Source organism: Mus musculus, chromosome 2 (genome assembly GCF_000001635.26).
Source record: "Mus musculus strain C57BL/6J chromosome 2, GRCm38.p6 C57BL/6J".
NCBI classification, from domain to species: domain Eukaryota; kingdom Metazoa; phylum Chordata; class Mammalia; order Rodentia; family Muridae; genus Mus; species Mus musculus.
Window position 1 is genome coordinate 14,042,898 of NC_000068.7, and position 121,896 is coordinate 14,164,793.

The following is a 121,896-nucleotide window of genomic DNA, read 5'->3' on the forward strand; positions in this document are numbered from 1 at the left end:
TTAACACTCACCGAACTTAACTGAAAATGTTCTCTCTCATACATCAGTCAGAGCTCGCTCAGCTTACATACACCTTGCCTATGGCAGCCTTCAAACACTCCCTGGAAGACACTAAATTCTAGGTATAGAGTGTAACTCGTACTGTGCCAAAGCCCTTAAAGGCAATCAAGTCAGCATTTGCATAACTATTTATTTGTTCCCACCATCACAGCATTTGCATAACTATTTAGTTATTTAGTTCCCACCATCACCATCACAGGCTCAGGAGGGTAAGAAACCTCCAGGCACTGTTGACAGCCACATCCTCAGCACAGTGTCAGGCAGAGTGGCTGCACAGCTGCTGCATGACCCATGTGCCCCACCATCCAGAGTGACAGCCTTAGTCATTTTTGGAAATCCAGGAATTAGCAATTCGAGATGTGTAGGATATGTTCAATAAATATTGGTTGAATTAATTAGTCAGTTGTTGATCAATCTTGGTGGAAAGCTACTGTCAGAGCCTCCGGGAGATAAAAGGACCAGGCAGTTCCTTTCCTCTTAGGATCTCTCCATTCCTAACTTCTCTTTAATGGTTCCCTCTAAGTAGTGTCAGCTACACAACTCTGCCTTCCTTCTCCCTCCTTCTTCAGAGTCTCTGGTTCTGGCTCAATTATTATATTCCTTCACTGTCTAGAGTCATTTTTCTGCTGGTCTTTCAATGTCTCTCTGCTTTTAAACTACAGAGCATCTTTAGAAAACACTTGGGCTGTGTATGGGATGTGTGCTCAGTACTGTCCGTTCTACAGTCCTGGTTAGGGACAGGTGGTTCAAGTCAGTTGAGCAAAAGATACTCGTCAAGAGGGCTAACGTGCAGGGGAGTGAGAGGGAACAAGGTCAGAGATCTGTCCCCACACAGACACAAGGCCAGAGAGGCTCGGAGGAAATGGGGAGGAGGTTAGGTGTCAGCTCCAAAGCACAGAGGAGACGAGAAAGGAATCTGCGGGATGGAAAGAAAGCCAGAGATCTGTCCTCAAGTGGACAGAAGACTACGGAGGCTGTCAAGAAGGTCAGAAGGGTTGAGCTGAGAAATGTTTCTGACACGGGTTTAAAAGGCCCAACATCCTCAGAGAGACTTGCACAGTGTTTGTTTTGTCTACATAGTTGAAACCACTAATTAGATTCAGTAATTAGGTCTGTCTCCTGTCATGCGTCCATAAATAATGTGTCTTTTTTCTCTAAGCTCCTCAACCTTAACTTTCAAAATGTATTTTAATTGGCAAATTAAAACTGCATATATTTATGGTACATAGCATGCTGTTCTGAAAATATGTACGCATTACAGAATGGTTGACTGAAGCTAGCTAACTTACACTTTACCTTGGCATATTTCTTATTTGTTTCAGATAAACACTTAAGACCTACTGTCAACAATTTTCAAGTATACATTGTCACATCTGTAGTCACCACGTACAACAGCTCTCTGAAATGTACTCTTCCTAAGAATTAAAACCTACAACTTTTAATTCCAGTGTTTTCTATTTGTTCATAATAAAAAAACAAACCCCCCCAAAAAAAACTACATTAACATTTGTCTGTACTAAACAAAGAAAAGCAAATGAATTGTTTACACTGATAACTTCAAAGATTTTTTAAAAATTACTTAAGTTAAGAAGAAATGTAATAGAAAAGAAAAGGTTCAGTTGAATAGAAATGTGTTCACATCCAGAAAACACAGGGGGAGATGCTATTAACAGCAGATGACTATACAGCCCATTCTACATCAGAGCCCACCTCCTCTTTGCCCAATCATTTGGCTCCCCAACACACTACAGTGTTAATACTTTAGGTTTCTAAGAATGAAAAGCCTCCCCATAACTTAAGTAGGCAACATGTCTGCATCACTTACGGGTTTTATACTGTGAGTAATGAGCCACACCATGAAGATTCTTGAGCTCACTTGGACCCCAGTCACAAGCACAGAAGTGGGTACAATTCCTGGAAGAGAAATCAAGTCAACGATTGCCTCACAAGCACCTTATAATAGCAGTATGAAATTAAAGGAGCAACTCACCGATCAGACAATGGACTACCTGGAGGGAAATTGAGAAACCACAAGTCAATAACGAAACATTAAATACACATCAGCAGGGGTAGGAAACAAGCCCAGGGGGAATTACATAATTAGCAAATGAGGATTCACATTGTTAACTGAAGGTTTTTTTCCAAATAAACACCATAGCAGACATATTGAAAAAACTTACCTCAAGCAAAGCAAATGTTTGGAAAAACTTAAGTGTCTTCTGAATGCTTTTATATAAACCTCTGTGTGTTCCTTTTTCCATATAAAAGCGTACCATAGCAATAGCAAGAACCAACCACCTAGAGAAAATAAAGGCATTTTACAAAGTTCTATCAACACTAATATTACTGATACATGCATGCAATGATGGCAGCGTTATTTACTTACTATCAGCGGTAACTAAAAGGTAGAAGCAACAGGTATTGGTCGTTGACTGCAGAGACGCTTCCTGTGGTCAATCAACACTTTGTCATTCTCCTGTAGTCAGTCTACAGTGATACCTAAATTCAAGCCACCCTATTTCACTCATCAAAATGAGTGATGTCCCTGCAATATACCAACACTTTAATATACCAATACTGCAGATTGAAATACACCAGTATTTTAGATTCCTATCCACGCGACTCTTTCCTGCAGGCTCAGAATATTATTCTGTCTTTAAAAAGAAAGGACACCAAAATGAGCTATGGTGTAGAGGGTCCCTGAAGGCACTGTACTGAGGGAAATAAGCCAGTAGCAAGAGGACATGTACTTCATTTATGTGAGTTATCAGGGGTCAGAGGGTTATTACGAAGGGTTATCATTCTAGGCAGTGAAAGACTCGTGGCTGCCAGGAGCTGGGAGAAAGGGCAAGTAGGAATTGGTGTTTAATGCGTGCAGAGTTTCGTTGTCTGCGATGAACTTAGTAATATGAATGGTGATGACAGTCACACAAACTGTAGATGTATGTAATGCCACAGTACTATGTATGTTACAAAGTTCAAGAGAGTTCATATCATATATACTTACCCTCACTGAACCTCTTGAAAAAAAATGCCAAAAACTGTACAAAAAATTTGTGTTTTATCATTCTCTTAGTTTGTTAAGTTAAAAAAAAAAAACAGCCCAGAGGGAAAGAGAACAAAAGGTGTTCTGTGGAATATACGAAGGGCCGGCTACCAACAAAGCCGTAGCTAGCATACAGTTGTTTTCAGCAATTAAACTGACAGACTGGCAGTAGAGTGTGTATTTTTTAAAAAATGAGATCATCAAAGCATTTCATAATTACAAAATGTCATAGTGCCAGTTTCTTTATATTCCTGTGATAAAACATTCGGATCAAAAGCATAGTCCATCATGGAGGGAAACCTGGGCAGAAACTGAGCCAAACACCATGGAGGAATGGATTACTGGCTTGCTTCCTCTCTCAGCTAGCTTTTTCTTTTCTTTATTCAGCCCAGACCCACTTGCCTAGGGACAGTATGGTCCACAGTGGGCTGAGACTTCCCATATCAATTGTCAAGCGAGACAATGTCCCACAGACAGACCCACAGGTCAATCTGATCTCGGCAATTCCTAGGTAGGTTTTCCCTCTGCCCAGGTAGCAGGTTGGCAATAAGTAAACTAACCAGTACAAGTCTCAAGATAAAAAGCTGGCCAAAAGCTGTATTCATAAGAAAATATATACCATGTAATTTATGTAGGCACACACAGAAATCTTTAATAAGAATCACTTATTAATGTTCACTAAACAAAACCAATGGCGGTAGTATAAAAGAGATACATATGGATCAAATATGAGCTGAGCCTGCTTTCAAAGAGTTGATGCTGGAAGTCAGGTCTTACTGTGATGGCTGGGCTGGTTTAGAATTGACTGTGCAGACCAGGCTGGCCTCAAAGTCATATAGATCTGCCTGCCTTTGTCTTCCACATGCTAGGATTAAACATACTTGCCAAAACACCCAGCTAAAGGCTGGAGTTTTTTAAAAAGAAAAGAACATATATTAACCCTTGTAAGCTTACACATATCTGTTAAGTATGCACTCTTCACCATGAATTTACACTTGTGGACAGCAGCTTTTTGGTACACACATCCCACACTTGATATAGTTCCTGGTGAGAGCTAACTTCCTGGTTTCCATCTCTATTCCTGTATGCTGAAGTTTAAGAAAGTTGCCTTCTCAGTGGCTTTTGAAAGCCTGGAACACTCCATCTACAGATATGAGTAATTGCCCTAGGCTTTAATAATAGGGAGCTATCGAAGTGTACAGTCAAATCAGCAGTTGTCAACCTGCGGGTTGCAACCACTTCAGGGCTGAAACGACCCTTTCACAGGGCTCACCTAAGACCATTGGGAAAACACAGATATTTACACTATGATTCAAAATAGTAGCAAAACTACAATTATGGAGTAGCAATGAACATAATTCAATAGTTGGAGGTTACCACAACATGAGGAACTGTATTAAAAGGTCTCAGCTTTAGGAAGGTTGAGAACCACTGGCTTAACTGTATTCCTTTGTGAAGATAGCAGTGACTATACAGCCTTGACAAAACTGAAAGACAGAGTGCACACGCAGACCACTCTCCTCTCCACCTGCTCACCACATGGCACACTGGACAGAACAACACAAGGCCACGCAAAGGTCTAACACCATCAGACTTCTGTGTTGCAGAAATATGAACAATTACAGCAAAGAACGTAAGTGCATCTTCAGATCTGTCAGACACGGCCACACACCACTTTTGGTCCATGCAGCAAGCTTGTGAAGGATTATTCTCTTTTACTAAAGAAGCAGACACAAAGGGACACAGCAAAGCAGCTGAGACCTGGAGGCCCCACTCCTGAGCTCCTGAGCTGAGTGAGCTCCTGGGCTAAGCTCCTGAGCTGTCTTGGGCTGCTCCAACCACTATGGTCACAGAACAATCCATGCTTACCTTACATTGTAAAGTCATAGGGAGAAATTGCTCAAACATTTCCATAGTATGATTTTTAAAAGTTTACAGGCCACTCATAGTTATGAGGATAACTTACTAAACCTACCACTGAGGACATAACACAGTGGTAGACTGCCTACAGACTACAAGAGAAGCCCTCGACTCAACCCTTAACACTGGGGGGAAAAGAGAAACCTTACAAAATGCATCTTGGAGTACGATAACGGGCAAGGCTGGGAATGAACCTCTAAAGTCCCCAAACCTTGGTCCTAGCACATCGCAGCTTCATTTGATTCAGCTCTTGACCCTGCCTTTGGTAAGGGCCCTTTCTGGAATCAGTACTGAGTCAATCCTAAAGCACTCATTTGACTTGGTGGTAGTTTAAGTACCTTCCCAGCTCAAAGCGTAGTAACTGTATCAATCTGATTCTAAGTCCCTGAGGTTCTAATAAGAAAACCAAAAGGTTAGTGAAGACATACTCATTTTACATACACCTGGCTTTTGCAGGCAGACACAAGTTAGACACCTATAAAATTTAATTTGCAAGGCAACTTCTAAGTTAACAAAAACATCATGTAAGTGTTTTTCACATTTTAAACAGTATTTATGTGGTATTTCAAAGCACTAAGTGTTCCTAGCATTTTAAACAGTATTTATGTGGTATTTCAAGTCTGGTACTGCCCCATAGGTGGCAGCATTGTGCCAGCTACACACTACACAGATGAAAACAAATGAAGGCACCAGAGCTGGAAAAGATCACCAGAGGCTTTTATTCTGACTCCATCTGTGCTTCAGTAAAGAAGGCCAAGACCTGCATAAACTAGTCAGAGCTCATTTCCCAGGGATACCTTCACAACCAAGGACCAAAGTTTCTTTAAGGGTCCTACAGTTAGCAAAGTTTGGGTATCAGTTTAATAATTAAAAAACAAAACAAAAATCATAGCAACTGGAATTCCTCCCATTGGGAGTTCGTTTGAGGGATGCTCGGTTCTGTCTTGCTTTTAAATGTGCCAGAGATAACAACTGCATGGAGTCAAATAGATTAAATTTCCGTCCTTGACAAACCAGACTTGCAAGCCTAGAGTAACGGTGCACACCTGGACCTCCAGGAGCAGAGGGTAGAGAGAGGGTCACTTCAAGGTCAAGGCCAGCTTGGTCTACAGGGCAAGTTCCAGGCCAGCCAAGGCTATGTAGTGAGACTGTCTCAAACAAACCAACAAAACCCCTAGATTCTCTGCGCAAAAACAATCAAGAGCTGTCTCAAAGGAGTTCCTGCTTGCTTATTTCCATTCATTCATCAATTAATTCATCTTTCAACAAGTATTACTAAGATAAGGAGGTGCTAAATTAGATGTGAGATAAATAGGACATGATTTATTTTGGCTCAAATTGCACTAACTTAGCGAGTAAAGGTAAGAGGACAGTGCTGTGACAAGCAACATATGCCAGAACCTACAAAATGAAAGGGCTTTTGTATGTCAGTCACTCTGGCTACAATGTCCTTGGCAAGCTTATCTCTTTCTTCTATCGATCTTCTAGCACTTTTTCTTCAAGATTTCTTCTAGATTTCTAGATTTCTAGACACAATACGTGTTCTTTGAAACACTTGGTTATCTACATTCATAGTTCTTTTGGAAAACTTACAATTTTTACTATAAAACAGCTTCAAACTTACACAAAATTATACAGAACGGTAAAGAAAGGCCCCCACGTGCCTCCTACCCAGCTTCAAGGGTTGCCATGCTGTGGTCATCTTGTTCCATCCAAGCCTCTCCTCTCGACACTGCTCTGATTAATTTTAATTAGATCCACAACACTCTCTAATATGGCCCTGAATATTTTATTGTATATCTCTAAAATTATTATCTTTATGACTAAAACTATAATCCCCAGTGTCCTACATTAAAATAACCGCTTCTGGTTGTTATAAAACCTTGAGGGTGAAAAGATGTCTACCACTAACCTTGATGACCTGAATTTGGCCGCTGGAACCCGCGTGGTGGAAGCAGAGAAATGATTCCTGAACTTTGTCTTCTGACCACATTAGCATCATGCACATGCGCACTTTAGACAGAATTCATCTATTCTAAATATTTGGTGTGTCTCTTGAATCTACAGGTCTCCTTCTCCCTCCCCCTTCCCTTTATCCCTTTCTTTCAAGTTTTCTGATGAACACTGGGTGGCTGGGCCTGCAGGCTGCTCACTGTCTTGAGCTAATTGGATACTTGAGGTTCTAGGTCATTTACTATGTTCTGCCTCCTGTATTTCTGTAAATTGGCAGTTAGTTCTAGGGCTCCACCAGACTCTGACAAGTGTTCTAGTGTATTTCTAAAGGAGCAAAACATTCCTGGCTGTTCTTTCTTTGTGGTGTTAGTAGCTATCTCTGCTCACTGCCTGGACCCACCATTTCAATCAGTCGAAAATTGTCACCCTAATTTGGAATATTTTCTTTGTATCCTCTTTAGGTTAACAATTAGGGCTACAGGAGAGATGGCTTTCAATTGCACACACTATACTTTCATGTACTATCCATTATCAACTCTTCAGTGCATTTCCAAGATTAAATTGCTACTTCCTTTTGTAATCAACACATGAGTGCTTTGACTGACTGAAAATAGGCACCCATGCCCATAAAGAGTTAAACTGAAAGGTGCAGAGAAGGTTCTGAGTTAGGATTAGGAGTACCTGCTTTCTGAGAGCCACTGTTAGGAGATGAAAGACAGCTGGAACCGGGAAACAGTATTTGCAAATCACATACCTGGCAAAGGGCTAATTAAGTTGGACCTGGAGGGCATCATCCTGAGTGAGGTAACCCAATCACAAAGGAACTCAAATGATATGTACTCACTGATAAGTGGATATTAGCCCAGAAACTTAGAATACCCAAGATACAATTTAAGAAACACATGAAACTCAAGAAGAACGAAGACCAAAGTGTGGACACTTAGCCCCTTCTTAGAATTGGGAACAAAACACCCATGGAAGGAGTTACAGAGACAAAGTTTGGAGCTGAGACAAAAGGATGGACCATCTAGAGACTGCCATATCCAGGGATCCATCCCATAATCAGCCTCCAAACGCTGACACCATTGCATACACTAGCAAGATTTTGCTGAAAGGACCCTGATATAGCTGTCTCTTATGAGACTATGCCAGGGCCTAGCAAACACATAAGTGGATGCTCACAGTCAGCTATTGGATGGATCACAGGGCCCCCAATGGAGAAGCTAGAGAAAGTAGCCAGGGAGCTAAAGGGATCTGCAACCCTATATGTGGAACAACATTATGAACTAACCAGTACCCTGGAGCTCTTGTCTCTAGCTGCATATGTATCAAAAGATGGCCTAGTAGGCCATCAGTGGAAAGAGAGGCCCATTGGTCATGCAAACTTTATATGCCTCAGTACAGGGGAACGCCAGGGCCAAGAAGTGGGAGTGGGTGGGTAGAGGAGTGGGGGGTGGGGGGAGTATGGGGGACTTTTGGGATAGCATTGGAAATGTAAATGAGGAAAATACCTAATTAAAAATATTTAAAAAGGAAAAAAAAAAGAATTCTTAAAAGTTAATATTAGGAAACCAAACAACTCATCAAAGCCAAATAATTGGCAAAAGATTTGAACAGACATTAAGCCCAAGAAGACATACAAGTTTGCCAACAAGCAAGCCCATGAAAACATATCCAGTATCATTGGTCATGAAAATGAAAATTAAATTCACAAAGAGAATATACAATATACTTACTAGGTGTAGTGGATAGTTTTATGTCAACTTGACACGGGGCTAGAGTCATTTAAGAGATGGGAACCTCACCTGAGAAAATGCTCCTATAAGATCAGGCTGTAAGCAAATCTACATTGCATTTTCTTAATTAGTAATTGATGAAGGAGGGGCTGTGATTTATGGGGAGGGCTTGTAGGTAGGGTCATCGGGGCTGATGGTCCTGGGTTCTGGAAGAAAGCAGCCTGAGCAAGCCATGGGGAACAAGCCAGTAAGCAGCACTCCTCCATGACCCCTGTATCAGCTCCTGCCTCCAAGTTCCTGCCCTATTCTAGTTCCTGTCCTAACTTTACTCAATGATAAACAGTGATCATTGGCCATACCAATAGTTGGCAATGACATGCAGGAACTGTCTCATTTATTGCTAATGATAAGGGAAAATGGCATTACACTTTGGGAAAAGAGCTCAGCGGCTTGAGACACTGGACATGTGACTACTCTATGACAGAGCCACTACTTTTAAACATTTATCCAAGAAAAATGAAAGCATAAGTCCACACATGAATGTTAAATATATTATAGTCCCAGACTAGAAATACCCATCATCAGGTAAAGGAATAAAGCAATTGTGGTATATTCATTCACTCAATCTACCATCCACAGCAAGCAAATGTTATCTAGACGGTATGGCTATTACTTAACATTTTGGGAAACGAAATTTGACTTATTGTTCTATCAAGGTACATTCAGTATAAGAGTATAAATCTTAGTGTCTCCCAAGTGTAATTTCAGATTAACCACTATGGATAGGATACTTTCTCTTGAAGTATGAGGAGCAAACTACTAAGCCTCACCCCTCTTGGGCCTCTGCATCAGCTCCTGCATCTGCCCATCAAACACCTCTGCTAAGAACTTCACGTCTATCGCCTCTTTACCCCTTGTTATAATCTAGCAAAGTGGTTGTGTTGTTCCAGCTCTGCAGGTGGGAAAACTAAGGCTCAGAGGCCAAACTACTTATCAACTTTACTCCACTACAGAACCTGCCATCAACAGTCTCTCAGTGTTTAAAAAATAAAATCCACACATCAGCAAGACACCTGTGGCCTTCCCATGGATGGGCCGAGCCACCATCTGTCTGTGCTTTGGGCCCATTGGTGCTGACTAACTGATGTCTCCCAGCCTCCCGTCTCTATACTAACACAGGCTGTCTCCTCAACCGTGTCTGGCAAACCCAGCTTAGCCTTCAAAGATCGATTCAAATGCTTTCATCTCCTTCACAGAAGTTTCTCTCAGTCTCCCTGTCCTCTCAGTCCTCTGGCTCCTGTTTTGTATGCACTCATTCTATTCTGTCTTTATTGCAGTTGGTGTCTACGTGTAAATGTCCAGGTTGTCCTTCTTCAGGGATGAGCCTGGGATATATGTCTTACAGCTCTTACATTACCCACATGACCTGAGAAAATGCATTAGCATCTATAGGGTCAGAAGCGTTCGTTGGCAAGCAAAGCACAGATGCTCACTACTATAGTCAAGAACCCATTATGAGTAAGCCATATATACATATATATGTATATATATATATATATATATAAACTTATATATTTATATAATACAAATCTCTCCATCCTTTAAAGGTGCCTCCACTCTGGATTTGCCGAAAGCCACTAATTATTCCAAGGGTCAGGGTAAGGGAACTTTAAAATGTCCATAGGGCCTGACTTAATCAATAATTGTACATTTCTTCTATACAGTCTTACATAACAATAAAAAGTATAATTTGAAAATTAGAATGTCGTAATTGAGTATCAAGCGGAAACAGGGCCTTATACAACAGACATTCATCACCAATGTTCTATAAGATATTCATCACCCATTCACTCATTCATTCATTCAATAAGTATTTATTACTTCCTGGAACTTACAATGAAGAATTAGTACAATCATGGTATGGTTGAGTGACAACAAGTGGGACGGAAAAAAATCAAAGAGTCAGGGTGTGCTAGTACATCACAGAAGGTGCCTGGGCATAAACCTGAAGGGTAAATAAGAAAATATGAAAGCTTATCTATGGGGGCTCATAGAACTACTGGGTAATCTGCCTTGATAAACAGTGGTCCCTCTCAGTAAAAAGACAGACACACTTAGAATAAGCACTGGCTTGCAGAAAGGAGGGCACAGCAGGACTAAAGTGTGAGGACACAAAGCCCCTCTAGGCAGGGGAGCCTAGAAAAGTTCAAAGGTACTGCTGCAGCCACAAGAAAAGGATGACATCACAGAAAGAGGGAACAGCAAAGACAAAGAGAACTGTAAAACGCATCCTGAAAAACAGAGTCAGGGGGTTTCAAAGGCAAGAACACTGGAAAGGTAAACTGGGTAGTACGGGAATCTGTGAAAATGGTTGTCGATGAGCACATCCCAAGTTCCTTAGGATGGGAGCCGGCCACCCGGGGATTATTTTAACTTTCTCAATCAAGATCTTAAACTGGGATTGTGCAGCAAGTTTTCATTTTTGAAACAATAACGTGGTCTTAAAAATGGAAAGCAGACTGGACAGGGAAGGGCCAGCCAATCAACTAACATAAGGTGAGTATTCCAAAAACGTTTACTCACTTGGTGAGCAAGTCTCAGAGGAAACCGGCCGCTCCCAGACCCTGCTGCATTTTGAGGCAACAGAGTATGGTGGGCATTGAACCATCTGCCAGTTGTTCTAAGGCTGTTTGCTTTTCTGAACTTTCAAAGGTCTGGAATTCAGGGCAGCAAGAAGATGAGGTTGCACAACTCTGGAGTGAGTCTCAGAGGAAATCCATGCCTGACACTTTCTGGTTGTGATCTCCAGCCAGTGACTTGGGGGTCTCTCCATACCTCACTCTAAAATATTATTCTGTACCCCTCACAGGATTGCAGAAAACTAAAAATTAGAAGACAGCCAAAGGAACCAGCACAGTCCCTGGCACACAGTAACCCCCAATAAATACATATCTACGAACTAATTATATTTGATGTTCAGTAGTATAATATATACTAGATGATCGACAGGAACATTTGTTAAATAGAATCACATTTTTTTACACGTTCACATTTTTTCTATAAGCTTCAGAGACTTTTAAATACTAAAGGTTTCTTCACAATCCTCTAACTTAAAACGTGAGAAGATATTGAGAAAGTAACTCTTTCTAAAGGCAAGACAGCAAAGGACATTTTCATAATGGGTTTCGGTCACAGTAGACCCATAAGTCATTTGATAGCCCTTTGATCCTAACTTCCTACTCACACTAGGTCTGGGGGGAGGCCAGAGATGGGGAGTAGGGTGGGTAGTCGGTAATCTGGAAAGGACAAGGCCAGAAAGATGCTGATTATCTGCCCTGTTCCAGATGTTTCAAACAAAGTCCCAAGTGGGCATTTCTAAGTGCCATGCTTAAAACAAAAACAGTAGGTGAAGAAAAAACAGTAGGTGAAGACACTGCCCAGCAATCCACAGCACCAGGAACCACACGGCCAGGGTCCGGTGCCCACAGCCAGCGGACAGCTCCCGGCTCGGGTGAATAGACCGGGCCGTTTCTTCAACAGCAGGCGGAGGCGGCCGAGCCGCAGTCGCCTGCCCCGTGGGTCGGCCCCACATTCCTGCCCGGGTCTATACTTAACCTCCGGCCCGCGCCCCGTGCCGCCGCGCCACACCGTGCACCGTATTAGGCAATGCCCAGCGAGCGGCGGCTGGCCGCCCCGCCCCGCCCCGCTCCATTCAACCCCGCTACGCCCCTCCCCCACTGCGCCGCGCGCCCCCGCCGCGCCGCGACCACCTAGGGCCCAGCACGCGCGCTCTTGCTCTCTGCGCCCCGGCCACTCTCCCAGAGTGCTCCGATCGCAAGTGGCCGGGCACACGCGCTGTCCCGCTCCATGTGCGCCTACGGGGCCGCGACCCCCAGTTGGCCGACACGCGCGCTCTCGCTCCAAAAGCCCCCGCCACCGTCGCGCGCCTCCGCCTAGACCCCTGACAGTTCCCCCGTGCGCTTCCGTTCCATCCCCGTGCGCGCGCCCTCGACCCCCAGCAGCCCCGCGAGAGCGCGCTCCCCGCGTCCCCGAGCCCGGATCGCTGAGGGACCGCACTGGTGCTTGCGGAGCGTGGAAGGACCTTCGCGCGCACGTACCCGGCCGTCATGGCGATATTGTAGAAGGTGAGCCAGGCGGTGGCCAGTAAGCCTAGGCGTCTCCGCTTGCCGGCGGCTTCCTTCTCGTCGCTGGCCTCGGAGGCGCCGTTGGTGCCGTCCTCCTCACTGGACGCCATGGTGACCGCGCACGCGGACCCGGAGGAGCAGCGCACAGGAGCGGGAGGGGCCGGCTGAGCGCGCCACTGAAGTGCCGCTGCCCGCGGCCGCCGCCTCGGTCCAGCGCTCCATGTGCGACGCGCGGGGGGTCGGCGCCGCCTGCCCGGCCTCCCGCGAGGGGGAGGAGCGCGCCCCCGGCCGCGCGCCCCGCCCCGGCGCCGCCTCTCGGGAGCGCGCGCTCAGGGCCCTAGCCCCGGGGTGGGCCAGCCGGGGTCATGGCTTCCAGGCAGTGTCACGCGGCGCGCTCCCGCGGGAGAGCTGTCCGCACTGGCTGCGACCTCTTCCTAGAGAGACGCGAGCGACGTGCGCCCTGGCAGTGGGTGCCCCGCTGGAGAGCCTTGTCCAGATAGAGCGAGTGCACCCGAGGTGGCAGGGGTTTTGCCCCGAGAGCAGGGTCTCCCTACCAAATGCTCGCTCTCCCGAGTTTCTGGAGAAGCAACTCCGGCCTAGCCTTGCCCCATGCCTTTCATTACTGGGTCAGACGGATGTCATGGGTTCTAGAGATCTGTTCTAAAGGAAGCTGGGAGAAAGGACGTAGGCAAAGAGGGATAGGTGTTAGGATACTGACAGGAAATCCAGCCATGGTGTTAACAAGTTTCCTGTCCTGCTGGGAAGAAGTGCCCAATGGCTCTCCACATTTAATCTCCCCTTTTTCTCTCTTCTTCTCAAGAACCATTCTGGTAATAGCCCCCTTTCCTTTCCCTTTATAGAGTGTGGCTAAGCAAGCAGCCTAGAGTCAGTTTACTGAAATTCAACCCCCAAATTCCTGACTCCACCAGTCTGGGAATTTAGAAGTTTGTGTATGCCTACATTTCTGCAAAAGAAAATAAAATGGTAAACCTCATAGAGAGATAGGGTTAAGGAAATGATCCATCAAAATCAAGTACTGACTTGATACTGTTTGTCAACTGAAGTATGCATATTAGTACTTTTCAGGCATCTTGCTTATAATGAGAGAAAGACATTTTGCAAAGGGCAACACTGTCAGAGGGGAGAAATGACTATAGGTTTGTCCATGAACTCCCCTGGGTGTGCACATTGTTGTGGATGTGAAATGGGAGGATTACCCGTCCAGTTTCAGAAATGTCAGGGGAAGTGGGGTTAAGTAAAACCTTCCAAGTGGAAAGTGTACTAGGGATAAATTTACTAAAGCAGGTGCCGGCCCTGTACACTGAACATTAAATCACTGCCATATGACACAACAGGCCTCTAAATCTCAAAATGTTACAATGTCAGTTCTCTCCAGATGCCAGCAGGTTTTATTTGAAAAGCTAAAACCTACAGATCCATGAACATGTATAGGAAGAACTAGGAGCATGTGCATAGCCTATTTATTATAAACCTCACTATGAAACTACAATGGTCAACCTAGAATAGTAAGCAGAAGGGAATTGTGGACCAATGTGACTGCAGAGTTCAAATACACCATAACCTGAAGCAATTCAGTGTGGGAATTTTAATCTTTTCAATGAGTGGAGCAACTGGACAACCACAGAAAAAATGAATCTTACATCATGGCTATGTGCTAACTTCAAGGTGATCATAGAATTAAACACAGAAGCAAGCATATGAAACAAGAAGAAAACAGAATCTCTGATGTTAGGAAAAAAGGCAAAGACTTCTTAGGTACAACTATCATAAAGAAAGGAAGGAAGGAGGGAAGGAAAGAGGAAAGGAAAGAAGACTTAAAATTTTACATTAAAATGTAAAAATCTATTCCAAAAACAATTTTAAAAGTGAATATTCACCATACATTCAAGTAACAAGAGTATATGATGAGTCTTTATAATTCGATAGGACAGGGGCTAGGAAGAGAGCTCAGCAGTTTAAAGTGCCTGCTGCTCTTCCAGAGGACCCGAGTTTGGCTCCTAGGACCCGGGTCAGTGGTTTCACAGCCCTGAAACTCCAGTTCCTGAGTATCTAATCCACTTTCCTGGCCTCCTCGGGAACCCACACACGGCATACACACAGAAAGACACACCACACACAAGTAAAATAAAGTATGTTTAATTCAATAAAGGAGTCTGCTTTTGTTTGTCTGTTTTTAGCAAATAAGAGAATGTAGAGCACACGGGAAGGAAGAACTCATCAGTGCCACGCTCGTAGCTGCTGGCTTCACTAGGAGTAGGGAAATTTTGAATTAAAGTGGCTAACATTTCAAAGGGCTGGCAAGGGTGTGTAGCAACTGGCCTTCTTCACGGGGCTAAAGAGAACACTGCTTTGGAAAACAATTTATCAATTTATTTAAAAGATCAACACGTTTAGTTGTCATATGGCTGAGCAATTTCCTCCTTTGTATTTAACCAAGGTAAACAAAAACATATGCCCACACAATGAATTAGACACGGGTATTCATAACAGTTTAGTCATAGTAGCCCTAAACTAAAAATAACCCACATGTCCATTAACACATGTATGAGTAGACAAATGGTAGTGTACTCGTTTAGTACGATATTACTCAGCAGAATAAGAAGATGAGCAGCCAGCCAGTCAACAAAAATGAATCTCATAAAGGTTTTGCTGAGCTAAAGAGGCCAAACAACATATGTAATGTATGATTATTTTCTATGAAATTAGAAAGGAAAAAAATTAGCAGTAACAGCATTGCTTGAAGTTATTAATGTCTGTGGGGAAGAAAGACCAAAACTAAACAGAGGCTGTTGTGATTTCTGTTTTCACACCAAGTTAAAATATGTATAAATTAAATATATTAAATATATAAATATACTACATATTTATATATTAAATTATATATAAAGTGTATATTTACAAATTAGTGTTGTCATTAATCCCAATGTAATGGCAGAGGTGGGGTTTGTTCCATGGTCAATAAATCATCTCCCTTCCAAGCACTCCTTTTAAGTCACTTCTTAGCCATTTGGCTGAGATTAGTGCAAACCACAGAACTGGGCCCAAGATTGTACCTCATTTTCACAATAATGATGGTTTATACAAAGTGCAAAATGTAACATTTTGGAAAAATATTAAATACTTAGGAATATGTAACAACAGATTTACTAAGCTATCTCTTTGAAAATGAATAATTTATTGTGTACTAGTTGTAAATAGCTAATATGGATGAGGGGAAATGAGGGTATATCCTCATGAGCAGTATTTTATAAATTTGGGTTTTTATTTATTTTTTAAGTTTATTTATTTGTTGTTTTCCTTTTTTTTTTTTAAGTGTAGGAGTCATGCCAGAAGATCCCTTCATAGATAGTCATAAGCCGCCATGTGGTTGCTGGGACTTGAACTCAGGACCTCTAGAAGAGCAGCCAGTGCTCTTAACCACTGAGCCATCTCTCCAGTCCATGAGCAGTATTTTAGAGTGGATAGGGAAAATAATCTTATGAATAAATTTAAAATATATTCTGTATTTTGGAGTAATAAGATGTGTTAGTTACATAACACCTTTCCTGCCACGGAGTTGATTTAATAATCTCTTTCCTTTTATGGATGTCAAGAAGGCCCCTTAAGGCCTACACAGAATCTAAAGCCTCCTTCACTATGGGCGTGATTACGGAGATTGATAGCCTGAGAGTTGAAAACCAAAACTTTTTAATTAAAAGCCTTCTGCTCTCTAGATAGTGTGTTATAAGAACTTCAATCTAAAGAATTATTTTGTACATAACAAAATTGATCATGAAAATATTCACATGCTAGAATAAACAGTCAGCGTGTGCAACTGAATATAACATTAGAAGGAATATTTTAAATCTTACTTTAGTGTGATGTTCAGATAAGCAGACCAAGTCCAGGGAACTGGAGAATGGAGAGGCTTTTCCTCCTGTAATCCTCCCTACAGCGAGCATCTGCACATTTCGGTGTTAAACACTGAATTGCCTTTAAAACTTTCTAAGAAATCGTTGCATGCGAATTGCTTTAAGGAACAGACTCCTTGGAGCGTCTTCTTTTCAAAGATCCTTCATAATCTGTCAGCTGCAGACCCAAGCACGGACTGGCTCCCAACCCAGACTAGCCGGCAGATGCGGGATATCCACTTAACCAGCCTGTGGCAGTTAGTAGGAGTTAGACTCACTGTTACAGGAAAGAGGGAAAGTCCAAAGTTGAGCTATAAACTGGGGAAGAGTATACTTATTATAAACTATTATTGGTTATAAAGAGGCTATTTACAAATTTGGGTGTTATAAACCTTAGTTAAACCACTTTTCAAAAGCCAGGAAAGGGTGGGATTGCAAGCTGGTACAACCACTCTGGAAATCAGTCTGGCAGTTCCTCAGAAAATTGAACATAGTACTACCAGAAGATCCAGCAATACCTCTCCTGGGCATATACCCAGAAGATGTTCCAAATTGTAATAAGGACACATACTCCACTATGTTCATAGAAGCCTTATTTATAACAGCCAGACTCTGGAAAGAACCCAGATGTCCCTCAACAGAGGAAGATACAGAAAATATACATTTACACAATGGAGTACTACTCAGCAAATGAATGGATTTGGATGATATCATCCTGAGAGAGGTAACCCAGTCACAAAAGAACACACATGATATGCAATCACTGATAAGTGGATATTTTTCCAGAAGCTCAGAATACCCAAGATACAATTTGCAAAACACATGAAACTCAAGAAGAAGGAATATCAAAGTGTGGATACTTCAATCCTTAGAAAAGGGAACAAAATACCCATGGAAGGAGTTACAGAGACAAAGTTCAGAGCTGATACAGAAGGAAGGACTATCCAGAGACTGCCCCACCCAGGGATCCATCCCATAAACAACCACCAAACCCAGACACTATTGCATATGCCAGCAAATTTTTGCTGACAGGACCCTGACATGGCTGTCTCCTGTGCCTGGCAAATACAGAAGTGGATGCTCACAGTCATCTACTGGACTGAGTACAGGGTCCCCAGAGAAGGAGCTAGAGAAAGGACCCAAGGAGCTAAAGGGTTTTGCAGCCCCATAGGAGGAACAACAATATGAACTAACCAGTATCCCCAGAGCTCCCTGGGACTAAACCACCTATCAAAGAAAACACATGGTGGAACTTGTGGCTCTATCTGTATATGTAGCAGAGGATGGCCTAGTCAGCCATCAATGGGAGAAGAGGCCCTTGGTCCTATGAAGATTCTATGCCCCAGTATAGGGGAATGCCAAGGCCAGGAAGAGGGAGTGGTGGATTGGGGAGCAGGAGGAGGGGGAAGGGGATATGGGATTTTTGGAGAGGAAACTAGGAAAGGGGATGGCATTTGAAATGCAAATGAAGAAAATATCTAATTAAAAAAAAAAAAGAAAAGCCAGGAAAGAGAAAATAATCCAGACAAGAGAATGGTGTGAGACTGTAGTTTTCGCCGGGCATCGTGGTGCACGCCTTTAATCCCAGCACTCGGGAGGCAGAGGCACGTGGATTTCTGAGTTCGAGGCCAGCCTGGTCTACAAAGTGAGTTCCAGGACAGCCAGGGTTATACAGAGAAACCCTGCCTTGAAAACAACAACAACAACAAAACCAACCAAACAAACAAAAAAGACTGTAGTTTTCAAGCATTTTAGGGGGTTTGTTAACTATTTTACTTTTCTTCCTCCATTTATTAACATTGATTTTGATATAGGACCCCATCCCCACTCCAGAGCTATGTTAAAATACAATTTGCTGAATATACAAAGTGCCTCACAGGTGAATGCTGGCAAAAGTGCCAGTTTATCTCAATGTTTTTCTTTTTGTTTTTTAATAATATTTTTGTTAATTCTTTGAGGATTTCATTTAATGTGTTTTGATCATATCAGCCAGATCCACCGACCTCCAAATCCATCCATCTTACTGACCTCTTAGCTTATTGTTTAAAAAAATTCTGTTTTTACTCCTCGTGCATTGGTGTTTTGCCTGCATAGATGCTGTGTAAGGATGTCAGAGCTACTGGAACTGGAGATAGAAACAGTTGTGAGCTGCCACATGGGTGCTGGGAATTGAACCCAGGGCTTCTGGAAGAGAAAGAAGCCAGTTGTCTTAACTGCCAAGCCATCTCTCCAGTGCCCCCCCCCATTTTATTCATAACCAAAATATGATTACATCATTTCTCCCTTTTCTCTCCTTCCTTAAATCCTTCTCAAGCCTCCCCACCTCCCTGCTTCTTCTCAAATTCACAGCCTCTTTTTATTGTTGTTACATACATATCAAAAATAAATATAAAAATTCAACCCACAGAGTCGATTTCATGTTGCTTGGATACATATGTTTTAAAGTTGACCACTGGTATTGGGTGAAGGAAGACTAATTCTCTCTCTCTCTCTCTCTCTCTCTCTCTCTCTCTCTCTCTCTCTCTCTCTCTCTCTTTCTCTCAGCAGATATGGCTCTTCATCTGTGGGCAAAGAAACTTCATGGGTCCCATGAAAGTTCACTGAATTCATGTTGGCATTTCAACTGGTTTCACCATTGTTGAGAAATGATGGGTGTAGCTTTCTTGTCAGAGTTAGAAGATACAATCTTGCAAATGGATTACTGATTTTCTGGCTCTTATGAACCTTCTGCTCCCTCTCTGGTAATGTCCCCTAGGTCTTAAGTATAGGAGTTGTGTTGCAGATGTATCAATTGAGGCAGAGAACACCTTAGTCGTCGTTGGTTGTTCTCTGAATTTTGACCCGTTGTGGCTTCTCATATGGACTTCATCAGCTGCAAAGATGTTCCTCTGATGCGTATATTTATGAGTATAAAGGAGAGTATTAGCAATGCAGTTAGTAATTTAGGTAATTTAGGAAAGTGGTCTTTAGATTCATCTCTAAATTCCATCACCTCAATAGCCATGGTTATTTGGCTAGTTTTACAGTACTAAGTATAATTTTACTCCTGTTGAGTGAGCTGTAATTCCAATTAAACAGCTGCTCATTGCCACAAAGCTATGAATGCCACTATTATACCTTCAGAACTACCTTACCAAGCTGGTCATTGTCGTAGCTCACAAGGGTCACAGTGTAGTAGGACTGTTGATTGCTTTCTTCCCTAGGCAGCTTTCAGAGCAACTATGAAAGCTAATATTTCTTTAGTCTTGTGTATGAAGTGCAACTTGGAGATTCTCTAACTCCAGTCAGAATGACTAAGATCAAGAAACAAGGGACAACAGGTGCTGGTGAAGATGTGGGGAAAGGGAAATATTTATTCAGTGTTGTAGAGTTGCAAAATGGTCTAGATACTCTGAAAACTCAATGTGGATAATTCTCAAACGGCTGGAAATAAACCTACCATACAACTTGTCTAGACCATTTCTTGGCATATTCCCAAAAGCTGGACCTCCCACTCTACAGATAGTTACTCAGATATACTTGAATGTATTCTTTCCCTTCATAATAGCTAGGAAATGCAAACAACAGAAATGTCTTTCAACTGATGATTGGATAATCAAAATTATATATCACAAAATATTATTCAGCTTTAGATAAAAATAAATAATAATGACTAGATGAAGAAAATTAGTATATTTGTACAATAAAATATTAGCCACTGAAAAAATTAAATTTGCAGATAAATAGATGAAACTAGAAAACAATCATCCTGAGGGAGGTAACTCAGACCCATAAAGACAAATATAGCGTGTGCTCACTTACACGTGGATATTAGTTGTTAAGTCAGTGATAATCAAGCTATAGTCTGTAGAAGCACGGGTGTGAGATAGAGGGTGAGGGGCTAGAGGAGCCCGATCTCTGGGAAAGGGAAGTAGAATAGTGAGGAATGGGTAGGTAGGGGGACTGGACTGGAAAGATCAAGAAGAGAGGGGGAGGGAGGAGGGGGACAAGGGGGGAGCTCTAGAGACAGCTGGATTTAAGGGCTATTTGAGGAGTAGTACAGAAACTCATACAGTAGAAGCTTCGCTGTGTAGCATCAGCCTTCTGCATCCTGGGATTGTAGAGGTGTTGAGGTTATAAGTGTGTCTTCCATGTACAGTTTGGGATTTCATTGTTAAAAATACCTGTAGGTGGGACTGAGGAACTAGCTCAGTGGTAGGGTGTTGCAGGATATTTAATCACACTGTGAACCCCACGATGGTGTTATTTACTGAAAAAAAAGTTTGTCTAGTTGTGGTGTGGCTCAGCCCTTAGCACACACCTTTTTAATCCCTCTGGCTAGAATATAGACACATCCTTAGTACACACCTTTTAATCCTAAAAAAAAAAAAATGAAGGTAGAATTTGTTTGTAGAAGGAAGCACCCATGTTTGAGAGTAAAATCTGATTGAGTGGCAGATAAAGTAATTTAAAAAAAAAAAAGAGCCAGGTGTGGTGGTGCACACCTTTAATCCCAACACTAAAGGCAAAGGCAGACGGATCTCTGTAAATGTGAGGGCAGCCTTGTCTACAAAGAGTTCCAGGAAAGCTGGGACTACACAGAGAAACACTGTCTCAAATAAACAAGAAAAAACAAAACAAAACAATACAACCTTATGGTCAAAACATTTAGGCTATCTGCATACAAAGTTGGGTTTACTCAACTTTAATAAAGAAGATTATGAATTGACTCCAACCAGGAAAGCAGATTACTGCCTTGTTGAGCCATCATCAGAGAAGTTTCCTCCTGCAACAGATGGGAACAAATACAGAGACCCACTGACAGACAATATGCAAAAAGTGAATGAGAGACCTTGGAACACTTAACCCTAAATGGGATGCTCACTTCTGTCTTAGTTAGGGCTTCCATTGCTATGAAAAGATACCATGACCAAGGCAATTCTTATGAAGGACAATATTTAATTGGGGCTGGGTTACAGGTTCAGAGGCTCAATCCATTATCATCAAGGCAGGTAGCATGGTAGGAGGAGCTGAGAGTTCTACATCTTCATCTGAAGGCTGCTGGAAGAAAGGCTGACTCCCCTGTGGTTAGGAGGAGGGTCTTATTGCCCATCCCTACAGTGATACACTTCCTCCAACAAGGCCATACAACAAGTGGCAATAGTGCCACTTCCTGGGCCAAGCATATTCAAACCACCACACCATGAAATTCCTCTCCTCAGCCCTCAGGGAACCCCGGAGAAGAAAAGTAACAGGAGTGCATCCTCGGAGGTTCTGTTTCATATCACTGTGCCAGGACTCTATTTTATTTTACTATTTTATTTTATCGTTTTTATTTTTAAAATTCTTCTCTCATATATTATGTCTGAACCACAGTTTTTCATCCCTGTTTTCATCCCAGTCCCTCTCCACCAGATTCATTCCTCTAGTTCCCTTCAGATAAAGGCAGGCCTCCCAGGGATATCAACCAAACATGGCATATTAAGTTTCAATAAGATTAGGCACCTCTCCTTATATTAAGGCTGAACATGGCAGCCCAGTAAGAGGACAGGGGTCCCCAAAGCAGACATAAGTGTCAGAAACACCCCTAAACTCCCACTGTTAGGAGTCCCACAATATACCTACACAATCATAACATATATGCAAAAGACTTAAATCAGACCCATAAAGGCTCCCTGGTTGTGAGTTCAGTCTCTGTGAGCCCTTGCAAGCCCTGGTTAGTTGATTCTGTGGGCCATTTTCTTGTGGTGTCCTTGTCACCTTTGGCTCCTTTAATCCTTCCTCCATCTTCCACAGAATTCCCTGAGGTTCACCTAGATGTTTGGCTGTGGGTCTCTGTTTCTGTTTCCATCAGTTGCTGGATAAAACCTCTCTGATGACAGTTGGGCTAGGCTCTAATATATGACTATGGCAGAATATCATCAGGCATCATCTCATTAATTTTTCTCCCAGATGTGTTTGGTTCTATCCTAGGTCTCTGGGCTATTCAGCCTCTGGGTCCTGGCCCTCCAGATAGTTTTAGGAGTGGGCTCCCTCTCATGGCATGGGTCTCAAGTTGAATCAGTCATTGGTTTGCCACTACCACAAGTTCTGTACCACCACTAATTTTATCTTTTTAAAATTTTATTTATATACTCATCTCTCCTCTCTCTCTCTCTCCCCCTCTCTTTCTTTCTCTCCCTCCCTCCCTTCATTCAGCTTCTTTGTGTATATAGTATGGTTTCCAGTTTTGTGCTTGTGAATGAGTCTCTTTGTCTGCTTCTTGTGCCTTTGCTTGACCTCTTTTCCTTCTGTTTGTTTTGTACTGTTCTGATAAGGTTTTGTTTTATTATATTGTTAATTATTAATGTGCATTTTAAAATGGAACAATGAAATTTGCAGGTAAATGGATGGAACTAGAAAATATACTGGATTAATTAGCACACATCCAAGAAGAAAATCATATGTTCTTGCTCATCAGTGGTTTCTCAGCTCCAGATCTTCAGATGTGAATGTATACTCTGTAGTAAGTGCAGAAACAAGGAAAGTCAAAAAGGACCACAGGGTGGAGGAAAAAGTTTTATAGAGGGGAGTAGTGCTGTGACCGGGAGCTCTGTTGTCTGTGGTCTATGCTGCCACCAGAGACTGAGTGGATTTCCATGGTCTGGACCATTGCCAGAAACCAGGCAGATGTCTATGATCCATGCTGACCAGCAAGGAAGCTCCCTTTGCAGTGGTATCAATGACTGCAGACTCACAGTTGAAAATGAGAGACTGAAGTCTTCTGTGACAGCCACTGACCCCTATATAAAAAGAAATAGTCTAGATAAGAAGCCATTGAAGAGAGCCCTTAAAATTTATGACTGTGATGCTGAAGTGTAGCTTTTCACAGCTGACGGTTTCTGGGTGAGGGTGGGGAGATGGGGGAAAGACTCTTTTTTTTTTCTTTCTGTGCATTGGTGTTTTTCTGTATGTATACCTGTGTGCAGGTGTTGGATCCTGGAGTTACAAACAGTTGTGAGTTGCCATGTGGGTGCTGGTAATTGAATCTGAGTCTTCTGGAAGAGCAGTCAGTGCTCTTAACTGCTGAGCCTTCTCTTCAGCCCCCTAGACTCAGTTTTCTTTAGGGGGCTGACCACTGGGAGTTTGACTATGCTTCAGTGAGTATATGGCAACACAAATTAGACTTGGCATATTTTTCCCTTTTTATTTTCTTTTTGGGATATATATATGGTTTTGGAGATAGGGTTTCTCTGTGTATACCTGAGTTTCCTAGAACTTTCTCTGTAGACCATCTGGCCTCAAACTTAGATAGCCCTCTGCCTCTGTCTCTGAGTCCTGAGATTAAAGGCAAGTGCAACTCCAATATATATATTTGAAATATATGTATATATATTTACTATATGTCTTATATATAGTAAATATATTTTAAAATATTTTGTATATAAAAGAACATATACTTAAATGTATTATAAATATATGATATATGAATATAAGTATAAAACATATAGTACATATATATTAAATATAGATGTAGACATATTTTAAAGTGATAATGCTTTTTAAAGAACCATAGGCTATCTAACAAAACCCTCAGTCCCAGATATGAGAAACCATGCTTCGAGTTGGTCAACAGAATCTGGAAGACTCCCATGACTATGTCGGTTATTGTTGTTGCCCTTGCTTGCCTCTCAGAGGGTGAAGATAAGTTATTATTGCTGAAGGCATTAAGCTTTTCATTTTAAAATTATGTAGTTGGCATACAAGAATAGTTTATGACACTTTATACATATTACATTGTACTTTGCTCATATCAGCCCATACATTAGAATCTCTCTCTTTCTCTCTCTCTATGTGTGTAGTAAAAATATTAATAATTCCAGCCTGAAGCTTCTTCCCCACCTTAGACCATTTATGTTCCCTGATGACACACACAGACTTTATATATTTTAATATGCTTCTGATATCACAATAGCTGGGCAGCTGCCTACCTTCCATGTTGCTAGACTCTACTTTGGTCCATTAGGGCTGCTCTTAAGCCAGTTGGGCAGCCCTCTGGGACACGCGTTCTCTTGGCCCTTCGCCCATGGAGGCTCTCCTTCTCCTTTCCTGCACATTCTTCTTCTTCCACGGAGGCTGTGAAACTTCAACCCCACCTATGTCTCTTCTGTCCAACTATATGCTGACAGCATCTTTATTCACTAATCAGAATTACCTTGGGGCCAGGATCCCAAGGGCTATGTGCAAACTTCAGGTCTTGGGGTCCAGCACTTAGCATTACAATAGACAGTAAAAGACAAAATCATCAGCGTGTGTGTGTGTGTGTGTGTGTGTGTGTGTGTGTGTGTGTGTGTGTGCATTGTTTTCCTTGTTTGTCTTCCACCTTTTTTGATACAGGGTCTCTTACTAAATCTGAAACTCAGTATCTTGGCTAGTCTGGCTTGCCAGTGATCTCCAGGTACCTGCATATCTTTGCCTTCTCTGAACTGCTGTTATGTTTCTCCATATCAGATTTGTCTGTGTATTCTGGGGACTGAAATTCAGGTTCTCATACTTGGAGATTGGCCTTTAGCAGTGTAGACTCAGCTTGCCTTAGCCTCACAGAGATCTGGATTGGCCTGCTGAGTGCTAGGATTAAACTCCGGCATCACCATGCCAAGGCCCGAAAACATCACCACGCTCAAAACAAAAGTTCACGGACCCCTGTGTCTCTGCCTCCCCAGTGCTGGGATCCCAGGCACGAGCTGCTATGCCTGATCTCTATGTAGATTTTGGGGAATGAATTCAGATTCTCATTATTCACTTTAGCAACCGAATCATCTCCCCAACCCATGTCTCATAGAATATTCTTATATTTAACGTGATCTCCTTGTAGGTCATAATTTCTGATTGGATTAGACATTAGTTTGTTAGATTAGACATTAGACTTTGTTAGATGCTATAACTATGATCCATCTACCCAAGACTTCAAAATCTCCTGCCACTTTTGTGCTTTACTTAAAATAGTTTTAAAATTTATTTATCTTTATGTGCCTTGGTGTTTGCCTGTATGTATGTCTATATGAAGGTGCCAGATACCCTATAACTGGACAGTACCAACAGCTGTGAGCTATCATTTGTGCTCTGGGGCTTGAGCCCCAGTTTGCTGGAAAAAGAGCCAGTGCTCTTAATCACTGAGCCATCTCTCCAGCCCCATTCCCTTCCTTCCCCATTCCCAGATAGGGTTATTCTGTATAACCGCTCTGGCTGTCCTGGAATTCAATTTGTAGAGCACACTGGTGTTGAAATCAGACCTGCCTGCCTCTACTTCTCCAGTGCTGGAATTAAAGGCATGCCACCATGCTAAGCTTCTCTCTCTTTCCCTCTCCTTCTCCCTCTCCCTCCTCTTCTTCTCCCCTCCCACTCCCCCCTTGGGTGCTACAGTTTGGGCCATGTGTTTCCCCAAGTATCAATATGTTAAAGGCTTGGTCCTCATCTTGACATTATTGAGAGGTAGTGAAAATATTAGCAAGTAGACCCCTATCAGGAGATCTTCAGGTCACTAGGGCCCTGCAGAGGAGATAGTGGGACTCCAGATACTTCCTGTCTTTTGCTATCTTACCATTGAATGTGTGATTCTGTTTTGCCACTGGCTCTTACAAAGATATGTTATGTCAAGAAGGACGAATGAATGAGCGTGGGTAGAAACCTCTAAACTGTGCACTAGTCTCTTAGCTTCCCCCAATTCTGATTTTTTTCTTTCTCTTCAGTATTACCTTAGGGTTTTACTTCTGTGAACAAACACCATGACCAAGGCAACTCTTATGAAAACATTTAACTGAGGCTGGCTTACAGGTTCAGAGGTTCAGTCCATTATCACCAAAGCAGGATCTTGGTAACATCTGGGCAGGCATGATGCTGGAGGAACTGAGAGTTCTAAATCTTTATCTGAAGGCTGCTAGGAAAAGACTGGCTTGCAGGCAGCTAGGACAAGCGTATTATAGCCCATGCCCACAGTGGCACACCTACTCCAACAAGGCCACATTTACTCCAAGGCCACACCTCCTAATAGTGCCACTCCCCCGGCCAAGGATATTCAAACCATCACAAGTACATTATGAACACTTGGGAGTCATTTTTGGGTTCTATGCTACAGTTCAGAATCCAGCTGTGGGCCTGCCAGAGCTCTTGGCTGTTATGTGGCTCAATGCACATTTCCTGCTTCCTTGGCCTTTGCTTTATACTGCTGTTGGCTCATGTTGGAAATCAACCACACCTTACAGTCTGACTTTCTCATCCCTGGGACAAAACATCTGGCATAAGCAACCTCAATGGAGGAAAGATTTGTTTTAATTCATACCTCAGAGGCCTCAGACCATGGCTAGTTGGCTCTGCTGTTTCTGGGCTGTGAGAAGCAGAAGCCAAAGCTGCCATTTCCCCTCGGCCATGAAGCAGAGCTAGAGAGATAAAGAAGGGATTTTGAAGATATACTTCCTCTGACCAGACCTCACTTCCTGTTCCGCTATGAACAGTATCCCTTGATGAGGTTAGCATCCTCATGATCTCACCATCTTCAATAGCATCACCAGTGAGGGGATACATGAGCCTTTAAGGCACATTTCAATCTAATCCATAACATATGAATTTCCCCAGTTTTATTTTGCTTACAATAAAGCACAGATTTTGTTACTTCCTTATGGCCAGTAATTATAATATGCCATTTTAATCCTAGCAGATTGCATTTATTCCATTTAATAAATGTCGTGGAGCTACTAATTATGAAGAGCCAATGCATATAAATGATTTGAAATAAAATGCTTAAACATTGGGTCCAATATTGTGGTAGCTTTTAAACATGCCCTCTACGCCGATTTGTTGAAAGTCATTGTGGCTGCAATAGAGTATGATTGAAGTGACCCTCTCCCCACTTCCTGGTCCACAGTTTAAGGAATGTGAGGCGTTCTCTTGTCTCTTGAAACGTTCTGACTTATGTCCATTCAGTATGCTGGGAGAAGCCAAGCCGATACATAGCATGTTCTGTGCAGTTGGTGCGGCAGACAGCCCCAGTGACTCAGCCAACTTCCAGCATCCATTGCCAGACAGACTCTGAGCAACTTTGTTAAATATTGAAAACGAGCTGTAGTGATCCCAGTCACTGTAGTAGTCCTGTTGATGCTGAAAGGAGGAGAGGCAAGCTGTTCATAGTGAGGTCTGACAAAACTTTTGATTCGTAAGCAAAATAAATTATTGTTCTTACACTAAAAGGCTACACTTAGAATGTGTTATGTAGAAATCAATATGTGGAACAAACATCACCCCACTGACTGCTGTGATAGAAGTGACCAGTCAATTAATTAGCAAAAACTTATGATGTATCATTATTTATAACGTACTGAATTTGGAAAGGCTTTTTGTCAGTGTCTCCTAAGTGGAGATTGAGAGAAGGTCCAGAGATTTCTAAATACAAGAAAAGTGGTAAAAGTTGTTTGTTTAAGGATGTGGGAGGCATGGGACATCTGGACTGCTGTCATAGTTCAGAAAAAAACTAGAGTATATGAAGTGAAGGGGCAAGCAAGTCCAATGCATTAAGGATGTAATGGTAGTACTAAGGTTAAATATTCCTCCCTTAGAGCGCCTCCCATTCTTAAACATTCTTTCTCACTTTTTCTTAAGAATTCTACATTTGCTCTATTTTAAAAAATGAATTGACTTTGAAGGGAGGAGACTCTCTGCACACCCATAATCGGACAATAACTTAAGGACTCTCTTCCTGATATGTATCCTATATTATTTCTAACATATAGATACCTCAAAGGTATAAGGAGTTAATAAATATTTATTGACTCATTGGCTGATTGAGAAATCATATAAGAGTTTTGAAGGAATGATATCATATTTATATGTTAGAAAAATCAGTATGTAATATAAAGTAGTTAACAGATAGGTTGAGTGTATTAATTAGTTTGGGTTATTATAATAACAGAAAAATTTCCAGAAGCTACTCCATTTTACACACAGATATCTTTGTTTATAATATAGAACAGTTTTAAAAATCAATTTAATTAAAGGGATATGACATTTCAAAATTAACTGTGGAATTTATTAAACATATTATAGAAACATTTTAATGTGAAATCAAGTCTCTAAAATGTCTTTTAAGAAACTGTTATTAAAAATAAAATGAGTAATTTCAGTATTTTAGGTAATATGGCAAGTTAACCCCAAAATACAAAGCCATGCCACCTTTTATATTTGCCTTTTCTTGTACATATAACATTTCTTATTTTTAAAACCTCTATTTCATAGCATATTACATAATAAAGATCCCCAATAGCAAAGTCATTCTTCTATGTCAGAATACATGGTTAATGTTATCCATACTAATATATGTTATTTCTGATTTTCACATATTGATGATTCAAATTTGAAAAGTAGTGTTTTGCTAGGTAACAACCTAACAATTTGATTTTATTACTGGATTAGAAGCATGCCCAAATATATTTTCATAACCATCTGGCTCTGAGTCAGGGCAATTATGATAAGGTACTTAAGGCACTGGCCCATCATTTTAAATGGATAAGTTGACACTTAATTCTGTCAGCGCAGTAATCAAGAGAAAAGTCTATTGAGAGACGATGCTCTGCTTCCCATACCAATAGTGGGAAGATTTTATACTTCTCATAATGACACAAAAGCACTTCAAAAATCTTAAGAAAATGGTGGCGTTAATGTCTGACATTTGTCACATTTTTATATTTTAACTCCACCCCTTTGAAAGAAAAATTATGCTCATTAAGTTACTCAGAAAATATTTTCGTTCAGGTTGTTTAAAATTGTAGAATTTTTTCACATATATTTGAAGGCTTTTTTTTTTTTCTTTTTCAGTGCCAAGGTCAGAACCCAGAGCCTCTCACATTCTAAACAAGTACCCCATCACTGAGGCTCATCCTCAGTCAGTCTTTAAAGCCTTTTAAACTCTTATCCACTCAGATGTCTATGTAAATACACATCTATGCTCTTACTTTCAATGGCCAAATAAGTACAATTATAACTATTGATTCCACTTGAGTGCTTACTATATGCTAGACACTATTACAGGGGATTTGCTTCTAGTAATTTATTTCATCTTCAATGGTTTGTCATTTCCGTTTCTTATTTATGAGGAAACAGACAGAGGAGTTTGTCCAATCTCTTTAATGTCGGACAGTTTAGCGGTCATCAAAACTTTGATATTGTAAACAACGCTGCCATTAATATCTTGGTTCATGTTTTAAAAGACTGTAAGATTTAAAATTCAGAATAACTGGAACCAGAGGCACATTTCCAAAAGCTGGCTATATACTTCCCATCCTTTCTCTTAAGAATGCTGTAATTTATACCCCATCAGGCAACTTTGTTTCCCATCCCTTGGATTCTTTTAGTTTTAAATGACTGAAAACGTTAACCGATGCTTTAGTTTGCTCCTCTTCCTCCAAAATTCGACTTTAACTGTTTAGTAAGCAAGCTGTTTGTACTGTTATACAAATCTTGTTGACATGTTTATAAGCTTCCCTTTTTGTAAGGGTCCCTATTTGGGCACTTTTTACCGAATCTCAGTGCATGTGCAAGACCGACTTGCTAACTTTACGTAATATTTCCAAGAGATGATTCTTTAGATTTCACATGATTTAGAGGACAATGTGTGTGTGTGTGTTGGGAGCTGGGGAGGGGGCGTGCGTTACATACATATGTACAAATTAGATCACCAAATCAACATTTTAAGTTGCCAAGAGTCCTCATCAATGTCTGGCTCCATTTTTCATGTGTGTGTGTGTGTTTTTTTTTTTTTTTCAATTTCTGCCGTTGGGTGTGCGTGCTTATCTCAGGCTGAGAAGGTCTAATCTTCTCAGGGACTCAGTGACTGCACGTTTAGTCAGTCGGAGCCCACACCCAGGAAGGCTCCCTCTGATCTCAGGCTGGGGAATGAGCCAGCGTTACCTCAGCCTCTCGAGAGGCTGTGCGCCTCGACACTCCCTCCAAGGGATTCAGGCCAGCTCCACCAGCTCACATGACTCCAATCCCAGCAACTTCCATGAACCCTCGACGAGCGCGCTCAACATTTTCCTCGGGTAACCCAAAGGACTGCCTGACTTTCTAGAGGGATTGCAACATCACAACAACCCATCGAATAAACCCAAGGAGTTAAAAATTAAGGGTTTGGCTGGACCCAAACTGAACCCTCTCCCTCTCCCAGTCTCTTATTCACTCTAGAGGCTCTTAGTCGGCCTCGGTGCGCCTGAAGGACCTCGTCCTCCCGAGACGCCCGGGGACATGGAAAAGCCGAGAACCTAGCCGCTAACCCCACGGGCACGCGGGAACTCAGCAGAGGAAGAGACAGCGGCGGCTCATCGCGTGGGCCTCGGCGGAGGCGGCGGGCTCTGGCCAGACCCGGAGCGGGCAGTGTTCAGGCAGCGCTCAAGTCGCCTACATTCCCGACACGCCCCGCGCGGGGGCCTGTTCCGCTTCTCGGCTGTTGCCGCCGCCGCCGCCTCTGTTGCTGGGGTGGGTGAGAGGAGGGGCTGAGAGGGACCCTGCACTGGCAGGCAGGCGCCCTTGCTGTGTTTGTACCTGAGGGGCCTCCTTTCTCCGTCACCCCTAGAGTGCCGCGGGGTCGAGGGGCAGTCCCCGGGGACACCTCGGCACGCAGCGGACATGCCTCTCTTTGCCACCAACCCCTTCGACCAGGATGTTGGTAAGTGTTTTCACCGCCCCCCGTGGGTGCCCCCCGAGACTGCGAGCCCGCGCCGACTCCCGTCCCACTGCGTTCGTTCATTCTGGATTCCCGAGGCCGAGCCCACGTTCTTCTCTCCCGGGGCCCCTTCGTTCAGAGTTGGGAGAGGGTTGAGCGCTTGGCGCATCCTCTTTGGAAGAAATGGGACTTAGAACCTCTCTAATGGGCCTTGGTAAGGGACTTGGGGAGGGGGAGCTTTGAAGGAATCGCTTAAGGGATTCGGGGTAAAGGGTTGCCTCGGGAGGAACAGACGACGAAGCCATCTGCCGCTGGGGCATGGCTTCTGGGAGAAGAGCGAAGGACAGACGTATCTTGGCTTAAGCAGATTGATTATATGCTCTATCGCCAAAGTATTTGCCTGGCCCAATGGAACTGGCAGAATGTTTTAGGTAAGGTTACTTAAAGGGTTTTTTAAATAGCCCTATAACGGTCCCTGGAGGAGAGAGGTCTGGTTACGTACTGGTAGGTTGAAATGTTGGAAGAGATGGAGATGGATTACTTGGCAACAACTGAAAACGCAGACATGAGCCTTTGGGATGCCTTTTTCAGGCTGGGCCTCTGCCTTTGGGGAAGTGTGGAAGAGGATTTTGATTCTAGGATGGGGTCTGAAATGCTAAATTTTTTGTTGTCTGAATCATTGGTATTAGGTACCAAGCATACCAATTTAACAGGTTAGCTATCTATTTTTCAGACCTGATTTGAATTTCTTGAAAGAATTTTGGGATGTTTTTGAATGCATTACATTGAACTACACTGGCAGCATAGTGTGGAATGAAAGCGAACCAATACCATCCAGTCCCACAGGCTGAATTTAAGCATAACTGTAGTAAAAGAATGTAAGGATAACTTGTGAGAGTTACTTTATGAATTTTGTTTATTAGAGGTGAATTTTACATTTTGCCAACTGGAGAAAATGTACTATTACTGCCGCTTCCTGCCTGGTTCATAGTGATTCAGTTGAATGTCCTGAATCTGAGCTGTGGATGGAACTTTAGAAATCATCAATAGTGCTAAATAAGTAATGAATTGGGAAATTGTGTTTAATAAGTGCTTAGCACCAGTACTTACTGAACACAGTGTTCATTGACAAGAAATGCAACCATGAAGACCATCTCATTGCGGCTCTTTGGCTGTTTTACAATTTGTTACATCAGTCTTTAGGACAAATGCTTATAATAAAACAATATTTGCTGCCTCTGTTCCTGGCACCTATAGTGATCCTATATGATCTTGCTTTCTGCTAATCAGTCACACTTATATTCTCCTGGCTTGTTCCTTTTTGTGGTATTGGAAATGGAACCCAGGGCCTAATATGTATTCTTTCTGTTTTTTTTTTTTGAACTCACATTTGCAGTGGATTCAGATGGATTTCTTGATGTTAAACCTGTTCTTGCTACCTACACCGCCCAGTCCAAACACAGGCCCCTTCTTGCCTTTATACTTTTGTTTCTGTTATTTCATGTGTCTTTCCACACATATGTCCTCATGCTTTAAGGTCAACTTAGAGTCTGACTTGTTGTACCTGAATTATTTGCTGATTCCTGCAACCTGGAGTTTATAAGTAGCAGTGTTACTGACAGTTTGGAATAGATAAAATCCTTAAGGAGGTTATGCTCTATACATGAAGGCTGTTAACTTTGTATTTGCTCTTCACTCAGTGGATGCCAGTAACATCTCACAGCCAGTCATGACTTTAAAAGACATGACTTAATGTCTCGGGGGCTGTTTAAATACAGTGATTTTTCACCTTCCCCATGTTCTACAAATTTCAGCATTTTTGTCTTAAACATTACATATCAATGTGTTCTTTATTTTGCTCCTTGTTTGATGGCTGCTGCATAGTTGGCTTTGAATAAGTGCTTGTTGAGTTGAAACTATGTTAAGCCTGTTAGACATGTTTTTTTAGAAATCACTCTGAATTATAAAGATACTTTGTGCCATCAGGTCCCTACTGATTTGTATTTACCGATCCCAACAGCCAGTTCCTCATCCAGTTTTTTATTGATGTCTTACATTTTTCTTCTGTGCTTTATCCATAGGTTTGTAGGTCATCAGCCCTTTTCTGGTTTTCTGCTTAGCTTTTTAGTGTCCCCTCCCCCACTTTTTTTCAGTGTCTAAATGCTGAGCAGTAATAACAGCTCTTCTCCATTAAGACTTTCTTCTCTTAGAGTCTTATGAGATTTAGTGCTTAGTAGAATTTGGAGTGATTTGCTTAAGTTCAGGTTTCATGCTTGCTGCTTATCAGCAATCTGGCTTTAAGCTAGTTGGTTATTCTCTGCCTTTGTTTCTTTGTCTTTAAATATGGAGTATAAGAATTATAATGTTCCCTTAAATATATTTGCAAAAGCAAAAAACAAACAAAATGTACAGTGTTTCTTAGCTTACAGGGTTGGTAAGAGAATTGAGTCAATATTTAAAAAGCACTTAGAAGAAATTTTCTATATTTGTGAAGCAAGATTTAAAACAGCTAGTCTCTTAGCTTTAAGCACTTTGCTTATTCCTGTTAATCACAAATTTAAATAGTCTCAGTCAGTATTGGAGATTTAGGCATCCATCTACTGAATATTTCCACTGGATTTTGATAGGAATCTAGAAACAAGCATACCAAAAATCATTTATTCCCCTCCCACTTCTCATTCTGTCATCTTAGCCCACCTCAGGATTGAGTCATTAATCTTTCCTGCCAGTCAGTTCTGATGTCTAAGAGTCATGTTCTTTCTTTCTTTCTTTCTTTCTTTCTTTCTTTCTTTCTTTCTTTTTTTTTAAATTTTATTTTATTCTTTTTTTTCTTTTTTTTTTTTTTTTTGGCGACAAACAGGAATTTAATTGGATATAAAGAGAAGCAAATTTTTTCACGATACACTATAAAACAGACCATGAGGTTTACCTGTAACAAATATTTAAGTTCCATCTAGCAGAAAATAAACCAGAGCCTGAAAAAGTAGAAACTTGTTCAAGCTGCACGGTGATACCTAAATACATGCCTTTAATCTAGTGACTTTCAATCCTAGTAGATTTTAAGCTCTGTTCTTCCAAGGACAATGTCAAGAATCATTTTATGAAGCCAGGCAGTGGTGGTACATGTCTTTAATCCCAGCACTCAGGAGGACGAGGCAGGCACATCTCTGAGTTCAAGGCAGAGTCATTTTATGGTTGTGATTATTGACATCTAGTTGATGGCAGCCAGGATGCTATTTGAATCCTACATTAGCCACAGCAGCCTCCTCATGACAGTGAATTTTCTGACTCAAAATCTCTCTCTCTACTGCCGAGAACTGACAAGGATTTGTTATTTGGAAAATTTGGTGAATGAGGGAAGTTTGACCACGTGAGCTGAGATACAAAGGTTTAGGGGCAGGACCGTGGGTTGAGTTTGAACACACTTGGGGTGCCTTTCACATGTCCAGCGTTGGTTGTCTAGAAAGCAGGCTGGCTTCATAGTCTGACCTTAGAGGAAACAGATGTGAGAATCGTCTGTGTATGGGTGGTATTGACACTATGAGAGCAGAGCAGCAGCGACAGACACCAGTGTGGACTAAGAAGAGAGCAAAGGCAGAACCTTGGCACGCAACACTTAAAACGAGGTAGAGTGGGGAGGCTTGGTGCTAGAACACCTGCTTCACATATACTGGGTTCTGGGTTTGATTCCTGAATAGTAAGAAAGAAGAAAGGAAGGGAGAAAGGAATAAAGAGAGGAAAATAAATGAGATAGTAAAGAACAAGAACTCATGGATAAGCAGTTAGCAGAGGAAGAGGAGAGAGCTTGGAGCTCCCCTGTACCATGGAAGTAGAGGGGTGATAGGTTTTCAAGGTGAGGGAAATGGGCCATATCAGATTTACCAGAAAAGCCTGGAAGTGGTACCTAAAACAACAGTCTCTGGACATCACAGCTGGAAATTCTTCTGTCCAGGCTTTCAGTGGAGTGGCCACAGCTGTGAGTTTAAGAGCCACTAAGAGGGAAACAGAGGCAGGCAGATCTCTGAGTTTGATGCCAAACTGGTCTATAGGGCAAGTTCCAGGACAGCCAGGACTACCTGGAAAAATCAAGAAAGAAAAAGAAATGTATTCACTAAATGGTGAATAAGTTAAGATCACGAACACAGAGGGAATCGTGGCAATGAAGGGGAGCTGCAGTCAAAGGAAGATTTCTTTAAAACAGAAACGTGAGTTACTGGTGGTCTGAAAGATGGATTCAATTTGGAGGAGAGGGCTGAAAACAGGAGGAAGGGAGGATTGAGGGACCGCACAGAGCTCTTGGGACAGGACCGCCAGTTTAAGGATGGGCTGTTGCCCAGAAGAAAGACCTGAATGTTCTGAGAAAAGAGGGAAGTAATGATGGGGAAGGATGACAATGGCACGTGGGGGCGGGGCAGGAAGTGGGTGAAAGCCATAACTGATAGCTGGAGAGAAAACCCTGAAAGGTAGGCCAGAGCCGATGAACACACCTTCTCACAGTCAATCATCGCTCTGGTGACATTAATCCCAGAGTAACGCGACCTGCTATAGAGGAAACATAGTTACTAAAATTGTTGCTTTAAAAAAAAAAAAAAAAACAACAGATTTTAAGATTTTAAACAACAATCCACTTTTAAATCAGAGCATAACTCATGATAAAGTATGTTAATCAAGAGTACTGATTCAGGCTGGGCAGTGGTAGTGCACGCCTTTAATCCCAGCACTTGGGAGGCAGAGGCAGGTGGATTTTTGAGGCCAGCCTGGTCTACAAAGTGAGTTCCAGGACAGCCAGGGCTATACAGAGAAACACTATCTCGAAAAAAAAAAAACAAACAAAATAAACAAACAAAAAGTACTGATTCGGGCTGGAGAGATGGCTCAGTGGTTAAGAGCACCGACTGCTCTTCCAAAGGTCGTGAGTTCAAATCCCAGCAACCACATGATGGCTCACAACCATCCATAATGAGATCTGATGCCCTCTTCTGGTGTGTCTGAAGACAGCTACAGTGTACTTACATATAATAATAAAACAAACAAACAAACAAACAAACAAAAAAAGTTAAAAAAAAAAAAAGTACTGATTCAGTACTGATCCAGTCTGGTTCATACCCCAAAGCTGTTCTTACATTCTTTCTTCTTCTTCTTCTTCTTCTTCTTCTTCTTCTTCTTCTTCTTCTTCTTCTTCTTCTTCTTCTTCCTTCTTCTTCCTTCTTCTTCCTTCTTCTTCCTTCTTCTTCCTTCTTCTTCCTTCTTCTTCCTTCTTCTTCCTTCTTCTTCTTTTCTCCTCCTCCTCCTCCTCCTCCTCCTCCTCCTCCTCTTCCTCCTCCTCCTCCTTCTCCTCCTCCCCCTAATATCTCACTATGTAAATCAGGCTAGCCTTGAACTCAAAGGGATCAGCCTGCTTCTATCTCCAAGATTAAAGCATAGGCCACCGTCCCCAGCTTTAGTGTCTCATGTAGCCCAGGCTGCCTCTTAATTTTCTTTTTTTTTTTTCCATTTTTTATTAGGTATTTCGCTCATTTACATTTGCAATGCTATACCAAAAGTCCCCCATAGCCACCCACCCCCTCTCCCCTACCCACCCACTCCCCTTTTATGGCCCTGGCGTTCCCCTGTACTGGGGCATATAAAGTTTGCATGTCCAATGGGCCTCTCTTTCCAGTGATGGCCGACTAGGCCATCTTTTGATGCATATACAGCTAGAGTCAAGAGCTCCGGGGTACTGGTTAGTTCATAATGTTGTTCCACCTATAGGGTTGCAGATCCCTTTAGCTTCTTTGGTACTTTCTCTAGCTCCTTCATTGGGGGCCATGTGATCCATCCAATAGCCGACTGTGAGCATCCACTTCTATGTTTGCTAGGCCCAGGCATACTCTGACAAGAGACAGCTATATCAGGGTCCTTTCAGCATAATCTTGCTAGTGTATGCAATGGTGTCAGCATTTGGAAGCTGATTATGGGATGGATCCCCGGATATGGTAGTGTCTACATGGTCCATCCTTTTATCTCAGCTCCAAACTTTGTCTCTGTAACTCCTTCCAAGGGTGTTTTGTTCCCACTTCTAAGGAGGGGCATAGTGTCCACACTTCAGTCTTCATTTTTCTTGAGTTTCATGTGTTTAGCAAATTGTATCTTATATCTTGGGTATCTTAGGTTTTGGGCTAATATCCACTTATCAGTGAGTACATATTGTGTGAGTTCCTTTGAGAATGTGTTACCTCACTCAGGATGATGCCCTCCAGGTCCATCCATTTGGCTAGGAATTTCATAAATTCATTCTTTTTAATAGCTGAGTAGTACTCCATTGTGTAGATGTACCACATTTTCTGTATCCATTCCTCTGTTGAGGGGCATCTGGGTTCCTTCCAGCTTCTGGCTATTATAAATAAGGCTGCTATGAACATAGTGGAGCATGTGTCCTTCTTACCAGTTGGGGCATCTTCTGGATATATGCCCAGGAGAGGTATTGCTGGATCCTCCGGTAGTACTATATCCAGTTTTCTGAGGAACCGCCAGACTGATTTCCAGAGTGGTTGTACAAGCCTGCAATCCCACCAACAATGGAGGAGTGTTCCTCTTTCTCCACATCCACGCCAGCATCTGCTGTCACCTGAATTTTTGATCTTAGCCATTCTGACTGGTGTGAGGTGGAATCTCAGGGTTGTTTTGATTTGCATTTCCCTGATGATTAAGGATGTTGAGCATTTTTTCAGGTGCTTCTCTGCCATTCGGTATTCCTCAGGTGAGAATTCTTTGTTCAGTTCTGAGCCCCATTTTTTAATGGGGTTATTTGATTTTCTGAAGTCCACCTTCTTGAGTTCTTTATATATGTTGGATATTAGTCCCCTATCTGATTTAGGATAGGTAAAGATCCTTTCCCAATCTGTTGGTGGTCTTTTTGTCTTATTGACGGTGTCTTTTGCCTTGCAGAAACTTTGGAGTTTCATTAGGTCCCATTTGTCAATTCTCGATCTTACAGAGCAAGCCATTGCTGTTCTGTTCAGGAATTTTTCCCCTGTACCCATATCTTCAAGGCTTTTCCCCACTTTCTCCTCTATAAGTTTCAGTGTCTCTGGTTTTATGTGAAGTTCCTTGATCCACTTAGATTTGACCTTAGTACAAGGAGATAAGTATGGATCGATTCGCATTCTTCTACATGATAACAACCAGTTGTGCCAGCACCAATTGTTGAAAATGCTGTCTTTCTTCCACTGGATGGTTTTAGCTCCCTTGTCGAAGATCAAGTGACCATAGGTGTGTGGGTTCATTTCTGGGTCTTCAATTCTATTCCAGTGGTCTACTTGTCTGTCTCTATACCAGTACCATGCAGTTTTTATCACAATTGCCCTGTAGTAAAGCTTTAGGTCAGGCATGGTGATTCCACCAGAGGTTCTTTTATCCTTGAGAAGAGTTTTTGCTATCCTAGGTTTTTTGTTATTCCAGATGAATTTGCAAATTGCTCCTTCTAATTCGTTGAAGAATTGAGTTGGAATTTTGATGGGGATTGCATTGAATCTGTAGATTGCTTTTGGCAAGATAGCCATTTTTACAATGTTGATCCTGCCAATCCATGAGCATGGGAGATCTTTCCATCTTCTGAGATCTTCTTTAATTTCTTTCTTCAGAGACTTGAAGTTTTTATCATACAGATCTTTTACTTCCTTAGTTAGAGTCATGCCGAGATATTTTATATTATTTGTGACTATTGAGAAGGGTGTTGTTTCCCTAATTTCTTTCTCAGCCTGTTTATTCTTTGTGTAGAGAAAGGCCATTGACTTGTTTGAGTTAATTTTATATCCAGCTACTTCACCAAAGCTGTTTATCAGGTTTAGGAGTTCTCTGGTGGAATTTTTAGGGTCACTTATATATACTATCATATCATCTGCAAAAAGTGATATTTTGACTTCCTCTTTTCCAATTTGTATCCCCTTGATCTCCTTTTGTTGTCGAATTGCTCTGGCTAATACTTCAAGTACTATGTTGAAAAGGTAGGGAGAAAGTGGGCAGCCTTGTCTAGTCCCTGATTTTAGTGGGATTGCTTCCAGCTTCTCTCCATTTACTTTGATGTTGGCTACTGGTTTGCTGTAGATTGCTTTTATTATGTTTAGGTATGGGCCTTGAATTCCTGATCTTTCCAAAACTTTTATCATGAATGGGTGTTGGATCTTGTCAAATGCTTTTTCTGCATCTAACGAGATGATCATGTGGTTTTGTCTTTGAGTTTGTTTATATAATGGATTACATTGATAGATTTTCGTATATTAAACCATCCCTGCATCCCTGGAATAAAACCTACTTGGTCAGGATGGATGATTTCTTTAATGTGTTCTTGGATTCGGTTAGCGAGAATTTTATTAAGGATTTTTGCATCGATATTCATAAGAGAAATTGGTCTGAAGTTCTCTATCTTTGTTGGATCTTTCTGTGGTTTAGGTATCAGAGTAATAGTGGCTTCATAAAATGAGTTGGGTAGAGTACCTTCTACTTCTATCTTGTGAAATAGTTTGTGCAGAACTGGAATTAGATCTTCTTTGAAGGTCTGATAGAACTCTGCACTAAACCCATCTGGTCCTGGGCTTTTTTTGGTTGGGAGACTATTAATAACTGCTTCTATTTCTTTAGGGGATATGGGACTGTTTAGAAGGTCAACTTGATCCTGATTCAACTTTGGTACCTGGTATCTGTCCAGAAATTTGTCCATTTCGTCCAGGTTTTCCAGTTTTGTTGAGTATAAGCTTTTGTATAAGGATCTGATGGTGTTTTGGATTTCTTCAGGATCTGTTGTTATGTCTCCCTTTTCATTTCTGATTTTGTTGATTAGGATTTTGTCCCTTTGCCCTCTAGTGAGTCTAGCTAAGGGTTTATCTATCTTGTTGATTTTCTCAAAGAACCAACTCCTCGTTTGGTTAATTCTTTGAATAGTTCTTCTTGTTTCCACTTGGTTAATTTCACCCCTGAGTTTGATTATTTCCTGCCGTCTACTCCTCTTGGGTGAATTTGCTTCCTTTTTTTCTAGAGCTTTTAGATGTGTTGTCAAGCTGCTAGTATGTGCTCTCTCCCGTTTCTTCATGGAGGCACTCAGAGCTATGAGTTTCCCTCTTAGAAATGCTTTCATTGTGTCCCAAAGGTTTGGGTACGTTGTGGCTTCATTTTCATTAAACTCTAAAAAGTCTTTAATTTCTTTCTTTATTCCTTCCTTGACCAAGGTATCATTGAGAAGAGTGTTGTTCAGTTTCCACGTGAATGTTGGCTTTCCATTCTTAATGTTGTTATTGAAGATCAGTCTTAGGCCATGGTGGTCTGATAGGATACATGGGACAATTTCAATATTTTTGTATCTGTTGAGGCTTATTTTGTGACCAATTATATGGTCATATTTGGAGAAGGTCCCGTGAGGTGCTGAGAAGAAGGTATATCCTTTTGTTTTAGGATTAAATATTCTGTAGATATCTGTCAGGTCCATTTGTTTCATAACTTCTGTTAGTTTCACCGTGTCCCTGTTTAGTTTCTGTTTCCACGATCTGTCCATTGATGAAAGTGGTGTGTTGAGGTCTCCCACTATTATTGTGTGAGATGCAATGTGTGCTTTGAGCTTTACTAAAGTGTCTTTAATGAATGTGGCTGCCCTTGCATTTGGAGCGTAGATATTCAGAATTGAGAGTTCCTCTTGGAGGATTTTACCTTTGATGAGTATGAAGTGTCCCTCCTTGTCTTTTTTGATAACTTTGGGTTGGAAGTCGATTTTATCCGATATTAGAATGGCTACTCCAGCCTGTTTCTTCAGACCATTTGCTTGGAAAATTGTTTTCCAGCCTTTCACTCTGAGGTAGTGTCTGTCTTTTTCCCTGAGATGGGTTTCCTGTAAGCAGCAGAATGTTGGGTCCTGTTTGTGTAGCCAGTCTGTTAGTCTATGTCTTTTTATTGGGGAATTGAGTCCATTGATATTAAGAGATATTAAGGAAAGGTAATTGTTGCTTCCTGTTATTTTTGTTGTTAAAGTTGGCATTCTGTTCTTGTGGTTGTCTTCTTTTAGGTTTGTTGAGGGATTATCTTCTTGTTTTTTCTAGGGCGTGGTTCCCGTCCTTGTATTGGTTTTTTTCTGTTATTATCCTTTGAAGGGCTGGATTCGTGGAGAGATAATGGGTGAATTTAGTTTTGTCGTGGAATACTTTGGTTTCTCCATCTATGGTAATTGAGAGTTTGGCTGGGTATAGTAGCCTGGGCTGGCATTTGTGTTCTCTTACTGTCTGTATAACATCTGTCCAGGCTCTTCTGGCTTTCATAGTCTCTGGTGAAAAATCTGGTGTAATTCTGATAGGCTTGCCTTTATATGTTACTTGACCTTTTTCCCTTACTGCTTTTAGTATTCTATCTTTATTTAGTGCATTTGGTGTTCTGATTATTATGTGTCGGGAGGAATTTCTTTTCTGGTCCAGTCTATTTGGAGTTCTGTAGGCTTCTTGTATGTTCATGGGCATCTCTTTCTTTAGATTTGGGAAGTTTTCTTCAATAATTTTGTTGAAGATGTTTGCTGGTCCTTTGAGTTGAAAATCTTCATTCTCATCCACTCCTATTATCCGTAGGTTTGGTCTTCTCATTGTGTCCTGGATTTCCTGGATGTTTTGAGTTAGGATCTTTTTGCATTTTCCATTTTCTTTGATTGTTGTGCCGATGTTCTCTATGGAGTCTTCTGCACCTGAGATTCTCTCTTCCATCTCTTGTATTCTGTTGCTGATGCTGGCATCTATGGTTCCAGATTTCTTTCCTAGGGTTTCTATCTCCAGCGTCGCCTCACTTTGGTTTTTCTTTATTGTGTCTACTTCCCTTTTTAGGTCTAGTATGGTTTTGTTCATTTCCATCACCTGTTTGGATGTGTTTTCCTGTTTTTCTATAAGGACTTCTACCTGTTTGGTTGTGTTTTCCTGTTTTTCTTTAAGGACTTGTAACTCTTTAGCAGTGTTTTCCTGTTTTTCTTTAAGGACTTGTAACTCTTTAGCAGTGTTCTCCTGTATTTCTTTAAGTGAGTTATTGAATTCCTCATGTCCTCTACCATCATCATGAGATATGCTTTTAAATCCAGGTCTACCTTTTCAGGTGTGTTAGGGTGTCCTGGATTGGGCGAAGTGGGCGTTCTGGGTTCTGATGATGGTGAGTGGTCCTGGCTTCTGTTAGTAGGATTCTTACGTTTACCTTTCGCCATCTGGCAATCTCTGGAGTTAGTTGTTATAGTTGTCTTTGTTAAGAGATTGTTCCTCTGTTGATTTTGTTACCCTCTATCAGCAGGCGTGGGAGACAAGCTCTCTTCTCTGAGTTTCAGTGGTCAGAGCAGTCTCTGTAGGCAAGCTCTCCTCTCTCAGGGAAGGTGTACAGTTATCTGGTGTTTGGACCTCCTCCTGGCTGAAGGTGAAGGCCCAAAACAGGATCTTTCCCAGAAGCTGTGTTGCTTTGGCCAGGAAGGTGGCCAGTTGTCTGGAGTCGAAGATGTCGCCGCCTCAGAAGCTCTGTGGCTCTTGTCCGGAAGGAGGCCGGCCGTCTGGAGCTGAGGTTGGCGCCGCCTCCGAAGCTCTGCGGCTCTTGCCGGGAAGGTGGCTGGTTGTCTGGAGCTGAAGATGGCGCCGCCCCAGAATCTCTGCAACTCTCTCGCCCGTCCCAGAAACGGCTGGCACTCTGTATTCCACACGGTCACCCGTGCAGCCTGCCCTCCGCGGAGTCCCGGAGCCAAGAAGGCTCCCGCCGGCGCCTGTGCCACAAACCTCTCAGGCCGGGCAGACCCCCGTGCTCTCACCAGGAAGGTGGCCGGCTGTCTGGAGCTAAAGATGGCGCCGCCCAGAAGCTCTGCGACTCTCGCCCGTCCCAGAAACGGCTGGCACTCTGTATTCCACACGGTCACCCGTGCAGCCTGCCCTCCACGGAGTCCCGGAGCCAAGAAGGCTCCCGCCGGCGCCTGTGCCACAAACCTCTCAGGCCAGGCAGACCCCCGTGCTCTCACCAGGAAGGTGGCCGGCTGTCTGGAGCTGAAGATGGCGCCGCCCAGAAGCTCTGCGACTCTCGCCCGTCCCAGAAACGGCTGGCACTCTGTATTCCACACGGTCACCCGTGCAACCTGCCCTCCACGGAGTCCCGGAGCCAAGAAGGCTCCCGCCGGCGCCTGTGCCACAAACCTCCATTTTATTTTATTCTTAATTTATTTTTTACACTCCACATTCCTTTCCCTGCCCCCAACACCCACCCTTCTTCTGCTCCACATCCCACACCTCCTCCCACCCTACCCCATCTCCATGTGGGGACACCCACCCCACCTGACCTCTAAACTCCCTGGGGCTTCCATCCACTTGAGGGTTAGGTGCATCATCATCTCTGAATGAACACAGACCCGGAAGTTCTCTATTGTATGTGTTTTGGGGGCCTCATATCAGCTGCTGTATACTGTCTGTTTGGTGGTCCAGTGTTTGAGAGATCTGGGGGTGGGGTGGGGGTCCAGATTGAGATCCTACAGATCCAAAGAGGGATCCTACAGGATCGCCCATTGGTTGGGTGCAAATAACTGCACCTGACTCTTTCAGCTGCTTGTTGGACCTTTCGGAAGGCAATCATGATAGGTCCCTATTTCTGAGTGTTCCATAGCCTCAGTAATAGTGTCAGGTCTTGGGACCTCCCCTTGAGGTGGATCCCATTTTGGGCCTGTCACTGGATCTTCTTTTCCTCAGACTCCTTTCCATTTCTATCCTTGTAATTCTTTCAGACAGGAACAGTTATGGATCATCAGAGATGTGACTGTGGGATGGCAACCCCATTCCTCACTTGATGTCCTGTCTTCCTGCTGGAGGTGGGTTCTATAAGTCCCCTCTCCTTAATGTTGGGCCTTTCATCTGAGGTCCCTCCCTTTGAGTCCTGGGAGTCTCTTACCTCCCAGGTCTCTGGTGCATTCCGGAGAGTCCCCCCAACCTCCTATTTCCTGAGGTTGTCTGTTTACACGTGAAGCCTCAGGGCTTCAGTTCTTTTCCCTCATCCAATACCAGATCAGGTTTAGCCCTTCCCCCCTCCCCCATTCACTTTCCCTCCCAGTTCCCTCTCTCCCATGTGGGACTGAGGCATCCTTACTTGGGCACTTCAGCTTGTTGAGCTTTTTGAGTTCTGTGAACTTTATCTTGGGTATTCTGTACTTTTTTTTTTTTTAATATCCACTTATTAGTGAGTACATACCATACATGGGTCTGAGTTGCCTCATTCAGGATATTTTCTAGTTCCATCCATTTGCCTGCAAAACTCAGGATGTCCTCATTCTTAATAGCTGAGTAGTATTCCATTATGTAAATAAACCACATTTTCTGTGTCCATTCTTCTGTTGCAGAAGATCTAGGTTGTTTCCAGCTTTTGGCTATCACAGAAACTGTGGCAGGGGCTTTGCGAAAGGATTTTTCATTACTCTTTGCCCCTCTAATAAGGTTTCACTTATAAAAGCCATTAATCTTTTAAAAAATACTGGATAAAGTCATCTACCTATTCAAAAATCTCTGGTAATTTTCTATATGTAATATCTAAAGATATATATGGTTGTGAACTTTGGGTTCGCTATCATGTGAAGCATCTTGGATTTGAACTTTCCAAACATTTCTGCCTCTGTAGCTTCATAGGCCATTTTCTTTGCTTATGTTAATGTTCCCTTAGGCATTTTAAGGTCTTGATGTCCATCACATCATTTTGGGCACTCTGTTCAAATTTCACTTTCTAAGCGAGGCTTTCTTAGTTAACTGTCTCTATAGTGGCTATTCCTGGTTGTCAACTTGACTATACCTGGTATGAACTACAATCCAGAATTGGAAGGCTTACCAGTGATCCTAATCTGGAGGCTAGGAGATACAAGTTTCTGACCTGGATCTTGGCATGGAGATCTCAAGGCATAGTGGCTATGAATTCCAGAAGACTAAGACAGGGAGATCTCTGAGTTCAAGGTCATATGGGATTTAAGGTGTGATGGAACACATACTAATCTGGGCTACACCTTCTGTTGGAGACCTACATAAAGGACATTGGAAGAAAGATTTACTCTCTCTCTTCTTCACCTGCTTGCTTTTTGGGACTAAGCAACTGAAAGATCCTTAGATTTCCATTTACAGCTGCTGTCATTGGTGAGAGTTGGACTACAGACTATAAGTCATCAACAAATTCCCTTACTATATAGAAACTATCTATAAGTTCTGTGACTATAGAGAACCCTGACTAATAACAGTCTCTTAAAGCAAATCATCAGTTGTTTTCTACTCACTACTGCTTACTCATTTTCTTCTTAGTATTCAGTACTGACATCAAGTTCATCAATTGATGGTCTTGTGTGGCATAAACTTCATAAAGAATATTTCAGTCTTGTCTCTGGTACCTCAGGGGCAATTCCTAAGACATATTAAACCCCATAATTTATCTAGTAATGACTTACTGACAGTTTTCTAGATTGTCAGTTTGGTGTTCGGTTACCACTTAAAAATCAGTCTATTAGAAACTTGAATTTATCTTTCCATGATGTTCTTTTCATTAATTGATTATTTTATAATGTTCCATTTATCTTGACTTTTGGGTTTTGAGACAGGGTTTCACTGTTTAACCCTGGCTGTCCCGGAACTCAACTCTGTATACTAGGCTGGCCTTGAACTCATAGAATTCCACCTGCCTCTGCATTTCAAGTGCTAGTATTAAAGGCTTGTTCCATTACTTGGCAAAACATGAGATTTAGTATGTGTCATTCATCTTGACTTTTGGTTTTTGAGACAAGGTTTCACTGTGTAGCCTTGGCTGTACTAGAACTAGCTCTATAGACCAGGCTGGTCTTGAACTCAGAGATCTGTCTACTTCTGCCTTCTTAACTTTTAAAAAGTATGGATCTACCCCCTTCCTTTCAGTGCTAGTGATATAACTTGGCCTGGTCTTGTTTTCTTGAGATGGGGGTCTCACTGTGTATCCAAGGTTAGCCTAGAACTTGAGATGTTTCTGCCTTTGCCTCCGAAGTGGTGCCTTTGTCTGCTAAGTGGCACTTGTACAAAAACAAGCCTAGTGCCAATAAGAAATGTCTTTTAATCATTCTTTTGTCTTTGATAAGTGCTGCTTTTAATATTTAGAATAAATAGTAAGTTAGCAGCCAGATGTGGTGTCCTATACCTTTAATCCCAGCTCTCCCAGGCAGAGGCACAGAGGCAGAGAGGCAGAGGGTCCTCTACTGGTTGGAGGACAGCCTGGTCTACCTAGTAAGTTCCAGGTCAGCCAAAGGTATAGCAAGACCTTGCATAAAACCAACCGAACTAATTAATTAATTTTAAACTTTTAAAATGTATTCCTGGTCAAACTGTTTGACCAGTCTGTGTCATGAAATGAATACTGTTAATCTAATATATGTACTTTTTACTTATTTTGCTTAGTCCAGTAAGCATCATAAACCAGTCAGATTAGTTTTTTCTGTAAAGCATTGGTTCTCAACCTTCTTAATGCTACAACCCTTTAATAAAGTTTTTTTATATTGTAGTGACCCCCCACAACCATAAAATTATTTTCAATGCTACTTCATAACTGTAGTCTTGTTAGTTATGAATCATAATATATTTTTTGGAAATAGAGGTTTGCCAGGAGTTCAAGACCCACAGGTTGAGACCCACTATCCTGAGCTCTTGATTTTGGTCTTCAGTTGCCCCTATAGCAGTTACTATTAGTGAGTAGGAGCATTTTGTATTACACAAGATCAAACCTCTTTGAATTCATTTTCAAGTGTTGTAAGTAGTTATAAAAATATCTCAGGTTGGTATCAGGATTATTTGTCAAAACACTTGATATTCTAATTTTTTACTGGTATAGAGTATGTCCCATACACCTCAACTTCAGCCTCTTCAAACCTATATTGAAACTTTTTTTTATTAGTTAACATTTTTTTCCCTTTGTTCTTGTTTGACTAGAAATCAGTTATTTGTTATATAGGCCTGTGTGACATCTTGATTTCTTATATAGGCCTGTGTAACATCTTCATTTCCATGGTTGTAATTGTCTACATTCCTGACAACAAATATGTACTGTTGACTGTGTGATAGACAAAACCACTGTGACCCTTCAGAATACTAGTATAGTGTGTATGCTTTATCTTAATTGCTTTGAATCCATCCTTCTATTTCTGCAACTGTAAATTGCAATAGCTCAACTCAATTGTAAATGGCAAAGGTTTTTACCATTGTAAATACTTTTTACATTAGTACAGAAGCTTCTAATTGTTTTCTTCTTTCTCTAGTGATATTTGGTTGTGTTTTAAGAATGTAAATATATTTTTTTTTATTTATTAGGTATTTTCTTCATTTACATTTCCAATGCTATCCCACTCCCACTTCTTGGCCCTGGCATTCCCCTGTACTGAGGCATATAAAGTTTGCAAGACCAATGGGCCTCTCTTTCCAGTGATGGCCGACTAGTCCATCTTTTGGTACATATGCAGCTAGAGTCAAGAGCTCCGTGGTACTGGTCAGTTCATAATGTTGTTCCATCTATAGGGTTGCAGATCCCTTTAGCTCCTTGGGTACTTTCTCTAGCTCCTCCATTGGGGGCACTGTGATCCATCCAATAGCTGACTGTGAGCATCCACTTATGTGTTTGCTAGGCCCCGGCATAGTCTCTCAAGAGACAGCTATATCAGGGTCCTTTCAGCAAAATCTTGCTAGTGTATGCAATGGTGTCAGCATTTGGAGGCTGATTATGGGATGGATCCCTGGATATGGCAGTCTCTAGATGGTCCATCCTTTTGTCTCAGCTCCAAACTTTGTCTCTGTAACTCCTTCCATGGGTGTTTTGTTCCCAATTCTAAGAAGGGGCAAAAAGTCCACACTTTGGTCTTCGTTCTTCTTGAGTTTCATGTATTTTCCAAATTGTAACTTATATCTTGGGTAGTCTAAGTTTCTGGGCTAATATCCACATATCAGTGAGTATATATCATGTGAGTTTTTTTATGATAGGGCTACCTCACTCAGGATGATGCCCTCCAGGTCCATCCATTTGCCTAAGAATTTCATAAATTCATTCTTTTTAATAGCTGAGTAGTACTCCATTGTGTAAATGTACCACACTTTCTGTATCTATTCCTCTGTTGAGGGGCATCTGGGTTCTTTCCAGCTTCTGGCTATTATAAATAAGGCTGCTATGAACATAGTGGAGCATGTGTCCTTATTGCAAGTTGAAACATCTTCTGGGTATATACCCAGGAGAGGTATTGTGGGATCCTCCGGTAGTACTATGTCCACTTTTCTGAGGAACCGCCAGACTGATTTCCAGAGTGGTTGTACAAGCTTGTAATCCCACCAACAATGGAGGAGTGTTCCTCTTTCTCCACATCCTCGACAGCATCTGCTGACACCTGAATTTTTGATCTTAGCCATTCTGACTGGTGTGAGGTGGAATTTCAGGGTTGTTTTGATTTGCATTTCCCTGATGATTAAGGATGCTGAACATTTTTTCAGGTGCTTCTCAGCCATTAGGTATTCCTCAGGTGAGAATTCTTTGTTTAGCTCTAAGCCCCATTTTTTAATGGCCTTATTTGGTTTTCTGGAGTCAACCTTCTTGAGTTCTTTATATAAATTGGATATTAGTCCCCTATCTGATTTAGGATAGGTAAAGATCCTTTCCCAATCTGTTGGTGGCCTTTTTGTCTTATTGACAGTGTCTTTTGCCTTACAGATGCTTTGCAATTTTAGGAAGTCCCACTTGTCCATTCTCCATCTTACAGCACAAGCCATTGCTGCTCTATTCAGGATTTTTTTCCCCTGTGCCCATATCTTCAAGACTTTTCCCCACTTTCTCCTCTATAAGTTTCACTGTCTCTAGTTTTATATGGAGTTCCTTGATCCACTTAGATTTGACCTTAGTACAAGGAGATAGGAATGGATCAATTCGCATTCTTCTACATGATAACCACCAGTTGTGCCAGCACCATTTGTTGAAAATGTTGTCTTTTTTCCACTGGATGGTTTTAGCTCACTTGTCAAAGATCAAATGATCATAGATGTGTGGGTTCATTTCTGGGGCTTCAATTCTATTCCATTGGTCTACTTGTCTGTCTCTATACCAGTACCATGCAGTTTTTATCACAATTGCTCTGTAGTACAGCTTTAGGTCAGGCATGGTGATTCCACCAGAGGTTCTTTTATCCTTGAGAAGAGTTTTTGCTATCTTAGGTTTTTTGTTATTCCAGATGAATTTGCAAATTGCCCTTTCTAATTCGTTGAAGAATTGAGTTGAAATTTTGATGGGGATTGCATTGAATCTGTAGATTGCTTTTGGCAAGATAGCCATTTTTACTCTATTGAGTCTGCCAATCCATGATCACAGGACATCTTTCCATCTCTTGAGATCTTCTTTAATTTCTTTTTTCAGAGACTCGAAGTTCTTATCATACAGATCTTTCACTTCCTTAGTTAGAGTCATGCCAAGGTATTTTATATTATTTGTGACTATTGTGAAAGGTGTTGTTTCCCTAATTTCTTTCTCTAGCCTGTTTATCCTTTGTGTAGAGAAAGGCCATTGACTTTTTTGAGTTAATTTTATATCCAGCTACTTCACTGAAGCTGTTTATCAGGTTTAGGAGTTCTCTGGTGGAATTTTTGGTGCCACTTATATATACTATCATATCATCTGCAAAAAGTGATATTTTGACTTCTTCCTTTCCAATTTGTATCTCCTTGATCTCCTTTTGTTGTCGAAAAAGCTCTGGCTAGGACTTCAAGTACTATGTTGAATAGGTTTGGAGAAAGTGGGCAGCCTTGTCTAGTCCCTGATTTTAGTGGGATTGTTTCCAGCTTCTCACCATTTACTTTGATGTTGGCTACTGGTTTGCTGTAGATTGCTTTTATCATGTTTAGGTATGGGCCTTGAATTCCTGATCTTTCCAAGACTTTTATCAGGAATGGGTGTTGGATTTTGTCAAATGCTTTCTCAGCATCTAACGAGATGATCATGTGGTTTTTGTCTTTGAGTTTGTTTATATAGTGGATTACGTTGATAGATTTCTGTATATTAAACCATCCCTGCATCCCTGGAATGAAACCTACTTGGTCAGGATGGATGATTGTTTTGATGTGTTCTTGGAATCAGTTAGCGAGAATTTTATTGAGTATTTTTGCATGGACATTCATAAGGGAAATTGGTCTGAAGTTCTCTATCTTTGTTGGGTCTTTCTGTTGTTTAGGTATCAGAGTAATTGTGGCTTCATAGAATGAATTGGGTAGAGTACTTTCTTCTTCTATTTTGTGGAATAGTTTGTGAAGAACTGGAATTAGATCTTCTTTGAAGGTCTGATAGAACTCTGCACTAAATCCATCTGATCCTGGGCTCTTTTTGACTGGGAGACTATTAATGACTGCTTCTATTTCTTTAGGGGATATAGGACTGTGTAGATCATTAACCTGATCCTGATTTAACTTTGGTACCTGGTATCTGTCTAGAAATTTGTCCATTTCATCCAGGTTTTCAAGTTTTTGTTGAGTATAGCCTTTTGTAGAAGGATCTGATGGTGTTTTGGATTTCTTCAGGATCTGTTGTTATGTCTCCTTTTTCATTTCTGATTTTGTTAATTAGGATGCTGTCCCTGTGCCCTTTAATGAGTCTGGCTAAGGGTTTATCTATCTTGTTTATTTTCTCAAAGAACCAGCTCCTGGTTTGGTTGATTCGTTGAATAGTTCTTCTTGTTTCCACTTGGTTGATTTCACCCCTGAATTTGATTATTTCCTGCTGTCTACTCCTCTTAGGTGAATTTTCTTCCTTTTGTTTCAGGTGTGTTGTCAAGCTGCTAGTGTGTGTGTTCTAAAGTTTCTTTTTGGAGGCAGTCAGAGCTATGAGTTTTCCTCTTAGAAATGCTTTCATGTGTCCCATAAGTTTGGTTATGTTGTGGTTTCATTTTCATTAAACTCTAAAAAGTCTTTAATTTCTCTCTATATTCCTTCGTTGACCAAGGTATCTTTGAGAATAGCGTTGTTCAGTTTCCACGTGAATGTTGGCTTTCTATTATTTATGTTGTTATTGAAGATCAGCCTTAATCCATGGTGATGTGATAGGATGCATGGGACAATTTCAATATTTTTGTAACTGTTGAGGCCTGTGTTGTGACCAATTATATGCACAATTTTGGAGAAGGTACCATGAGGTGCTGAGAAGAAGGTATATCCTTTTGTTTTAGGATAAAATGTTCTGTAGATATCTGTTAAATCCATTTGTTTCATATCTTCTGTCAGTTTCACTGTGTCCATATTTAGTTTCTGTTTCCAGGATCTGTCCATTGATGAAAGTGGTGTGTTGAAGTCTCCCACTATTATTGTGTGAGGTGCAATGTGTGCTTTGAGCTTTACTAAAGTGTCTTTAATGAATGTGGTTGCCTTTGCATTTGTAGCATAGATATTCAGAATTGAGAATTCCTCTTGGAAGATTTTACCTTTGATGAGTATGAAGTGTCTCCCTTGTCTTTTTTGATAACTTTGGGTTGGAAGTCGGTTATATTAGAATGGCTACTCCAGCTTGTTTCTTCATACCATTTGCTTGGAAAATTGTTTTCCAGCCTTTCATTCTGAGGTAGTATCTGTGTTTTTCCCTGAGATGGGTTTCCTGTAAACAGCAAAATGTTGGGTCCTGTTTATGTAGCCAGTCTATTATTCCATGTCTTTTTATTGGGGAATTGAGTCTATTGATATTCAGAAATATCAAGGAAAAGTAATTGTTGCTTCCTTTTATTTTTGTTGTTAGAGTTGGCATTCTGTTCTTGTGGCTGTCTTGTTTTAGGTTTGTTGAAGGATTACTTTCTTGCTTTTTCTAGGACGTGGTTTCCGTCCTTGTATTGTTTTTTTTTTTTTTTTCCGTTATTATCCTTTGAAGTGCTGGATTCATGGAAAGATAATGTGTGAATTTGGTTTTGTCATGGTATACTTTGGTTTCTCCATCTATGGTAATTGAGAGTTTGGCCGGGTATAGTAGCCTGGGTTGTTCTTTGTGTTCTCTTAGTGTCTGTATAACATCTGTCCAGGCTCTTCTGGCTTTCATAGTCTCTGGTGAAAAGTCTGGCGTAATTCTGATAGGCCTGTCTTTATATGTTACTTGACCTTTTTCCCTTACTGCTTTTAATATTCTATCTTTCTTTAGTGCATTTGTTCTGATTATTATGTGTCGGGAGGAATTTCTTTTCTGTTCCAGTCTATTTGGAGTTCTGTAGACATCTTGTATGTTCATGGGCATCTCTTTCTTTTGGTTTGGGTAGTTTTCTTCTATAATTTTGTTGAAGATATTTGCTGGCTCTTTAAGTTGAAAATCTTCATTCTCATCTACTCCTATTATTGGTAGGTTTGGTCTTCTTATTGTGTCCTGGATTTCCTGGATGTTTTAAGTTACGATCTTTTTCCATTTTGCATTTTGCATTTTATTTGATTGTTGTGCTGATGTTCTCTATGGAATCTTCTGCACCTGAGATTCTCTCTTCCATCTCTTGTATTCTGTTGCTGATGCTCACATCTATGGTTCCAGATTTCTTTCCTAGGGTTTCTATCGTCAGTGGTGCCTCACTTTGTGTTTTCTTTATTGTGCCTACTTCCCTTTTTAGATCTAGTATGGTTTTGTTCATTTCCATCATCTCTTTGGATGTGTTTTCCTGTTTTTCTTTAAGGACTTCTACCTGTTTGGTTGTGTTTTCCAGTTTTTCTTTAAGAACTTGTAACTCTTTAGCAGTGTTCTCCTGTATTTCTTTAAGTGAGTTATTAAAGTCCTTCTTGATGTCCTCTACCATTATCATGAGATATGTTTTTAAATCCGGGTCTGTCTTTTCGGGTGTGTTGGGGTACCCAGGACTGGCTAAGGTGGGAGTACTGGGTTCTGATGATGGTGAGTGGTCTTGGTTTCTGTTAGTAAGATTCTTATTTTTGCCTTTCGCCATCTGGCAATCTGTGGAGTTAGTTGTTATAGTTGTTTCTAGTTAGAGCTTGTTTTTCTGGTGATTCTGTTAGCTTCTATCAGCAGACCTGAGAGACTAGATCTCTCTTGAGTTTCAGTGGTCAGAGCAGTCTCTGTAGGCAAGCTCTCCTCTTGCAGGGAAGGTGCACAGATATCTGGAGTTTGGACCTGCCTCCTGGCAGAAGATGAAGGTCCGAAACAGGGCCTGTCCCAGAAGTTCTGTCGCTTCAGCCTGTCCCAGAAACTGTTAGCTTCAGTAGTCCACACTCTCACCTGCACAGACTAGTCTCAGAGGGATCCAGAACCAAGTTGGCTCCTGCAGGTGCTCTGGCAAAGCCCTCCCGGGCAGGGCGAACCCCTCTCCTCTGGTAGGGAAGGTGCCTGGATGTCTCAAGCCTGAAACGGGGTCTGCCTCCGAAGCTGTGTGGCTTCTGCCTGTCCCAGAAGCTGTTAGCTTCTGTAGTCCACACTCTCACCTGTGCAGACTAGTCCTGGAGGGATCCGGGAACCCGTAAATGTAATTCTTTTGATTAAAATATTTTTAGTTGACTCTACAGTCTAATATGAACTCATGATGAATTATAACAACTCAAAATTTCTGGTTCCCTTGTGCCTTCATGTGAAACCTTGACAGGCCAAAAAAGCTTCATGTATAAAGCAGGCTGTTGTTTGAAGCAATCCTCCTGCCTCTGCACCTAAATATTGGGATTATTGGTGTGGAGCTCTGGGTGTCTGACCTGGCTTCTTTTTAATTCTGCAGCGCTATCTTCCCTCCCTTCCTCTTTCCCTCCCTCTCTTCCTTTCTTCCTTTCTGTTTATTTATGTAATGTTTATTGGTATTTTCCCTGTTGCCTGTATGTAATCTGTTTAAGGGTTTTGGATCCTCTGCAACTGGATGGAGTTACAGACAGTTGTGAGCAGCCTTGTGGGTGCTAGGAATTGAACCTAGGTCCCATGGAAGATCAGACAGTGAGTGCATTTAACCACTGAACCATCTCTCTATCTCTTTCTTAAACATTTTTTACTTGTGTTTTTAATGCAACTGTGCTTGGTCAGATACATCTATCTCTGGCCTTAAATAGCTTTCTTGTCACTAGCTTGGTTCTTTGTCTTTGAATGTTGATGATTGAGCCCAGTATCTGAAACATAGCATATACTGTAACACTGAGTCTCAAGCCCCCATTGCCCAGTTTTAAACAACATCTTGAAGCTGACAAATGACAATCCTTTTTCTACAGAATGGTGGTTATGGGTAGTTTTTCTGTCCCATTTCTTTACTTTCTCACATGTTCAACAGTCAAATTTTAGAAAATCAGAAATATCTGCTGTCTTAATTAGGGTTTCTGTTGCTGTGAAGAGATACCATAACAAAGGCAGCTCTCATAAGGACAGCATTTAATTGGGTAGGACTTATAGGTTCAGAGGTTCATCAAGGCAGGAAGCATGGCAACATCCAGGCAGACATGGTGGTGGAGCAGGAGCTGAGAGTTTTATATTTTGATCCAAAGGTAGCCAAGGAGAAGATTGTCTTCCAGGCAGCTAGGAGGAGAGTCTCAAAACCCACCCCCACAGTGACACAGGACATCCTCCACAAGTCCACATCTTCTAATAGTGCCATTCCCTAGGCCAAGCATATTCAAACTGCCACACCTGCTTATCAGTAAAAAGTTGTCTAATCTGTTAAGATTTAAAATTCATTTAAAGCATTAACGTGTGATTCTACTGAGTACTTTTTAGAAAATCCCTACTCTCCTCTTCATGACCATTGTCTTAGTGTTCTATTGCTGTGAAGGGACACCATGGCCATAGCAACTCTTACAAAGAAAAACATTTATTTGGGGCTGGTTTACAGTTGAAAGGTTTAGTTCATTATTTTTATGGTAGGGAGCATGGCAGTATGGAGGCAGACTTGGTGCTGGAGAGTAGCTGAGAGTTCTACATCTGGATTGCTGGGCAGCAGGGAGAGAGAATGACACTGGGCCTAGTTTGAGCATATGTGACCTCAAAGCCTACCCCCAGTGACATACTTCCATCCAACAAGACCACACTTTGTAATAGTGCCACTTCCAATAAACCTACAGGGGCCATTTTCATTCAAACCACCACAAGCCCAGCTGTGGTGGCATGTGCCTTTAATCACAGCACTCAGAAGTAGTGGCAGAGGGATCTCTCTGAATTCAGGGCCATTCTGGTCTACAGAGAGGAGCTCCAGGTCAGCAAAGGCTGTTAAACAGAAAAACCCTGTCTCAGAAAAAAAAAAAATCATAAGTTTTGAATTCTTTAGAAGTATGGGTGTGTGTGTTATGTATGTATGTGTCTTGTGTCCCCCCACTCTCTGGTTTTAGCTTAGAAATTAATAGTTTTTAGTTCATTTGCTCTATATAAAACCATGTTGAGTTGCTGTTGGTAAGTTATGTTCTTCTGGCTTAGAAAATAATTTGATTTTTTTTTCAAGAGCTGAGAAGAATATGCCACTATTTGGTTGATCTTGAGGAAGCATCAGAAATTATTAGTTCAGAACTGTAAAATGTATTATTGGGGTGTTTGTTTCTTTGTTTTTGAGACAAGATTTCTCAGTGTAGCCCTGGAAGCCTTGGAACTTGCTCTGTAGAACAAGATGGCCTTAAATTTAGAGATCTATCTAATTCTGCCTTCCAGATGGTGGGATTAAAGGCATGTACCACCATGCCTGCTACATGCTTTGCATGCATTTCTGATTTACATGAGCAAATGGGAGTCACATGCTGCTCCTCTCTGTATGCATGTGTAGAAGGGAGTTCATAGTCTTAGGCATGTTTGCTAAGGATTATGCCATAGATTCTGGTTGGTGGGTTTCTTTTCTTTTATTCTCTCTCTCCTTCCCACCCATCCACCCTTCCTTCCTTTTGTCAACTTAACACAAACCTAGACATACCTGGGTGTACTGGCTAGTTTTGTGTCAACTTGACACAGCTGGAGTTATCACAGAGAAAGGAGCTTCAGTTGAGGAAATGCCTCCATGAGATCCAACTGTAAGGCATTTTCTCAATTAGTGATCAAGAGGGGAGGTCCCCTTGTGGGTGGTGCCATCTCTGGGCTGGTAGTCATGGTTCTATAAGAGAGCAGGCTGAGCAAGCCAGGGGAAGCAAGCCAGTAAAGAACATCCCTCCATGGCCTTTGCATCAGCTCCTGCTTTCTGACCTGCTTGAGTTCCAGTCTTGACTTCCTTTGGTGATGAACAGCAGTATGGAAGTGTAAGCTGAATAAACCCTTTCCTCCCCAACTTGCTTCTTGGTCATGATGTTTGTGCAGGGTATTATCTTGGTTAGTGATGGGGTGTGACCCCTGGAGTTATAGGAAAGCAACTGAACAAGCCATGAAGAATAACGTCAGTAAGTCTCATTTCTCTATGGTCTCTACTTTAGTTCCTACCTTCAGGTCCTGTTGTGTCTTTGCTTGATGTACTATGACCTGGGATATGTAAGCCAAATAAATCTTTTTCTCCCCAAGTTTCTTTTGGTCATGGTGTTTTATTGCAGTAATAGAAACCAACCTAAGATGCCATACATTCCTGGAAATGTCATTTTAGGAAATAAAAAGTCATAACAAACAATGTATAGTTGATCTAAAGTAGGTCTATTAGTTCTAGTTAGCATGAAACTTTTAAATAGGTGCCATTTTGATTCATTTAGATGTATTCACATAGGCTTTTTTTTTTTTTTTAAAGAGCCTGCTTGGGTACTAGTCCAAGATAAATTAATTATTAAAATGTACTATTAAATCAAAGTAACAATTGCTTTCCAAAGATGAAGTAATGTTAGACTGAGATACCTGTACAGGCTGACTCAAATCTTTTTGGGATTCAAAGCAGCTGAGGACGGTTCCTACAGGCCTTTAGATACTGAAGCTCTTTTCTCTGTGATAACTCCAGCTGTGTCAAGTTGACACAAAACTAGCCAGTACACCCAGGTATGTCTAGGTTTGTGTTAAGTTGACAAAAAGAAGGAAGGGTGGATGGGTGGGAAGGAGAGAGAGAATAAAAGAAAAGAAACCCACCAACCAGAATCTATGGCATAATCCTTAGCAAACATGCCTAAGACTATGAACAATTTTCTGCTGTTAAATTTGTCAACACCTCCTTTACCTGTTGAACAGGGAATGTTCTTGAATTAGCTCAGCACTGAGGAAGAGAAGGAAGCCAGGAGTTTTATTGTTAACCAAATTAAGACCAAGTACTAAAAATAAGAATCTTAGTAGTATTGGTTGATCTGTGTCAGGCTAAAAAATTAAATCTGTTGGTGAAGATCATGATGCTATTACATTACTTTACCACAGTGATCTAGTCAGGACTAGTTACTCTGCATGTATGTAGGTTTGACCTTTGAACATAACTTCTGTTTAACCTTCTATTTCTCCTCTCTTTTCTTTCTCCCACTTGTGTTTTCCTTACTCTCATGTTAGAACACTCTCTCAGCTGATAATCCTTGGCTGACTGCCCCTGGTTAATACTTTAAAAAAAAAAAAATCAAACACACCCTAAAAATGCTGATAAGATCTTGACTTTGAACTTTATTTTAGTAAATTTTTCTGGTGGTCAGTTCACTATGAAGTCTCTTCCTTAACCCTCCACATTTTGTTTTATTTATTTATTTATTTATTGTATATGAGAACACTGTGGATGTCTTCAGACACACCAGAAGAGGGTATCAGATCCCATCATGTGGATCTGTTGTTTCTCTGTGTAGCCTTGGCAGTCCTGGATCTCTAGACCCAGCTGGCTTCAAGCTAAGGAACTTTCCCACCTCAAGGGAGTTTAGTTATTAGTAAAATGTCAACCTTGGACAGGTTGTATTTAGAACTGAATTTTCTGAACTTTTTCAAAATGGTTTTATTTCTCTGTGAATGTGTTTGTGCGTGTGTTTAAATATACTCACCGTGTGTAATTCTTACAGTTAGAGATTACAGAGATGTGGACCCCCATGATTTTACCCCCCTGAAGTTTAAGTACCCTGACTTGGGTACTTGTCCTCACTGAGACTTCATTGTGTCCTTCACTTTGTTGTTAGTTCTTATGGAGATAGATGAATGTGCTACAATCTTTCTTTTGCTGTCTTTATAGCTTTGGGATCAGCAATTGGTGGTAAGTCCCCTCTTCTAAAGGATCAATCTAGAAAGAGCTACATTTTCAGTTCACCCAGCTTTTGTTTGGTGGGATGAAGGGATGGCATCTTTTCTCCTTACATGCTGGGTTAAGGAGTAATACTTCCTTTATTTTTTGTGTCCATCTCTATTATTCTGGTGACTACTAGTCCAGAAAAGCTTTGTTTGATCTCCAGAGAGCAAACTTCTCTTTCTCTTATTCCTCTTTACAGTTTATTTTTTCTTTTGAGAGATGATCTCACCTATGTAGCTCTGCCTGGCCAGGAATTTTCCTGTGTAGACCAGATTGGCCTTGATTGCTGAGATCCATCTAATCTGCCTCCTAAGTGTTCGGATTAGAGGTGTATGTCACTGTAGCTGCCATCTCTTCCTTTTCATTTCTCTTCGTTCTTTTTCATTTCTGAAGCGAAGTTTCTTGTAACGTAGTAGTATAAAACAGCCTTGTTCTTAAGGCTTTGTTATTCCTTTCTTATGTATTCTAAATAGGTCACCCTGTATGTCTGTATTGCTAGAAAACTTTTGCTGCTAAGAAAGCTTGCTATGTTTGTCTTGCCCTTGTTTTTTAAATTCAATCTGCCAGTCTCTGTTAATATCTTTAATAATATATCAAGTTTTTGACTGGTTTTTACTGTGCATGTGAATGGGTGTACATGTATGTATCAGTGCTTAGTCCATGTTCCTTTCATTGCCAAGTAAGACTAGGAATTTTCTAAAAATAAAAATATTTCTTTATGTAGCCTATTTGCAGATAGAGAGGAGGTTTGAGTGAAGAAAGACCCGTGGCTTTCAAGTGAAGTAAAGAGCAACTGAAGTGTGAATAGGGAAGACTTAGGATAAACTGAACCTGTCCCTTTGAAAGATTGACATCAACATTTGATTAAAAATAGTGCTGCCAACTATTTGGGTTTGATGTGGAGATTTAATTATGTTACAGCTTGGTGATTTGAATGTGATAACATTTTATAACAGTCTTCTTTTCTCATCTACAGAGAAAGCAACTAGTGAGTTGAATACTGCTGAGGACTGGGGCCTCATCTTGGATATTTGTGATAAGGTTGGCCAATCTCGCACAGGGTGAGTGTTCAGAGATTCAAGAGTTTTGTTCATCCTCCTTATAATTAAGAAAAATTAGCAAAGTAAAGCTGTTACAGTTCTAAATTAGTTTAGTTTAGAAAGAGAATGTTTATACTAGAAAGATTTGAAGAATTGTCCTGTTTAGATTACCCTCTCTTGTGGTTTGAATGTGAAATAACCCTCTTAGGTGCCAGTTGGTGGTGCTGTTTGGGGCTGTTGTTGAACCTATTGGAGGAATGGATCACTGGGAATGTCCCTTGAGGGATTGTCTCTGGCCCTGGGTCCTGTCCCCTCTGCTTCCTGAGTTCCTGATACAGTGTAATCAGCTGCCTGGAGTTCCTATCACTGTTTTCCACACCATAAGAACAGTATCCCTTCTTGAACTGTAGCCAGAATAAGTCCTTAGGCTGCTTCTAGTCCAAACCTGTCTCAGTCCTGAGAAAAACAACTACGATGGCCTTAACGTGGCCTTGAGGGTGACAGGACTCTTAGAAAGTGGGAGCTTGATTACTCTCTTTTTGCATTGTTTTCTTTTTGAAATCCATTGTTTTCCACTCACATCAGTCACTAATTTAAGTTACCAACTTCCATCGCTTTGTTTGAATTTTTTCACATCTTTCAAATAATTAATGATGATAAAAAGATAAGCAAAGTAGAATCCTAGGCTTTCCAAACAGTTCGGAGTGGATTAACTGATGTGGATATTAATGATTTCTTCAGCTTCCGGTCTAAGAACATTCAGCTAAGAGCAGTCTCATTTGCATGGTTTGACACACAAATGTCTTATTTAGGAATCGTTCATAAGCACTGTCAGGTTTGTCCTTCATTCTTCCAGTGGTAATCCTACAGTCCTAGCCATTACTCAGTTCTGCCATGAAGTCTTCACAGTCTCTTTCAAAATGTCCATGTACCAAGATTTCCATAATCCATAAGCCTGGCTAGACAGGACGTTTAGGGCCAGGGCCAGGGCCTTTACTCCAGAGCTTTTAGCCTCTGGTTTGCTGCTTTTATTTGGTTCCACAAGATTCTCTGAAATATGTCCTCTGTTGATTCACTTAAACTTTTTTAAAATTTAAATTTAATTTTAGTCGAGTGTGTCTGTGGGTGTGTACACATGTGTACATGGGTACATGCGTGCCACAACTCACACATGGACTTCAGAAGACACCTTTGAGTAGTCAGTTCTCTCCATTCACCTTTACATGCTCCAGGGATTGAACTCAGTTCCTCAGGCTTGTATGGCAATACTATGTATGTATGTATACCCATGGAAACATCTCCTGGGCTCACTACCACTTTGATTTTTTAACTTTGTATTAAGACTGTGTTCTCTGGTCTAGCTCATGAATTTAACTGAAATTTGAGTAACTACTGTGTATCAGTTAGACATTCCTCTCACTTTTCATTTTACCCACTTTATTTGGGACATTTCTCATTGTGATGAATGTTTAGCTTTAATTGTTACCTTGGCACAATGTAGACTCACCTGAGAAGAGATGTTCAAAGAGGATTGTTCACATTGGTTTGCCTGTGGGCATTCTATGGAGATTATCTTAATTAACATGGGAAGAGTCAGGCAGGGTGAGGATGGAGGGTGGGTGGTCCTGAACTATTTTAAGGAGCAGTTGAGCTGAACAACAAGCAGACAGCCCACTGTGCATGCATTCTCTGTTTACCTTTGATGTCCCTCTTTCTGATAATGGACAAATAAACCTTTCCCTTCAAGGTGCTTCTGGGTAGGCGGGTATTTCTGCTTGCAGTAGAAATGCAAGTAGAGCATGTGTGTTGTCTGCAGTGGTAAATTAACCTGTTTTCTCTTTTGTCTAAATCTGTCTCTTTTTGTGTCTAAGTCATTTGCCATACAAAATGTTCACCTCACTCTTGACTTTATGTTTATTTCTTTCCACATGACGTTGATTTCAGTGCAGTTAATTGCTGGGGTTCCAGTGAATGTTGGTGGTTTTAACAGGGTTAAAACCTATTGATTGGTTTCTTTATTCCTTAAATGTAGAATATTTTATTCTCTCATTTCCCACCCCATTGACATTTCTTGCCAGACTCAGTTTACCCATCAGTTTTCTCAAAACTTTTTTTTTTAAATCCTCTTCATTGACAATATTATAATGGTCTTTTGGGTCCTCAAATTACTGTCAAAAATATCCTATGGGTGAGGATATAGCTTAGTGGTAGACTGTGGGCTTGACCTATAGGAGTCCCTGCTTTTAACCCCAGCTCAAAACAAAGAGGAAAAAAAAACCAACCAAAAATACGTTCTTATTTCCGTATTTTAGTAATTTATGTAGTGAATCTACGTAGTACATTTGTTTTGTGTTGTTTTTTGGAGACAGTTTCTCTGCATAGCCCTAGCAGTCCTGGATCTCAGTATAGACCAGGGTGACCTTGAACTCACAGAGATCTACCTGCTTCTGCCTCCCAAGTGCTGGGATTAAAGGCATGTACCATCACCACCCATCTTAGTTAGTTTGTTGTAGGCTAAATGGTGGTTGTTGTTGTTGATGATGTTGTTTTAATTAAACTGTGAAGAGGAAAGAAACATAGCTAAGTGCTTGGAAGCATGGACTCTTGAGGGATGCCAGGTTCAGATTCTGGCTGTGTGGGTGCTTTGACACGTTGAGCTTACTGGGATTTCTGTACTTCTTTAGTCTTCCACAAAGGAATAAAACCCCCTCCTTTTCATAGTTGTTAGGACATTGGGATTTGTTAATTTGTAATGTTTTTAACAGTATTTGGTTCTTGGTTAATTGTACTTTTTTTTTTTGAGTTGATCCTTTTATTTTGTTTTAATTAGGTATTTTCATCATTTACATTTCCAATGCTATCCCAAAAGTCCCCCATACCCTCCCCCCTAATCCCCTACCCACCCACTCCCCCTTTTTGGCCCTGGCGTTCCCCTGTACTGGGGCAGATAAAGTTTGCAAGTCCAAAGAGCCTCTCTTTCCAGTGATGGCTGACTAGGCCATCTTTTGATACATATGCAGCTAGAGACACGAGTTCTGGGCTACTGGTTATTAAAGTCATATTTTGTGACACTGAGGACTGAGTACCAACCAAGATTGGTGTATTTAAAAGTACGCCATTATCTAGTATCATGGTTAGAAAGTCTGTCCTTTTTTTCTTCTTCTTCTTCTTCTTGACTTTGGTGGGTTCCTTGTTTTTGTTTTCCTATAGGAACCTTTTATAATAATTTGGTCAAATGCCTAAGATCACAAGCATACATTGCCTTTCACTATTAGAAAATTCGCTATTTTTCTAGTTAAAAGTCAACTTGAATTTTGTGTGGTGTATAATTATGTGGAAGTTACTTTTTTGTTTTTTTCCAGTATGTTAATATTGTACCAGCCATATTCATTAGACAGTTTTTGTTATATATTTGAAATTTACTCATTTTAGCTAGCAGAGTGCTTTTGTCTGTATTGTGTTTTATTCAGTACCAATTGGTTTAGGTACATGCTCATTTAAAAAGAAAAACAATCCACAAGCTTTTTCAAAGGGTATCGTTAACATTTGAGTTGCTATTTGGACATTTGAATTGGTTATACTAAATCTAGGAATTTACTTAGGATATCATTGTATTTTGGTGAGGGGTGGCTCTCTTATTCACTTGATCTTGTTCATTTGTATTTTCTACTTTTCTTTCCCTTCTTTCCTTTCATCCTTTTTTCCTCCCAGAAGAGGTATTGGTCTCTAGTTCTTCTAAACTAGTTCTCAACCTTCCTAGTGCTGCGACCCTTAGTATGGTTGTTATGTTGTGGTGACCCCCAACTCTAAAATTACTTTCATTTCTATTTCATAACTGTAATTTTGTTGCTGTTATAAATTGTAAATATCTGATAGACAACCCCCAAATAGGTTCAACCCCACAAGTTGAAACCATTGTAAACCATTATTTTCGAAGTATTTATTTGCTTATATACATGAGACATCTTGTTAGAGCCCTTGTTAATGGTTTTGAAATCTAAATAATACTAGAGATACTGTTTCAGTATTATTGAGATTTAAAAACCATGAGTAAGACTGTTTTGGGAGCCAGCGTTGGTGGCTCCTATGAGTAATCCCAGTATTCAGAAGGCAGAAGCAGGAAGAATGATGGCATTCAAAGCCAGACTACATTACATAGAGAGTTCTGGGTCTGCCTGGGTTGCACAGTAATAAATGAATGAGTGAATTTGTGAATGTGTGTGTGTGTATATGTTTTGTGTTTATGTGTATACATGTGTTTCTGCTTTGTTACAGTACTGTAATATTCTAATTACAGAAATTGGTAAGCATAAGATCTACTTCCCTAGCCCTAAGCCAATTTTGCTTTTATGGGATAGTTTTCCCATTTAAAAATATATAAATAAATATAATATTTTATCATTGAATTGTTATAAAGAAATTTATGTATGTTAAACCGTTTTAGAGTTTTTGTGTGAGCCAGATACATAACCAAAGGATTAACATTATATGAACAGTTTATAGGATACCAGATCAAGTCTGTAATAGAAAATTATTAAGCTTCTTTTTTCAATAAAAGTTTTACTTGAGTGTGTGTTTGTTTCTCATGTGAAGTGTATACCTGCTCACATGCAGAAGCCAGAGGAGGATGTCCCATGTCCTGCTCTATTGTGGTCATGTCTTATTCTGTTGCCACAGTGTCTTGCGTAGCAGGGACTCTTACCTGCTGAGCTGCCTCTCTATTCCATTAAGTTTCTTTTTAGGAAAGTAATAAACTGGGATACAGAATGGCCTTCTACTCTTCATCTTCCTCCCTCAGCCTGCCTCAAGTGCTGGGATTGTTAAGTATATACCAGAATACCTGCCTACAAAAGGAAAATTGAAAAATCTTTACTTCTGTCCCTGTCTCTTATGCCCACCTCATGTAGGTAAAATGCAATTTCCTCTACATTTTTTTCATTGTGTTTTTACACAGATAGGAATGTCTGTTCTTCATTCATGTACTGTAGCATAGTGGACACTGTTCTGCAAGTGTACTCTGTGCTTAGTCCCTAATGTAGCCAGTCACTCTTAGAAGTGTGTTTTTTAAGATGTCTATTAGTATCAGGCTAATTAGAAACATTTTCAAATTTAATATCAATTTTGATTATAAACATAACATTTGACAAATTTTATATACTAATGAATAGAAATTAAAAACTTTAAATAACTGTATCATTCTTGAAAAACTACTTATTTACTTCCACCTATTTGCTTAGGTAGGTTATGTGATATTTTTATAAAGATAAATCAAACTATTTAATTATATAAAACTTAAAACTTAATGTTTTGAAAAATACTTCAGAATTCTCGTTACTCACATGATTTTTTGGCTCCAGCTCCAGTGTATGAGTCAGTATTGAAGACTGCCAACTAGGTCATATGATGAACTGAACAGCCTTTGTTTGTTTAGAAATCAAGTTTCAGAGTAGTTTCTTTTGTGTGTTAGCTTGATTAGTTGCTCATTTAATCCATGTGACAGTAGGTATATATCTTAATTGGGTTTCTATTTCTTCAGTGAAACACGGTGAACTAAAATATCTCTGGGAGGGACATGTTTATTTTTTTTATACTTCCACATCACATTCGAGTCGGAACTAAGGCAGATGCCACGGAGGAGTGCTGCTTACTGGCTTGTTTTCTATGGCTTGCTCAGCCTGCTTTCTTATAGTATCAAGAGCCAACTGCCTAGAGGAGGCCCTTCCAACAGTAAGTTGGGCCCTTCCACGTTAACCATTGTCTTAGTTAGGGTTCCTATTTTGATGAAGAGATATCATGACTATAGCAACCCACCCTTCCTTCCTTCCTTCCTTCCTTCCTTCCTTCCTTCCTTCCTTCCTTCCTTCCATGTGCTCTATCTGCATGTATACTTGCATGCCATAAGACGGCATCAGTTCCCATTACAGGTAGTTGTGAGTTACTGGGAAGTGAGCTCAGGACCTCTAGAAGAGCAGATGGGGAATAGCCCCTGAGCCATCTCTCCAACCCAAGGGAAACATTTAATTGGGGTTGATTTACAGTTTAGTACATTATTGTCATGGAGGGAAACATGGCTGCACGCAGAATGACATGGTGAGGAGAAGGAGCTGAGAGTTCTACACAGGCAGCAGGAACGAAACTCAAAAGCCCAGCCTCTAGTGACACACTCCCTTCATGAAAGCTACATCTATTCCATCAAGGCCTCACCTAATAGCACCACTCCCTATGGACCAAGCATTCAAACACATGAGTCTATAGGGGCCAATCCTATTCAAGCTGGCACAATCTTCAATTAAGAAAATGTACCACAGGCTTGCCCACAGACCAATTTGGTGGACACATTTTTCAAATGAGGTTCCCTCTTCCTAAATGATCCTAGCTTGTATCAAGTTGACATAAAACTGGCTAACACAGAACTGATCATCCACATTAATTGAAATTTTATAATTGATAAGGACTAATTGCTGCTGTTTTGTTAGTTCCACTTTTGTCTTTGAGGAAGCTGGAAAACATGTCATTTTTTAGTTGGCTAATGATAGATATATTTAGCTAGCAAGTCAATCTTAACATTTCTGAAACATAAGATAATTATAGTCATTTTACCTGATGTTTTGTCAAAAATGTAACTTCTTGGAACCTTTATTAATTTATTGAGTACATGCCTAGGAATTTGAGTGTGTTCTTATATAATAGGACTGTATTTAGCTTTGTAAGAAGTCACCACACAATGTTGATTGTTTCACTATATTGTTTCATCTTATACATTGAGGTCTTTGGTCTGGTTTGGTATTTATTAAGCACCCTGAGGACTTATTCCAACTTTTTTCTAGTCAGCATCAATAGTGCTGATAGTCATTTACCTGTTATACAGCACAGCAGTACCATATACTGAATATTTCTATTTTACTTCCTTCTAATTTGAAATACTACCGTTCTATAGTACATTCTGATCTGGATTTGGATAATTTTGAATTTTGTCTTTAATCTCATTGATACTATCCTACCTGTGTATTACTTATGGATTTAATTAATAAAGCTTTATAATGTGTTTTAATATTTGGTAAGACTGGTCTTCCTCATTGCTTTCTTTTCTTAAATTTTTAAATTGAATTAAAATACAATTACATCATTTTCACCCTTCCCATTTCTTCTTCTAATCCCTGTCATATTCCTGCCTTTTTCCTTTCCAAACAGACCAAAGTCAGTTTCTTTTTCTTTATTGTTTTTACACACACACACACACACACACACACACACACACACACACCCTGCTTACTCTATTTAGTGTTGCTTGTATGCATATGATTTCAGGGCTGAGCACTTGTTATTGGATAACCAGTTAAGGAACTTTTCCCTGGAAAAAGCTAATTCTGTCCCTCCTCACTCCAGAATTCCTTAGTTGCCTGTAGTATTTTTAAACTAGGAGTTGGGTCATGTGAACTTTCCTTCTTCCATGATAGCATGTCTTTTGGTGCTTTCATTGTTTGGGTCTTGTTTAGGCAACCATATTGTTAAGATATAGGTATAAGGAACTGCCTTTTCTAAGAGACATAGCCTCACAGCAGACTTCCTGGTCCTCTGATTTCTTTTTTAAACAATCTTTTCTCCTTCTCTTCCTCAATGTTCCCTGAGCCTGGAGTTGATAAATTGTACCCATCAGTCAGGGCTAGGCAACCTACGACAAGTTCGTCTCTGCATTTTGACCAGTTACCGTTTTCTTTGATGTTCTCTTTGTTGCAAAGAGAAGCTTTGATGAGGAAGGAGAGCTATACTTAGCTATATGCATAAGATAAGTGTTTGGAATGCAGTTAGGAATTATGCTGGTCCAGTAAAGTAGTGGTAGTGGGTTCTCTAAGATGAATCATCTAATTACCATATGTAGTTGTTTAGTTTCCCAGTAATAAGCATGGTTTTCCAATTGAGTGGGTCTTAAATCCAATTAGAGAGCTTTTTGGTTTCCATTTCTGAGTGGTACTCTTGCACCTTTAGGATAGCTTGCCATGCTGGTTATTGTTGTGGTTCATAGACATCACAGTTGGGTAGGCCTATTGATTGCTTCCCTCCCGTGGTAGTTTACATAGAACCTTCTAGTACTATGAAAGCTATTCCTCAAGGGGGTTTTTAGGCGAGATCCAGATTGAATTGTCTAGGTCTTGTGTCCAGAGTATCATCAGCAATAATAGGGACCTATCTTCAACCTCTGGGAATCAAACAAGAGCAACTACAGCATCATCTATTGTTTTTGGAGTCTCTTGGACTCTCTGACCAACAACTCAAAAGGAGGTTTCTCATGCTGGGTGGCAGGGTTTTCTTAGGTGGTCCATGGTTCTTAGAGGGAACATTGTTGCTCAAGTGGCATAACTTCATTTACGACACACATCTCTTCCCCCTCCCCCCCCACACTCACTCACTCACTCACTCTCACACTCAAATAAATATAAAATGTTTCCTTAAGGTATTTTCAAATTTATACCCCATCCTCCCTCTCTTGTATTGATCCCCCCTCCCCTCTTCCCTATTAAAACTTTCCTTCTCACGTCCCCCTTCATACCACTTGTATCCTATAAACCCTCCCTATTTTTCCTACCTGTTTGTGTTCTTCTCTTCCGTCACTATATACATTTTACAGTTCGCTTTATTACTTTAAAGGCAAGACTTTGCCCCATTTTTTACTCATTAAAATTTTTCTTTGATAATTTCATGCATGTATATAATGTATTCTGATGGTTCTCGCCTCCACATCCCCACATACCACTTTGTTATCTTATTTTGTTTGAACAGGGTTTGAATAGGATTGTCTTTATGGACGTGAGATTAGAACTATCCATAGAGCCTGATGGTTCACCAGTGGGTACCCAGCTGAAGACACTGACTTTCCTAGAGTCTGACCGATAGCCTACGGTCGAGCAGTAAGGGGCATAGTCCCGTGATTCTAGCCTCCATTCACAGTGGAGTATTGAGAAGGCTTTTTCATGCACTCCAATGCAAGTAACTGTGTCTGCTATGAGTTCATGGTTTTATTTGTGTCTAAAAGATGAGAAATGATTTGTTAAGGGCTGAGCCCTCCTCTGTTATTTACCCTCAGTGTCTTGAGTCTCTGCATTCACTGCTGTTTACTGGAAAGATAGGCTTCTCTCATTAGGGTTGAGAGTAACCTTTGTCTAAGGATATAATTCAGATATTTAGAAGGCAATTTAACATTATGTCTATTTAGCTTAAATTAACATCAGTGGTAATTTCCCTCATTAGTTTTCTCTTCTGTGGAGTGGGCCTCAGATCCAATCTACCCCACATAACACTTGTGCTGCTCTTGGACATGTGAGCACATTTTGCTTGACAACTTAGCGTTGTAGTATAAGGAGTTAACTGCTGAGTAAGATTGTTGATAGTTTTCTTCTTTACCCAGAAGCCTGGATAGTACCCTCCTACAGTTTGAACACTAGCAAGCAGGCAAGGTTTCCAGCCCAGCTTCACTGCTCTGTATATTGCAACCAAGATGTATAATGTCTTAAACAGTACGTCCTGCTCTGGTGGGCAACCAGGTGGAAGACAGGAGATTATATTGCTTTGAGCCTCTGGGTCCTCACTGACCAACTGCTCTTATGGAGAGTTCCCACACTAGCACTAGGAGTCTTGTTCAGAATCTTGCCATGCAAGGTATCCCTCTTCCAACAATTATTTTTTAATTGGGTTAGAAGATTGTAGTTTTTATATGGGCCTTTTCATACCCCTGAAAGTTTTTATTTGTTCCGGTCCCCGTTTTCTCCATCCTCTCTCTCTGTCTTGAGCTTTTTTATGTCTCAATTAATTCCCCTCTGATCTTTCATTTTTACCTGTGTTTTACAATCCTCCCTAAGGTCCTTTCTGTCCACCAACCCTGACCTCTTTCTAGTTTCATGGCTTCCATAAGTACTCTTAAAATAAACACAAACCCCATATAATTGAAGCTAGGATCCTTTAGGAAAGAGAACATGTGGCATCTGCCTTTCGGGGCATGGATTACCTTATTCAGTACCCTCCTCCCACAAATGCCAGTTTCATCCATATTCCTGGAAAAATAAATATTTACTTTTTCTTTACAGCTGAATAGAACTCATTGTGTGTATGTACTGCTAATACATACACACTCACTGATTGATGGGTGTCTAGGCTAACTCCAGTGCCTTGCTTGACAAGACTGTAGTGGTGAATGTGTATGTATGAGTTTCTCTATAATAGGGCATAGATTTCTTTGGTTATATGCCTAGGAGTGGTATAGATGAGTCATGGTAATGTTATTTCTAGTTTAATGAGGACCCTCCAGTTGTTTTTTGAAGTGGCTGCACTATTTTAGATTTTTACCAATAGTGTGAGAGGATGTTCTATGCTGCATAAACATTTGTTGCCATTATTCTTGGTGGCCGTTCTGACTAGGGTGAAATGGAATTTTAAGGTAGTTGAAATCTACATTTCCTTCATTGCTAAGACTATTTTTAAAACTATTAAGTGTTTAGTGGTCATATGTGTTTCTTCTCTTGAGAACTCTTTATTTAGTTCCATACCTCATTTTTAATCAGCTTTTCTTAATGTTTAGGTTTTTTAAAAAAATTCTTATATATTCTGTTTATTAACCGTGTGTCAGATGTATATCTAGGAAATATTTTCTCCCATTCATGGTAAGCCCCACCTCATGGCCTTTGCTTTACTGCCTCCATGGCCTCTTTCTTGGGTTGACTCCACTTACTGCTTGTGGCTCACCTTGACATTCATCCCACATTCTTTGCATCACTGACTTCCTAGGTATCTGCATTGCTGTTATTCAGGTCCCATTGTCACAGGTGCACAAATTACAGTCTTCAGGGATCTTGACTCTTTCCCTGGCTTCCCAAGCATTCCTTTCAAATCTATAGGGAAGCCTTCATGACCATATAATTCTCAGATTTAGTTTCTTTGCAAAACCATCACCAATGTGAACAACGCTAAGGAATTTTGCCAGCTTGAAGCGTGGTTGGATCCCCTTGGACCATAGGCATAGAGTGTTTATATGTATGGTGAGGTTTCCTGGGCTGCCTTCAGTGAGCAGGATGCCCTAGAACTCTTTTCTTAAAAGAGAGTCAAATGCAGGGTATGGTGTGACTCCTTCAGAGTCGTTTAAGCATTTTCCCTACTGTACTGATGTAGAATATGGGTCTAATTTTTTAATGGTTTCAATCTCTCCAGTAACCACAGTTTTCTGGCCTCAACTTTGCCCACAATTTCTTTCTGAGCAAACTGCAAACTTTCCAGGCCTTTCTGTTGTGTTTTCCATTGTGACTCTATGTAAATTTGGCTAAAAGCATCACTAATCATGATACAGCCTAAATGGTGGCCTGGCTTGAAATATCCTCAAGCAGATTACTCCACACCTTTGAAGTTCAACCTTCCATAAAGCCTCAGGATAAGACTAAATATAGCAAGTTCTTTGCCAGAATGTAACACAAATGACCTCTGACTCCATAGCCTGTGGAGTCCTTAGTTCTTGTTTGAAGCATCTTGAGAAGAGCCTGTACTGTCTATATTCTGTTAGCATTCTAAGCACACATCTGAGCTTCCCATTGAGCTCTGCTTACAGCATTGCAGAACTCTCTTAACTTATATATCTTCAAGCTTTTTCAAGTTTCCCCCACAGATCTGTAATGAGTTCTAAATCATATAAAAAAAAAAACTCATATCAACAATCCCACCGCTAATTTCATAAGTTCATAATTTCATAGGTTTCAGTCTGTCAGAGTAGGGGAAAGTGAAGCAGCTCACATTGTAGCAGATTGAGAAATCTAGTTTATTCTAATTAATTGTCTAACTTTTTATAATCTGTGTGTGTTTTGTACATGTGTGTTCACATGTATATGATGTATACGTGTGGGCGTGCATGTGGAGGCCAGAAGTTGGTGTCAGGTATCTTTTCTAGTCACTTTCTACCTTGTTTTCAAGACGGGTCCTTAGACTTCGGCACATTTGCTATGCTGGCTGGGTCATTGAGCTCAGGGCTTCGTGCACATGTGGCAGGTGCACTTTGGCTTAGATCATCTCTCAAATTCTGGAATTTAGTGTGCACTAAAGTATGGAAAGCATCTGGGGGCAGGAAGTTGACACAAACTTGTGGCTTATCTGACTTGTTTCCTCTTTGTGAATTATTATTCATTACTGTCTAGCCTAATGTCCGCAAATACCTCAATATTAATTAATTAGTTAATTAATTAATTTCAAGGATGGGATCAAATTCAGGTCATGCGGGGCACTCTGTCATTGACCTACGTGCACATCCGCTTATTTTTTTTTTCATTTGTTGTAGTTTTAAAATAATGGATTGAGAGAAAAATGAAGTAGAGAAATATAGAATAGAAAATAAAACAAATGTAGACTGGGATGTATCTCAGTGATAGAGTGCTTCTCTCTATCATGAAAGTCCTATGATCAGTCTCTAGCACCTCAGGAACGGAAAACGAAGTCCAGCTGTTTTCTTCATTGCTTTACATAACCAGAACTTCTGCCCATAATAAAAATTCCAAGAACTAAATGTTGGTCTGGATGTGTGAAGCTTTCTGTTTCTGTTATCTGGTAGTTAGCCTAAAATTCTCTTTGGGTTGCTCACTGAGTTTGTGACACAGTCATTTTTCAACAGCTTGGAGCAGAAAATTGGCCATTTAGCTCTGGTACAAAAAGCTGCCGAATGTGTTTCTTATGTCATAGCTCCTGAGGTTTCCTTTCCATGACAGTGCTTCGTTCTCTTGGTGGCTCTCTTATCCCTGTCTGCACTTATTCCTCATTAGGAAGACCACGGTCACTCCTGCATTACTGTAAACAAGACTTAGGCTGGAGCATCCTTTCCCACCCCATGATTATTCTCCTTGCCTGATTGTATTACTTCACCAATTCCTGTTGCATCTCCTTGGACCTGTCTGCTTTTGATCATCACCTTTCCCTTGCTCACAGTTGTGACGAGCAAGTCGAGCAGGCTCTGTGTGGGCCGGGACCAGAGGAAAAGCACCTGTCACTACCCAAAATATGGGGCAACATTGCTCAATACATATCCCATATGTATTTTCTAATTGTGTAATTGTTTATAGTAGGAATATAAATCTTGCTTCATTTATTTTGTCAGACTTGAAATGTCTTAGCCTTCCTTCCATTTACCCACAGTTCTTACTGCAGAATTAACTAGAAGTGCTTCACCTATGTCTGCTAAGCAAGAACATGTGTTACCTTTGGAAAGCTTAAAGGACCTAGCATATTGTTTGCAGATGTCATTAATAATCAACCCCTTGTATAATACCTTCCCATTTGTACACTGATTGGAGGGACCTCGATGTTTTATTGTTAAATTTCTCATTTTTTAGACCTAAAGATTGTCTTCGTTCCATTATGAGAAGAGTGAACCATAAAGACCCCCATGTTGCTATGCAAGCCTTAACTGTAAGTAGCTTCGTTTTCAGTAAGCAGCACTACTTGATTAGCTCTCAGCATTGAACCTTTTTAATTCCTCACTCTATCCTTGCAGCTTCTGGGAGCATGTGTATCAAACTGTGGCAAAATTTTTCACTTAGAAGTATGTTCAAGAGACTTTGCTAGTGAAGTAAGCAATGTATTAAATAAGGTAAGGAGCATCATGTCTAGAAGTCAAGAAGTCGTCTTTCTTTGTGTTTTTTATTGCTACGTTCTTCCCATTTCAAATTCCAAAGAACGTTTGTGTATGTGTGTGTTTCCTAGACTGTAAGAACTGCGTTTCCTTGAAAAGACTACAGATCCACATGAACTTCTTTGGGGGGGGGGGGGTAGTTCTTCTGCAGGCCACACAGTAGTAGGTTTAGGATTTTTCTGTGTTTTCATTTGATATGAAAAGATACATTCCGGGTTACCCGAAGATATTTTATAGTATTTGTGGCTATTGTGAAGGGAGTTATTTCCCTGTTTTTTTTCCTCAGCCTGTTTATCATTTGTATGAAGAAAGGCTAATGATTTGTTTGAGTTAATTTTATATCCAGCAACTTTGCTGAAGTTATCAGCTGTAGAAGTTCTCTGGTAGAATTTTGGGGGTTGTTTATGTATGTATACTATCATATCATTTGCAAATAATGATACCTTGACTTTTTCTTTGCTAATTTGTATCCCCTTGATCTCATTTTGTTGTCTTAATTGCTCTAGCTAAATCTTCAGGTACTATATTGAGTGGATATCGGGAGAATGGGCAGCCTTGTCTTGTTCCTGACTTTAATGGAATTGCTTCAAGTAGCTCTCTATTATTTAATGTAATGAAATACCAGTGTACTTCTAGGTCCTTTTTTTGGTACCATTTTTGTACCCATGAAAGCATTTCCCTAATGTAGAATCCTTCAGAGGAAACTGCTAGAATTTAATGTCCTATTAAGTCTTCATCTTATGTAACCAGGGATACTACATGACTGGCTGTCCTACTGTATTACTACTATGTTGGGCCAGATCTTTAGAAGGAGTTGCCCCTAATATTGTGGCAAAGAAGTTCTTACTGGGAACTGCCCCCAAGCCAAGACTGGGCTGGTTGTGATTCTAAACTAAGAAGCACTCAGTTTCAGGAATATCAGCTTATGCTAGCAGTTGTTAGTGGTTTATATTCGCCTTGCAGTTTTTAAAAAATATCAATGGCAATGGAATACAAATAGCAATGGAAATATGTAATTTTTCTTTGTTGTCCTGCTGTATATAATTACACTGAAAAATCCCATCATTCTGATTTCTGGAGTAAGTTATTACACATTTAATGTACCTGTTAAATGAGATGTAGGCAATAATACGTTTCTTTTTTTATGGTAAGAAAGTTAATGTTAATTACTTTATAGATGTTGGTTTTTTTCCACATATATAGTCTATTGTAGTAGAAAATTAACTGTACCATAAAACTTGTGCTTTATCATTTTTTCTTTCTTGTTCCTTAGGGTCATCCTAAAGTATGTGAAAAATTAAAGGCTCTTATGGTTGAATGGACAGATGAATTTAAGAATGATCCACAGCTTAGTCTGATATCGGCAATGATCAAGAACCTTAAGGAACAAGGTGTAACATTCCCAGCTATTGGCTCTCAGGTATTTTGTGAAGTTATGTATTTTCTCTCTCTCTTCTTTTTTAATTTATAGTTAGCTTTTAGTGCTATAGCATGGTTTACGGATAACATTTTGTTTAGAGGTGACCCCCCCCCCCACACACACACACACACCAAGCTGTAGTAGGATACTAGTGTGCCTTTCCCACCACCTTCCCTTCAGAAAGCAATTGCTTTAATGGTTTTATTTATTTTATGTACGTCAGTACACTGTGGATGTCTGCAGACACAGCAGAAGAGGGCATCAGATTCCATTACAGATGGTTGTGAGCCACCATGTGGTTGTTGGAAGTTGAACTCAGGACCTCTGGAAGAGCAGTCGGTGCTCTTAACCGCTGATCCATTTCTCCAGCCCTCCTTTAATGTGTTATAGTTTAAATTCTTTATTCATTTTGACTATAACAAAATTGCATTGGCTCAGGTAATAACGGACAGTCTTGTTAAATGCTTTTAATGCTATTAACTTTATCTACAAAGAATGATATCTTAAAATTAGTGTGTCTTTTGATTGAGAAATTTATGAATACCTTTATTTAAAATGAGGGCATATGAGTGGCCAGTGGAAAAAGAAGCAAATGAAATGACCTGTTTGTCTGTTAAGAAGAGCTAAGTAGAGCCTTAGTCTTCTGCCTTCCGTGTGAAAGACTGACTGCTGCAGGTGTAGCTTTCTTCCTGCACACTCCACTGTGTCTGTTTTGCAGTGGATTTCTGATTTGTGTCATATAGAAAAAATCAAGGTGCATCTTTTGCAGTGTTTTCTATTTTGGGTAAGCATCTTTAGGGATATTTAACCAATGTGGGCTGACTAAAGGGCATAGTACTTTAGTATGTTCTCATTGCCGGCTGAGTGAGTGGATTGGACAAGTTCTAGTTATGTGAGGCTATGAACAAAGCAGCCCTTCTGTGAAGAGCATACCTTCTAACTGTTGACCACTTTAAGCAGTTATATTAAATTGTATACATTTGTCTAGATTTTCTTCCCAGGCCAGTCGGAGTAAAGACCTAGAAAGATATCTAAGAGAGATGGAAGCGAGTGGATTATTAGCTTTTTGCTTTAAAAATTGGATTTTAAACTAACTTTACGGTGATACATCTTTATTCATTCATAATTAATACCTAGATTTTTATTAGTAATTTTGAAAACTTAAAACTAAGATTGATTTTGTGTAGAACAATCCAAGGTACTATAAATTGGTACCAGAAACAATGTTTATCAAAGAGTAGGTGCACTGGAGGGAAATGCAGAGCAGCCTTAGAATTGCATTTTCTTTTTTTTTTTTTTTTTTTTTTTTTTCCATTTTTTATTAGGTATTTCGCTCATTTACATTTGCAATGCTATACCAAAAGTCCCCCATAGCCACCCACCCCCTCTCCCCTACCCACCCACTCCCCTTTTATGGCCCTGGCGTTCCCCTGTACTGGGGCATATAAAGTTTGCGTGTCCAATGGGCCTCTCTTTCCAGTGATGGCCGACTAGGCCATCTTTTGATGCATATGCAGCTAGAGTCAAGAGCTCCGGGGTACTGGTTAGTTCATAATGTTGTTCCACCTATAGTGTTGCAGATCCCTTTAGCTTCTTTGGTACTTTCTCTAGCTCCTTCATTGGAGGCCATGTGATCCATCCAATAGCCGACTGTGAGCATCCACTTCTATGCTTGCTAGGCCCAGGCATACTCTGACAAGAGACAGCTATATCAGGGTCCTTTCAGCATAATCTTGCTAGTGTATGCAATGGTGTCAGCATTTGGAAGCTGATTATGGGATGGATCCCCGGATATGGTAGTGTCTACATGGTCCATCCTTTTATCTCAGCTCCAAACTTTGTCTCTGTAACTCCTTCCAAGGGTGTTTTGCTCCCACTTCTAAGGAGGGGCATAGTGTTCACACTTCAGTCTTCATTTTTCTTGAGTTTCATGTGTTTAGGAAATTGTATCTTATATCTTGGGTATCTTAGGTTTTGGGCTAATATCCACTTATCAGTGAGTACATATTGTGTGAGTTCCTTTGTGAATGTGTTACCTCACTCAGGATGATGCCCTCCAGGTCCATCCATTTGGCCAGGAATTTCATAAATTCATTCTTTTTAATAGCTGAGTAGTACTCCATTGTGTAGATGTACCACATCTTCTGTATCCATTCCTCTGTTGAGGGGCATCTGGGTTCCTTCCAGCTTCTGGCTATTATAAATAAGGCTGCTATGAACATAGTGGAGCATGTGTCCTTCTTACCAGTTGGGGCATCTTCTGGATATATGCCCAGGAGAGGTATTGCTGGATCCTCCGGTAGTACTATATCCAGTTTTCTGAGGAACCGCCAGACTGATCTCCAGAGTGGTTGTACAAGCCTGCAATCCCACCAACAATGGAGGAGTGTTCCTCTTTCTCCACATCCACGCCAGCATCTGCTGTCACCTGAATTTTTGATCTTAGCCATTCTGACTGGTGTGAGGTGGAATCTCAGGGTTGTTTTGATTTGCATTTCCCTGATGATTAAGGATGTTGAGCATTTTTTCAGGTGCTTCTCTGCCATTCGGTATTCCTCAGGTGAGAATTCTTTGTTCAGTTCTGAGCCCCATTTTTTAATGGGGTTATTTGATTTTCTGAAGTCCACCTTCTTGAGTTCTTTATATATGTTGGATATTAGTCCCCTATCTGATTTAGGATAGGTAAAGATCCTTTCCCAATCTGTTGGTGGTCTTTTTGTCCTATTGACGGTGTCTTTTGCCTTGCAGAAACTTTGGAGTTTCATTAGGTCCCATTTGTCAATTCTCGATCTTACAGAGCAAGCCATTGCTGTTCTGTTCAGGAATCTTTCCCCTGTACCCATATCTTCAAGGCTTTTCCCCACTTTCTCCTCTATAAGTTTCAGTGTCTCTGGTTTTATGTGAAGTTCCTTGATCCACTTAGATTTGACCTTAGTACAAGGAGATAAGTATGGATCGATTCGCATTCTTCTACATGATAACAACCAGTTGTGCCAGCACCAATTGTTGAAAATGCTGTCTTTCTTCCACTGGATGGTTTTAGCTCCCTTGTCGAAGATCAAGTGACCATAGGTGTGTGGGTTCATTTCTGGGTCTTCAATTCTATTCCATTGGTCTACTTGTCTGTCTCTATACCAGTACCATGCAGTTTTTATCACAATTGCCCTGTAGTAAAGCTTTAGGTCAGGCATGGTGATTCCACCAGAGGTTCTTTTATCCTTGAGAAGAGTTTTTGCTATCCTAGGTTTTTTGTTATTCCAGATGAATTTGCAAATTGCTCCTTCTAATTCGTTGAAGAATTGAGTTGGAATTTTGATGGGGATTGCATTGAATCTGTAGATTGCTTTTGGCAAGATAGCCATTTTTACAATGTTGATCCTGCCAATCCATGAGCATGGGAGATCTTTCCATCTTCTGAGATCTTCTTTAATTTCTTTCTTCAGAGATTTGAAGTTTTTATCATACAGATCTTTCACCTCCTTAGTTAGAGTCACGCCAAGATATTTTATATTATTTGTGACTATTGAGAAGGGTGTTGTTTCCCTAATTTCTTTCTCAGCCTGTTTATTCTTTGTGTAGAGAAAGGCCATTGACTTGTTTGAGTTAATTTTATATCCAGCTACTTCACCAAAGCTGTTTATCAGGTTTAGGAGTTCTCTGGTGGAATTTTTAGGGTCACTTATATATACTATCATATCATCTGCAAAAAGTGATATTTTGACTTCCTCTTTTCCAATTTGTATCCCCTTGATCTCCTTTTGTTGTCGAATTGCTCTGGCTAATACTTCAAGTACTATGTTGAAAAGGTAGGGAGAAAGTGGGCAGCCTTGTCTAGTCCCTGATTTTAGTGGGATTGCTTCCAGCTTCTCTCCATTTACTTTGATGTTGGCTACTGGTTTGCTGTAGATTGCTTTTATTATGTTTAGGTATGGGCCTTGAATTCCTGATCTTTCCAAAACTTTTATCATGAATGGGTGTTGGATCTTGTCAAATGCTTTTTCTGCATCTAACGAGATGATCATGTGGTTTTTGTCTTTGAGTTTGTTTATATAATGGATTACATTGATGGATTTTCGTATATTAAACCATCCCTGCATCCCTGGAATAAAACCTACTTGGTCAGGATGGATGATTTCTTTAATGTGTTCTTGGATTCGGTTAGCGAGAATTTTATTAAGGATTTTTGCATCGATATTCATAAGAGAAATTGGTCTGAAGTTCTCTATCTTTGTTGGATCTTTCTGTGGTTTAGGTATCAGAGTAATAGTGGCTTCATAAAATGAGTTGGGTAGAGTACCTTCTACTTCTATCTTGTGAAATAGTTTGTGCAGAACTGGAATTAGATCTTCTTTGAAGGTCTGATAGAACTCTGCACTAAACCCATCTGGTCCTGGGCTTTTTTTGGTTGGGAGACTATTAATAACTGCTTCTATTTCTTTAGGGGATATGGGACTGTTTAGAAGGTCAACTTGATCCTGATTCAACTTTGGTACCTGGTATCTGTCCAGAAATTTGTCCATTTCGTCCAGGTTTTCCAGTTTTGTTGAGTATAAGCTTTTGTAGAAGGATCTGATGGTGTTTTGGATTTCTTCAGGATCTGTTGTTATGTCTCCCTTTTCATTTCTGATTTTGTTGATTAGGATTTTGTCCCTTTGCCCTCTAGTGAGTCTAGCTAAGGGTTTATCTATCTTGTTGATTTTCTCAAAGAACCAACTCCTCGTTTGGTTAATTCTTTGAATAGTTCTTCTTGTTTCCACTTGGTTAATTTCACCCCTGAGTTTGATTATTTCCTGCCGTCTACTCCTCTTGGGTGAATTTGCTTCCTTTTTTTCTAGAGCTTTTAGATGTGTTGTCAAGCTGCTAGTATGTGCTCTCTCCCGTTTCTTCTTGGAGGTACTCAGAGCTATGAGTTTCCCTCTTAGAAATGCTTTCATTGTGTCCCAAAGGTTTGGGTACGTTGTGGCTTCATTTTCATTAAACTCTAAAAAGTCTTTAATTTCTTTCTTTATTCCTTCCTTGACCAAGGTATCATTGAGAAGAGTGTTGTTCAGTTTCCACGTGAATGTTGGCTTTCCATTCTTAATGTTGTTATTGAAGATCAGTCTTAGGCCATGGTGGTCTGATAGGATACATGGGACAATTTCAATATTTTTGTATCTGTTGAGGCTTATTTTGTGACCAATTATATGGTCAATTTTGGAGCAGGTCCCGTGAGGTGCTGAGAAGAAGGTATATCCTTTTGTTTTAGGATTAAATATTCTGTAGATATCTGTCAGGTCCATTTGTTTCATAACTTCTGTTAGTTTCACTGTGTCCCTGTTTAGTTTCTGTTTCCACGATCTGTCCATTGATGAAAGTGGTGTGTTGAGGTCTCCCACTATTATTGTGTGAGGTGCAATGTGTGCTTTGAGCTTTACTAAAGTGTCTTTAATGAATGTGGCTGCCCTTGCATTTGGAGCGTAGATATTCAGAATTGAGAGTTCCTCTTGGAGGATTTTACCTTTGATGAGTATGAAGTGTCCCTCCTTGTCTTTTTTGATAACTTTGGGTTGGAAGTCGATTTTATCCGATATTAGAATGGCTACTCCAGCCTGTTTCTTCAGACCATTTGCTTGGAAAATTGTTTTCCAGCCTTTCACTCTGAGGTAGTGTCTGTCTTTTTCCCTGAGATGGGTTTCCTGTAAGCAGCAGAATGTTGGGTCCTGTTTGTGTAGCCAGTCTGTTAGTCTATGTCTTTTTATTGGGGAATTGAGTCCATTGATATTAAGAGATATTAAGGAAAGGTAATTGTTGCTTCCTGTTATTTTTGTTGTTAAAGTTGGCATTCTGTTCTTGTGGTTGTCTTCTTTTAGGTTTGTTGAGGGATTATCTTCTTGTTTTTTCTAGGGCGTGGTTCCCGTCCTTGTATTGGTTTTTTTCTGTTATTATCCTTTGAAGGGCTGGATTCGTGGAGAGATAATGGGTGAATTTAGTTTTGTCGTGGAATACTTTGGTTTCTCCATCTATGGTAATTGAGAGTTTGGCTGGGTATAGTAGCCTGGGCTGGCATTTGTGTTCTCTTACTGTCTGTATAACATCTGTCCAGGCTCTTCTGGCTTTCATAGTCTCTGGTGAAAAATCTGGTGTAATTCTGATAGGCTTGCCTTTATATGTTACTTGACCTTTTTCCCTTACTGCTTTTAGTATTCTATCTTTATTTAGTGCATTTGGTGTTCTGATTATTATGTGTCGGGAGGAATTTCTTTTCTGGTCCAGTCTATTTGGAGTTCTGTAGGCTTCTTGTATGTTCATGGGCATCTCTTTCTTTAGATTTGGGAAGTTTTCTTCAATAATTTTGTTGAAGATGTTTGCTGGTCCTTTGAGTTGAAAATCTTCATTCTCATCCACTCCTATTATCCGTAGGTTTGGTCTTCTCATTGTGTCCTGGATTTCCTGGATGTTTTGAGTTAGGATCTTTTTGCATTTTCCATTTTCTTTGATTGTTGTGCCGATGTTCTCTATGGAGTCTTCTGCACCTGAGATTCTCTCTTCCATCTCTTGTATTCTGTTGCTGATGCTGGCATCTATGGTTCCAGATTTCTTTCCTAGGGTTTCTATCTCCAGCGTCGCCTCACTTTGGGTTTTCTTTATTGTGTCTACTTCCCTTTTTAGGTCTAGTATGGTTTTGTTCATTTCCATCACCTGTTTGGATGTGTTTTCCTGTTTTTCTATAAGGACTTCTACCTGTTTGGTTGTGTTTTCCTGTTTTTCTTTAAGGACTTGTAACTCTTTAGCAGTGTTTTCCTGTTTTTCTTTAAGGACTTGTAACTCTTTAGCAGTGTTCTCCTGTATTTCTTTAAGTGAGTTATTGAATTCCTTCTTTATGTCCTCTACCATCATCATGAGATATGCTTTTAAATCCAGGTCTACCTTTTCAGGTGTGTTAGGGTGTCCTGGATTGGGCGAAGTGGGCGTTCTGGGTTCTGATGATGGTGAGTGGTCCTGGCTTCTGTTAGTAGGATTCTTACGTTTACCTTTCGCCATCTGGCAATCTCTGGAGTTAGTTGTTATAGTTGTCTTTGTTAAAAGATTGTTCCTCTGTTGATTTTGTTACCCTCTATCAGCAGGCGTGGGAGACAAGCTCTCTTCTCTGAGTTTCAGTGGTCAGAGCAGTCTCTGTAGGCAAGCTCTCCTCTCTCAGGGAAGGTGTACAGTTATCTGGTGTTTGGACCTCCTCCTGGCTGAAGGTGAAGGCCCAAAACAGGATCTTTCCCAGAAGCTGTGTTGCTTTGGCCAGGAAGGTGGCCAGTTGTCTGGAGTCGAAGATGTTGCCGCCTCAGAAGCTCTGTGGCTCTTGCCGGGAAGGTGGCTGGTTGTCTGGAGCTGAAGATGGTGCCGCCCCAGAATCTCTGTGACTCTCTCGCCCGTCCCAGAAACGGCTGGCACTCTGTATTCCACACGGTCACCCGTGCAGCCTGCCCTCCGCGGAGTCCCGGAGCCAAGAAGGCTCCCGCCGGCGCCTGTGCCACAAACCTCTCAGGCCAGGCAGACCCCGTGCTCTCACCAGGAAGGTGGCCGGCTGTCTGGAGCTGAAGATGGCGCCGCCCAGAAGCTCTGCAACTCTCTCGCCCGTCCCAGAAACGGCTGGCACTCTGTATTCCACACGGTCACCTGTGCAGCCTGCCCTCCGCGGAGTCCCGGAGCCAAGAAGGCTCCCGCCGGCGCCTGTGCCACAAACCTCTCAGGCCAGGCAGACCCCCGTGCTCTCACCAGGAAGGTGGCCGGCTGTCTGGAGCTGAAGATGGCGCCGCCCAGAAGCTCTGCGACTCTCTCGCCCGTCCCAGAAACGGCTGGCACTCTGTATTCCACACGGTCACCCGTGCAGCCTGCCCTCCGCGGAGTCCCGGAGCCAAGAAGGCTCCCGCTGGCGCCTGTGCCACAAACCTCAGAATTGCATTTTCTATACCTGTTCTAGAACTTGTTACTGAGAATATGATTCATTGACCACTCCACTCCTGTGGACTCATTGTCTCCATTAACAAGACCCCCAGATGTTTTCCGTTTTGCACAGAGGTTGAGAAGCACTGCTCTGGAGCACAGCCTAGTGCAAGTGTAAACAATTCTCACACCACAGATGGAATTGCCCCTGTGAGAGAAGGAAACATAGTGATGTGTTTGACACGGAGCCTTTGTCATTAGTCTAGAATCTTAGATAGTCATGGGAGCAACCTCAGAGGTTCCCCAATGTCAGCCCTTCGTTTTACATGTGAAGGAACTGATTCTAAGAGTCACTGGAGGAGGGACACCACAGACTGGATAATTCAGTCCAGTGTCTTTATACCACCTGCTCTTGCCTGCTTTCTGAGAGCATTCACTAGATGTGCTTGTGTTTAGATCAGACTTAATGGGGCAGGAAATAAAATGGACCATGGCAAAGCATTTATTGTTGGTTGGTATAGAAATTACATTATTCTCTTGCTCAAGTTATTTCAAATGTAGAAAATCTAGACTGAAGTAAGGTTTTCCTATAGATACATGCAAGAACCATACTTATTTTAATTATTATTCTTTCAGCTAATTGCATAGAAAGTAGAATATGAAAGGCTTGTGACTGTGTTTTAGTTATTATTATATGTGAGTACACTGTAGCTGTCTTCAGACACACCAGAAGAGGGCGTCAGATCTCATTACGGATGGTTGTGAGCCACCATGTGTGGTTGCTGGGATTTGAACTCTGGACCTTCGGAAGAGCAGTCGGGTGCTCTTACCCACTGAGCCATGTCGCCAGCGTGACTGTGTTTTATTATCTATGCAAAGCTTGTCATTAGAAACTGTAAAGACGTGTTTAATGAAGAACAAATAATATACATCCAACTGCAGAGTCTCCTTAGCTTAGCTGCTGAGGTCCTTGCTATAGTTCCATCAGACTAGATTTTATTGCAGCACACTTAGCAACAGCTTTTGAAGATATAAAGATTTTTCTAAATACATGTTTTTAGTCAAAGACAGAAGAAGATTATGTGAGCCTGTTGTGGAAGTCATACTTCCCACTGACTCACGCTGCAGTTGTGTTAGCACGTGATGTAGTGGTAAAGGACTAGCAGTACTGACCTAGTGAATGATAAGTATCTTGGTTAGCTAATGGCTCTCAACGGTACGAACTGAAGAGCGCAGAGCTTAGGAGCACCGTGCTTTTGACTTCTTTCTGAACTTGCCTCTCAGCTGGCAGGGTTTCTTCAAAGAATGTAAAGTATTAGCTTACCTGTGTTATGTTTAACAAGTAATAAAAAAATCATATAAGTAATAAAGGCTGTCTCTGACCAAGTTTATTTATAACTTGCAGACATGTATAGTAGTCATATCAGAATCTAAGATCTAACTAGGAATGGGTCAAAATTAAAAGATTTTTAAATTGTGTTTAAATGAAAATATGCCACTAAAGAAAAACTTGCTGGGTATCTGATAATGGATAATGCAGTAAGTGACAAATCACAACTGTATTTTGGTGACAGTTGACTGTTTGCCATGCACTACACTCAACATATATTTTACTCTTTGCTTATAATAGACACATTCCCTTAAGGAACATATAGTCTGGTGGGAAAAACAGTTCAATACAAAAAAACAGTTACAATAGAAGCTGAAATTTATGGTCTCTGTCAGCCATTGTACTGAGTAGTATATATGTGATTCTTATAATTTAACATTTCATTTCATTTCTTTTTTTTTTTCTATGTAGCCCCAGTGCTTACTCTGTTCATTTCACTTTTTAAATTGATTGGAATTTTTTTTATTGATTTGTAATCAAATCAGTGTTATATCATTTGCTATTTCATTTACTCCACGCCTCAACATGCCTTGTATTGTAGCTGTCATATGAATTGCCTTTATATACATTATGAATATAAATGTTATACTTCTGCTTTGAACCAAGAGTGATCCTCCTCATCTGGTTTTAGAAGCTGCACATGCTAACCCAGGCCTTTAACTATGTTAAGATATGAAAAATAGGTGCTCTTATGTATCCTGGCTTTATTGAAAAGTTGAGGCATGAACTTGGGACATGGTTAGGGACACCTGATAGCCAAAGGCTAGTATGTGAGAAGTGGAATTTGAATCCATGTTTTCCTGATCCTTAACTTAGAAGTTTAGTTGCCCATCCTATGCTCCCTTGTTACAAATCCTTGTTTAAGTACCAGAGATTAACAAGGGTGCTGAACTGAGGGCTTAGGCATGGTTCATGGAGAGCGTAATTTAATTTGTCAGCTACTTACTGACTGGCTGTTTAGACACAGCAGGAAACAATCACAAAGTGATGGACATAATGAACCAAGGGGAACACTGTAACCACAACAAATGCGGGCCATGCCTGCTCACAATCACTGTCAGCTTCTGGTCTGGAGACTGAAAAGGAGATTGGCAAAATAGGCTGCATTCTGATCTGCATTGATAATATGCAAATTCCAAGAGGCTACGAAGGCTAGGAGCTTTAGAAGCTTCTAATTCCAGACATGGGAATTAGCCCATGTTTTTATCTGCACATTGTTTTGCTTACAATATAATTAATCTTAAGCATTAACACACTGCCAAAGGTAGTTGTATTTTAGTTTATAAAATATGGTTTTAATACTATATTGTTATTTATAAATATTAGCACATATGTATTACTTTCTGCCTTTTGATCTGAAAGGAAACAGTAAAATACAACAATTTGTATTAAAACTTTCCAAAGCTGTTTTTAAACTAATTCTCTGATTTTCTCTTTTGGTTCTGGAATTTTTCTAAAGTTATAAAATAACTATTTTTGTTTTTTTTTTTTTTTCCTGTCTTGCATGATATTTTTAGTTTATTGTCTGTATTAATCTGGAGAAGTGCAGGTGTTCTGATGCTCCTTTGAAGTGGAAAGCCTTCCAGATTGGGTGTCTTTTCTTCTTGAGCACTCTGTAACAGAGGAATGAGGGCTCTTGTGAGATTTTAGGTTAGAGATGCATGCAGGGAGAATGACCTTCACACCTTTTCTCTGTGTGTTAGGCTGCAGAACAAGCAAAAGCAAGCCCAGCTCTCGTAGCCAAGGACCCTGGGACTGTGGCTACCAAAAAGGAAGAAGAAGATTTAGCCAAAGGTGAGTGAGTTTGCGAATTCTGGAATGGGAACGAAGAAGACAGGTCCTGACTGAGCGTTTACAGAAAAAAGAATTGTCTTCAGATAAAGTAGGGCCGCTTCATTTTTAATGGAGTCTTTCTGTTCTGTCACCTAGAGCAACTTTAATTGTACCTTTTCAGTTAAAATGACATACATTTTTTAAAAGTTCTTTTTATTTTTTTCAGTAATGAGTGAATGTATATAACTGCTAATGGTTTGTTATTATATGAGGGTATGCCTGTTATACTATTGGAAAATAATACTTCCAGTGTATTATTGGCTGTATTAACATTGGTGGTCTTTAAACTCTCACTGTTTGCAGCTATTGAGTTGTCCCTGAAGGAGCAAAGGCAGCAGTCAGCCCCCGTGTCCACGCTGTACCCCAGCACATCTAACCTCCTCACTAACCACCAGCACGAAGGCAGGAAAGTCCGCGCCGTGTACGATTTTGAAGCCGCTGAGGATAATGAGCTTACCTTTAAAGCTGGAGAAATCATTACAGTCCTTGATGACAGGTAACAGTTAGTTACACATTGAACACTCTCGTAAAAGTATATCCCTAATAACCTTGCTTTAATATCTTACTGAATGTCATTCCCAAACATAGTCAAAATATTGACAACATGTTTTAGATGATGGTTAACTTGCTGCCTCAAACTATACAGACTCATTTTGTAGTATAATTTCCCCCTAATTTATGTTACTTAAATAATTTTTATTTGTTTTAGAAACCTGTTTTGTTTTGCTCCATCCAATAATTTAAATTGTTAAATTGTTTAAAAGATTAAAGTTTTAGAAGATATGGTGGGTTTATTTGAAGAAGTTCATGATCTCTTGATAGTATCCATACAGAACCATATATCCATATAAAACATAATAATTTTTTGCTTATGGTATCATGGGAGAACTACGCAATATCAGTGTTTTTAGAGTTTACCCACATGATTTTGTATGTAAAGTGAATCATAAAGCATTAGAATTTGTAACTGCTTTTTAAAAATGAATTTGGATTGATAAAGGTTATTTTTATAAAAGACTTTAAATTTTATTGCTGTAGTCTTTTTAAATAGCCCAAATTTACTTATCCACATTCTGAGATTGAAAACTCCAAGCTCTGGCAGATTTGGAAAATGGTGAGGGCTCTTTCTGGTTGAGACACAGCTGTGTTCTTACCATGCTTTCACATGTAGCAGCAGGAGCAAAGAAGAGATCAGGACTCTTATAAGGTCACCAGTTCCATTGAAGAAAGTTCTGCCTTCATGAATTAGTCACCTTCCAAACTCCCCCTTCTGACACTGACAAGATTTCAGCACGTGGATTTTAGGAAGATAGACATTCAGACCATTAATATTTTCATAAAGCAGACAAACTGATGTAAAACTTGGGCTCGTTAGCTAGCATTGCAATGTGGTCATTAATTCTTTGGAAAAGTGTTGATTAAACACTTGCTGACTTTTTCCACGGAAGGCACGGGGACAGTTTTGTTTCAAGTTATATGCTATGGGTAGCGTGAGAGATCTCTTACATAGAAGCCCAGGTGACTCCTGACACTCAAGGCAGTACGCCTAAGGGCCTCTTTTGGGGAAAAGAGTCCATAGTTTTTGTTTGTTCTGTTTTTTGTGGTTTTGAAGTTGAGAATGATGCAAGCTTTGTTTACTTTTGAAAGATAATGCATCAGATCTGCACTTCTTCTAACATTCTGAAGGAAATAAACAATATTAAACATTTCTCATTGAAAATAAATAATACCCTGTTTGATTTGCTCTGATAACCAGTGTCAAAGCTGGAAAGGAGAAGTGTATAAGGCCCATGGCATTAACGGCTGAAATAGAGTATTTGATTCTGAGAAAATAAAACCCATGGCAGGGAAACTGCCTACAGTCAGGAGCTCAGTAGGGATTGGCATATGAAGGTTTACATATAAACATTACACGTGTGATTTGACAAACTGAAACATTTTTTAGGTTCTTATTTATGAGAACAGCAACAAAAGACAGACAACTAAAATCCACATTCGAAACTCTGCTGTATTGTTAGGAATCCATGCGAGACCATAATAGTACCAGGAAAGCATGGCGGATTATAATCGTTACACTGTTCCTAGCTTTTTATTGCTTCTCCGAAGATTTACTGACCTTGTGAGGGAAAGAACTGCAGCTATAAAAGCTTCTGTGGGTGAGGCTCACTTCCTGTTTGCCTTAGAACCTCACTAACGGATGGTGGGTGCCGCAGGAGCTCCTCACTCGCTGTTTGCGAGAAGAGACTGCTCTCTCCTTTACTGGATTGCGGTGATAGTGCAGGATAAATGCTAGGACTACAGAATAAGCCCTTCTTAATGATGAAACACTCTTTTCCTGTTTGTCACAGTGATCCCAACTGGTGGAAAGGTGAAACCCATCAAGGCGTGGGGCTTTTTCCTTCTAATTTTGTAACTGCAGATCTTACTGCTGAACCAGAAATGAGTAAGTACTTTTCAGTCTGTTGGTAGATGGTAGATTATCCATAATCTTGATGAAAGTTGAGTAAGCTCAACTTTATAGGGAAATGACTTAAGTGTTTTGCCTCTAGGTTTTTTTAACAATGAAATTCCAAGGTGCACATTATGGTGCGTGCTTGTAATCCCAACACTCCTGCAGTTCCAGGATATGAAGGAGTGGTGCTACACAGCCAAGTGATGGCTACTCAGAGCTACGCAATCACACTTTGTTTCTAAAAGTCAAATAAAGATCCTTACTAGAAATAATCTACGTCTGCCAGAATTTGTTCTCTCTCCTTCTGAATAGGTGCCATAAAAGGCACAAATACACGAAGCAGTCTTGTACTGTGAATTCTTTTCTCATCCCCGAGAAAGCGTGGCAAATGCAGTGCAGCATTACAGACTCTGTTTCCTGAGTGTTTCTGCTGTCCAGTCTTAGACTTTTCAGTACAGCCCGTAAACCACTTTATGGCCACACTCTGTCAGATTTGCAGAAACTAGGTAAAATCTTATATAATCAGTCACATAAAGACTTTTGTGTTTGATTTCAAACCTTGCTAAATTGAAAACAAAACAAATGTGATCGTAGAGAAGTAGTACTGGCAGCTGTAATGTAAGTAGGAGATAACATTGCCAGGGCCCTTTAATAGTGCTGTGTCCTGTCTCTAGAGTCTGTACATAGTTGTGCTGTGATAAATCTTCATATTAAGAATCATTTGACAAACGGGAAGTGTGGAAAGACTTCGGTTAGTGACTGAAAGGTTCAGGATCTTAAAAGAACTTTTATATATAAATTCCTAATCTGTGCTCATCTGCCAGGATCTCTCACTTTTTCTTTCTGTAAAATAGGTAGAAAGATTCAAAATTAGTTAAATGCCACAAGGTCTGTTATTCCTCTTTAGTTGACAAAAAATTTAAGGAAGAATCTTTGTTGTAGCTGTTTTGCACCTGGTACTGAATCTTAACCACAATATATACTGTATACATCTTCTTAGAATATATGGCGTGGACATGCATGTTAACAGTGAAGAAGAGCCTTTACTAGCAAGTCTGAAATTGTGGACCTTTAAAATGGTCCTTTCTCATTGCTACCAAGTTGTCCTATTTCACTTTTGTAGAGGTAGATCCTGATACCCATCTTTTTCTCTGTGTAGCCTTTGCTGTCCTGTAACTCACTCTGTAGACCAGGCTGACCTCTAACTCAGAAATCCGCCTGCCTCTGCCTCCTAAGTGCTGGGATTTTAAAGGTGTGTGTCACCACTGTCTGGCTAAGAATTTTGATACCCATCTTTTTAATTCAGTTCTCCATTGGTAAAACTAAAAAGTCATTGAAACTAAAAATTGCATAAACTTGGAGACTGGAGAGTTGCATCTGTGGGTAAGAACATATGCTGTTCTTCCAGACGACCCAAGTTTGTTTCCCATGCCCACATTGAATGGTTAATGGCTACCTGTAAGTCTGGGGATCTATTGCCTTTGCCCTTCTAGGGTCCCTGTAAGTGCATGCACATACACTGACACACACACGGACATGTATGCACACACACTGACACACACCGACATGTATGCATAGTCTTTTAAAAATAGATTTAAAAGCCTATATAGACATATTTGAATTACCATGCGTAATGTGTCATGTTTTTTAATAATCTGGTCTGCTAGAGGTTTTTTTCTTTTTGTATTTTGGGCTCTTTTCAGTGTCAGCTGTTGGCAAGCTTAGAACTTCTTTGGGCTTCTTTTCAAGATGAGAGCCAAGATCATATGTCTGATATGTAGCTATTTAAGTCTTTCTCTTTCATCCAACTCTGCTGCTTTACTATAAGTCTTGTGATTTTTATATGTTTCACTCTGGACACTGTACAAGAAACAGGAAGATCAGAACTTATATAATCAGTCCTCATCCTCAGCTTTGGAGAATGTGCTAGCAGAATGTGTGTAGCATCACTCTTTTACAGGAAACAGAAGCCAGTCTTACTTGACCTGTCACATGCACACATATGCCTCACTTATGTGATTTTAGAGACAGATATTGAGAAAATATGCCACTATATATGTGTGAATAGTACATCATACACATTTAGTATCAGTTCCTATGAGAAAGGGGGCTGCAAACTTGTGTCTTATAAGTTCTGTGAAGTCTGCCATGTGTTTTCTTTTGGGTAATAGCAGTGAATGCAGAGATGTCCCAGTTTTCTACTTGTTAATAGTGCAGGATGGCAAGCAGAATGTCTGTCGCAGATGTCTGCTTTTCCCCATGGGGAAATGAATCAGCCAAACCTTTATTTTATTTTATGTATTTATTTTTTGGTCTGTAGAATTTTACTTTACGGTGACTTGAATGTAATGAATGTGTTCCTTACCTTTGCAGTTAACGAGACAGTAGCCACAAGCCAGATTCCAGTAGTAGGGCTAAAAGACAAGAGCAGTTGACTTTCAGATCCAGCCACTCCAATTGTTAGCTTTCTTTTGTGCAAGAGATTTTAATCTTTCTAACTACTTTCTTAAAATAGGCATACTTTTTAGGATTGTTTTGGAAATTCATCAAGCAAATTTACTATTTCATCGAGAACATTAAGGTGTGTAATGAATATTATTTCTGTCCATAGTTCTCCTACTGTGACATCTCCATTTTCATCTTTATTCCTAATTTTTATGTATAATTGATACAAGAACCAAAAATCCAAACAAGATAATCCTTCTCGAGAACTTGTCTGTGTTTTTTGTGTTACTTGGAGGTTGCCATAGGAAACAGCCTTACATTTTTAGTTAACATTAAGTGGTCTTCAAAGATTGGTGAGCAAGAAAAATATGTGCATATGGCCAGTTCGCTGAACCTCACTGTAATGTTTCACCTGTACGTAAATGAACCTAGAGAGTCAAGCTCATGTGCTGGCCAGTGCAGGTTTCTGCTGAGGTCATTTAGAAACAGTTGCTTTAAATTATAGAACTTACTTATATATGCCAGTATTAAACTTTTAATTCTGAAGTAGGTGATTTTTAATTTCAGAAACATAACTTAGTTTTAGTAAGATCTCTTATAGAAAACAGAGTTTTGCAAGAGAGAATTATTCAGCTTTATCAAGTACTGTTCGCTGTTGTCTATGCTGTCTGCAGCTCAGTTATTCCTTATATAGAGTCTCTAAAGTCCATATTCTCTATTAAGGACTTAAACTTTTAGATCTATATTGACGAAAATTTAATTTTTATGTATTTTTTTCAGTTAAAACAGAGAAGAAGACGGTACAGTTCAATGATGATGTTCAGATAGAGACAATAGAACCAGAACCAGAACCAGCCTTTATTGATGAGGTGAGTGATTTCCTTAATAGTAACGGGAACTTTGTATGGAAGCCGGATTGCTTGTTTTCTTGTTCTGAGAATGTTGGCAATATAGACAAAGCATATATCTTTGTTACAGCTTCTCTGACTTCGTTTCTACCTTACTTAAACTTACTTAATTTTTATTCTGGTAACAGTTGAGGATATAGCTCAGTAGTTGAATATTTGTGTAGCATGTGTCAGACTCTGAACTGATCTCTAGTGCTATACAGAGAGGAACAAGTGATAATAAGAATGAATATGAATTCCTGTCTAGTATGTTATAGATTGGATTTATATTGCTCCATTTAAGTATTAGGCACCTAGGCAGTTTCTAATTTTAATTGCTATCATAAAGAGTTTTATAATGAGGATTTTTGTTTGTTTTCTTTTTAACGTTTAGTTTAATTTTCTTAGCTTAGATATCCAGGAATGGAACTTCCAAATTAAAGGATCTAGGTGTTTTTCATGTTAATAACTACTGTGAAATTGTTGAGCAGATGGGAGATTTTATAGTTTTATTGGTGCTCTGTGAAAATGCATGTTTTTCCATGTACTCAATAGCTATTAAATTATATTCACACCTATTAATAGTGTTGTTTTGAATAGCAGTATCAATATTGTATTGAATTGGTAAAACAAAATATTAATCCACTAAAATTTACTTTACAGTAAAGTATTAAATGATGGAATTAGCAAGCCATACAGGATACTGTTCCCAGCAGGCCAAATTTGAAGTACCACTACATTCGTTTATATATTTTTCTAGCTGCCTTTGTGCTTAAGTAACCAAAGAGATTGGGTAGTCCTCTGCTTAATTTCTGGCGCCTGGTATAGACCAGTGTATAACACTCTTTTCAGGACTTCATTTCTTGTAATAATTCCTGAAGTTGGTGTGTGTTAGAACACTTCCTGTCATCATTTTCCATTTTTTCTCTTCTCTTTTACAATTTCTTTCTCCATTATACAGATAAAAGCCTCATCCAGTGCCCATACTGAGCCTTATTGAAGTGCATTGATTTCTAGGGGTAGTTCCAAATATTGATGGTGGTAATGACTAGGTAGCACAATTCAAATGGCTTCATACATTTTGCAATAATAATAATAACAACAACAACAACAACAGTGAGCACCGTGAATTGCCCCCTAGTAGATTATTAAATATAACTTTTAAATTTTTAAATTTTATTTTACTGCACATCACATGTATGGGTATTTTGCCTGGATTTATGTGTGGGTACCTCTTGCATGCCTGGTACCTACAGAGGCTAGAAAGGGCATTAGTTTTCCCTGAATTGGAAGAACAGGTAGTTGCAAGCTGCCATATGAGTGCTGGGTATCCTCTGGAAGAGCTGTGGTGTTCTCAACTACTGAATTGTTCTCAACAATTTCACAGTAGTTATTAACATGAAAAACACCTAGATCCTTTAATTTGGAAGTTCCATTCCTGAATATCTAAGCTAAGAAAATTAAACTAAATGTTAAAAAGAAAACAAACAAAAATCCTCATTATAAAACTCTTTATGATACCAATTAAAATTCATCTCTTCAGCCCCTAAAAGTAATGTTTAATGATAAGACTAAGAGCTTGAAATATGTAAACAAGATTTCCTGTCAGTTTCATCTATACTATCATAAAATAGGAATATGAATAACCATGATTCCTGACTCACTTCGTCTTAAATTTGAGCTTTGTTACTTTAGCCCATTTATATACTAGTAGAAATCATTAATGCATACAGATGAGTTTAAAACACATAAGAATATTGCTAGCCTATACACATTTTATCGCAAAGATGTCTTCTAGAAGACTTGAACGTACATTTAGATAAAATTATATAGGCTATAATGAGATTAAGGAGAAAATCAATTTGGAATTACTGATTTAAGAAACAATAGTTTGTTTTGTGGTCCTGGAGATAAAACCCAGAGTCTAGTACATGGCAGGCAAGTGACCTTCTGGTGAGGCACATCTTCAGCCTGGCTTAAATGGTGGTGGTGCTCCTTTCTGTGTGAGAGAAACAAGAGCATGAAGAGTGCTAAGACCTACAGAGCATTCTGCTTGAATGAGTACTCAGCTGCGGCCCATATAGAAACCGTGTTATATTAACAGGAGACAAACACTTCTGCTGTCTTTTTAAATGTCTTAAAATGAGCATGAATCTTTTACCTGAAAGAATATCCATTTTAAAATACAGAGTTAATTTGCCTTGACAGGACCTTTCCTCTGCTTCCAGTCAATCTAACAATTAATTCATCTCTTAAACATTCTTTGATATAACCTTGAATTTTTAGTTTTTATTGTACCTATGTACTGCATAGAAAATATGTGTGAGAAGTTTGTAATAATTTTCATAGAATTTGGTAAATGAAAATCTCCATCTTGTATACTATGTGGGTATGTTTTGTAACTGCCTTTTTTAGTTCCTTCCATCCTGAGTATTAAAGGATTTTGAAATGGACTGAAGTAAGTGGATATGATCTATCATTTCCCACAAAAAGGAATAAAGTAGAAGTTTCTTTCTTTTAATGACAAACTGAAATGTTGATGGAAGAGAACAGAATCAGTCCTTAGAGCCCCACTTAGAAGAACAGCTGTGGATGGCCTGGGCTCTGGGTGGAACAGCTGTCATAATCTCTGCCAGAGAGAAGTAATGACTGAGCTGTTAGTCACAGCAGGCTGTCTTAAGAGGGACGTTCCAGCTGGTGTGTGGCTAAACTGCAGCTGCTCTAAAACCAAGTGAAATTCTCGAACATGATATGAGAGATTGTGGAGATTATGCCCTGTAAGTTTAAATGGATGATCCTGTTCTGATTTGTTTGGACATTTTGAAAAATACCTAAGGTTAGCGTGCAAGGGTCAGATTTCTCATAGTGCTAAAAGGTATACATAAGATGCTAAAAACATAAATGGAAAACTAACCATCCTAACTATGAATTCTAAAAATCTTCTATCCATGATTGAGTTATCAAAATGAGAACATAATGTTTCATAGAGATTGGTTGCTTTTGACATGAACTATTTAATTTCTGTAGGATAAAATGGACCAGTTGTTACAGATGTTGCAAAGTACAGATCCTAGTGATAATCAGCCAGACTTGCCAGAGCTGCTTCATCTTGAAGGTAACCTCATTTTCTGTCTACCTTACAAGCAAAGAATAAATGAGGTCTTTCTTGTTCTACTGCTCCAGGATGGGCTTTGAAAGTAATCTTAGAAAGGAAACATTACGGCCGGGCTGTGGTGGCACAGGCCTTTAATCCCAGCACTCGGGAGGCAGAGGCAGGCAGATTTCTGAGTTTGAGGCCAGCCTGGTCTACAAAGTGAGTTCCATGACAGCCAGGGCTACACAGAGAAACCCTGTCTCGAAAAACCAAAAACCAACCAAACAAACAAACAAACACCCCCCCCCCCCCACACACACACAAAAACCTTCGTGTGCTATTTGAATCTTGAGTAGAAGTTGAAATCACAAACCTTGCTATACAAATTCAACATCTTAATCTTGTACGATGGAAAAAACGTTTTGAAGTCAGTATTTTAAATTGTCACTATTATATTTTTAAAAAATCTATTTTAGGTTCTATTGATGAAGGATAATTAATAACTTCATTACTTCACATTAAACTTTTCATGTTTCTAATTATATGAATATTTTTCAAAAGTTTACTTTCTTGTCATCTTAGCAATGTGTCACCAGATGGGACCTCTCATTGATGAAAAGCTGGAAGATATTGATAGGTAAAAGACCTTCAACTATATTTAAATTGTGTATCTTTCTTTCTTCCTTTAAAAAGATAGTCCAGACTGCAGAGATGGCTCAGATGGTAAAGAGCTTGCATCACAACTGCAAGGGCCTAACTAAGTTTGGATCCTTAAAGCCCACATGTGGTGGGGCGTGCCTATAAACCCAGCACAGTGCTGTGGCTAGGGAGAAGGAAGAGTATGGTGCTGGTAGATCCCTGAGGTCCACTGCCCGGCCAGCCAAAGTGACTGGATGAGCTTCAGCTTCATTCTGTCTTAAAACTAAAGGTAGAGAGCCACAGAGAAAAGACACTAAAGTGTCTCAGGCCTCTACATTTGCACGCATCTGTTACACATACAACATACACAGACAGTACTTCATAGAACCATTCTTTATGCATTGTTTTTACCTTGCTCTGAGTGAGGATTTGGGCTCATTTGCCCTTTCTTGAAAAGCTGGCTTCCCATAGGCCTTCACTGTCTTCCTCTTTTTTCTACACAGTTGTGCTCACCAGGCAGCATTACCAGAGCCCACAGGCTGGCCGGCTGTTGATAAATGAGGAGATCTAGATAGCTTTCAAGTAAAGTCAAGGGCTCCAGCATGGGATCTTTACCTGAAACAGTTTCTGTTGCCTCGGGGCCAAGCAGAAGGCCTTCCTGTCACATCTGCTGATCACTTTCGTTATTTTGATGATTCATAGTTTAGAGCAATGTATCACTTAACAAGTAAATGATTACGTTGAATTATGTGTAACCTTTCAGAAAACATTCAGAACTGTCAGAACTAAACGTGAAGGTGATGGAAGCTCTCTCACTGTATACGAAGTTAATGAATGAAGACCCAATGTACTCTATGTATGCAAAATTACAGAGTCAGCAGTACTATCTGCAGTCGTCGGCTGTCTCTGCTTCCCAGGTCGGTTCTGTAAAGGTCAGGGTGTTGAATGTGCTTGAGAGTTTTTGGAATATTAAAGAAAATATATTTTTGTAAAATGCATGTGAATGTACCTGTGTGCTTGCAGATGTATACTGCATGTGTATACTGTGTCCCTTGGTTGCCAGAACAGGGTGTTGGATCCCTGAAGCTGGATTTACAAGTGGTTTTGAACTGCATGAAATAATAAAATGTAGCTCTGAGAACTTATGTATTTATTTATGTAATGAAGACCTTTGGAGTTTAGTTGTCAATCTGTTGCATTTAATGAAATCGAAGGTGCTTGGTTTCTTGGTGATTGTGCTAGTTTTCTTAGCACATGAACACATGTGGGGCAAAAAATGGGGTCCCATGTCCACTCTGGGCTAGGGCCAGGTGGGATGCAGGAAGTGGAGACTGTGTTGGATTGTAGGAAGCTGTGATATCCTGCTCCAGGGGTAGGAAAAGGCACAGTCTGGGGTCCCCTTGGACCTACCAGAGTTGGGCTCCGACTCTTGGACACCATAGACCTCTGGGCACTGCAGAAGAGCAGGTTCTGGGGTCCCTGGGCTGCACAGAGGCCAAGAATGATAGGTTCTCGATCTCAGACATCCCAGACTCCAATAACAGTGGGTGGACTCTGGCCTGGGGGCAAAGGGAAAGGGGTAGGAGGAGAGCTCTGGCCGGTTATCTCAGGGAGGAGAGAGTCTGGCTAGCTCAGGTGGCTTGCTCGGTGTGCGGCTTGGGTTGGTGGCAGCCTGTGGCTGGAACCCAGGAAGGCTTTCTGGCAGGAGATTAGATGCACGCTCCTTAGAGGGAAACCTGCACAGCAGATTTCAATGAGAAGAGGCAGTCCATGGTTTTAAGGCATTTATTGTAGAAAGACACAGAGGGAGAGAGTAGAGAAGCAGAGGCCAGCCATGGCCATGTGGGGAGAGGGGGAATGGGGGGGGGAGAAGGAGGGTGAAAGGGGAGAGTAAGAGCAAGAGGGTCAGAGAGGGAACAAGAGGTAAGGGAGAGGAGGGGGCAAGCAGCTCCTTTTATAGTGCGCTGGCCATCCTAGCTGTTGCCTGATAACTGTGGGAAGGAGCATACTTAGCTGTTGCCAGGTAACTGTGGGGGTGGAGTCCAGACAGAATCCCAAGAGTTTGGGGCATTGCCTACGTGACTGATGGCCATACACCTCTCTGCAGGGGCTGTGGGAGGTTGTAGCTGTGACAGGAGCCAGGGTCTCAGGAGGCATAGCCAAACTCCTAAAGTCCCCATGAAGGAGAAAGCCACCACCCACCAGGGCTCCAAGGCTCCAGGCCTGTGCTCAACCAGGAACCAGGCTGTCTGTGAACAGTTCACCGCCCAACAAACACAGTCTTGATATCTAAAGACAGTAGAATGTCTTTTCAAATATATAAACAGACTTTCACAGTAAATAAGATGAAAAGTTTAAGATTTCAGTGAGCCATGGTTGCTCATAATGGTAGGATAATTCTGAACAGGTTGGCTGAACATATGGAAGTGCACATCATTTAGGAGGAAGCTGAGGCAGGAAGATTGCTTCTCTAAAACCAGGCTGCTGCCTGCTTTTATAGAAATAGACACAGCCACTCCATTTACCTCACAGCCACCCCATTTATTTCTGTTTTACAGATAGCTGCATTCTAAACCTACAGAACTGGGTACTTACAACAGAGTGTGTGCACCTTAATCTTAGGAAGTTAGTGTGTTCTCTGTGTGTGTGTGTGTGTGTGTGTGTGTGTGTGTGTGTGTGTATGAATGAGAAACTAATTTTCATACAGTCTGATCATGGTTTCCCTTCCCCTAACTCCTCCTAGATCCTCTCATCTCCATACTCCCCAACTACAGCCGCCCCCTCAATTAAGCAGGCAGACAAACAAACAAATTGGAATTTAAACAAACAAACAAAAACTTTCTTAAAAGAGCAACATGGAAAGTATATCATAAATTCAATATAGAGATTATGTTAGTATAAAATATATTTCAACAACAGAAAGAACAGCTTTTGGATATAAGAATTGGCAATAGAAATGCTTCTATATGAAAGTAAAATCTGCTCATATAATGCTTAAAATAAAAATTTGGTCTAGGAAGATTGCTCAGTGCATAAAGTGTTTGCCAGACTGGAGTTTGGATTCCCAGCTCTCTCGTAAATGCCAGTTGGTCATGGTAGCTCGCCTGTAATCCCAGCACAGGGAGATTCAGAAGGGATCCCTAGAGCAAGTTGGCTAGCTATAGTGGCCAAATGGGTGAGCTTTTGGTTCTTTAAGAGACCCTGGTTGAATAGATACAGTGGGAACTAATCCAGGAAGACACTTGACATCAACCTTTGGCCCACATGATGCATACACATTCATGTAAACATACATGTACTTTCATGCAAACATACATACACTAAAAGGTTAAAAATCATCAGTCTACTAAAAAGTGCCTTTTATAAAATTCCAGTGGATAGAAGTAACATGTAAAGGAAATTCTAAACGAACAGTGTTTCCTGTATTTGTAACTGAATGCCTCTGCTGAGTAACTTTGGAATATGCATTAAACTTGTCTAATGGAGTGTTTCCGTATCATCTCTTATAGGTATATCCAGGGCCTGCGCAGAGCGGTACCTACCTGGTTGCAGGGAGTGCACAGATGACCCATCTGCAGAGCTACAGCCTTCCCCCAGAGCAGCTGTCTTCTATCAGCCAAGGAGCAGTTCCATCCTCTGCAAATCAAGCTCTTCCTAGTCAGCAGACCCAGGCTTCTTACCCGAAGTAATTTGCTATTGATGGTTGTTGGGGTTAACATTGAAAATGTTTAATTCATTACAATGATTAATAAGCATAAATCTGGATAAGAAAAACAGGCAGTAGGCATCGCTGTTCAGACTGCCCCATTTGTGTCTAGAGTTGGCTTTGTAAGAACACGGGTGAAGTCTTTTCCTTGAAGAGTTTACCAGCAGTGTTTCTGTGTAGCACAGGCACACGTCCAGAAAGCAGCAGTGTCTGTAAATGTCCTGTATGTACCTTGTTATTGCAGTGTCCGCCACAAAGAGTGGGTGAGCTTTTAAAGACATTGTTATGTTGTCATGTCCCGGATGTTAACGTGACTTCAAGGAAGATAGTGAAGAAGCCCAATTTGGGCTGCATGATATGGACCAAGTGCTCAGATTATATCTAACACACTGACTCCATATATTATATCTAACCTACTGACTCCATATATTACCTATGAGAGAGGCAACATTGGCACTCCATTTTGTTAATGGGAAACTGAGATGCAGACTAAGGCCCCACTTAGTTAAGATCCAAAACCAGGCATTGAGGTCAGAACACTGAAATTGAACTTCCTTTCTCTCACTGCAGCACATTAGGAATGATGATGGATGGGTGTGTAGTAAATATTCTCTTAAAGCCTAGCTGTCTCCCTTTATGTTACAGACCTTGTCTCTTTTCAGAGTGCTCCTATCTACCTGGTAGCTGAGACTAACTACTGTAGTTCACACTACTTTTTCTTATCTCTCTTCTGCATTGTCTATCATGACAACTAATATGTAACTATTTACTAATGCCCAAAATAAATCCTTTACATTAATATCATGATACATTACAGTTGGATACTAGTCATTTCTTACCTAATCACCATGGCTGCACAGCTTTTTGTCCTTATAAATGAGTTTGTCAAAATACTGCATAAAGGTGAGTTTCTCATTAACTCAGAGTGCTCCATTCATTTTTCAGTCCTCACCAGTGTATCTGTGGTGTATCTCTCTGATCCTGTCATCTACTTTAACCCCTTAGTTACTGTACTAACAGTGTGTGCTAGCACACTCCAGTCCCTTTGCCCTCTTGTCTGCTCCTGCCATAGGTTCCACACCATGCCACACTACTATATTTTTGATGGGTGTGTAACATCTTTCTATTTTTACCTCTTCTTGGAAAGATACAAGTTGGATATGTATTCTTGGAGAACGGCCTCAAAGCTTGAGACACTTTATTGCACTGAGTATATACCTGTATTTCTAATTTATTGCACAATAAATTGTACATTTTATAGATAACCCCAACTAGACAGTGTTTTGAAACTTAAGAGACTAAATCATATTTGTATAAGAAGTACTAAGCATATGTTCACTAAGTTTTCTTTCTCATTTTTGATTGATTTTGCTTTTCTTCTTGATCAGTGTTGCCATGTTTGTGAATTTATCACTCATTTCAAGGGGCTAATATTATCATTGATGACTTTATTGTTGAATTGTTGCTTTTTAAAGTTATTTCTCTTTATTTCCATCTTTCTATTATTTTTTAATCTAACATATTTTCTGACTTTGGAAGTACATACCTATATCAAATATTCCCTTCTCTCAGTGAGACCTTTCTTGACTACTCATTTCAAATAGAAAATCTTGTATCAGTTATTCTAAAGAAATTGCTTTTGTCTCTGTCCACCCACCAGCCTCACATTCTTCACAGTGCTGGGATCAAACCCAGGACCTTATATATCTTCTACCACCAGTTTCTCTCTCATTTCTCATTAAATTCTTAAACATCTGTTTAACAGATGAAAAGTGATTAATAGACCAGTAAGTTAAAGTGGATTCATCCTTTCTCCTCAAAACACTGTTACTACTGGAGGTAGCTGTGGACATTACATGAGTACCACCTCCTGAGTGAACACCTTCCAAACGTCTTGGGGACAGATGGCTGAAAGTTCTTAATTCTAAGATGAAAGCTGTAGGGAAAGAAAGAAGAAATGGCCTCCTATGCATCCCTGTTGGTTCTTTAGTACCGAGGTGTCAGCCCCGAAGCCATGAACAAAAACATACATACATATATACATACACATTACACACGTGCGTGTGTATGTGTGCATGTGTGCATGTAACAATAATCCGAGAAAAGGAAGCTATCAACCTGAGAGTAGGGCTCCATGGGAGGGGCTGGCGGGAAGAGGAAGGAACAGTGATGTAACCTTATTTTAATTAAAATATGTAAAAGATTTTCAAAAAGAGAAATAGCCTTCCAGATGTGTGCTGAGAAGGGCTGGGAAAACCTGCCTGTGAGTCAGTGAGAATCCGCCCGGCCTGCAATTATGGCTGAAAGCTCAGTCAGAGGCACAGCACACCTGACCCACCCCTTGCTTTTCCTAACATTTTTCTTTTCAGATCCTCCATTTCCTCTGCCAGCAGTTGCCCTATTTCTCCTGCTAAACAGACACTTGTTTTCATATATGTACAAATATATATCAATTCTTGTATTGCCTCGGAGTCTCTGTAATACCCTTTGAAGGAATTAAAAGCCGTCCCTCACCTCTGTCTTAATGTAGAATTTGGAAGTGTGGTCCCTGACACTTTCACATTTAAGTATTTTACTTAGTCACTGAGTTCCTGGTATAAAATCAATCATTTCCTGAAAAATGGCTGGAAAAGGGAAAAAGAAACTCAGTCCTGGTTCTTGAAACTGCTGTAGTTTTACAGATAGAGACACAGAAGGAAGCCACCCGAGGAAAGTGTCAGGAGCACAGGTAGAGTCTGATGATACCCAGGAGCAGCAGCAGAGACGTCCTCGAGAAAGTGAAGCAAAGCCAAGAACTAACTAGAGAACAGATAGGAGACCAGCTAAGAAGGCCAAACACTTAAAGGACATGCCCCATAGAAAGTATGGTGGAATGCAAAGGTGTTCCCTGAGACGTGACCTGAATGTCCCACTGCATGTCAGGACAGGCACATTGGATACAGGTGCCAACCTGAAGAGCTACATTTACAGGTAGTGGATAGATGTGGTGGGAGTTGAGGTGTGGGGATGGTTTTATCCTGAACTTTTAGGGAACTGGGGAGGGCGGCCATGCCTCCATCTCACTAGTCTGTTGAGAGTGTTCTGTCAGGATGTGCTGATGTCGTGATGCTGTGCTCATTTCCCAAGCCACCTCCCTTACGGTTCAGTGCCTTCCCTGTTTTTAATGCGTGTTACTAGGTCAGACCCTTGTCACTTGGTTTTCCTTTTCATTTACTGCTCCTTACTTGCTGTTGCCAAATACACCATTATATTCCTGACATCAGAGAGTATAGGACATGCACTGCTCTGGCTGCTCAGTCATTTCCTAAGGACTTGATTCTCAGTGAGAACTCTTAGTATCTACTTCAACTCCAGCTCTCCCCAGCTCTCTCCAGGCTGCGAGTGCATTGTTGTCTTAGTTGGCCTCTGGACATCTCTCTCGCAGTGTCCAAAACTGCTAGTTCTTCCTGCCCAGGCTTCTCTTGTTCCAGTCAGCTGTAGTCCCAAGTGTAGTTTTCTCCTTTTAGTAAGTGGTCACTCCACTTATTTTTATCAGTTATAAAACCAGACATACTAAACTACTTGGTCCATTATCAAATTTCAATGGCACTTTTTCAAAGTAGGTCGTGACCCTTCTCTCCTGTCTCCACTCTGGCTCTGAGCACTTGCCAGCTCTCACATCTGTTCCTGTTTCCATGTGAGCCTGTCACAAATATCTCATATCTATTATCTTTCTCCTCAAAAACTACCCAGTGTTACTTCACTTGACTCACAAGCATAACCCAGTGGCTTCTAAGGAACTCGTTGGATCTTCTGCAGCCCCTCCTAACTTACTTTATATTTTATACCACATGTGTTTTCTCTCACTTTGCTGCGATTGCTTGGCCTCTTTTTTGTTCTTTGGACACATCTGGCATTATAAAACCTGACAGGCTTCTTTAGCTTAGCCTAATGTGTGTGCCTTTCCTAGACTGTTGATGGAGTTCCTCTGTCTTCTTAAGATCTTACCCGTGAATGAAGCCTTGCTTGAAAGGCCTCCATCCAACACTCTACATAAGCAAGACTCCTTGGTCCCTGTACTTCTGGTATTTGCCATTCCCCAGTTTTCTTCACTGAGATTTTAAGCATTGAATTATTATAAATTTATTAACTATCTTTTTTCTCCCACCAAAATATAAGCTCTGTAATGATCTTTCTTCATAGCATTCCAGTACTTAAATAACAGGGTTTGATACTTTGCATATATTTAATAAATTGTCTGATGAATTGTTTAATAGTTTTCCTGTTCATCTCTGAATGGGTGCAGTATTTAGCTAATTAAGTGTTTTTCTTCCCCCACAGTGCAATGGTTAGTTCTGTTCAAGGAAATTCGTATCCTAGCCAGGCTTCAATATATAGTCCTCCTGCTGCTGCTGCTGCTGCCGCTGCTGCTGCTGTAGTACCTGTTCCTGTACCTGCTGATGTCACCATATACCAGAATGCAGGACCTACTATGTCCCAGGTGCCAAACTATACTTTAACATCATCAACCCTGCCTCAAACAGGAGGCAGCCAACAGCCACCTCAGCCACAGCAAGCATATTCTCAGAAGGCTCTGCTATAGGACTTGATGTTCCTCTTGGTGGCATATTTCCGCTGAATGCCATTGACAATGTTAGGAGATTCATTAACATCCTAAAATTTGCTTTTCCTCAGCTTATAAGAGTCTATCTTGGTCAAGTTCAAATACTCAAGAAGGTAGAACTGTCTTCAATTTGCACTGAATTTTTAGAGGAATGCCTCTACCCTGAGGAATGAAACTACTTACAACATTTATTTCCTTTCATAATATGAAGAATTGTTACAAGATTGTTGTTGTCTTGTAAAATTACCTGGTCTGCAGCACTCAGAAGATCAACAACTGCTGTGGCCAATGTTATCTGTACATGCATTGACATGTAACTTTGTTAGTGACCATTGGAATTGCAGTGGTGATCATGTGAATATATTTAACACCGTGTTAAATTAATTTACATTGTTTTACTTTAATCATGAACAAGTATGTTTGCTAATGTTTGGTGTAAATTTAAGATAAGTACACTATCTTTTTAAGCTACAAGAGAACTAAATTGTAGCACACTGACCTGAAGGCATTGTCCTGTTATAGTGTCACATTAAATTGAACCTTTCTTTTACTAATTATGAACAAACCATGTATGTTATATCTTCCTGTAGCTTCTGCCCTCTACTGGTTGTCACCATACCAGCATACGGTAGCCACAGTTTTGGTGCAATTAGAGGAGAATAATGTTCCTTTTAAACTTTTATATTTGGCATGATGTTCCAGGTATTGTGGACCATGAGACAAAAATTAGTCTTTGTATTTTATTTTGAAAGAAGTAAGGGCATTGGTTTCCTTTGTCATAGTTGCCGTGGTGATTAGGGATTAGGCTTTACTGTGTTTATTGGTAGAAGTGACACCAAAGATACAGGTGATGCACATGGAGAATTTTCAACTGGAAAGAAAATGAACTAACACTACATTTTCAGTCTCCTGTCATTTTTAGGATATAAACAAAATTTGATTCACTTGTCTTACCCCACTAGTTTTTTTTAAAATGTCGTTGATACATTGTATCTTGTAATTCTCATTAAAATGGATATAAATAGGTGTTTCAAAGTAATTTATATTCTGATTTTGTTTAATAGTTTATATATTTATTGTTAAGTTTCAAACCGGAGTCTTAAGTTTTTCCCTTTGTCTGTCTCTGTCTCATTTGAAGGTCTAATAGAATTATCTTTGCTTATTTAGGAGTAATTTTAATGAATTATTTTAATTCATACAAAAATTCCACTGACATTTTAGACATAAATATTTATAATTCCCCTGATTGTACTATTCTATTATTTAAATAACCTAAAATTTCAGTATCACGTTTATTAGACCTTAGCTTCCCTTCTGTGAATGCATATTACATTTGCATTTCTGAGACTTGTGTGTTTTCTTTTTGACAAATGACTTCAGCTTTGGCAAATAGTATTGAGGGTGATTAACTCATGGGTTCATATTTACAGCCCTTTTTTGGTTTTTCGAGACAGGGTTTCTCTGTGTAGCCCTGGCTGTCCTGGAACTCACTCTGTAGACCAGGCTGGACTACTCAGAAATCTGCCTGCCTCTGCCTCCAAAGTTCTAGGATTAAAGGCGTGCACCACCACTGCCCAGCATATTTATAGCTCTTTCACTCTTCAGTTTACTTGAGTTTAAAGTATGTCACTATCAATTAGTAATGTTAAGATTTAAGTTTTTTTTGATAAAACTTCATAAGCAGTTCGATTATAATTTTTTATTACGATTTAAATTTTATGGTATATGTGATAGACTTTTCTTCAAGTCATACTGTATTTTCCTTGTATTTTTATAAGTTTCTGTTTTACAACTATATTTCCATTTTAATTTTGATACCTTCATGTGAAAAAAAAAATTATTCTCCAGTATGCATCTTACCCTTTAAGTCTGTCAGTGGTGAAACGAAAAAACAAAAAGCTACCCGTTTTACAATGCATATATTTTTTTCATTATGTATTAGATTACCAAGCATATAAAGAGATGAATAAATAGCTGGTATGGATTCTGTCTTAGTTACGTCACTTGGGTAACCGGGCAGAAAAGTTGAGGGGTAAGGAAGCACCAGCCTTCCATCCTTCAAGCGGCCTGACTAGGGAACAAAATGGGGCCGACAGGCCATTTAGCTCTGTTCTAAACTCTATGCAAGTTGCACTTCACACAATCCTTGCTGGGTGTGAAGATGATGATGGACACCCTTAATCTCAGCACTCAGAGGTGGAGGCAGGCGGAGCTCGGTGAGTTTGAGGCCAGCCTGGCCTGCCGAGTAAGTTCTAAGCCCACCAGGCTACATAGTGAGACCCTGTCTCAAAAACCATAACAGCGGTCTATAATTTGATAAATAGACTATTTTTAAACAGTTTCTGTAGAGTAAATGTCTATGGGTTTTATTACTTTTTAAGGTTTGAGAAATGTTTTTATAGAAATGATTCCTAAAGGAGACAGACTACAGCTCTGTCCTGTGCTACAGTCCTCATGCAGTGTTGGGGTGATAATATGTCAGTGCCTGAGATCAGTAGTTGTAGCCTGTGTGTGTGCTAAGAGGGTTTAATAGACTCTTCTGACCTCTTGACTGTTCCCTGTCACCCCTACTTAGCTAGGGACATTTTTCTAATTTGTGCCCAGACATGCCCTTCCTACTCACTTCTTTCTTTCTTACTTCTGGAACATTTCTTTCCTCTTCCCTTTTAATCCTCAAAGTGTTCAATAAATCAGCATTGTTCATTTCCAGTATAGAGGTCTTTCATGGGTGACATCTGTCTCATGGAACTTAAAATAGTCTTTGTCCAGTGCTTAAGTTTGTGTTAGATGAGTGTCCTGCATACTAACCTGTGCAGCAGTAACAAACTGTAGAAATTATTTTCTAATAAGAGTTTCATTGGTATGATTGGGCACATTTTCACGCGATGTACATTAAAATCATTTTTTTGTTTTTGTTTTTTTTACTTATTACCTTGTTTACTTACCAGTTGTATAATAATAATAGTAACAACAACAACTTCCTGTACACCTCCTTTTTATGTTAATAACAAAACTTAGGGTTAAAATTTTTTATTTATTTGTCATTTTCTAACAATTTTGTTAGGTTTTTAATTTTCATTTTTGGGCTTGATACCTGCTTGTTTCTCTTAGTATAAAGAATATATAAAAGGATCTATCTTTGTTTCTTTTTTCTAAGGTCTTAATTTTCAGTTATCTTCCCTTGGTAGGGGAGTAGGAACTTGCTTGGCGGCTGTTATGGGTGGTGCTCTACCCAACCGCTGTCTGCTCAGAGAAGTTTCAAGCCTACAAAACACCAACTACACAAATATTCTTCCTCTAAAGTCACTAATTACTCACATTTTGCCTCATCTTTTTGTGCACATTTATGTACTTGTGTACTTGTATGTAGATTTACATGTGTACACACATACACACACACCTACTTTTGAATAGGTAAACATGCTATAGATAGAAACTGTATGCATGATTACTTCATGATGCTTCCTGTAAAAATCAGAACAGCCTCCCATGTAACCTAAACCACTGTTAAGTCCGGGGAAAACTGACAGTGGTTCTTAAGATGAGACTGTCCTCCAAGCTGTCTTAAATATGTGTATTTACGTATCTATACAGTCTTAAATCTAGGATTCATTCCAGGAACACATGCCACCTCCATAATGTCCCTTAACTCTGCTAGGTTAATCCTCATTACTGTATTTCTCTACTCCTATATTGGCTTTTTAAGATTCACAATATATCATAGAATTTCCTACATTCTAGGTTGGTCTTCCTTCCTTCCTTCCTTCCTTCCTTCCTTCCTTCCTTCCTTCCTTCGTAGTATCATTTAATTTTTTTATGTCCCATAACATTCGTATTTATTTTATTTTTATACAAAGTATTGTAAATAAAAAGCACATACTAAGATTAAGCAGAAGAATAGATTTATTTCTATACAGTTAAAATGGGCATTCAGAACAGAAGCTGTGGAGTTTCTATTAGATTTTACACTTTGACTTTCATACACATTTTTATTTATCTACCACCCATATCTGAACATCCATTCTCATTAAAGTGACTGTTATTCCTAAAAGATACATAAATCAGAACTCACATGACTGTTTTAGAAGTAGTGAAACTACAGGCTAGAAGATGTCTCGGCAGATAACAGCGTTTTTCATTGTCATACAAGCTTGAGGACTGAGTTCAAATTGCTAGCACCAACATAAAAAACTAGATGTAGGATCAAACCTGCTTATCTCCAGTTTTCAGTGGGAGACCAAGTCTTAAGGGTATAAGGCAGCCATTGCATACTAGAGCGGTACACCTGGTGTTCTCTGACTCCTCCCTGAGTATGAGTAGGGACGGGGTGTGTGTGTGTGTGTGTGTGTGTGTGTGTGTGTGTGTGTGTGTGTTTAGACTGCACGTAGACCACACAAGCATGCATGGAAGTAGTGAGACTAATTTTTCAGGCTTATTTCAGAAACTGCACATACAAATAAACTTGGTTAACCTTGCAGTTTCTGCTGGTGTGTATAACCAATTAGTCTGTGGTTGCTGAGGCCAGAAGAGGGCACTGCAGTTTTGTTTTAAGAAACTGTTAAAAACAATTAGCTGCTTTCCTCTATTACCACCATAGTAAGCTTTTCTCAGTGATTCACACACCCATTCAGGGTGGGTAGCTTCGAGGTAATTCCATAAGTGCTATAGTGTAGAAGGGCTATATTTTCAGTTACACACATTTGGTTCAAGCACAGTTTTAAGTTAGAAACATGCAAGATCAACAGTAAACACTAATAGGTTGTTGTGAATCAGAATCCAAGTTCTATTTCATTTGGTTAATGGATTTTATAGATGGGTTCTTTATCATAGACCATTGTGTATCTTAAAGATAAACATGATAGATACTGGAGATAGTATATGTATCTGCAAGGTAGGTCACATCCCAGATGGAAAATTTATATAAAACATATATAAGATATGGCTACTATTTCTCCAAACCAAAATTAGTGAAAAACTAATGAACACATTCAAAGGAGTTGCTAAAACTGAAGAAGTAAACAGATACAACTATATTTGCTTTTAAGAGGCTTCTTAATAGCATATTCACACATATAATTGCATCGTACAAGTTAAAATCATGTCATTAACTTTCATTATAAATGTCTCAGTTGTCATAAGGATTTCTTGAAAAGGAAGTGCTTGATGGTAGTGATAGCATTTTGACTTGAGATATAAATGAGGCATTGAATATATATGTATATACACACACATGCATGCATACATATATCCTTAAATGGAAATTTCAGTTTCTTGTAGAAATTCCGAGGACTATCACATAGATACAGCTTTTCTTAAGTGAGCATTCTGGTCAGTAGATGATCTTGGGCAGCTCTGTGGTTCATCCGAGACCAGCCTTCTCCTTGTTGGAGATTTACCTACAGAGTCAGTGCTAGCTTCACTTCCCCTCTCCTGTCTGACATGCCCAGCCACTCGGGACACAACCTGTACTGATGTAGATGAGGACGGAGAGTGGGACAGTGCTGCCGCACTGGGCTTGCATGGTTCTAGCACGGCTGTGAGAACTTCCCTTCTGGACATGCTTTGGGTAGACTGAAGCTGTCAGCAAGCCAGGGAGCCTTCTCCCATGAGCTTACCCTTGCCAGAGCATATGCTCTCTGTCAGAAGTGCTGTCCTTTGTAGTCATTCCTGTTTATTGGTTCTGAGCTGGCAGTAATCGTCATACCCAGCCTTGCAGTGCTGGGGCATACTTGAATAACCAAAGAAGAAAGGTAGCATGAGACTGAGGATTTACTGTTCTCGGGGTTCCAGTGCGGAGTGTGAAATTTTGGTCCTCAAGCAAAATGGAGGCAGTGCATCCTCTCGTTGACTCTGTTGTGTCTTCTCGTTGGCCATCACACTGCTCAGATACTACAGCACTGGGACATTGTAATTTTTGTCCTTGGTGCTGATTAAGAATGTCTTGAAAATATTCTAGATGAAATAAAAGGTCACCATCCTAAATGGTGAAGAAAATGCCATTCTGCCCCGTTTAGTTGCAAGTTAGCCTTCCAGAATGTCAGCTACTATGTTGATTTATTTAATGATAGCGATTATGTGATTTATTTAATGTAAGCTACTATGTTGATTGTTCTGATGAACTTATTTTTAGTGTTATTTGTGTCACACACAATAATCATACAAAATACTGGGGTTCTGTTGTGACATTGTCATACTTGCATGTTTGTACCTTGGTCATAATCATTCTCTATTACCTACCCCCTCCCACTGCTCCGCCAGGAACTCTTATCAATGTTCTTGTAATATTTTTTTATTTATTTTTTTATTTTTATAGGAACATAGAATAATTCTAAGGATAAAGAATATACTTGACTTTAGGAGATTAGATATTGTTGGTATTTTTTTCAATTTTCTGTTATAATGGAGCTAAAGATAAAGGTATAATGGCTTACTTCAAGTACAGAATATGCGTGCGTGTGTGTGTGTGTGTGTGTGTGTGTGTGTGTGTGTATTTTCTCTTGGTAAGCTATTGATTTGGGGAAGAAGATTTTTTTTTTGAACATTGTAACATAGACTGGCCTTGAACTTGTTCCCCATCATTTTATCTCTAGACCAGCCTTTTTTTTTTCCTGTCTCATTATAAAGTTTTTCAGAAATAGCCCCAGAATGAATGAAATACTCATGGGTGTTTTTTTTTTCCTTCAATGGCGAAATACTTCTCTGTGTCACAGTAAATACTGACTTTATATCAGTTTCTTTTTTCTTTACTTTAAAAACAACTCATACTCCAATAAAACTTAGATATTTTAACATCATTATGAACGTGAGGGCCATCTTTTATTTATGTAGTTGCCAAATATGAATTCAAATGGAGAAAGAAGGGAGTCCCATGGATTCTCTCAAGTTAACCTTGTATGCACTTGAAGTGGAAGGACCTGTCTAGCATGGATAGAACTCTCTTAGGCAGTAGATCCAAGTTTTACTGTTTGCTAAGGATAGAGAAAATGGTCAAGTACAGTTTTACTTTTGTGCTTATCTTTCAGATACTTAAATTATTATCTCAAAATTATTAACATGATGGGAACAAATTTTGTTTCTGATATTCATCCAGCGTTTATAATAATTTATACTGATTTATATCTTTGCAACACGAAGAAATACCTTCTTAAACTTTCTGAGAAATATTGAGACGTGATTATGTTTAGTTTGTGAGAAAATTTAAATGAGGTAGTCAGTTCAAGTTTATGTATAATTCAAAATGGCAGAGAAAATTGTTTTAAAAACCAAGCCCCCGAAAGGAACTGAGATGGTGAGGAGCAAAAGAAGCTATGTCAAGAGATGTGTGTAGTGGTTCTATCACATGTGAGCATCCCAAGGAAGCGAGCATCACAATGTCTGCAATGTGAGAATTGCTGATGCCCATTCTTGACTAAGACAAACCAAATTAAGGTTGAATAGCTCTGTCCACAGTATATTTGGTGTCTTCTTAAAGTTATATTAAGTATCCCCTTTATTTACTCATTTGTGATGTACAAGTGCTAGTTATAGCTCCTTAGTTTCTCTCTGTTATTCCAGAGCTATCTTTTGAGAAACATACAGTGCTCCCCAGAATGGTTCCAACCAGCTGCAGAGGAACTTAGACAGTGGTGGTCCTTTCCAGGAGCAAGACCTGGATTTCTTTTTGATGCCTACAGTTGTGTTGAATAGCTAGTGTCATTAGGTTCTGCTACAGTGCACACTGTGTCCTAAAAGTCACTGAACTGGGAAGATGATACAATAAAAAGCCCCTTAGGATTTATGCTGAAATTAGGCTGGAAAGACAGCATTCAAGAACTTGAACAATGAATGAACCCAGCTCAGGGTCACACATGTTAAATGGCTCAGGTGGAAATACATGAACACAACAATAAATACAGCACTCTACCTCTGGAAAGAGCAGACCTATGCTGTAGAAATGGGCATAGCAGGGGTTAGAGCCGTGCTTTACGTGAGCTGTGAGAAAAGTCAGCTGGAAGAAGAGAAGTGACCTGGCTGGGGATGAATGTGACTAAGCACTACTGGATTTGAGGTCACTGGGAAGGGTTCAGAGTATGTTACATGTGTGTTCCAGGTATTCTAATGATGGCTGTGGTTTCCCACGGGTTACCTTGTGTTTCCCGGGATGACGTCATGGCTAAGCAAATGCGGATTTTCATTTTGTGCATACAGTCCCAACATGTGTCTGTTTCCTGGAGCAAACTTGTGTTTTTAAGCAAATACAAGATCAGTACTAACCCTAAAGGTCATGTGAGGCCAGAGAGAGTGGTTCTTTCCCACTTATTTACTTCTTTGGGAAAATACCCTTTATCTGTTTTAGTAACCGATGTGAATTGCAAATAACCTCTGTGACTAAAAATGTTATCTCCAATTAGCAGATAATAAACATCCCAATTAAAACATGAACAACTCAAAGAATTATTTAATGTTTTGTCTATAGCCTTGGAGAGATAACACCCATCAGTACTATCCTCCAGTCCAAAATAAGGATGGAACAGAAGAAAGTTGGAAAATTAGGATTCATTTTTTTTCCTAACTAGTCAGGTATAAAAATGTTTGTAATGCAGTTACTTTAATTTTGTAACTGTTAGCTCTTCATTTGGTTGGCTAGAATGAGCACAGAATTTTCGAGGTTTATTAACAGTCTAAAGAATTATATTTTCATAGTTGCATATCTGCAGACCAGGCAGTTTGAATCCATGTCATTAAGAGCTCATTTTGGTGTTAGTAGAAAGTTAGTGCAATCTACCCCAAATCTGTCACATAGTATACACTGAAGTCTTTTTCAAAAGTCTCTGACTCACGTGTTCCTGAAGCTCATTTTTAGTATAGTTTTGGATGTTTAATAATGATGTTGCTATGTTTGGAATGTTAAGTAATTACAGACAACTCATATGTTTGAATAAATGGCCCTCTCTAGTGGCTATTTTGGGAGGTTATACTTTCGTCAGGAAGTGGGGTTCTAGGAATCGAGACTTGGGGTATATCTGTGCCCTGCATTATTCTGAATGCTCCTGTGCCATCGAGCCACCCACTAGCAGTTCTTCTCCAATGTGAGGGACTTTTGTCTTCCCAGACTGGGAAACAAAGTAAAGCTCTTCCCTGTTTGTTTCCTTTCAGGAATTTATTTACAGCGTGGAGGCAAATCACTGAACATAGGTGCTGAATTTAGAGATGGAGGTACCAGGCTGCACTGCACACTCCAGGCTATAAGCAAAGTATAGCATTCCTAAATGGTGTGGGGAAATGTATACACCACAGGTGCTTTTATGAAAAGACACATTTCTAATCCAGACTGGCTTGCCAGTAGTCCAGTGCTCACCAGCAGTCCCACGATGCCCTTGTCTCCAGTATCCATCACTAGGCATAATTTAGGTGAGCCAGCTGTCCCTTTTGGCTCCCAGAGATCAATCTACCTGCCTTCCTTTTGAAGCTACAGATCACACTTTCTCATTACTTGATCTATTTGATGATTGTGAATAATTTGCAGCCTGTCTTACGTGACTTCCTTTGAGTATCAAGGTTGAACCAAAGAAGCCTTGACAGCTAATATCTACATTTGGGTTCCTAGGCACAAATGACGATGTGATGTTTTTCTGAGTCTAGCTTGTTTTACTTTACCAGACTCTCCAGATACTCATTTTCCTGCAAACATGCTTACATTCTTAGTTGAATAGACCTCTCTAAATAATGTTTAGCCATTTATGAGTTTATGGACCACAGGGGCAATGGACACCTTGCTGACTCCATAGCTTATTTCGCTGTTGCGAACCGTGAGTTGGTTTTATTTTACCCTGGTTAGAATGACTGTGAGAACCATATCAAATGTTAAAGGTGTGGTGGGACAGAAGAAGCCTTTATACATTTCTTGCTGGGGATGTAAATTGATCCAGCCACTATGGAAATCAGTATGGAGGCTCCTCAATAAATTCAAAATAGCAATACCATTTGATCCAACTCTTCCACTCCTTGGAATATATATATATATATATATGTATGCCCAAAAGAATCAAGCCAGCACACAGTTGATATGTCTGTGCATCTATGTTTATAATGGAAACTATTCACAATAAGTTTGGAAATCAGCACGTGGCTTAGAAGCACTACAGTAAGCTAGCTCTCACTCTGCCCTTCATTTATCTCAGAATTTCATTTAATACAAAAACCCAAAATGAAAAATTTACCAGAAAAACATAACTGTTCTTGCACTGAAAGTTAAATGTAGAAGCCCATGGAAGCTGAGTATTGAACACCCTTGGATCTGGAGTGAAAGGGTTGCAAGCCTCTTGACCTAGGCTAGAGGAACGTAATCAGGTCCTCTAGTTGCAGAGCCGTCTATCCAGCCCCTGGTGTGCATTTACTTGAACAATCACATCTAACATCATCATCTTGCTTTTCCTACATGTAACCACTGACCCAGGGAATGTGTCACCCTTTTGATGGCTAGGGATAACCAATGCCAACGTTATCTGAAGTGGGGAGATATATTTTGTTCAGAAACAACTACAGTAGTTGCAGACATGGGCTATGGGATATAATAGATTGGGGGAGTTGAGAGTAGTCAGTGGATGAGAAAGAGGAGACTTCAGAGGTAGGAGAATTCTGGGGAGTCCAGGCTGGGATGGTCAGCTGCATAAGATTGGAGTTGTCTCTAAACCAACTCAGTAAGAATAATTATTTTATTTCTAGATTTGTTATATTTAATTTATATATAATTTGTCAAATTGTGTACAAGTGTCGGCCCGGTACTCAGGGATGCCAGAATAGAGTGTTGGATCTCCTGAAGCTAGAGTTCTAGGCAGTTACGAGTAGCCATGTGGGTGTCAAGAACTGAACCTAGATCTGTGGCAATAACAGCAGTAGGCGTACTTAATCACTGAACTATCTCTCATGCCCCCACAGGGATCTTTCAAACTGGCTCTAGGCTAGCAAGGATCTGATCAAGGTTAAGGACTCAGGAAGATGGATCAGAACACCTGGCTGAAGACTGATCAGGGAGAGCCTGTTTTCCCTCTGTCTTATTCATATTACCTCACTCCCTAACAGCTGTGCTTCCTGCTTCAGTGAGATTGGACCCAGAACTTCACTGCCCATTTGGGCCATTGGGCATTTGTAATGACTTAATGTTACTGTAGAACTGAGCTTAAGTCTTAGTTTGCATTCAGAAAATTTAGGAAAATTGATATAGATTAATGGGCTTGAGTTTACTACTAAATAAACTGGTTATATAGACCAGTTGCTGTTTTAATGAGACTTTATCTCACCATTGTCACACCATCACATAAACTAGCATTTTGGTGGTGTGTATGCTTCATGTTTTCTGAAGTGGCTACTACAAAATTGAGTCATGACTCTTTTTTTTTTTTTTTTTTTGGTCTGTGGTTTTGTTTGTTTCTTTGTTTTTTTCATGCTTGGACTGGAAATCTGTGCCTTTCATAGGGAAGGGCCTTCTATAGGGGCTTTACATAGATTGGTGTACTCACAGGACAATTTGACAAAATCTAAATGGAGACACGATATAGAATTTGTTAAGTGGTTCTCCATAGGTCTTTTGTGTGTCTGAACACCTTGCAGGCAAAGGTGTTGACTTTAGGAGCAAAGAGCAGCTTTGGAAGATGTGGTCAGTGTGTTTCTACACTGAGCCAGAGGCAGGCAGGTTTTCCAGCATAAAAAGACTGGGACCTCTAAGCTTAGGTTCCTGTCTTTTTCTGCAGCCCATTGCATGCACATGTGCTGCCTGGCCATCCTATCTCCCTTGTGCCCAGAAGGAGATGCCAATATTGTGGCCACTGCCAATGCTGTGAGTAAGTGGTCTTATGTCTTCATGCTCTGCCACCACTTGAAGAACTAAGCTTTTCTTTGCAAGTAGAATAAAAACTCAGGCCCTTTATAGGTCTTGTCAGTGTGTTGGGTAATTATAATACAATCAAGCTATGTAACAGAATTTAACATGCTCTCGACTAAACTTGTTCCAGAAGAGATTTCGATGCCTGTGGCTTCTGCAGCATTGGAAGGAAGATTTTTGTCTTGTGGCCTAATCTTGCCGCATCCATTTCTAGATGTGCTGTCTGTGTCGGTGATCAGATCCTCCTGGGAGCAAGGCTCTGATGGATGGTTGTGGCATCCTGTGTACTGTACTGTATCCATTTGCGTTCTTCACAGTGACTCCCTGCACTTTGCTTTTCCTGGGCCTGGGTTTGATCATCTACCAAATAAGAGGAGAGTGTCCCTTAATGTCCAGGTATATTACCCCCAAGTGACAGAGGGAAGGAGCCCAGTGTTGGTCTCTGGCCACCATATGTCCATAAACTGGAGAGCACATTTGCATATGCACACATGTGCACATGTGCATATAATACGCACACATAGAGACAAACACAATATTTTTACTCAACTCAGTCCCCTCTCTATTAATTTGACCTTTTAAGTATACTAATGGAATCTTCTTCCTCTGCTATATCAAAAGGTTTTTTTTTTCTTCTTCCTGGAATTCACTTAATAAATTACCCTTTTCAATGTGCAAGCAAGGCTGAGTTTGCAGAGAGCTCTCTCATAGTGCCCTGGAGGAAACATTAAAATACTCAGCGTGTTCATATGAGCATACTTTCAAGAATTAATTAGGACTAGGGAAGAGGCTGAGAGACAGTTGAGTAGACAAAGTGATTACAAGAATGAGGGCTGGAGTTTGGATTCCTAGCACCCGTGTAAAAGCTGGACACAGTTGCATGGATCTATAACAGCAGGCAGAGACAGGTGGATCATGGGGACTTGCAGGCCAGTAAATCTAGCCTGAGTTCTTCATTCAGTGAGTGATCCTTGTCTCAAAAAAATAAGGTGGAGAGCAACAGACGTGGACATCTGATCTCTACCTTGGACCTGTACAGGCATACATAGAATGAGTATGCCTGCATTCCAGGCAGACAGGCAGCCTGAGGGAGCAGACATAGGACTTTGAGGCCGCCTCTACTGTCATCACATCTAGGCTGGCTGACAGCAGCAAGTGCATACAACTTCAGTAGAGCCGGACATGAGGAGAGACTGACAGAGTTGCACCAGGTACAGCAAGCAGAGATGTAAATAGAAGAAAGTTCCATATCTTTCTGCCTTCTGTTCTCCTGGAGCTCCTCTCACTGGCTTAAGCCCAGTTGACACATACTGACAGGAGCAACCCAGGAGGAAGAAAACTAGAGATGAGGGAGCATGCTAGAGACATACTTGGATGGTAGCATGCTGTGCTAGTTAGTGAAATTTGATTTGGCATCTGCAAAAAATAGTAAACTTTTCCTCTGGGAAGTATATTAATATGCATGCATTGTGAAAAGCGAGGTATGTTGTAGGTACTTTCCAGTGAATCACTTAATATGTGAATGGCTATAATTCATTTTAAAATAGTGATTTTAAATTATCAGTAGGTGGTGCTACTGAGATTTGAATGGAAAGAGTGTACAATTAAGCATTAGGCTGAGCAGTCCCTAGGCTGTAGACAGGCTGTGGGGAAGAACTTCATTCCCAGCCCATTCCACTTCTGACCAGCGTTTTACAGTGTGGCATTTGAAAAGCATTGGCTTTTAGAATTTTCATTTACTTACTATGCAGAATATTCTAGTTTCACCCAACAATCTGAACAATAGTGACTTAGATGTGTCTCTGCAGAATCAGTCAGGGCACATTACTGAACATAAGTCGTTTTCTTACATGCTGTAATGTGGGTATCTCTCCATGTTTTACTGGGGGAAATCCAATGAATGAATGAATACACACATACACATACATACACACACACACACACACACACACACACACACACACACACAATTTCAGTTTGAGTTTCCTGGAGAACAGAACTCAGAGCTTTGCCATCTGTCAGCATCCCAAGTGCCCTCTGAAGTACGGTTTCCTTGTCCAGTCTCAAGATAGAGAAAATACTCTACACCCCCACAAATAAAAACTATGCCTGTAGTCATCACAGTTGTACAAAAACATTGAGCCTAGTAGAGATTTTTCAGGATGCTAAAGTTCTGATTTTTAAAATTACATCACAGAGATTCTTGATAAAAATGTGAAGAATATGATTTGGTTAACCTGGAATGGGGCTGGAAGCTGTAGTAAGTGTCCCAATAATGCACAGAGGAGACTAGTCTTGGAAACTCTGGCCCTCTTCAGCATCTTCTTTTTGAACTACGTTTCCTCATCCACTGTGCCTAAGACTTAACAATCCCTGTCTGAGCAAGGAAAGCCAGGGGTCCCTGAGAAGTCCCCTTAGATCCTGCCTATGTAGCTTATCTTACGAATCCATGTAAAACTCCAGCCTAGATCTCGAGGCTTCTCCATTCCACCAGTGGAGCCATATCATGCTCAATCCAGACAGGCTGTGGAAACAGACTTTACAGATATAGTCCTGAACAAAGATTAAAACCAAAGCAACCTATGTGGTTCCCTCTACGCATGTATGTTCCGCAAGATAGCTAGTAGAACTTTTTAAAGTAAATATTAAAACCAGGACTTCATATGGTACAGTTACTAGAAATTTCCAGGAATACGAGATGATAAAAGATGCTGACAATCTGTCAAGACATAGTTCTTTCATCCCAAGAACATTGCCTCCTATTTTTAGAGCATAATTTAGAACCACAAAGGTATCATTCTTATAACCCAGTGTCTAACCTCAAAAGTTGCCAAAACATGCTTTAGCTTGGATCCTACAAGAAATTGGATTTGTCTGGCCGCTCAAAACTATTTTCAATTTTATCTTTTAAAAATTATTTTATTTATTTACATTTCAGCCAGTAGCCCCCTCCCCCCCCATCCCCCCTTCCCACAGTCCCTCATCACATTCTTCTTCTCCTTTGCCTCTGGCAGGGTGTTTCCTCTCTTCTCCCACCACCAGGCATCCCCCTTCCCTGGGGCCTCAAGTCTCTCAAATATTAGATACATCTTCTCTCACTGAGGCCAGACCAGGCAGGCCTCTGCTATATATGTGCTGGTGGCTTCAGACCAGTCCTGTGTATGCTGCCTGGTCAGTCTCTGGGAGCTCCCAGGGGTTAGTTGAGACTGCTGCTCTTTCTATGGGGTTACCCTCCCCTTCAGCTTCTTCCAGCCGTTCCCTAATTCAACCACAGAGGGCCCTGACTTCAGCCCAATGGTTGGATGTAATTATCTGCATCTGTCTTAGTCAGTTGCTTGTTGGGCCTCTCAGACAGCCATGACAGTCTCCTGTCTGTAAGCACACATTAGTAATAGTGTTAGGCCTTGGTGACCCTTGAGATGGATACTAAGTTGGGTTGGTCATCGTACCACCTTTCCTTCAGTCTCTTCACTTTGTCCCTGCAGTTCTTTTAGGCAGGAGCAATTCTAGGTTAGAAATTTTGACTATAATCCTGTCCCTCCACTTGAGTCACTGTCTATCTACTAGAGGTGGACTCTCAAGTTCCTTCTCCCCACTGTTGGGTATTTTGGCTCAGGTCACCCCCATTGAATCCTGAGATGCTCTCATCTCCCAAGTATCTATTACTTTCTAGAGGATCCTTCTAACTTGCACCCACCAAGGCTGCATATTTCCATTTATTCTCCTGGGCCTCTAGACTTCTCTCCTGCCCCCTCCCATACCTGATCCTGTTCCCCTTTTCCCCTCTACCTCTCCTCTCCCACCCATACCCTTCCCTCCCACCCGTGCCCCTCCCTCCCTCCCTCCCTCTCTCCCTCCCTCTGCCTCCCAAGATTATTTTGTTCCCTCTTCTAAGTGGGATTCTCATTTAGGCCTTTCTCCTTGTTAAACTTTTTTACGGTCTGTGGGTTATATCCTAGCAAAAGACATGGTCATTAGGACAAATAGGCAACCTACAGATTGAAGAAAGAAATCTTCACTAACCCTACATCTGACAGATGGCTAATATCCAAAATATGTAAAGAACTCAAGAAGTTAACCTCCAAAAAAACCAAATAACCCAATAAAAAATGGGGTACAGAGTTAAACAGAATTTGAGACAAAAGAATCGTGAATGGTCGAGAAGCACTTAAAGAAATGTTCAAAGTCCTTAGTCATCAGGGAAATGTAAATCAAAACAACCTAGAGATGCCACTTTACACCAATCAGAATGGTAAAGATCAAAAATTCAAGTGACAGCACATGTTGGCAAGGATGTGGAGAAAGAGGAACACTCCTTCATTGCTTGTGGAATTGCAAACTGATACAACCACTCTGGAAATCAATCTCGAGGTTCCTCAGAAAATTGGAAATAGTTCTACCTGAAGACCCAGCTATACCACTCCTGGGCATGTAGCCAAAAGACACCCTACAATATCACAAGGACACATGCTCCACTATTTTCATAGCAGCTTTATTCGTAAAAGCCAGAAGCTAGAAGCAACCCAGATGTTCTTCAACCAAAGAATGGATCCAGAAATTGTGGTTCATTTACATAATGGAATACTATTAAGCTATTAAAAATGAGGACATCATGAATTTTGCAGCAAATGGATATAACTTGAAAATATCATCCTGAGTAAGGTAACTCAGGCCCCAAAGGGTATGCATGGTATGTATTCATTGATTAGTGAATATTAGCCAAAAAGTACAGAAAACGTAGAATACTACCCATGAATCATAAGAAGTGTAACAAGAAGGAAGGCCCAAGTGAGGATACTTCAATCCCTAATTAGAGCTTGGACTGAAGCCTTTATCCTCATCTGAAGGACTTAAAGGGGGAAGAAGTAGGACTTGTCTGAGAAGGTGAAGAGGAAATGGTCCTTGGGGTGTGGCTCTGAGTTATCCGATCCAATGTCCACTGATATCAGTGTGCCAGGTTTACATAGAGAGGTGAAACTCTATCTCTCATCTCTATCTTATTTCCATAAGACTCACAGCTTTAGACTAACTTTTATTATATAATTTTAAGTTTTATTTTAGTTTTTTTTTCCAGTGCTAAAGTGTAAACTCAGGGACTTGTACATGTGTTCAAAATCTGAGTTAGATTATTTCCTAGAACCTTCGTTTTTACAAAGGCCTATTTTTAGAGGATCAACTCTAAAGCCAGCCTTAGCCAGAAACCAAACATGTGCCACTTAGGGAGCATTGCTTCATAGGCAGACTGCTTTGAAATTGTTTCAAATACATCAGTCAAGTTGACTGCATGTTTTCTGAGTCTATGGTCAATCCTACTGAGTGCTTTCAAGATTTTAAGCTTGAACAAAAATTGGACCAATTAAGTCCTCAACTGTGGGAGTTTGGAAAACTCAAGCTTATGAATTTGGGAGTGAACTCATGTTAATTGATGAGGGATGCAAGCACATTTAGGTAAGTTTCAATTGACTAAATCCATCACTCTGAAGTCATAAAAGGTGAACTTGGGTCATTGTCATCTCCTGAAAAGCAACATTTAACTTCCTTCCTTCCCTGCCTTCCTTCCTTCCTTCCTTCCTTCCTTCCTTCCTTCCTTCCTTCCTTCCTTTTTCTCTTTCTTTCTTCATTTTTTTCCCTTTGCTCTTGTGTTTCATAGTCTTGAGCAGCCATCCTTTGCAGTGGTGAGGGGTTATATGGAGAGATGGGAAGATGTTGTTTTAGTTTTCTCCTTTAAGACCTATGGCATCATGAAAGGAGATCATTTAAAAATATCAAGGCTTTCTTTGCATTTTTTTTTTTTTTTTTTTTTTTTTTACTTCAGGAAGAGTCCATTAGGAAAGGGCTTCCAAAGGGACTATGGCATTGCTCTGGCTTTATACAAAGGCTAAGGTTATTTGCTACCTGAACAGATGAAGCTATGCATGATCACATACTAAATTTAGGATAGTGTAAACTCTGAGAGCATAACATCAGTGGAGGGCAGAGAGCGCATGGGGTCATGAGCTTATTGCAATGACTTCTAGTGATTTATTTGGTCACACCTGCTTATGAGGCTCAGCAAGCTTTAGAAATTGTAAATTAGGCCCAGGACCTTGTTTCCACCTCTTCCCCAGGCTCTGCAGATCCAGCGTGATCCAAGAGAAGTGTCACTGTTACCATCTCTGACTTTATGCACCTCAACACCATGTGATCTCAGGAAGCCAACTCCAGAACATTCTTGGCAGTTTGTCCATTTTATTTCCCAGACCTTCTGCTGAAAACAATGAATGAACCTCTAGATTACAAATGCTCTCGCTGACAATTTTAGAGACTTTCAGTTTTTGACTTCCTGCCTGTAGGAAGGAAATGGCAGTTGGCAGTGTGGACAACAGGTGCTTCTCTGGCCGGAATGATATCTTCTGCTTACTAAAATAAAAAGCACTGCATCAACAGTCCTAC

General features: G+C 40.4%; 2 protein-coding genes and 1 long non-coding RNA gene across 6 annotated transcripts in view; 1 reads left to right on the forward strand and 2 right to left on the reverse strand.

The window, feature by feature from the left end:
- The window catches only part of Hacd1 (3-hydroxyacyl-CoA dehydratase 1), a 29,205-nt gene extending 16,067 nt beyond the window's left edge, over positions 1 to 13,138 (reverse strand). For both annotated transcript variants that reach the window (NM_001012396.2, NM_013935.3), the window contains exons 1-4: positions 12,834 to 13,138; positions 2,241 to 2,358; positions 2,051 to 2,069; positions 1,886 to 1,974 (exon numbers count right to left, since the gene is read on the reverse strand). In NM_001012396.2, the coding sequence (NP_001012396.2) occupies positions 1,886 to 1,974; positions 2,051 to 2,069; positions 2,241 to 2,358; positions 12,834 to 12,970 (363 nt within the window). In that variant the 5' untranslated portion in view covers positions 12,971 to 13,138. The remainder of the gene's footprint in view (positions 1 to 1,885; positions 1,975 to 2,050; positions 2,070 to 2,240; positions 2,359 to 12,833) is intronic.
- Positions 13,139 to 27,435: 14,297 nt separating this feature from the next.
- Positions 27,436 to 31,037, reverse strand: Stamos (signal transducing adaptor molecule (SH3 domain and ITAM motif) 1, opposite strand). The gene is made up of 2 exons (NR_038162.1): positions 30,686 to 31,037; positions 27,436 to 27,883 (listed from the first exon to the last, which is right to left on the reverse strand). It is a non-coding gene; the product is annotated as a signal transducing adaptor molecule (SH3 domain and ITAM motif) 1, opposite strand (long non-coding RNA).
- A 27-nt stretch (positions 31,038 to 31,064) lies between these two features.
- On the forward strand, positions 31,065 to 105,441 carry Stam (signal transducing adaptor molecule (SH3 domain and ITAM motif) 1). Of its 3 annotated transcripts, NM_011484.3 has the most exons (14): positions 31,203 to 31,439; positions 59,504 to 59,588; positions 72,920 to 72,995; positions 73,081 to 73,176; positions 74,492 to 74,638; positions 85,649 to 85,739; positions 86,082 to 86,274; positions 88,127 to 88,221; positions 91,456 to 91,544; positions 94,590 to 94,677; positions 95,239 to 95,293; positions 96,059 to 96,212; positions 98,805 to 98,980; positions 103,322 to 105,441. In NM_011484.3, the coding sequence occupies exons 1-14, from the start codon at positions 31,400 to 31,402 to the stop codon at positions 103,581 to 103,583; spliced, it is 1,647 nt and encodes a 548-aa protein (NP_035614.1). In that variant the 5' UTR covers positions 31,203 to 31,399; the 3' UTR covers positions 103,584 to 105,441. The 3 variants fall into 3 exon arrangements, 2 of the variants coding, with proteins under 2 accessions (NP_035614.1, NP_001343266.1); NM_001356337.1 differs by lacking the exon at positions 59,504 to 59,588; XR_373935.4 differs by lacking the exons at positions 96,059 to 96,212; positions 98,805 to 98,980; positions 103,322 to 105,441 and adding an exon at positions 90,746 to 90,811 and having other exon boundaries at positions 31,065 to 31,439.
- Positions 105,442 to 121,896: the final 16,455 nt, after the last annotated feature.

Coding starts and splice junctions, on each gene's coding strand:
- Stam (NM_011484.3), top strand. CDS start 31,400: ATGCCTCTCTTTGCCACCAACCCCTTCGACCAGGATGTTG. Junction 74,639..85,648: donor TCCCAGCTATTGGCTCTCAG/GTATTTTGTGAA, acceptor TCTGTGTGTTAG/GCTGCAGAACAAGCAAAAGC. Junction 98,981..103,321: donor ACCCAGGCTTCTTACCCGAA/GTAATTTGCTAT, acceptor CTTCCCCCACAG/TGCAATGGTTAGTTCTGTTC.